General features: G+C 41.4%; 3 protein-coding genes across 12 annotated transcripts; 2 read left to right on the top strand and 1 right to left on the bottom strand.

Annotated features, from left to right (window-relative positions):
• Positions 1-51,941: 51,941 nt before the first annotated feature.
• LECT2 (leukocyte cell derived chemotaxin 2) lies at positions 51,942-57,054 on the top strand. Its single transcript, XM_077824123.1, has 4 exons — positions 51,942-52,034; positions 54,636-54,741; positions 55,848-55,999; positions 56,644-57,054. The coding sequence occupies exons 1-4, from the start codon at positions 51,989-51,991 to the stop codon at positions 56,808-56,810; spliced, it is 471 nt and encodes a 156-aa protein (XP_077680249.1). The 5' UTR covers positions 51,942-51,988; the 3' UTR covers positions 56,811-57,054.
• On the bottom strand, positions 55,993-116,059 carry LOC144268846 (F-box/LRR-repeat protein 21-like). Of its 10 annotated transcripts, none has more exons than XR_013346854.1 (15): positions 115,937-116,056; positions 115,305-115,416; positions 109,021-109,116; positions 108,027-108,155; positions 100,446-100,904; positions 98,510-98,632; positions 95,104-95,275; positions 92,658-93,297; positions 86,386-86,558; positions 85,974-86,297; positions 85,400-85,457; positions 67,110-67,201; positions 64,496-65,432; positions 60,488-60,650; positions 55,993-56,324 (listed from the first exon to the last, which is right to left on the bottom strand). XR_013346854.1 is itself a non-coding variant. In XM_077824122.1 (7 exons), the coding sequence occupies exons 4-7, from the start codon at positions 100,815-100,817 to the stop codon at positions 92,654-92,656; spliced, it is 1,311 nt and encodes a 436-aa protein (XP_077680248.1). In that variant the 5' UTR covers positions 100,818-100,904; positions 109,021-109,120; positions 115,305-115,416; positions 115,937-116,056; the 3' UTR covers positions 90,059-92,653. The 10 variants fall into 10 exon arrangements, 1 of the variants encoding a protein (XP_077680248.1); XR_013346852.1 differs by having other exon boundaries at positions 109,021-109,120; XR_013346855.1 differs by lacking the exon at positions 115,305-115,416 and having other exon boundaries at positions 109,021-109,120; positions 115,937-116,059.
• LOC144269184 (myeloid protein 1-like) lies at positions 68,611-84,270 on the top strand. Its single transcript, XM_077824685.1, has 8 exons — positions 68,611-68,683; positions 70,306-70,402; positions 71,581-71,729; positions 72,953-73,026; positions 78,147-78,156; positions 82,149-82,245; positions 83,425-83,576; positions 84,104-84,270. Exons 1-8 carry the CDS (start codon positions 68,611-68,613, stop codon positions 84,268-84,270), a joined length of 819 nt encoding a protein of 272 aa, XP_077680811.1.
• Positions 116,060-144,179: the final 28,120 nt, after the last annotated feature.

A 144,179-nucleotide genomic window follows, 5' to 3' on the forward strand; every position in this document is an offset into this window, starting at 1 on the left:
TTCATAAGTATTCTGATCCTTTTCACAATCTTCATTACTTTCATACCACCTCATGTGTAGGAAAATGCCACAATTGGTAAAGGTTACAGATTTCAGACCTGGAATCATCCTGTCAGTAATCTTAAGGAGCTAATATTTGGCCAGGACACCATGAATACCCTCACTATTGCAACAGTGCAAAATTACAGTGCTGCTTTTAAAGAATTTTGGAAATCCACTAAGAACTGAAAACTGCATAACAGTGCACACTGGTGGATAAGCACCACTCAGACAACCCACTGCTATGCAACTAACAAGACTTTGATCAATACTCTCTCCACCAACATCCACTAGTCTGTAATTTAGTAAAATTACCCTTTATTACTTATAACAGTATGTTGGGGGTACAGAGAAAGTAGTTTACCCTTGTGAATACATATCCTAGGCTGCATAACATGGACAAAATTGGCTCCCATTGAAGTCAATGGCGAAAATCCTATTGACTTCAGTGGGATCAAGACTTGGCCTTATGAAAATGTATTGAGACAGATTTAGCTCTCCGAAGAGGATCACTTGGCTTTCCAGAATTCCTTCATGCTATTTTGCTGACCCCTGACATAGAAACAATTATTTTTCACGGGTTGTTTTAAAAGGAATATTTGATCACGGGCAACTGATTTATAAGGAGTATAAATAATCAAGTGGCTTTGGGACCCAGTCACGCACATGAGGATTATGTAACTGCTGTATTGAATTCCTCCTGACTAACTAGGCATACAATGTGAAAATAGTTTCAGAATGTTTTACTACAGGAGAAAAATCTAAAATCAATTCATGAAGTTACTGAAAAGAGTAACTGCTAAAAGACTGTTAGAAAGGAGACTTTAACTTGACCTGTGGTAGCAATGTATTTTGATTTTAAAAACAGCCATATAAAAGCAAAGCAGAGGAATAATAGTCTCAGTCCAAGGCAAGTTTCTGTCAGAGTGAAGCGATTCATCAGAAAATATTTCATTTGCAATCAGTAAGACTAATAACTCACCACACGGTGAAAGCAACAAGAATTTCTCATAACTTCCTGGCCACTAGGTAAAATGTTATCTGACTCTGATAGCCAAGAATAATTTACAACATTACTGGGCTTTTCTAACATTTCCAATGTTTCTCTTGAAAAGCGATTGTTGATAAAAAAAATTGATCAAAGTGCCACATGACATGCAAAAAGATACTTTATACTCAGTCCTATCATTTCTTCGCCAGCTTGCCTTTACACATTTTAGACAGTTGAATATTACTTATACTTTGTGGGCAGAAGTTTCTATTGGGGAGGATGAGGGAATTATAAGAATATTATTGTATCTCAAACTAAACAGGAATAATTGTTCTGATGGAAACATTACGTTTGTATCCATTTTTAATAGCTAAAGACAACAGGAAGCCCTTTGCTCTCTACACAAAACTTTTCAAAAGAATGCCAACAATGGAGAGGGATAAAGGTAAACTTTTAATGAAGGAAGTTCAGATAAAAACATAAAGCTATCGCCCCCTCTGCTGGCCTGTACTGCAAATAAGCAGAGATGTCATAGCAGTGACATGAAGAAGAGTTCTGAGAAGCGGGAGATATTATCTCAACCACCTTGTCTCTGTACTGAAAACAGCTATTTAGACTCCCAAGCTAACAAAAATTTTACTGTCCCCTTGAGAAAACAAATTATTTTCTGAAAATGTGGCTTATGCTTTAATGTACTGTACATTTCCAATATAGATAAAAACTTAACATATACTTAAATTATTAGAAAGTTTCCCAATTATAGATTACATCAGTAATACATTTAAAAAGTAGTTTTGCACATCTCGTATTTTAAATGTGAAGGCTGACCAAGACAAATATATGAACTATAATTGCAAGCAATGTAACACATTGTTTTTCTGAAATGAATTGTATAGTTACTGTAAAAATGCCTTTTTCAATTTGACCAAGAGAATGTTGTTCTTTTTACAAGCTTCATAACATCAAGACATTGTTAACATATTTAAATTGTATATTTAAAGGACTCAATCCTCCAGTCCTTGATGTTGATGGAGCTATTGAGATGGATAAGGATTGCAGCATAAAGGCCTAAGACTCCCTTGAATTTGATCTGTCTGATGTTTGCAGGCAGAAATTTAATGGAGAGGTGTGAACTGACCCATTCCTCTCCCTCTGTAATGGAAAGAGGACAGATAAAATATTTAAAAGCACCTAAGTGACTTCAGAGTCCAAATTCCAGTTTAAAAAGTTGCTTAGTTTCAGATTTTCAAAAGTATTTAGGCACTAAGGATGTAGATTGGTGCCTACCACAGGCAATGCGTCGGGGGTAGGGTTGCCAACTTTGGTTGGATGAATTTCTGGAGATTTCATCACATGACATAATCTTTAATTAAAGATTAATCTTTAATTCCTGAAGACTCCAGGACAATCCTGGAGGCTGGCAACCCTAGTGGGGGGCACATGCCCCACCCCCATTTGATGCGTGGCTTGTAGTGAGCATGCTTGCACCGACAGAGCATGCTCAGTAACATATGTGAAGCCAGCTGCCCTCCCTCCGCCTCCCTCCTCACTATCGGCAGGCATGGCTAGTCTCTGTTGCTTTGTGAGATTTTCAAAAGTGCCTAAAAGTTTAAGTGCCTAACTTGATTTCAGGGACATGATGACATTAAGGTGTCATACAGATGTCAGATGAAAGCACAGTTCTGAGGCTAGTCAGCAAACCTGACCGTTCCATGAGTTCATTGTTATTTGAGGCATTACTGCCCCTTCTCCACCTTTTGGATCTTTAGTCATGATAAAGCAGAGCTAATTAAGGAAGTGTTTTTCAGTCAGGTAGCAGTTACATTTATAAAGCTATTTTCATTAAAGCAACAAGATACGACTTCCTTTAGAATATTAACGGCAAGCAGGAACATAAGCCAAAAGCAAAGCAATCTTGTTGATTGGTATCTCAGTGCCAGCCCGCAGTGCCTCCATTTCCTGTGGCACATGGAAAGTGATGGTGGATCAAGCTTCCTGGGAATGGAAGATCAGAAAGGGCAGGTTCCTTCTCGCTCTCTATTGTGAAACCATGGAAGCAAACAGAAGAACCACCGCCTTGAGGCACCACAGTGCCAGAGTCATGGTTTCCTTACAGTCAGGCCCTACTGTAGTGATGTACAGTTTATACTCCTCTTCCCTATAAGCATTTGGCACATAGCTACTGTGCAACTTTTGATGCTGTTCTGAACCCTGCTTTGTAAGCAGAGATGGTCCAAAACCAGAGTGTATTTAACAGGCCCTCCTGAATTCCTTCAGCATTGTGGGTTTGGGTAAAATATGTCTTGTAAACATCCAAGAGTGGTTTAGATCTAATATGTTAATTGTTGAAGTTTGCAAAACTTCCCTGATCTCACACTAGAGATGGACCAAACAAGAACCAAGCATCTGTCACAAGACAGATGTTCATTTTTACTTTTAGACTGTGCGATTTTCACCAAGACAACCCAGGACAATAGGGAATTTCCTATTAGAGCTGTGAGAGCATGGAAAAGGCTAGCTGGTGACCTTGTTGTTATTCTTTAAGAAACAAAGAAAAGGCTTTGATGCTAATGAGCCTAGGGGGATTTTAATTAAGCTCACTGGAGAACATAAATATTTGGTTACATTTCCCTGTAAGAAATAATACTATTTTAAGCTAGTCCATGAGAAGCCGTACAAGCCAATTATCAACAATCCAAGAATAAATACAAAGAAAAAGAATGACTTGTCCTTCCAATGAAACAACATGTGGCAAGAGGAGCTCACTGACAAATCTGCCCTTTAACTGCAGAGCGTAATAATTATACAGGAAGACTGTGTTTGGTCACTTGCTGGTTGCCAATATTATTAGAATCAGGGTTTGAAATATTGCCACATAAGAGTTTCATCTTAACCCATTCTGAGAGAAACCCAGCAATGTACTCTACACAAATGTAACTATCTTCTGTATGCAGAGGACTCCCAGACCTACCTCTACTCCGGACTGCTCGCCTTCTGTCCAAACGAAAATCTCAGCCTGCCTCTCTGACATCTCCTTTTGGATGTCCTGCCATCAGCTTACAGCCAACATGGCCAAAACAGATGTCCTCATCTTTGCCTCCACTCAGTCCTTCCTCCCCTCTTGATCACAGCACACAACAACTCTCCTCCCTGTCACTCAGGCCTGTAACCTGGTCATCACCTTGACTTGGCTCTCACATCCAAGCTGTGTCTAAATCTTGCTGATTCTTTCTGCATAACATCTCCAAGAGACGGCTTTTCCTCTGCATTCACTCAGCTAAAATACTTCTCCAAGGTCTCATCAGATCACATCTCAATTACTGTAGCATCCTCTTTCCTGGCCTTCAAAAATCCCATCTTGCCCCGTCAAGCCATTCAAAATGCTATTGCAACGATAATTTCCTAGCTTGTCTCTTTGACCAATTCACGCCTCCACTACCTCCCCTTTCTCCGTCACATCAAACTACTTGTCTTTACTTTCAAGACCTTCATGGCCTATCCCCACCTATTGTCTGTCATGTGCTATCCAGATGCCAGCTCCTACCTCCACTTTGCCAGTAATGCCAGCCTCCGTTGCCTACTTGTTAAAAGTTCAAACAAGCACCTTTTTTCATTTCTCCCACAGTACCCCTGACCATTTGGAATAAGCTGCTCAAACGTCCCCAAAGCCATCTCATTGTCCTCCTTCAAATCCCTCATTAAAACTCCCTTTTGCCATGATGTCTAAAAAAAAAAAAAAAACACCTTGGCAAAGGTTAGGCATCTGGTGTCACTGCCCATCATGTTGACCAATGCTGTCTCATTGTTATCTTGTACTGCCCCATTAGTGCATCAGCATCCGCTCCTTGGGGTAGTGTTGTATTAATTTAGGTGTGCGAATGTATTCGTGGTCCACTGCCACTGCAATTCCCAGTGGCCACCCCACCTAGTTTGGTTGCAGTAGGAGAAGTAGGGGAACCCAGGCTCTCCTGCTCCACTGGGTTCTGACCCAAGGCCCTGTGCGGCCTGCCCAGCATCCTCCATCTTGGGGTGCCTCAAGTCAGCCTCCCTGGGTCACTTCCTATCTCCCTGTTTCCTACAGCATGCTACAGTTTATCCCTGTAACCGCTATCTCGAGGGTTGCCTACCTGGCTCTGGCCCACAGGACTGCCACTCACCGAAGTTCCTTCTCCCAGTCTGGATCTGGGTCTGTCCTCCTCCAGAGTTCCCAGATCAAGTCTTTCTCCCTGCTCTATCCGCCTCCAACTGAGCCAGCTGGCTCCCTTTTAAACTCTGCCTCCAATTGGAGCATGCTCAGCAAGAGCAGAGGAGCAGGGCCTCCTGAGCCCAGAACTGCTCTTTAACCCTTTGCTGTCCTTCCTGGTCTCTCATCTTTCAGTCAGCCAGCATCGCAGTCCATTAGCTTTCCCCCCAAAGCCTCTTTCTGAGGACCCCAAAAGGAAGTTATGGGAGGAATGACCCATCCACTCATGATTTTGTTCACCAGATAGGCCCAATATCCAACACCAATTGTGGTTCACTGATTCCTGATCCCACACTTCTCTTGTTTACCAGGCATGATTACACAGTCCTTGAGTTATAGCAATAGGGTTTTTTGTTTGGACTAATTAATTCCGTCTCCTTTTTGCACCTTTTCCCACCAACACTTATGATGACACTTTATGAACTTTCACTCACTTTTCACAACTGAGCTCACAATCCAGGGAAATGTATAGGCCCATTTATTACAACAGCAGGGACCACCTCTTTGTTCCGTGCCCATATAGCACCCCGCACAAAGGGGTCCTCATCCCGGGCTGGGACTCCTAGGCGCCACCACAATACAAAGTAAGAATAAATCATCATCATCACCACCACCGTGAGGAAGAACACTGAGGACACTAGTGTCTATTTCTTCTCTGCCAATTGAACAATTAATTAATGACACCATGTGTGGCTTCTTAATCAAACCTTCCACAGTGAAGAGAAGCAAGGCTATTGTGCCCGTTCTCTGATGCTACTGGATTCATGATTGGAGGATGCCTTTTACTATGGTGCCTTGTACTGAACTGACATCCATGCTACTCTGAAGCAGCTATATATGTATCCTTCCCAGCAGCAGCAACTCCTTGATGACATCTTTTATCCTTTATGTCAATTGTTCCCCTCTCTGTCTTTATTCAGACTTCAGGCCCAATCCTTTCCCATCAGAATTCCTTCTTCATTGGGGCTCTGATGCAGGAAAGCATCTGTACTCAGGAAGGTGCTTTTAACCCCTTCCTTAACTTCCCTGAATCAGGGCCTCAGATTGCAGTATTGATCGTCACTTGGTAGCATTTTCATAAACACTAAAAATACTGGATATACAATAGCTTAAACACTTAACAGTAGCTTAGACAGTGGTTTATAATTATGTAGCTGCCCTTCAGAAACCAGCCAAGAGGCCATTCCTATACACAAAAATAAATACAAGCAGGAAGCAGTATTCTGCCATAGAAGAACCTGCCAGCATGAAGGTAGCACTTCTAGATTTTATCTGCATACCTATGAGCAATGCCCCATGTACTTACTCTTCAGCAAATAGATTCTGCAGCATTCTGAAAATAATGTGATAGCGTCTTCGAAAATTAAAAATGTGGGTCTTATTAACTATGAATAATCATTAGTAGAGTAGCTGTATCGTGTATTTTTATATTTGGTTGGACACTGTTCTCACATGTTTAGTTCCGGTGTACTGCAGATGTCTGCACTGACAATACATTTTAGATGCTATTCGTTTTGGGGTGGGACTAGAGATTGGGGCAGCTGGCTAAATGAGGTCTGATGCTTTGGGCACCAGGGGCCTGGGAGACAAGTTTGGGATTTTGAGCTAAAATGATCAGAAGTGAAATAATTCACAAGGTTGACAATTAAAATGATCAGCACAGGGAGATGAATGGGCCAGTTAATGCTTCTCAGAGCTATTGTTTCAGGCTGTCTGCAGACTCCAGCAGACAACACTGCATTGCTTAGGCTCAGCTCGCATTTTCAAGGGGTTTCTTTGCAACCTCTAAGGGGTAGAAACATTTTTTTCTAAATGAAAGCTAAGTCTGGAGCACAATTCTGCAGGAACTCGGTGGCCTTGGCATTGCAGAATTCACAGGGTCTCACCAACAATCCACATGCAGCATGGCAGAGAGAGAAGTACAGAAAGTGGGATGAATGGGCTAGTAAGAGAAGAAAGGCAAGGAGGCACTACATTGCTACCACCACTACCTGCAGACCTCCTACTCTAGCAATAGATGGTTAGCTCCTCGTGTCTGAAAATGAGCATAGCCTGTCGAGAAGAAGGAGTGACTTATTCTGCAACACGCAGCTAATAGCTCCCAGTCTGCACCATTCAGACTCCATCAGAGGACTTGCGCATGAGGAGCCAGAGATAGGAGAAACAATGGCCGTATGACGTAGGAGCAGCTAGACAGTGTCCAGTGCTGGTCGCTGACTGTACAAGTGGACAGATATGGGTGAGGCTATCCTGAGCCTACTAGATAGCACACTGGACTGGAGCTCAGTTCTATTTGCAGCTCTGCCACTGGCCCCCTGAGTGATATTGGGGAAGTCATGTCACTGTCCCCGTGCCTCAGTTTCCCCATCTGTAAAATAGGAATAATAATGCTGACCTTCTTTTAACGTGCTATGAGATTTACTGATGAAAACTGTACGTAAGAGGTAGGTATTTTTATATCCTGAGAGCCACAGGTTTTGCATTATGATTCACTTAACCAGAGATCAAGTAGGGTAGCGAAGATGTAATCTGAGGCATCAGGAGCTAAGGACATGCATGCATTGCAGTCAGCCATCCATATATGGAAGACATGAAGAAGCAGGAGTGGAACTAAATATGAAGACTCTCAATCAGTCAGTCAGTCCTAAAACAGAATCCAAAAACGCTAAGGAGGAAGCTGCTGTAGTTTAGCTCAGAAGGAAGTGCTGTATTTGTAGCCACTCTCCTGCAGAGGGCAATGTTACACAGTGCTTTTCAGTCTCCATGTGAGGAACTGTCTAGCAAATTGTGTGATTTAGTACCACATAGACCAAAACCACACAAAACACCTCACTGACTTTGCAGCAGGCATAATAGTGCCCTTTCCAGATCCTGGTATATTTCTCAGGAGTCTGATGAAAGGATTTGACTGACCCCAGCCACGATTTCAGTGACACTATCTCTCATCCCCTCCAAAGGTTGGCTAAATCATAGCTTCATAAACTGACAAGAAGTTTGATCGCCTCCACTGGGTTTGCCTATTCAGGATGCACATGGGCTTCTCCAGAAGCCTCTACAGGATATTAATGTAAAGTGTCAGTTGCGTGATTGTTTGTTACAATTGTTTGTTACAATTTTGATATTTGGTTTGTTTGTTTTGCAGAACTATTACAGAATTTCATTCATGAGGGCTCAGCTGTGAGCTGCCTAAATCTACCTTAAGTCAGAGGGGAGGAGGGGGTATAAGATACATCCCTAGTTCTCTGCACTGGCTTACCTCCATTGCAGTCCATGTGCAGGGAGAAGAGAAGCTGCCTCCAGGCTTTTCCTTCCTCCCTCCAGAAGTGGGTAGAATCTACAGAAGAACAAATGGATATAAACTGGCCATCAGGAAGTTTAGACTTGAAATTAGATGAAGGTTTCTAACCATCAGAGGAGTGAAGTTCTGGAACAGCCTTCCAAGGGAAGCAATGGGGGCAAACGACATATCTGGCTTCGAGACAAAGCTTGATAAGTTTATGGAGGAGATGATATGATGGGATAGCCTAATTTTGGCAATTAATTGATCTTCGACTATTAGCGGTAGATATGCCCAATGGCCTGTGATGGGATGTTAGATGGGGTGGGATCTGAGTTACTACAGAGAATTCTTTCGTGGGTGTCTGGCTGGTGAGTCTTGCCCACATGCTCAGGGTTTAGATGATCGCCATATTTGGGGTCAGGAAGGAATTTTCCCCCAGGGCAGATTGGCAGAGGCCCTGTGGGTTTTTTGCTTTCCTCTGCAGTGTGGGCCATGGGTCACTTGCTGGAGGATTCTCTGCACCTTGAAGTCTTTAAACCAAGATTTGAGGACTTCAGTGGCTCAGACATAGGTTAGGGGTTTGTTACAGGAGTTGGTGGGTGAGATCCCGTGGCCTGCGTTGTGCAGGAGGTCAGACGAGATGATCATAATGGTCCCTTCTGACCGTGAAGTTTATGATTCTATGATAATCTTCACTCTACATATCCACTCCTCCCCCCAGTGCTTGCTCTGCTCAGCAAGCTGAGCTGAGGGGGAACTAAGTGGTGCCAGTAAAGAGCTTGCACAGTTTGCTTCCTATAGGAAGAGAAGGGGGAAGCAAGGACTCAGCCAGAATTCAGTCTGCTCTGCATCTGGGGCAGTGTGGCTACGTGATGACAAAGGGGCAGTGATGGAATATGAAAGCAAATATTCTTACAAATATTTTAAGGGAAACTGATTATTTAGTGTTGCACATGGGGTATAGCTAGGAGTACGGGATAAAACTAAGTACCAGGAACAGTTTTCAAAATTGTGAGATGTATTATGGAATAGTCTCTCAAGGCAAGTGACAGAAGCCCCGTCTCTTGGGACTTTATAAGGAAGACAGGATGAAATGCACTGCATGGTATAATCTTGCACTGGAATGGAAATGGGGTGGCAGACCTAACAGGCATCTTCCATCACTAACTTCTTTGATTTTATACTCATAGGCTCCAGTTTGTTTTCCCTTTTCCATCTGAACCAGTTTTAACCCACAGGAAAGATTCCGATATTTTCTCCACGCTTTTCCAAATGATCATTCAACCTTTGTGTTAGCTAATCCTAAAATTCTAACAGCCTCAGAGTCAGAAACCTCGGTGCCTGCTTACTGGATTGGGCCCTGCAGGCAATAGGCGGGGGAAGGCTTATCTTCCCTTGATTTGGGGATCACGCTAGGGCTTCGACATCTGGAGTGAAGCAGCAGTGCACATCTTCACAGGCAGAAATTTCGGCGTCTAGGGAACTTTTCCAACAGAAGTACAGGTGCAGAGTATAGTCACCTAAATGGTTAGGTGGCCGCTGAGAAAGGATTTTGTAGATCACAGTGTTGCCTAAAACTGGGATTTAAGTGCTTAAGTACCTTTGTGGATTGTGGCCTAAGTCTTCACTGTTTTTGGGTTTTTTTCTTCAGGACCAAGTTGAGTCTCAGCAATGTGCTCTTCTCCTCCTATTTAGTAAGGCTGAGATTTTCAAAGACTATTATGCGATTGGGCTATGGGAGTTGAGTGACTAATTCCCCTGACCGGCTTTGAAAAATCTCAGCCTCCATGTTTAAATGAACCTTAGATTTTGTTAAACACATCCCAGCACAATATACTCCTATGGCATGTCAGCTGAGATAATCCTACTCTTATTGAAGCAGCTGTGAGCATGAATGCCAGCAAAAGCAAGTGTAATTGCATCCTGGGGGGGAAAAATCTTAAACCATATCCTGGTTTGAAGCCTTGACACTATTTAATGTTTTTAATATTATGTAAATTTTAAATTGCTGTAAAGGCTGCCATTCTGATTGGGCCGTGAAGTGCTATAGGCCCACTTTGCATAGGTGTATATAGCTTTAAATGGTACATGGCAGAAGAGAATCGGACACATAATTACAGCACTGTAACACTGTTCCTGCCACAGCCCTAGGGTCTCTACAGAGCCCTGTGTTTACTGCTGGAAGTTTTGGGACTCTATATCTTGTTGGGAGTGGGAGGCGAGTCAGGTGGGATGTGGAAGGAGCTTGCTTTATATAAATTGCCCTTGGGCTGCTTGCACCCCTGTTGAGTTGCTTGTGGATTTGCCTAGGTTATACTTTTTGCTCATGTCATAATTTAAATTAACTGATTACCAATTAACCGGGGTTAATTTACATGACCTATTAACCAGAGTTACAACACAACCAAAAACTGTAGTCTAGACAAACTCTTAAGCCATGTCTTCACTGAAGGGGGAAAATAAAGTATGTTTTTGCATAGATGCAAAATCTCCTTGTAAACTCCTACTGCAGACATCAAAGTTCTGAAATTCACATGAGTAAATGAGATGGGGGAGAATGACGCCACCCCTTTGCTGGTGCTGCTGTTTGGTAGGAAAGGTTTCTGGAAGGCTGGGTTAGCAGGGCAGCTGTATTTGTGATTACAAAGCAAAGGCTGTGAGTTCACAAAGAGATATCAGCTAACTCACCAAGCTAGCAATGTCTAGACTGGCCCCCTGCACCTCTGGGGGTCCTTTTGGGACTGGACTCTGCAGGGGCACAGGGCTCTGAACTGGCAGACTGGGTTCCAAATATGCAGTTGGAGGATTTTGCTATGTGCTTCTCAATGAAATACTTGAAATATAGCTCAGGCAAATTGTCCCAGAAGCAGCCTGGAACAAGCAGTTCCCTCATGACTCTCAGCTTGACCTCCTACTCACTGCCCAGTGCAGTTCACTCTGCTTCTTATTGATATTATGTAGGAGAGCTGGGGAACACCTAAACTTTATATTTGTAAAAAATAGCACATGGCCACTCAGCATGCAGAGAAATAATTTTTCAAGTCGTTAAAAGTTTCTCATTGTTGAATGGCACCAGCCCAAAAAGAGAAAAAAAACCCAAAATCTAAAGTGGCTCACCCTCACCTGAGACCGGTTACACAGCACACTGAGACTTTTTTTTAAAGCACAGCACATACTGCTGTTGCAATCATCACACACAAAGAGATGACTGTGCATTTTCAAACAGACACACATTTCCCCTTCCTCCCAATCATCCACATCCCCCTCCAAGCCTCCTCTGCCTCCCATTGCTCTAGACCTTCCCAACCCCCCCACTGCTCCAGACCCCCCCCTTCTATGCCTCCCCTGCCTCCCACTGATCCAGACCCCCCCCCACATTCCTCTCGCCTCCAACTGCTCTAGACATTCCCTTACCTCTTCTGCCTCCCACTGCTCCAGACCTCTCTCCACGCCTCCTCTGCCTCCCACCGCTCCAGACCCCCCCATGCGTCCTCTGCCTCCCACTGTTTTAGACCTTCCCATACCTCCTCTGCCTCCCAATGCTCCAGACTCCCCTCCGCACCTTCCCTGCCTCCAACTGCTCCAGACCTGCGCCCCCCGACACACACCTCCTGCCTCTCTCTGTTCTGGACTTTCCCCCACACTCGTTCCCTGCCTCCCATTGTTCCAGACCCACTCCCCCCCCCCAGTTTTATGGTTGTGTTGGAGGAAAACTATAAGAATATTATTGTACATAATATCGTATCTCAAACTAAACAGGAAAGTTTGTTTCCATATGTACATTACTTTCCTATCAAGTTTTTAATAGCTAGAGACAACTGTAATCCCTTTTGCTCTCTAAAGAAAACTTAGAAGAATGAAAACAATTGAGTTCTAGTATCAATGAAGGATTGTGCACAAACAAAAACTAATGCTCCCTCTGCTGGCCCATACTGCAAATAATTATTTAGATTCCCGGGCTAGCACCATTCATATTCTCCCCACAAAATAATTTTCTATCGGTGTGTGTTGCACTTTAATATATGGTACATTTACAGTGTGGATGAAAACTTAACATACACTTAAAATAGTATAAAGCTTCCCAATTGCAGATGAGATCAATAATATTTAAAAAGTAATGTTGCATATTTCATAAAAACTGACCAATCAAATATAATTGGGAGCAGTGTAACAGGTAGTAACTATAATTCATTCCAGAAAAAACAGACACACAAAAGTGGGTGAGGTAATTATTTTTAATTGGAAGCTGTTCCAACAAAAGGTATTACCTCATCTGCCTTCTTTCTCTATCCTGGGACATACGCATCTACAACACTGCAAACAGAAATATAGAAAAAATACTTCCAAAATGTCTGTTTTCAATTTAACCAAGAAAATGTTGTTCTTTTTACAAGTTTCGTAACAGGAAGACATTTTAATATATTATTTAAATTTCACATTTAAAAGCCTCAGTCCTACAGTCCTCAATATTGACGGTACTACTGAGATGAGTAAGGGTTGCAGGATCTGGAATGTCTATACTTAAACCGCTAGGTCTTGTCTACACATACAGTGCTGCAGCTGCACTGGTGTAGCACTTAGTGCACATGCTTCCCAGGCTGACAGGAGAGCATCTCCCGTCGGCGTAGGTACTCCACATCCCCGAGAGGCGGTACCTATTTTGACGGGAGATGGAGTACCCCTGTGAGCTGTAGGCTATATGTAGCACTTTTTCATAATTTTCATATGGGGCTGAAGAGCAAGCCTGGTCCAATTTCCCCAAGCAGTAGTGGCTCCTGTCCTGTCCCATGGGACTGGGCCCGGATCCCTGCTCCAGGCAATGCAACCCCATTCACCATGATCCATCACCACTCACTCAGATTTGGCCCGGTGCTCCTCCATCATGACTGAAAGGTGGACAGGCCAGACCCTAATGGTGCTTCAACCTCAAGTGCTAGGTTGCAATGCCCACTGTGGGGATCCAGGCCCAGCCCTGTGGGACAGTAGCTGCTGCCGGGTGAGTGCAGGGTGGGCTCACTCTCCATCCCACCACCAATGACCCATCACCCTCCTCGGTTTCAAAATCTGACCCGGACACTGTATTAAATTGTCTATTTTTTAAAAAATGTATCCCTCTGACTTCACAGCAGGCGTCTGCCCTTTCCAGATCCTGGTGTGTTTCTCAGGAATCTGATGAAAGAATTTGACTATTTCCAGCCAGGTTTTTCCCAGACATCTCCAATTTCTGAAGGAGATGAAACAACCTGGCACACTAAACTGGGGCTCCTTAAATTGACTAGAGGTTTGAACTCCACCTCCAGGTTTGCATATTGGGGATGCACTTAAGGCTTTTTGCTTCTCCGCCAGCCTCTTCAGCATATTAACGAAAGTATTGTCAATGGCTTGATATTTTTTTAAGTGTATGGTTTGATTTTTGGTTGGTTTGATTTGCTGAACTGTTGCGGCATTTAATTTGCCAAAGCCTAAGCTGTGAGCTACCTAGTGTACCCACACAGGGCAGTGAGATGACATACCCTGTTCTCTGCATTGGCTACCCATGTTGCTGGTCCATGTGCAGAAGGAAAGCAGCTGTCTCCAGGCTTGTACTCTCTCTCCTGTGTAGGTTGGTGGGAGTGGATGGAATTTTGGCTGTACATTCACTCTCCTTCCCCAGCTGAGCTGGCATAAAGGGGAATTAAGGTGTGCCCGGAAAAAGGCTTACAACGCAGTTCACATCCGTCGTGGAATAAGGAGGAAGCAGGGACTGAACTTCAAATCTAACTCAGAATTAGTCCCATCTCTGCTCCTGGGGCAGTGCAGCCCCAACGTGGTCTGGACTCTAAGCTGCCAATACCGCCCCAAGTGACTGTATCAGGAGGCTGGAGATTTTCTAAGCCTTTAAGCAGGGGGTTCATCCTGGCTTTGTGTGTTGGTTTGTTTGTGGGGTTTCTACGATTTCTTTTTAAAAATTGGAAGTCATCATTTCTGTATAAAAGAGAAAAGAACAGATGCACCAACCCAGGCATTCTGTTGTTGGTGAACTTCACCCCTTGCAGATGGGCTGGAACAAAATAAAGCTTAAGTGAGACTTAAGTGGTACATGGGCTTTGTGCTGGCTCGCTGCACAGGGGTGAAGTTCACCAACAACAGAATAGGCCAATGAATCAACAAAAGTTTGGAAGCAACTTCTTAAATTTGGCTACGAATGCTAACTTCTGCGCCTATTCTATACACCTCTCATTACATTTACATTCCATTGAGCACACAAAAAATATTTAGTCCACATTAGCTTTCCGTCTTTTAATGAATGAGGGTGACTAGCAGGGAACAATAATAAATAATGAGAAAATAATGGATGTTTGGAATCTTCCCCTTTGAATAATTCCTTTTGCTCCCCGAGTCTGATGTGACTGCATCTGGAATATTGTGCACACCACATTGCCCAAAAGGAGAGACAAACTGGAAGGATATCAAAGAATAAGTATTCAGATTAGAAGATGAGGGACTTGGTTTCTGAGTACAAAGCTCAATTTGTTATAGCATGACAAGGGGGCTATGGTGGAATATGAAAGCAGTTCCAAATATTTAACGGGAGATTAGTTTGTGTTACACATAGGGATATAGCTAAGAGTACAGGACAAAATTAAGAAGGCTGAATACCAGTAAGTTTTCTTACTGTGAAATGTATTGTGATGTGGAATATTCTCCCATAGTAAGTGGCAAAAAACCCCTCTCTTGGGACTTTTCAAGGAAGACAGGAAGAAATGCACTGTAGGGTGTAATTCTGCACTGGAAGAGAGATGGGCTGGAGACTTCACAGGTATTTTCCATCTCCAGTGTCTCTGCTTTTGTACTTAGTGGCGCCAATCTAGTTTTCTTTTTCCACCTGAGCAGCTTTTAACTCATAAGGAAGTTATTCACATTTTTCAAAATGTTCAATCAGCTTCTGTATTAGCTCATCATCAGGTGCTTCCTCCCTCACACAGAGAAACTAGTTCTTAATTTGCATTCTTTGAAGCAATGGTCTCATTATTAACAAACTAAGCCACCTTTTGACTAATTTGTTATTAATCAGATCATATTTATTTGGCTTCCATTTTGTATGTGGAGTTAGGACCCGAGCCAAAGATCATTGAAGTCAATTTTCTATGGACTTCAATGAGCTTTGGAATAAGCCCTTGACTCTGTCTATACTACGATTAAAAACCCCTGGCTAACCTGTGCCAGCTGGCTCAGGCTCACAGGGTTCGGGCTCAGGGGCTGTTTAATTGCAGCATGGACGTTTGGGCTCAGGCCCGGGCTCTAGGACCTTGCAAGGAGGGAGCTGGCACAGACCAGCCGCAGGTGTCTAGCTGCAATGTAGACATACGCTCAGCGTTTCAAAAACAGGAGCCTAAAGTTTAGCTCCTAAGTGAAGGATTTAATGTTCTGAAGCGCTGAGCTCCCTGAATCTGGATTTTGGGTCATGCCCTCATTGCTTGGGAAAGGAGATGGATCCACAAAACTGACACAGCCTGACTGTGGCACTGCAAGCATCTCTCACAATGTGCCTCAGCCCTGTTTGGGGAGAACATCGGCAGGGCAAAGAGGGTGATGCAGTTTCCATTCCTATTTTCTGGATCACTGCAAAGGATGCACACAAACCTCTTGTCTCCAGGTTCAATTGTCTAGCCAAGTGGGCCACTATTCCAAAGGTATATGCTTGCTCTATAGGCTGAACTGGGGGTTACCGATGTATTCCTTCATCATTCCCCTCGTCATAAGGGTTGGATGAGATCTCAGGAGGTCATCTAGTCCAACCCCCTGCTCAAAGTAGGACCAATCCCAACCAAACCATCTCAGCCAGGGCTTTGTCATGCTGGGCCTTAAAAACCTCGAAGGATGGAGATTCCACCACCTCCCTAGGTAACCCATTCCAGGGCTTCACCATCCTCCTAGTGAAATAGTTTTTCCTAATAGCCAACCAAGAACTCCCCCGCTGCAACTTAAGACCATTGCTCCTTATTCTGTCATCTGCCACCACTGAGAACAGCCTAGCTCCATCCTCTTTGGAACCTCCCTTCAGGTAGTTGAAGGCTGCTATCAAATACCACCTCACTCTTCTCTTCTGCAGACTAAATAAGCCCAGTTCCCTCAGCCTCTCCTCAGAAGGCATGTGCCCCAGCCCCCTAATCATTTTTGTTGCCCTCCACTGGACTCTCTCCAATTTGTCCACATCCTTTGTGTAGTTGGGGCCCTGAAACTGGACGCAATACTCTAGATGTGGCCTCACCAATGCTGAATAGAGGGGAATAACCACTTCCCTCGATCTGCTGGCAATGCTCCTACTAATGCAGCCCAATATGGGGTTAGCCTTCTTGGCAACAAGGGCACACTGTTGACTCATATCCAACTTCTCATCCACTGTAATCTCCAGGTCCTTTTCCGCAGAACTGCCATTTAGCCAGTAGGTCACCAGCCTGTAATAGTGCATGGGATTCTTCCGTCCTAAGTGCAGGACTATGCACTTGTCCTTGTTGAACCTCATCAGATTTCTTTTAGCCCAATCCTCCAATTTGTCTAGGTCACTCTGGACCCTATCCCTACCCTCCAGCATATCTACCTCTCCCCTTAGCTTAGTGTCACCCACAAACTTGCTGAGGGTGCAATCCATCCCATCAGGACCTCTTTAGGACCTCTTGACATACCATCATAAAATAGATGGGTTCTGTTAAATCTCCCTCCTCAACTGAAAAGTTCTGTTAAAAGTGGAAAAAGCTCCCCTGCTATCATAATCCGATTATTTAATTGATGGTATGTCTGACAGCATATTTAGGACATTGTGACTGTACTCTGTGTATTAGTAAAAGCTAGATAAAATAAATGCACCGTGAATTATGTGCACTAAAGGTAAGGAGGCTTGAACTTTGATGGACAGAGTTTATGATTCCAAAGGTACGTTCTCTTCAGCTGAAAAAGCCCCTGCCACTAGAATTGGAGTGCTAGAGAGACAGGTATGTTTTTATGATTGCAAGTAAAATATCCAGCAGTGTGCAGCAGGTCTTAAGCATCATTACTTCTCTCACCAAACTGCAACAAGGCATAGCGAAACCTACAAAACCCCTATGTGCAGGGCTGAGTGTTTCCAAACAATTTTCCACAGATCTTTGCAACAAGGGTTCTCTTTAAAATTAGACTCAGACAAATTTGGTTTGATTCGCATCGTTCACCTTTGGTGCTGATTACACAGAATATTTGCTATGTTTCAGGAAGACATTTTAATGTTAAAAAAATAGTTTCCTTGTGAACACAAGTTTGAAAAGCAGCAAAGAGTCCTGTGGCACCTTATAGACTAACAGTTATATTGAAGCATAAGCTTTCGTGGGTGAATACCCACTTTGTCATGTATATCTGACATCTTTACATTTACACAGTCTACCCTGGCTTGACTCTGAAATGAAACTGAGTCCATCAAAGCTCCTATACTCATTTTCTGACTCACAAACACCCAATGTGCAGCTTGCACCACCATTTCTATTCACTGCGGAATTTAACTGCCAGAGTTCTGACCACCTCGAAGGATCAAGAGACAATGTGGTGCCAGATTCATATTTCACTTACACTAGCATAAAGCCGGTGTTACTACATTCAAGTCAATGGGACACCCGCCAGCTATCAAATATGTAAGCCAGGTAGGTGCTTTTGAAAATCTGGTCCAAAAACATATGAAAATAGGCAGACATCTCCTTAAATATTTCCCTTTCTGTGCTGACTTCTTACTGCATGTAGCTGATTCTCACTCCCCGACTCCTCCCATCCTACCTATCCCTGAACAAAATCCTAAAATTGATGCACACATTCAGATATAGAAACACTGTGAAAAATTATTTGCTTGGAACGTGTTATAAGGGCCCGTTTTTCTGTTTTTCCATTCATTTGGTTTTCTTCCACCCACCCCACCCCACAAATGCACTTAGTAATTTGTTGTATAGTGCTAACCGCAAAAGAGCCAGAAAACACTTGGCAAGGAAGAGATATCAGTAACCATGCACCTCTTTGAACCTGTCACACTGAAGAAATAAAAGGGGTGGATATAGGGCCCCGGTTACATTCTGAATCGGTTACCTTTAGAACAGCTGGAGGACACTGCCTACTCTGTTTGGAATTAAGACACATTGTCATTTCACTCACTGCTATCAATTGGCTCTGGGTGTACCTTTATCTAGGTCACTAACTCCCCTTCAGATGTCATTTGCCTCCACTGTTTAATACATTACTAAGTCAATTCTGGTTCCTAAAGAAAGATGACCAGCGTAAATCTTTATTCCTAGTAAAAGATGAATATGATGGAATGCACTTTACAGATACTCAGCATCTCTAGTCCCTGATTAAATTCTTTGTTCTTACCAGATGGAATACAATGGGAGATGGTGAAATGAGGATAGCTGGTCAGGTAGATCACCTCAATATGTGTCCTCCTCAGCTTCAGGTAATGGGGATAACTTCTGTAAGGTAGGAAGAAGGAAGGGTCTTATGGGTAAGGTACTGAACTGGGACTCAGGCAATCTGAGTCTTGTTCTTAGCTCTGCTACACACTTCTCTTGGAGACTTTGGGCAAATCCCTTAATCTCTCTGGGGCAGATTTACAAAGGTATTTCGATGCCTAAATAGGCATGTAGATTCATAGATATTTAGGTCAGAAGGGACCATTATGATCATCTAGTCTGACCTCCTGCATAACGCAGGCCACAGAATTTCACCCACCACTCCTACAAAAAAAAAAAAAAAACCACCTCACAGAGCTAGATCCACAAATGGATTTAAGTGCCTAATGGCCATTTTAGCTATCCAAATCCAAAATTGACATTCTTGAAACCCCTGCCCAGCTGTCACCTCCCCTCTAAGCACCTAAAGTCCCTAGCACCTACATTGCCGCTTAGCTGCTCAGTGCCCAAGCTCTGGTGGGATTCACAAACTTGGTGTTCACCTGCCTAATTCACCTTTGGAACCCAATTCAACGGGCACACTGAGAAGCTGCCTTAGAGCACATTTAACTGATTAGGGCACACACAAAACACAGTTGGAGGAGGAGAAGGTAGTGCTACCCCTGTTATATCCGAGAGCCCAGTGGTGAGAACATTTACCCAGGATGAAGGAGGTCCAAGGTCAAATCCCCACTCTACCGGAGTTGGAACAGGGACTTGATCCTAGGTCTCCCACCATCATGGTGGATGTCCTGACCATTGAGCTATGGTATATCATGGGGAGGCTCTTTCTCAATCTCTCCTATTGAAGCTGTTCCACTTTGTTGTATAAAATACCTGAATATTCATCAGAGTAGGGACCATAACTTGGGTCTCCCACCTTCCCAGGTAAATGCCCTAACTACCAGGCTACACAGTCTCTCTCACTCACCCTCTAGCCCACTGAAGATGTAAGTATCGTATACAAAGTGGAATATCGTCAAGAGACCTACCCCAGGATATCCCATAGCCCAGTGGTTAGGAAGCCTGGGATCCTAACCCACAGCTGTAGAATCACAGGAGCAGGGTGTTAAAGTTAGGCATTGCAATGCTCTACCTACATCCCCTCTGTGGATCTAGCCCTAGTGGGTTTTACAAAACTCCTAAGCCGATTAGGTGCCTAATTTCTGTTGAAAGTCAATGGGAGGTATGCACCAAACTCACTTATGCACATTTATTAATGCTGCTCTCCACCTTGCTGCATCTTTAGGTGCCTAAATACCTTTGTAAATGTGGCTCCCTGTGCCTCAGTTTCACCATGAGAATAATGATACCCCTATCTTACAGGGGTGTTGGGAGGGCACATGCATTGGGTGTTGAGTGCTGAGATATTATAGGGTTTTCTATGATGTGCCATAGTAAAGCCCAAGCTGTCTTCTAAGGTGTGGGTGAACCATCTTTTACTTCTCTCGGGAGTTTCTTTAAAAGTTCTTTTAGGGTGAAATACTGGCTCTAATGAAATCAATAGCAAAACGGATATTGACTTCAGTGGGGTTAGGATTTCCTCCATAGTGTTCTGGAACAGTTTTCCCGACGCTTACTCTTCTACCTGTATTGATCTTACCAGCTCTGAATGTTAGCTGTGTTATTCTGAGACAAAACATTCAGGTTTCTGGCTTCAGTATCTCCAGTCTTCCACACACTCTTACTTACTGGCTCTTCAATTATGGAAGATAACAAGGTCTAAATTTGCTTTTGTTTCAGTCTGCCCATCTCTGGCTTTGACTCTTTCACACTCATGATAAATGCAATATTGCTCCAATTCTTTCTGCTATGAGCTACTCAGCAAGGAAAACCAGCTATGCTTAGGACTGATGGGAAACATGAATGTTAACCATTAATAAAGAATTCCCTTGGGTCATCAGAATACTTTTCTAGGTCTCGGACAATGGAGCAGATACTTACAATTGTACTCAGTGTTCCTTTGTACATTCATGTGAAACAAATTATAACAGAAGATACAGACCGTGAACAAGGAAGAGATTGTATCCTTGCCGCTCCTGCTCAAAAAAGCAGCCAATGAGCATTCATCTCTTATCTTGGTTCAAGAGGATAGCATAAGACATTCAGCAAATAATTTAGTTTTAGCAAGTTTAACCCGTTCAACTAATTTCATGAGAAGTCAGAACAAAACTAGTTGAAAAACAGAGAAGGTAAAAAGGGGGCAAATCTTGTAGTCCTTACTCAGCAATTATTCCCACTGAACTCTGTTTTCCTCTCAGTAAAGAAAGCAGGATTTAGTCAAGTGTCTGTGACAGGGGTAGCGTCATACCTGTTAATCCAGGTTTCCAGTGAACCCTTCACTGACATATCAATTTCTAAGAAACAATAGAAACAAGCTTTCAAAGGCCCATTCACCTAAAGTTCTCTGTGGCACAGCAATATTTTATATTCAAACATAGCTAAATTGTTTATTGTACATGAGTTTGTTGAGAATTAGGAGAAAATCCTGGTTTTGGATATCTCTCAAGTAGAAATCCCCATCTGTTCAGATGTTTTGTATTGGAGTAATACACACTGGGATGGGATTTTCGTCTCCAGATTAGGTCACATAATAAGACTGCCTCCTTTACACTGAATTGAAAGTATATGAATTTGGATTGGCTTGGAAGCCAGGGTGGCCTTCACTAGCATTCATCAGTAGCAGGATGAGAAGAAAGTCCAGTACCGTTGCGTGAACACAGAATCGTGGTGAAGCGTACAGAATGATTTCACTGATTTTTGTCTTTGCCTTGATTTCAGTTGGTAAGTCTTTAACAAAGTCAACTTGTGTAGATGAATTTAAACTGACCCAACTGAATTGATATCTATGGATAAAAGATGCTATATAAGAGCTAGGTATTAAATATTATTATAATTGAGATTATATTTAACTGCACATTCTATAGAAGTTTATTGTTGTAAAATGCTACAGTAAACTAGATTTTAAAATACAATAGTGGAGGAGTATTACACCAGTAAAAATCAGTTAAGAGATTATCAATATTTTCAGCAATAGACAGTTAGTTCGAGAGGTATAGGGGAAATTTAGGGAAAACATTTTTGCACTCTCTTGACAAACAAGTGTCTCTCGCTTGTCCTGAATAGAATACAATTTCATGAATGGTATTCCTGTATCTTACTTTTTCACTTGCTAGGGGAAAAACTGGCTATTAACTATTTCCTTTCCTAACAATCCTCTCTTTGCCTACTGTTCGCGGTTGGAAGGAGGAAGAAATTGCCTGTAAATGTGAACATTATTGAGCATGGTATAAGCAAGGTTCTGAAATTCACATCTTAGGTGAATGAAATGGGGGAAAATGACACCACCCCTTTGCTGTTGCTGCTGTTTGGTTGGAAAGATTTCTGGAAGGCTGGTTTAGCAGGGCAGCTGTATTTGTGATTACAAATCAAAGGTTGTGTGTTCACAAAGACATATCAACTAACTCACCTATCTCACAATGTCTAGTTTGGGCCCCTACACCCCTGCAGGGTCCCTTGTGGGACAGGACTCTGGATGGGTGCACGATTCTGAACTGGCAGATCACATTGCAGAGCCTGGGATCCAAATATGCAGTTGTGGGATTTTGCTATGTGCTTCTCAATGAAACATTTGGAATCCCATGCAAATTGTCCCAGCAGCAGCCTCGAACAAGCAGTTCCCTCATGACTCTCAACTTAGCTTCCTGGTCACTGCAGAATGTAGTCCACTCTGCTCCTTACTGATATCATTTAGGTGCAGAGGGGAACAACTAGGCTATACCGAAAATCTAAGTGGCAACTGATCATGCTAAGAAATAAGTTTTCAATTGGTTATACATTTCCAACTTTAGAAATCAGACCAACCCTAACCCTCCCCACCACCAAGTCATTCGTCTTCACAGAGGGTGAGTGACATTCTAAATTAAGCCTTTATTCTCTCTTTTTTAAAAAGAGTAGGTTACTTACTATTGTTAGAATTTCACGAAGAGCTGAATGTGCATTTTCAACCCAGATGACTTATTTTAGAGAACAAGTGAGAAAATCCTCACAGCTCAGCTTTCGTAGAGGCACAGCCAAGTCCAGAGACATAGTTAGTGAGGAGCTCCTCAGGAATTTTATTAGCACTTATTTCTATTCAGTTATACCTTGTCACTTCACTGTAATAGCCCAGTGTAACATGTCCGTGACATTTCTGAACAAAGTCTTTTGTACTTGCTAGGTGCTGCTGACGTTAACTGTGAGAAAAAACATGGGAAGTGCTATGACTATCGGCAAAAAAGATGCTGGTCTGAAATGCTTTCTGGCCTGTGCGGACCTAATAAAAATAGAAAATGCTGCATGCCTTGCTCTACTTCGTGTAAGTACAAGCTATTTTATAGTTTATGGATATCAGTTTTCCAAAGTATACATTTATAATACATCGAGACTGCATAAGAATAGTCTTAGAAAGACAAGGCAGGTGAAATAATATTTCATTGGACCAACTTCTGTTGGTGAGAGAGACAAGATTTCGAGCTACACAGAGCTCTTCCCCAGTTCTGAGAAAGGTTCTTAGTGTCAAGGCTAGCTACAGGATGGAAGAGAGTTTACCATACATAGTTAGCACATATTCTAAGGAAACATTCAAGGTGAAGTGGCCCTCAACTGACTTGTGACAAACCCTAGGTTCCCCCATCCCTTATCTGAAGTTTTCTTCTGAGGTACATCCCCCTCTTTTCCCTCAGATTCCATAGGAGAGAGAGGGGAATGGGCTGGCTGCCTCTTTCCACCAATTTGTGCTTTCATGGAAGTGTTGAGGAGACTCCTTCCCTCCACCCATATCCCTGGGAACGATCATCTGACTAGGTGGATTTCCATCCCTAAATTAGTAGGAGGACCAGAGAAACACCTCTTCCTGGTTCTTAGAATTATAGAATATCAAGGTTGGAAGGGACCTCAGGAGGTCATCTAATCCAACCCCCTGCTCAAAGCAGGACCAATCCCCAACTAAATCATCCCAGCCAGGGCTTTGTCAAGCCTGATCTTAAAAACATCAAAGTAAGGAGATTCCACCACCTCCCTAGGTAACACATTCCAGTGCTTCACCACCCTCCTAGTGAAAAAGTTCTTCCTAATATCCAACCTAAACCTCCCCCACTGCAACTTGAGACCATTACTCCTTGTTCTGTCATCTGCTACCACTGAGAATAGTCTAGATCCATCCTCTTTGGAACCCTCTTTCAGGTAGTTGAAAGCAGCTATCAAATCCCCCCTCATTCTTCTCTTCCGCAGACTAAACAATCCCAGTTCCCTCAGCCTCTCCTCATAAGTCATGAGTTCCAGTCTCCTAATCATTTTTGTTACCCTCCACTGGACGCTTTCCAATTTTTTCTTCTGTAATGGTTCTAAGTTCTCTGGAGAAAATTAAGCTCAGAGGAAACCCCATCCAGGCTATGGAAAACCAGCATAAGTGGATTTGAACCGTGCCTAGTAGCAGTTCTTTAGCCCAGAATGTCACCTGGTCACCAGCTGGGTCAAGCTGAAATCTTCCCCTCCTAAAAATATTGCAGATTTAGCCACGTAATGATGGTGAGGACAGGGAATGGTGTGTCTTCCTCTGGAGACATATGGATGGGACCTCTGTTCTAGCAAGGCACTATACATTCATCTGCCCCACTACTGTATGGTACTGAGACCACGTCCAGATTTCCATATACAGCTGTGAGCAGTCAATACCAATAAAGTGCCAGCAAACTGAAGTGGTAATAAAATGATTAAGAGGATCAAAAGATTGGCTTTTGAGGAAAGATTAAAGAATATACATAGCTTGGCTAGATAATAACTAAGGGAGTCAGGATAACCAACAGTCCTGGAGAAAATCTTTCCTTGACAGAGGGACCTTACTAGCCATTTCCATGAGTTTGTGCCAGTGATTAATGGCAGTGTCACTATGATTGTGGTTACTAAAATAAATGATAGTATCAATTTCTAATGAGATTTTTAAAAACTCTATTATTTCTTAGGTAAAATGGATGAGCACCTGTGGTTTCTGTTCTACGATCGAGAGTGTTTAAACCACAGAGGGATATGTCAGTACAGAAGCAATTATTGTTCTGGTTCATACACTAACCATAGATGCGGGGGACCTCGAACGCGCCACTGTTGTTTGCTACGTAAGTACAATGACTGAGGTTATTAAAATAAGATTTGAAAAGGATTTTTAGTAACCTCACAAAAAAGAACAAAATATTCATTCTGTTTTATAAGGAAAGGTAATTCACCCAATCTTATTTATTAATGGTTTGAAATACTTTGTGGTCTGTGTATTTGGACTTTCAAAAGGATCAGCCTTTGCAACATATGAATTCCTGGCACTAAATCATGCCTTGAGAGTAGAAATGGCCAAAAATTTTCCTTAAAAACCCTTTTTGCGAAAAAAATTGCCTTTTTATTTAGCACTCAATGCTTTCATAACCTATTGCCCCTTTTCTTAAAGTATCCAGTTTTTCATAAAATTGGAAATTATCTCTCAACATTCCAGGTTTCTTGGCTTTTTCCTCTTTTCTTCCCTTCTTTTTTCCTTGTTGACACTAAGTATAGAAGAATGTTTCATGTTCTCTGTGTATATAAAATCTCCCCACTGTATTTTCCACTACATGCATCCGATGAAGTGAGCGGTAGCTCACGAAAGCTTATGCTCAAATAAATTTGTTCGTCTCTAAGGTGCCACAAGTCCTCCTTTTCTTTTTGCGGATACAGACTAACCCGGCTGCTACTCTGAAACAAACTAACACTATTTCTTTCCATTGTTCTATTTAATTTCATTCTAACCCCCTCCAGTTTTATGAGGACAAGGATTTGTGTTTGAGTCCCCTGTATCTAAACCTCCTCTTGTGGTTTTGTCAACAAGGTTGGATAGGCAATTGCTTTTCAGAAGGAAGTTTGATACTATGAAAGGAAGGAGGGGGAATGAAAGGAAGAGGGTCAAGAGTACATCCACCAGGTCTGAACATCTCATAATAAAATTATATGTAACCTATCTTTTCATTTTTATTTTACAGCTCAGCCGTATGGGAAGTAATGACTCCCTAAAGACATACACCTGGCAGAGCAAGAGCCAAGACTATAAACTTAACTCTCAGCCTCTGGATACCAGCAATAGATCACCTACCCCCCTTCCCCAATATAACTACTGTTTGCCTTATTCATGCTTCAGCATTCTCCATTTCTTGAATTTCATGTAATTTGGTTTCACTACATTATTAGAGGGTTTCCTGTTTTTACATTCAGCCGTGCTCCAGACTGTAACCCTGTGGCTTTTCCTGATGTTAACTCTGAAGGTGTATCATATCTAGGATGTATAATGAAATAGACTTATGTAACTGAGCAGGAAGTGTCCCATTTTCTGGTGAGACAAGGAAGAACATTTCCTGGAACACTAATAAGGTTCTATTTGCCCACAACTTTTCCAAAATAAGGTTGATTACTCAGTGGTCACCTTGTGAAGTACATAATTGTCCAACTAGCGGATTTCCTTCCCAAAACTGAGGTGTGTGTTTGTCTTCAGGCCTGCCTAAGTAGCTTTACAGATTACCTGGGATTTCCTTCCCACCTTCCACTCAATTATCTTTCTGAAATCAGGAATTTAGCTACAGACTTATGAGGAATGCAGAAAAAGATATCTGCAATTTGTCCTTGAATTCTCCCCTTTTCTATTTTTAAACCCATTGTTGTTAAAAATACCCCAGACAAGCTAATTGCACTGCAGTCTCCAAAACCACATAATTACTTTTGCCAAAGGGTTAGGTGTTTCCACAATATTTATTATCTGCCCTGCCGGGACGCCCCCAAGAGAAGGTTCTGTTCCGGCTGGTATTTGGCTTTACAGATTAAGTTCTCAACCAAGAGAACGGATTCCTCTTAAATTTCTCCAGTAATGTTTGATTGGCTGGGAACTTAGACACAACCTCTTTTGGAATGCATAAATAGAAAGCAAAGTATTTTAGACCCTTCACTTGAAACCACAACTCTGGTGACACAGACGAAGATGCTCATAGTCAGAGCAATCATTGTAGCTACCTTGATTTCATCTGGTAAGTCAAAATAATTTTGTAATATTGCTGATTTTAAACTAGCATTTTTTGCTACAAAAAAACCCCACCTCTTAAGGAAATAGGAGTAGATCTGTTCTTAACTGCCACTTGTGCTTTTGAAAAATCACATCTTAATTTTGTATAAATACTTTAATAGTAAAATCTATAAAAGTTATTGATAAAGATTACAGTAAAATATTGATAGTATTAATCTATGTCCATTGCATAAGAGAGACTATAGACAGGTAACAGTATATTAACTCCATCAGCAATTTGGGGCTTCTCCCAAAAACCTCGAAATGCTTTTAAATAATGACAAAGATCAAAAGGTTTAGACCATTTTAGACTGTTTCTCTATTTGTGATCCTTCAATCAAAGGACCAGAACCATGGAGGAAGAAATGTTCTCTCTTTTTAAGTGAATTGCTGTCATTCAATGTAAGTTTGTTGGATGTGATTATATTTACATATTTTTCAGTTACTACTATATAAAGGGCCTTTCTTCCAAGTGATCAAGTCCTGTGGAAGGAAACAGGTTTGAGAGAGAGACACACTTTTTATCCCAACATTTACTCTATATTCATTGTGAAGGCCTTTATGGAACCACTAGTATCTCAAAACATATTTCTCACATCCCTTCTTCACTAGTGATTTGGTATGTGTATCCACTTCTGTATAGCCGTTGGATAGAATTGTTTATGCAGGACAACACCACAACACCCATTTAACCATAAATTCCTTTGTTAAATTTAAAGGCCAAATTGTCTTTTTGCAATTGCTCTAAATATGTCTAAAAGCTGAAGCAATAAGCAGTTACATCCATACAATAATACATTCCATAAGCATTTGATCAGAATACTCACAAATGGATCAGTCTCGGGATAACCCTTGCAACCTGGCTTGATTCAGCATGAAGGATCTGAGAAATACCCTTAGCAAGTCTGGTTCTTTTATACAATGCAGCAAACAACTGATGTCATATTGACTCAAGTGATGTCATAATAACCAGGTTTTGGCCTGTTTGGAGTCATTACTGGTTCATTAGGCACAATCCTCCTTTACTGTTAGAACCATCCCAGATAACTGGGGCCTTTTCCAAGGCCTTGTCCTCCTATGTTATCAGTTACCTTTTAGGTCCATTCCCCTGCACCATCCCACCCCCAATTAAACCACATTTCAAGCCCAGTATTTCCAATCAAGCAGACCATTTTTCAAAGCCTTCCCACAACTGCTAACAGTAAACATGTGTTTTCTTTAACCAAGCTAATTGAACCGCTTATATATCTATATTATCTGACAACAGCTATACCTACAGTATCTCTCTATGCACTCACTGTATCAGGAAACAAAAAATTCTCTTGGGAGTTCAACTGGATTCTCTGAATAATTGTAGAGGATTTAAAAATACTATTAAACTACTGTGTGAAACCATAGAGCTATACTCTCCTGTGTGTAGAGAAAGGCATGTTAGTCTTTCCCATACATCAGCTATGTGATTACTAGGGGAACTCATGGAGGTGGCATACATGATTAATGTCTTGTGGTGAGTATCTGATATTATTACCTTTTCCCTCGACTGCAGATAGTAATAGCATGGTTGAAGAGGCATCATCCTAGAATATTTCTGAAGGTTTGTTTCTATATTAAATTGCCAAGGGATGGATTCTGCTACCTATACTCACATTGACAAATACATTATTCTACAAAGGGTCCTCAAGTGGGGCAGCTGCCCCACTCCCACAGACAAGGGTGAAAAGCAGCCTTGGAGAGGGCTGCAGCTGGGAAATGGAGTGAGAACCGCTGGGAGAAGCTGTGGGGAAGCAGCCACAGCTGTGGACAGCTCATTTTGGGCCCAGCTGGCCCTTATAAGAGGGCAGTGGGCCAGAAGCTGAGGAGTCCCATTCTAGCCTTGGAGTGGGAAAGGTGAGCTGCCTGGGAACAGGGTGCCTGAGCAGAGCAGCTCTGGGGAAGGGCAAAGAGAGCTGGGGAGCTCCAGCCTGATAAACCCACAAGCTGCAGGCCTTGGTGAAAGCCTACAGAAGCACTTGGGCTGCAGAGGGGCAGCCTGAGGATAGGCAAACACAGCAGGTCCTACCCCCTGGCCTGTGATGAGTGGTTGCAGTCTGCCCCAGTGAATGGGAGCTAGCTGATGACTGGCAGTAGCCACTGAGGCAAGGTGGGTTTAGAGGGTTGTGGGTTCCTCTGGGAGGGGAAACCCAGAGTGGGGGTCCTGCTGGGGCAGAACCCCAGGGGAAAAGGCACCGGGGTCCAGGAGGGACATGGGGCCAGTGGCAGGGGAGACACTGGCATGCAGAGGGCACTCCAGTGCTGGTGAAGAGCTAATTCCCTGGATGACCAGCAGGAGGCACCACACCGGTGAGTCTCGCCCCACTACAGGTCCATAAAAATAAATGCAGCAAATCTAGAATAAAGTATTGTTATGAGCTGGGTGGAACCTTGTTGGGCATAAATCTGCCACCTAGGATGAAAGGAGTATGCGAAACTGCTGGGGAGCTTTTGGCTGAGTACTGTTTTGGGCTGGTGTGTGGTATGGAGCAAAACTGGGAATATGAGAGACAGAGAGCGAGCCTAAAGGAGTATCAGAAAGTGCAGTGGCTGACCCTTGCAAAAAATTGGAGAAAGGTTTCTTGGTTCAGGGAGCTGGCTGAAAAGGGTGCTCTTGCTGTTTTCGGCTATTCTATTCTTAGCCTAAGTTATTATTCGTTATTCCTATTGCAGTATCACCTACGTGCTCCAGTCATTGGCCAGGTGGTGTACAAACGCACACACACAAAAGAGCCTATGCTCCAAAGACTTTACAATCTAAGTCAAGCATGGGAATCTTTTCAGAGTTCTGCAAGAAAAACTTGGGTTGGATCAATTATTCCTGTGTCAAAAATATCAAGATCTTCTCTTCTGTACTGTGTATTCTATTTAAAAGAAGAAAGAACACCACTCTGTTCACACTAACTTAAAGAGATAAAGAGCCATTCATCTGTGGTGCTCACACAACCAATGTATAGTCGAAAGTGACACATAACGCATATTACTAAAGAAAGTTCAGTGTCCTCCTATTTTAAATCTATTAGTTGTGTACCAAACATTTAATATGCAATATTATGTTTTGTACAAGGCAAAAAAGCTTCAATTTTGTATATTCCATTTCTTCTTAAGTTGCTGCAGGACCATGGGGACAGATATGTGCCGGGAATCCTATGAACAAAGCAAGGGGCTGTGATGGATATGGCTGTGGATATTATACAGCTCCAAGGTAGTATACCGAGAGCACTTTTTCTGTGTGTGGAATGAGTGTTTTGTTTGTTCGTTGTTGTTGCTAAAATAATGAGATGTTCACCAAGAACCAAAACTTCTGAGTTTAACCATCATTTAAAGCACTTGGGGCTTCTGAAGTCTGTCAGAATGACACCACTGAAGAGCAGTTCACTAAAGAAGAACCAGGACAACAATCCTTCCAGCGTGCATTAATCCCTCACGTGACAAAATCACTCTGAGAATGAGAGAGTAGTCTCCATGACCCATTCAGTCCTTGGCCCTCATGGATGGGTCCTTAGTTACTTTAATGTTGTTTCTAAGGATTTTTGTGATAGGGACAGGACATTTGCCCACTAGGAACTGGACTCAGACCACCAGATTTCACATGCAGCTCTCTGAGGCTGTTCAGTTTGTTGTTCTAGACACAGGTGGGACAGAACTAGTTTAGAAATGACATTGAAATGGTCTCACTGCCACACACTTGAGTGACCTCAGTTCCGAACAAATAGGTCAGGTGCTCAACCTGTGTAAGTCAGCATAGCAGCAGTGAAGTCATTGCAGTTCTGCTGACTTACACTAGTGGAAGGTCCAATGTTCTTTTGAGCCTTGTAAATGGGTCTGCAGCACCATCAAACTAACTGGAGATATTAAGAGTAGATGGAAATGTTTTGAACAGTTATATCAAATTCACTAATTTGCTATTTTTTAATCTCAATGATTAAAGGCTTTTTTCCTCTCAGATCTTCTTGAGAAATTTTCCTTTTGTTCAAGGAATTTTTCTGTGTTTTCACAAATATCAAAAACCTCAAAATGTGAAGGTTTTTTTTCCATTTTAAACAAAGGAAATATCTATGTTGGGGGTGGGGAGGTTGTGTTACTTTTTGTTTGTTTTTTTGAAACCCTGGTATACCCCCAAAACACTAAAAAAGTGTAAAAGTGAAGATTTTATTTTCTTCAATATATTTTATGGAAAATATAATATATTTTTGACTTGCTCTGGTAACAGTTGAGAGAGATTTGCAATTATTATAACTAGACTGAACCCTCAAACCCTTCTTCCATTGCAGAAATACAAAAATTTGAAACACAACTAAGCTAACAATGGTAGCCATACCCCCCTGTGTTGCTTTAAATCTACCTGGTGTATCTCGTGTGAGGCTTTAGGGCTAATGAACATGTAAGTCAGCATTGTCTCATTACTTACACATTTGCAGAAAGGACGGTCGAAGAAAGCACCTAGGGGTGGATGTTATATGCAGAGACGGCTCAACAGTGTATGCTCCTTTCAGTGGCATGATTGAGAGACGAATTAACCCCCATGGAGGGAGCAGTGTCATTGATAATGGTGTCCAACTTCGTGGATCAGGTAACTGAGCTCCCATACACTAATATTTAATAAAGATTTGTCATTAAACAAGATTACCTTCTGTTCTTAACCAATTGGAGAGCTACGGTAGAAGCACAATCTAAACAAACTTAGACGGTAAGCAAATCATAACTGTGTAAAGTAGGCCAATGTCAATGTTTCACTCAAAACTATCTGGTCCTATATTTGAATACAGGTCCAACTCTAACTCAAACACAAGGCAGGCCAAATTCTCCAACAAAAGGACCAGCAACACACTCCTTTTCCCCTCTAGCTTTCCACCCACTTAGACAAAGGAAAAAAATGAGGACCTAAAGTGAAGGAAAAAAAGATGAAAATAAAAAGGAGCTTGAAATACATGGTAGTTTGGTTCTGTAAGAAAAAAATTCCTCCCCTGACCTCCCAAAGACACCAGTCTAATAACACCAACTTCATGAATACTGTTAGCTGGACTGCACTAGTGCTCCTAGCAGTGCTAACACCAATGACAGTACAAGATTGGAAGATAATCAGAAAGTTGTCAGAGTAAAATCAACCCAGGAGATCAGATGATGATCAAAGTTGATGTTTCCTTTATCCTTCCTAAATCTTTCCCCCCCCCTCCTCCTCCTCTCAAGGTTTCTGTGTCCAGATGTTCTATATCAGGCCTGTTAAATACAGAGGTCGGATCAACAAGGGGCAAACCATTGGAGAAATGATGCCAATGCAGAGAGTATATCCTGGTATAACATCTCATGTTCATGTCCAGAAATGTAACCGCTTTAATGTCACTCGCTACTTATAAATGGAAATGTATATTAAATGGAAATGTACAAAATCCCAAATAAAATCATCTGAGCAAACAAAAGCAAGTTTCTTCCGCCCCCCTACTCAGAGAAGGTAAATTTAAAAAGGTAGTCCATGGGAAAAGACATTTTATACATACAGCAAAATAAAAATGTATATTACTCCCGGGGAAATTCTGCGCCACTGCACGCCCACAGAATTCATGTCCCCCACAGATTTCTTTGCTTCCCCATAGAAAAATGACTTTCTGACAGGAAAGCAAAGGGAAGCCACAAGAGCAGTCACACGTGTCTCCCCCGTGAAGAGGTAAATCACTGTGGGGGTGGGGATGCCGTGGCCAGTGGCTCCTACCCTGCGCTGGGCTCAGCTGCTAGATTTGGCTGGGCTGCAGGGGGAGGGAGGATGATGGGATTTCCTCTTTCCCTGCATGAAACAGCCAGGGGCTGGGCCTAAACTAAAATATGACTTAATTAGCTTCACAGAGACTTAGAGGGATAAATTTTGGGGTGACTCAAATATTGGAATAGAGCAGGATAGCTTTTTTAATGAAGACAGGCAGGGAATAAAGGAAGGAGGGGTTGTATTATACAACAAGAATATGTATACTTGTTTTGAGGTCCAGAAGGAGCTGAGAGGCAGACTAGTTGAAAACCTCTGGGTAAAGATAAAATGCGGATGTTAGGGGTGACGTTATGGTAAGGGTCTACATCAAATCAGGAAGAGGAGGTGGATGAGGCATTTCTAAAACAAACAACAAAAATATCAAAAACAAATGACCTGGTAGTTACAGGGAACTTTTAATTACTGAGGCATCTTTTGGAAAAGTAATAAGGCAAAACATAAAATTTCCAATAATTTCTTGGAATACATTGGGGAACACTTTCTGTTTCAGAAAGTGGAGGAAGTAAGCGGGGAGACAGCCATTTTAGACTTGATTCTGCCTAACAGGGAGGAATTGGTTGTGAATCTGAAGGTAGAAGGTAATTTGGGTGAAAGTGATCATGAAATGATGGATGTCATGGTTCATGCTGTTAGTCTTCTTGGCAACAAGGGCACACTGTTGACTCATATCCAGCTTCTCATCCACTGTAATCCCCTGGTCTTTTACTGCAGAACTGCCGCTTAGCCAGTTGATTCCCAGCCTGTAGCAGTGTGTGGGATTCTTCTGTCCTAAGTGCAGGACTCTGCACTTGTCCTTGTCATCAGATTTCTTCTGCCCTAATCTTCTGCCCCAACCTCATCAGATTTTTTCTGCCCCAATCCTCCAATTTCTCTAGGTCACTGTGGCCCTAGCCCTACCCTCTAGCGTATCCACCTTTCTCCCCAGCTTAGTGTCATCCACAAACTTGCTGATGGTGCAATCCATCCCATTATTCAGATCATTAATGAAGATGTTCAACACTTGATACTGGCTGCAAACTAGACATTGAACTGTTGATCACTACCCGTAGAGTCCAACGATCTTGCCAGCTTTCTATCCACCTTATAGTCGATTCATCCAGCCCATACGTCTTTAACTGGCTGGCAAGAACACTGTGGGAGACCATTCCAAAAGCTTTGCTAAAGTCAAGGAATAACATGTCCACCGCTTTCCCCTCATCTACAGAGCCAGTTATCTTGTCACAGAAGGCAATTAGATTAGTCAGGCATGACTTGCCCTTGGTGAATCCATGCTGACTGTTCCTGATCACTTTCCTCTCCTCTAAGTGCTTCAGAATTGATTCCTTGAGGACCTGCTCCATGATTTTTCCAGGGACTGAGGTGAGGCTGACTGGCCTGTAGTTCCCTGGATCCTCCTCCTTCCCTTTTTTAAAGACGGGCACTACATTAGCCTTTCTCCAGTCGTCCAGGACCTCCGCCGATCGCCATAAGTTTTCAAAGATAATTGCCAATGGCTCTGCAATCACATCCACCAACTCCTTTAGCACTCTTGGATGCAGCGCATCCGGCCCCACGGACCTGTGCTCGTCCAGCTTTTCTAAATAGTCCTGAACACTTCTTTCTCCACAGAGGGCTGGTCACCTCCTCCCCATCCTGTGCTGCCCAGTGCAGTAGTCTGGAAGCTGACCTTCTTCGTGAAGACAGAGGCAAAAAAAGCATTGAGTACATTAGCTTTGTCCACATCCTCTGTCACTAGGTTGCCTCCCTCATACAGTAAGGGGCCCACACTTTCTTTGACTTTCTTCTTGTTGCTAACACACCTGAAGAAACCCTTCTTGTTACTCTTAACATCTCTTGCTAGCTGCAACTCCAAGTGTGATTTGGCCTTCCTGATTTCACTCCTGCACGCCTGAGTAATATTTTTATACTTTTCCCTGGTCATTTGTCCAATCTTCCACTTCTTGGAAGTTTCTTTTTTGTGTTGAAGATCAGCAAGGATTTCACTGTTAAGCCAAGCTGGTTGCCTGCCATATTTACTATTCTTTCTACACATTGGGATGGTTTGTTCCTGCGCCCTCAACAAGGCTTCTTTAAAATACAGCCAGCTCTCTGGACTCCTTTCCCCCTCATATTAGCCTCCTAGGGGATCCTGACCATCAGTTCCCTGAGGGAGTCAAAGTCTGCTTTTCTGAAGTCCAGGGTCCATAACCTGATCTGGAGCGCACTGAAGTCCAAGAATAGGCTTCAGGAGGCTTTAGATGAGGGCTGCATGGAAGAAGGGGCTTGGAGCTGCTCACTTCTTTCCTAGCAATAGTGGAACACTTGCAAACTGCAAATCCCCAGTTGTTATTCATTATTTATATTACAAAAGCACCCAGGAGTCCCAGTCATGGGCCAGAGCTGCATTCTTCCGTGGGCTGTACAAACAACAGACAGAGATTCCCTGCTCCAAAGATTTTACAATCTAAGTCAAGCATGGAAATCTTTCAAAGTTCTGTAAGACAGACTTGGTGGTTGGATCAGTTATTCCTATGTCAGATAATATCAAAATCTTCTCTTCCAAAGTATGTATTCTACTTAAAAGTAAAAGGAAAGGGGACATGAAAGGAAGAGGGCTGAGAGTACATCCACCATGTCTGAAAGTCCCATAATAAAATTATATGTGACCTAATTTTTCTCTCTCTCTTTTTTTTTTTTTTTTTTTTTTTTTTACAGCTAGGCCATTTGGGAAATAATAACTCCCTAAAGGCATACCCCTGGCAGAGGAAGAGCCAAGAATACAAACTTAGCTCTCAGTCCTCAGCTATCAGCAATAGATCACATTCCCTCCCTTCCCCAAAACAGCTTCAGTTTGCCTTATTCATTACTCAGTGGTCACCTTGTGAAGTACATAATTGTCCAAGTAGCTGAATTTCTCCCCAAAGGGGGTGTGGGGGGGGGGGGGAGGGGGGGGAGCGGTGTTTGTCTGCAGACCTGCCCAAGTAGCTTTACAAATTACTTTGAATTCTCTTCCCACCTTCCATCCAATTAAATTCCTGATTTCAGAAAGATAACTACAGACTGCTGAGTGCAGAGAAAGATGTCTGCCATTTGTCCTTGAATTCTCCCCTTATTATTTTTAAACCCCTTGTTCAGTTATTAAAAACACCCCAAACAAGTTAATTGCATTGCATTCTCCTATACCACATAAGTACTTTTGCCAAAGGCTTTGGCGATGCCACACTGTTTATTATCTGCCCTGCTGGGACACCACGAGAGAAAAGGCTCTGTTCCCAGTCAAGATAACTGACGCTCCTTAAATTTCCCTGATAATGACTGATTGGTTGGGAAATGAGACAACAACCTCTTTTGGAGTGCATAAATTGAAAGCAATGTATTTTAGATCCTTCACTTGAAACCACAACTCTGGTGATACAGACAAAGATGCTCATCGTCAGAACAATCATTGTTGCCACCTTGATTTCATCTGGTAAGTCAAAATAATTTTGTAATATTGCTGATTTTAAACTAGATTTTTTTGCTGGAAAAAACACTCTTCAGGAAGTAGGGGCAGATCCGGTCTTAAACTGCCACTTGTGCTTTTGAAAATCAGCGTCTTAATTTTGTATAAATACTTTAACAGCAAGATCCTTAAAAGTTACTGAACGATTACAGTAAAATAAAGTATTAATCTATGTCTATCGCATAAGAGAGACTATAGACAGGTAACAGTATATTAACTCCATCAGCAATTTGGGGTTTCTCCCAAAAGCCTCTAAATGGTTTTAAATAATGACAAAGATCAAAAGGCTTAGACCATTTTAAACTGTTTCTCTATCTGCAGTCCTGTAAAGGCCAGAACCATGGAAGAGGAAACATTCTCTGTTTTTAAGTGAATTGCTGTCATTCAATGTAAGTCTGTTGGGTGTAATTACATTTATGTATTTTTCAGTTACTACTGTATAAAGGGCCTTTCCTCCAAGTGATCAAGTCCTATGCAAGAACACAGGTTTGAGTGAAATATACACTTTTTACCCCAACATTTGCTCTATGTTCATTGTGAAGGCCCTTGCAGAACCATTAGTAGCTCAGACATATTTCTCACATCCCTTCTTTACTACTGATTCAGTGCATGTATCCACTTCTGTATAGCCGTTGGATATCGTTGCTTATGCAGGACACCACCGTAACACCCATTTAACCATAAATTCCTTTATTAAATCTAAAGGCCAAATTGTATTTGTGCAATTGCCCCAAACATGTTTAAAAGCTTAAGCAGTAAGCAGTTACATCCATACAATAATACACATCCATAAGTATTTGATCAGAATACTCATGAAAGGATCAGTCTCGGGATAACTCTTGCATCCTGGCTTGCTTCAACATGTTTGGATAGGATCTGATAAATACCCTTAGCAAGCCTGGTTCCTTTATACAGTGCAGCAAACAAGTGGCTGTTACTGTGTAACATGTTGCTGTTACAATCCTAGCTAAAAACCACATTTTGGACTGTTTGGAGTCATTACTGGTTCACTACGCACACGCCTCCTTTATTGTTAGAAGCATCCCGGATAATCTGGACCTTTTCCAAGGACTTTTCCTCTTATGTTATCAGTTACCTTTTAGGTCCAATTTTTCCAGTTAAGCCACATTTCAAGCGCAGTATTTCCAACCAAGAGTAACATTTTTCAAGGCCTTCCCATGACTGTTAACTGCAAGCTATAATTTTTTTAACCAAGCTAATTTAACGCCTTATATACCTATATAATCCTATAGTACCTATACCTACAGTATCTCTCTCTATAATCACTTTTATCAGGAAATAATAAATGCTCTTGGGAGTTCAGCTGGATTCTTTGAATAATTGTAGAGGATTTAAAAATACAATTAAAGTGTGAAACCATAGAACTGTACTCTCCTGTGTGTAGATAAAGGCATGTTATTCTTTTCCATACATCAGCTACAGGATTTCTAGGCGTACTCATCATGGACATGGCATATATGATTAATTTGTTGTGAGTATCAGATATGGTAACCTTTTTCCTCTTCTGCAAATAGTAATAACATGGCTGAAGAGGCATCATTCCATTCAGCACAAGAATATGTCTATAGGTTTGTTTCTCTATTAAATTACGAAGGGGCAGATTTTGCTACCTATACTCACATTGAAAAATACATTATTCCACAAAGAGTCCATAAAAATAAATGGAGTATATCTGAATAAAGTACTGTTATGAGCTGGATGGAACCTTGTTAAACATAAAACTGCCACCTAGGACAAAAGGACCGTGAGAAACCGCTAGGGAGCTTTTGCCCGAGTACTATTTTGGACAGGTGTGCAGTACGGGGCAAAACTCGGAATATGAAAGAGAGAGCGTGTGCCTAAAGAACTAGGGGTCCCCAAATGAAATTAATAGGCAGCAGGTTTAAAACAAACAGTGGAACTCCTTGCCAGCGGATGTTGTGAAGGCCAAGACTATAACAGGGTTCAAAAAAGAGCTAAGTAAATTCATGGAGGATAGGTCCATCAATGGCTATTAGCAAGGATGGGCAGGGATGGTGTCCCTAGCCTCTGTTTGCCAGTGGCTGGGAGTGAGTGACAGGAGTGGATCACTTGATGATTGCTTCTTCTGTTCATTCCCTCTGGGGCACCTGGCATTGGCCACTGTCGGAAGACAGAATACTGGGCTGAATGGACCTTTGGTCTGACCCAGTATGACCATTCTAATGTTCTTATGTAAAGAAGTATCTGAAAGTGCAGTGGCTGACCCTTGCAAAAAATTGGAGAAAGGTTTCTTGAGTCAGGGAGCTGGCTGAAAAGGGTGCTCCTGCTGTTTCCTGCTATTCGATTCCTTCTGTGTTCAGAGACACAGGACTTTATACACTCTTTGTAAAGAAACAAAACTGCATCAGAAAAAATACCAGATCCTATCAAGTTCTACTACCAACTGGAACATCCCCGGAGCCCCGAAACTTGGACTAGCTGCTTGGGTAAAAAGGGATAACATTGATGCTAGGAGCAGGATCTAGCTTCTAAGGAGAGAGATTGTGAACTGGTATTCTTATTGGACCAAGATGGAACAAATAACGGAGGCACCAGCAGAATTGTATTGACCTTCTTTAGTGTGGTCAGTAGATGCCTTTCCCAACCTGCACAAATACTATATATAGATTCCAAACTCATCTCCTTGCTGGGGTCTGCCTTTCTTTAAAAAAAGAGAACAGTAAGGAGCAGCTCAAACCATCTTTCTCTGATTCCTCCCTCAGGACTGCTTTCCCTAGACAGAGCTACACCCACATCTCTTCTCTCTAGGTGGGATAACAAGTCATTGCCCACTTACCCCTTTCCCAGCAGGGTAATAGGATGATATGTTTCAGGCCAATGACAGCCTTTTACAAGGATCTTCAAGGACTACGTCATATTGCAAGTACTGTGATGACATAGTTACTTATTGACCAAACTCCAGCCTGGGATATGCCCAGCAGTTACTTCAGTGGGTGCCGCACATGTATCTAAAGGCAGAATTTATTCCTTATACAGGAAAGAGACTCCATAATGATATTTATTTCTTCATATTATTAGTTCTTATTCTACACATTCACTCACCTCTTCATTTCACCCATTTTGTTCTTTTATCTGAACTACAAAGGAGTACGAGAGCTGGGGAAAAAAACAACTTTCTGGACGCAATTTTTTCTCCTCCCAAAAATGCAGACTTGGGTTGTCATAAACATACAGCTAAGGGTAGTCTAGAACTCCTCCTTACCTGTAAGGGGTTAAGAAGCTCAAATAGCCTGGCTGGCACCTGACCAACAGGACCAATGGGGAAAGAAGATACTTTCAAATCTTGGGAGGGGGGGAAGGTTTTGTTTGTGCTCTTTGTTTTGTGTGGGGGTTCTCTCTTGGGACTGAGAGGGGCCAGACAGAAATCCATCTTCTCCAACCCATCCCAATCCAAGTCTCCAATATTGCAACCAGTAGAGGTAAGCCAGGCAAGGCGGATTAGTTTATCTTTTGTTTTTCTTGTGAATTTTCCCTGTGCTAAGAGGGAGGTTTATTCCTGTTTTCTATAACTTTAAGGTTTTGCCCAGAGGGGAATCCTCTGTGTTTTGAATCTGAATACCCTGTAAAGTATTTTCCATCCTGATTTTACAGAGATGATTTTTACCTTTTTTTTTTCATAAAATCCTTCTTTTAAGAACCTGACTGATTTTTCCATTGTTCCAAGACCCAGGGGTTTGGGTCTTTGATCATTTTGTAACCAATTGGTTAGGATATTATTCTCAAGCCTCCCCAGGAAAGGGGGTGTAAGGGCTTGAGGGAATTGCTGCGGGAAGAGGAACTCCAAGTGGTCCTTTTCCCTGGTTCTTTGTTAAATCACTTGGTGGTGGCAGCGTTAGTTAAACCCAAGGTACAAGGGAGAATTTGTGCCTGGGGAGTTTTTAGCCTCAACTGGTAGAAATAAGCTTAGGGGGTCTTTCATGTGGGTCCCCACATCTGTACCCTAGAGTTCAGGGTGGGAAGGAAACCCTGACATGGTGGTAGCAGTGGGATCATTTTGAACCAGAAGCACAGGGGGTTTAAACAAAACTTTTCTCTCTCTCTCTCTCTCTCTCTCCTTTTGGCTGCTTGGAAGCAGGGAGAGGTTTTGAGCTGAGAGCAGCTGGCGTTCTTCTCTGCCTAAAGGCAGGGTAGTTAACCTCCTGCAGGGAACCCTGACAAGTTGACTGAAACATTTCAGGAACATATGATGAATTCACAGAGTGGTTTTAAAAAAAAAAGTTCCATTTTGACATTTTCAGAACTAAATTTTTGAGTCCAAATTATTTTGTTTGGAAATTTACTTCAGTTTTATTTAAAAATAAAAAATTAAAAAGTTTAAAAAAATGTTAATGGCCAGCAAACCAAAAATAAAAAAAACAGTTACTCTCTCAGCTTTAATCAGCACATCCCCCTACATGTTTCATAACAAGATTTGTGCAACCTGGAGCTCCACACCTCCTTCCCTAGAGGCTTACTAGAGAAGATCAATTTTTCTTGTATGTAACCCTTCTAAAATGTTGGGGCACACCTCCTGTGCTTGACGCCAATTTTCAATACAACCCTAGTTGCTAGTTAAGCTAGTGAGAGACACCCTCAAAATTTGCATACCTGATTTCTAGGTCAATGTTCTGAAGTTAATCAGGGTTAACCCACACACTCAAACCTGCATCAGAATTTGCAATAAAAGAAAACAGGACACCACCATTCCCATGATGCACAAATAGTATACAGTGGTGGCTACCCTGAAGAAGCCTGCTAAGAGGTATGGACAGCCTGACTATAGTTCAGCAATGCAACTAGATTGGCATACATGACTGTTGGCATCTCCCTGGTCACTGACAAAGGCCCTTGCAAGACTCAGAGCCTAAATATTTTCATTTGGATGGGACTGAGCGATCAGTAGAAATCCTCCACAAGTCAATGGCTGGGAGTATGATAGCACCAAAATGTATGACTGATTATGGATATTATCTTCAGAAAGAGAGAATGAGAGTAAGCGTGGATCAAATTTAAGCTCCTTGTTCTTGCTTTCAGGGCAATGAACAAACTGGACTCTAACACCTGGTGTGCACACAGTTTTTGTACCAATATAACTATGTCAGTTAGGAGTGAGATTTTTTTTTTAATTGAAATAGTTATACTGGTACAACCTCTAGTGTGGATGCAGTTATACAAGTATAATGGTGCCCTAAACAAGTATATCTTATTCCCCTTCCTCTACAGGAATGCCTATAAGCACCATTATCGTTTATATGAATAGAATTACACCTGTACAAGAGGGTGGATACCCATTTAATTACACTGGTTACTTTTAGGAGTAGACAGGCCCTAACACTTTGCTTTTTTGTCTTCCCACATGCCATACTGCCCATTTATAAAAATCCACCACTTTCCTGTTGACGGAGACCTATGTTCCCTTCACCCGGTAGCTAGTTTAATCTACTGAATACGAGCATATAAAAACTCCTTCCCCACACATTCTGTACAAACGACATGGAAGTACAAAGCGTGGGCTCTGTTGCACAGCTTTTCAGTGCTCCCTTTCCTGCCACTTGGTTTGTTTGTATGTTGTCTGTTAAATGGCAAGCTCACAGGGATAGGGACCCTTCCTTCTTACCTAACTGTAAAGTACTTAGCATGCTGCTAATGCAACACAAATAATAGACTAGATGCTTCACCCTTTGCACTGCTCTGGCCTGGAAGCACAAAGGACACAGAAACCTGGTTTAATCAGCCAGTTAGGAAAACCCCTTGGATAGGAACACCTGGAGGGCACAGTCAGCTCCATGCCATCCCTTCCTGCTCCCTGGTCCTCCAAGCATAAAAGAGGTTCTGGAGGGTTGAAACAGACTCTGTTGAGAGAAGGGGGCACCAAAAGTCAGTTTCACACTCCCCACCTCCTCAGCTACACCAAGCAGAGCTCAGTCCCACAAAGTGCGATCCTAACGAACTAAAGAACCCCCAAATGGAGCAGTTGAAATCAATATTTTCATCAGAATAGGGCCTGACCTTCTGATTATACTCCCCGGAGAAATGGAGGTTACAAACAACGCAAATACTTGGCAGTTCCAGAGTATATTATAGCTTCATATGACTTGTGACCAAATGTATTGGCTGGTAAACTGAACAATGAACGCAGCCTGCTGGTTCCTAATGAAAACTACAATAGAAGTAATTGGTGGTGCAATTATGCAAGCTTTTTGGACACAGCTTATTTAGTCCTCTATTGGTCTTCATCTCTGTTCACCTCTATCCTAGCATTATTGGAACTCTTGCAAGCTGCAAATCCCCAGCTCCACGGGTCCCCTGCCTTGAGGGTCAGGGCTAGGAAAGCTGGAAAAGCAGAAAAATTATTTACATGTGATCTCATGAAGCTGTCAGGCAGCTTCTCAACTTGAAGCTACAGAGGAATATACTTCTGTTTTCTGACTCTCTCCATGAGCTAAGCTGATATCAGAATAGATCGCCTGATGGAAAGCCAACATCCATAATCACCTAGGACCTCATATGCGACACTTCTACTTCAGAGTGAAATAATGCCTTCAAATCCTTGACTATCATTAATTAATTTGAATTGAAGGTGTTGGGTAGTCTCTGATCCTTAGCTTCAGTTGCTATACACTATTTGTATTGCAGTAGCAGCTAGGTTCCCTAGTCATTGAGCAGGACCCCACTGTGCCAGGTGCTGTATAAACATAAGATTGGAGCAGGGACTGACTCTAACAGTTTATGATCTAAGTGGAGCACGGGAATCCTTTTAGAGTCCTCTAAGGAAAACATTTTTGTAGGATCATTTACTCTTATGACAAAAAAATATCAAAATCTTGTCTTCTGAACAGAGTATTCTACTGGAAAGAAAAAAAACCCACCATTCTGCTTATATTAACGCAAAGAAATGCAGAGCCATTAGTTTGTGGGATGCACACAAGCAACGTGTATGGGAAAGTGACACATTCTAACAGATTACTCATGAAATTCTAGAGTCCTCCTATAAACTTCATTAGTTGCACAGCAAACATTTTCTATATAACATTTCTGTCCTGTTTAAGACTAGAAAATTTGCTTCACTTTTGTATATTCCATTTGTTTTTAAGTTGCTGCAGGGAGAGGGATAACTCAGTGGTTTGAGCATTGGCCTGCTAAACCCAGGGTTGCGAGTTCAATCCTTGAGGGGGCCATTTGGGATCTGGGGCAAAAATTGGGGATTGGTCCTGCTTTGAGCAGGGGGTTGGACTAGATGACCTCCTAAGGTCTCTTCCAACCCTGATATTCTATGATTCTATGACCATGGGGACAGATATGTGCTGGGAATCCTAGGAACAAGACACGGGGCTGTGACAGATTTGGCTGTGGATATTATGGGAGTATACTGAGAGCACTTTTTGTGAAGGGGGCAGGACATTTGTCAAATAGGAACTGGACTCAGACTACCAAATAATTGTATATGCAGTTCTTTGAGGCTATTCACTTTGTTGCTCTAGACATGGACAGAGCAGAACTAGTTAAGAAATAACATTGAAATGATCTCACTTCCACACACTTGAGTGACCCCAGTCCCCAGCTCAGAGGTCATATGCTCAGCTGGTATACATCAGCATAGCTGCAATGAAGTCACTGGAGTTACACTGCTTTACACCAGTGGAAGGTCCAGTGTTCTTTTGAGCCTTGTAAGTGAATTGACAGCCTGAAGCACCAAGAAACTAGTGAGAGATTTTAAGAGTAGCGCTGGTCAAAACATTTTGATCCATTTTATTTATTCATATTTAATAAAAAAAGGCTTTTTCCTCCCATGTCTTCTTGAGGAAATTTCCCTTTTGTTCAAGGAATTTCTCTGGGTTTTCACTGAAAAATCAAAAACCTCACATTCTTTTTTATTTTTCATTTCCAGCAAAGGAAAACATTTCCCTTCTGAGGTGGTTGTTGTGCGTGGGGGTGGGCAATATTTTCTTTTATTCCTTTGTTTGAAATCCTGGTATACTCCAAGAAAATGTAAAAAGTTTAAAAGTAACAACTTTTTTCCCAATAATTTTCTTGAACAATTAAATGGAATTTTTGACCAGCTCTGATTAAGAATTGAGAGGGATTTGCCATTATTACAACTGGAATGAAACCTCAAACCCTTCTACCTCCACTGTAGAAATGCAAATCTGAAACCCAACTAAGCTAACAATGGTAGCCATAGCCTCTGTGTTGCCTTAAATAATCTACCTGGTGTATCTAATATCAGGCTTTAAGACTAATGAATATGTCAATCAGCATTGTCTCATTACTTGCACATGTACACATTTTCAGACCTAAAGGAAGAAAGCACCTGGAGGTGGACGTAATGTGCAGAGACAGATCAGCAGTGTATGCACCTTTTAGTGGCATGATTGATGGACAAGTTAAACCCTTGTGAAGAATAATGCCATTAATAATGGCATCCAACTTCGTGGATCAGGTAACTGAGCTACAATATATAAATCTTTGATCAACTTTAAAGATTAGTCATTGAATAAGTTCACCTTCCATTCTTAACCAACTGGAGAGCTATGGAAGAAGCACAACCTAAATGAAGTTGAGCAAAACATAACTGTATAGAGGAGGCCAAGGTCCATGTTTCACTCAGAAGGGTCTGGTCCTGTATTCAAATCCAAGTACAACTCATTCACTCTTAAATACATAACAGGCCAAGTTCTCCATCAACAGGATCAGCAAACCACTCCATGTCCCCTACAGCTCTGCACCCGTATAGATAATGGAAGAAAAATAAGGGTCTAAAGTGAAGAAGAAAAGAGCCGGGGGTTGGGGAAGGGTGGAGTATTTAAAGAGGGAGCTTGAAATATACTGTAGTTCAGGTCTTTAAGAAAACATTTCTTCACCTCTTCTTCCCACCCCATCCCCTGAGAAAAGCCGCAGAAATGCCGGTTTCATGAATGAGTCTTGTTGGCTGGACTGCAGTAGTGCTGGCAGCCCTGCTAGCACAATGGCAGTATGAGACTGGAAAACAATCTGAAAGTTGCCATAGTATAACCAGCCCAGCAGACCAGATGATCAAAATTTGATGTTTCCTTTATCTGCCCTGTGACCAGGGTCCTAGCGGGGAGCCAGCTGTGGTCACCCAATTAGGGTGAACTGCAAAGAATGGGGCAGACAAACACCAAAAAGCTGGTGGATATTCCAATACTTCGATTTACCAAGCCAGCATAAAACAGCTTCTTTATTACCTTACTGGTTACTCAGAAGTCCAAACAACACAGTTCCCTGAAAGTGAACCAGCCGCAGGCCTCCATCCAGGTATCCACATCAAATATGATGAAAATTTCTGTAAATCCTATTTCATCATATAAAAGAAAAGGTTCTACCAATCCCAAAGGATTGGACACATGACCTCCTAGATTATTGAATATTTTTTTTTTTGCTTTTGCTTTTTTCCTTCAACTACATCAAATTCAATCTGAATGGCACCCAGGGGGGAAAACGCTGACAGACGTTTGAGAACGTTCTCTTGTAAGCAGGCAGATGCTACAGCAACCCCCATTATGACCAAGTATGCAGTGGTTATAAGCAGGCACAGGACTGGTATCTCTCCCTCCAAAGAAGTGAGTGCTGAAGGACTGGTGAGGTAGGGCAGGGGAGCAGGCAGCTGTCAAGGTGTTTCTCACATGATGTCACACCTGGGACAATCCCATAACGGCCTGCTTTTAAAGGAACAGCAGAACTATTGCTGATGCCATAAGCACACCAACTTGCGTTTCAAAGTTTGCTTTTGCTTTCTAACATTTAAAACTCCACATTAACAGTTTAGGAAAATTTTCCTAGACCCATTTTTTATTAATAATAAAGCTTTACAAGTTTAATGTTTCTTTTGGGCCAGAGATTATACTTGGAGAAAACAAACTAGTTTTGGGTATTTTAGTGTATAAAGGAGCATGGGTGTGAGACGGGAGAGGCGATTATATTTTTAATTAGAAAACACCCTTTTCATAGAACACCTACTAGAACCAAAATATTTAAATATTGAAAAAAAAGAAAATGAAAATATTTAAGAGCCTTTTCTCCAAACCAGCCCTGACACTGTAATGACGGACGATACTCGGGGGAGGAGGGGAAAGATAACAGAGATCTGACGTTCTGTTCTGATAAGCATCCAATAGCTCTAATGCTTGTCCAGATTCTCAGAGCTTCAGTGCATCTATTGTATCCCAGGCTCCGTCTGGTAGCTTCAGTACCCTGCACAGTACACTCTTCAGGACTGGGCCAACTAGCACATGGGAGTTTCTCTCACTAGTGACAGCATGATGTTTTGGGAGCAGTTTGTCCATACGCTCAATAAAACAGGAACTGGAGCCAATGCAGCTGCAGGGGGAGTAAAAAGGGGTCCAGTTAGGGCCATACCTCTCCCCACAAGGATCCCTTGAACCAAGAACAAACTGTGCGGGAAAGACACCCACCCACCCACAAGACATTAGGACCCAAGCAGTGCCTCCCCTCCTCACCACCACCTGGTCTTCTTGGAGAACTGCGAAGAGCAGCCAGCCAGAGATGCCAGTCACAGACTCCAGCTGTTACCAACAAGAACAGCCAAAGCAGGGACCTTCGGACATTTCAGGAAAAACTGCTGCAATTTTTCTACCTTTCTCTGCCCTGTGACTGTTAGCTCCAGCCCTCCACTGACAACAGGGTATGTCGACACTGTAGTCAGGAAGTGTGACTATAGAGACATGCCCAAGCTAGCTCTGATCTAGCACAGTAGCTGCATGGGCTAGACCCTCCTGCCCAGGATACTGGGTAAACACTCCCATGGTTGCTGGACATGTTGCAGCGGGTTCAGTGCTGTTGTTACTTGAGCTACCTTTGATCTAATTAGAGCAAGGCTAGGTCAGATATGTCTACGCATGCTGCAATTACACCTCCCAATTTCAGTACAGACACATCCACAATCTCTTCACCTTCCCTTCACTCCACATCAGGTCATCCCACCTCTCCTGTCCTGCCCTCTCCCACTCAGTCCCCTTCCTTTCCCTTCAGCGGATCTCTTCTTAAGTAACCTCCCCAAACACACACACACAAATCATGGAACTAAGACGTCGTTTGCCACCATCCCATTGCTCACGCTCTGTGTTATTCCCTTTGCCCCAGCCTGTCTTTCTCTTCTCTACCTAGAAAATATTCTCTCTTGGTCACTTTGTACTCCCCTGCCAATCTGTTGTCACCTCTTATTCTTGGACTGGAAGCTCTTTGGGGTAGGGACTATCTGTTTGTTCTGTGGTTGTACAGCCCCTAGCACCATGGGGTTCTGCTCCCCAACTGGGGCTTCTACATGCTACAGGAATAGAAGTGATTAATAATAGTGACAAGGATATCCATACAACACAGTAAGCGACCACCAGATAAACTGCATTTATGCAGGTTTCATCCTGGTACGTTGCCAATGCCACATCAACAACGGGTTCTCTTATTTCCTTCCCAAACGACAAGCTGCTTCAGATAAACTGTCATGAGTTTCTTTCATTTGTTCTGCTGCAGAGAAGCAACAACCGCCCCTTGCTTGACTAGCCCAGGGGAAGTTAGAGAATGTGTCTTCGCGCTTGCCTTTATATTTGTCATTCATGGATCTCAAAGCCTTCAGCCTTCTTTGTGGTTTCAATATTCACATTCCACAGATGGGGAAAATGCAGCCTAGAATGGTGAAATGATTTGCCCAGGTAACAGCTAGTGAGTGAGAGTGTCAGGGATAGAACCCAAGGCCATCAGGTTAGTCCTGTCTCCACAGGAGCATGCTGCTCCTGATGTTGAAATAAAGTATGGACTTTTTCTTTTAAACACACAGGACTTTCATTTCACTGAACTGTTGGCAAAGTTACAATATAAAAATACTTTTTTAAGAAGATGCAGGTACATACAACAGCTCTTCTGTGGAGGCAAAGAAGAAAACTGCCCAACCAGCTTTGTTAACATTCAATCAAAAATGTGGTGTGAACTGACCAACTCTGATAGGATGAGGCCAATGGGGTTAAAGGCGTTTTCATGTTATAAAAGCTTGAAAATGAGTGTTCATCAGAGTAAGAATTCCAAACCTATTCTTAGCACAGTCTAGAGCTGAAACAGGGTCTGATGTTTAGTTTTAGGGCACAACAAAGTCTTGAGATATTTTGTCACTTTGTGGGGTTGTTTATGAAAATACTTAAATATACAAAAAAGTCTAAACCAGGACTAAAAATGAATGCCGGTGGCTACATAAAACTCAAAACCAGCTAAACATAAATTCCCAAAAATGAAATTAATAAATCCCTCAAAACTATGAAGGGTTGTTTCTGGAGGTTACAATGAGGTCAATAGTTCTCAGCTTTACAACAGTTAATGATACCCCTAACTGCTGTCAAATAAATCTCTTCATGACAAAATTTAGTGCAAAATATAAAATGAAATTCTACTTAGAAAAGTGGCTAAGTAAATATGCAGCCTTCTTACTTCACAGTTCTGCTCCCTTGGCTTCTTCAAAACTGCTTATTTCACAGTGATTATTCCTTTCCTCTTCCCCCACCCCCCACCCCCAGGGGTTTTTACTCCTGTTAGCCCAGCCATCTGTAAGAGAGTGAACTGAATTCTAGCCTACTTGTGTGCAAAGTTACTAAGTTTCATTCACTCATACTTGTAAAAAAACCACAAAAGGTGATGAATTTGGACCAGTATTACTCAGGCATAATCTAGTCAGCAGAAATTGTACTCTTGTAACTAAGGGCAGAATTTGGCCTGTAGATTTGTACAGATTTGCAACGATATTTAAGAATGCAGCTTGATTTTCACATTTGCAAATTCCACCTGTGATCTGGGGTTAAGAAACATCTTTCATATCTGAACAAATTTAGTACTGGAACCACACTAACTTTATTTTTAAGTGACTTTAGTAAGTTTTATTTAGACCCAGGACATGCAGAATTTGTTGCTGTTAAAGTTATAACCTTTCTGCCAGAAGGAGTTGGCAGCAACAAAGGCCAGGTTCATTATTTAGGTGTTCCTCTTAAAAATACAAAACAGTACCAGCTCAAGCCCCCATCCACTAATCAGGGAAAACCTAACAAGACCCCATAGGTTCCTCTAAGAGGGAATACCTCCCCACTTGTGAGCACTGAGTCAGTGTATAAAAAAGCGAACTATTATTAAAAGGGAAAGGGAACCAAGTGTTAATCTGGGAAAACACCAACCACATTCAAAAGCACATGACCGTAAGCAAACCTGATCCCACAGCGCATTGGGCAGTGTCCTTTGCCTTAGTTCCCCACTTTGCAGAGGGCAAGTCCCATGAATTAATGGCCCTTTAACACATCACTCCCCTATCCCTCCACGGCACCCCATTCACAGTTGGCTGGCCTTGGTTAGTGAAGACCCAGAGTTCAGAGTTGTCATCAGAATAGGGCCTGGCCTTCTGATTATACTTCCCCGAGAACAGGGAGGTTACAACAAAGCCAAACAATTCCACAGCACATTATAGCTTCAAAGTGACTTGTGACCAAATCTAGTGACTGGAAAACTGATCAACAAGGGCAGCCTGCTGGTTCTTAGTGAAAACTACAATACTAACTGCTGGTGAAAGTGTCCAAGCTTTTTAGACACAGTCCTATATTGGCGCTTGTCTCCTCTTCATGGGTGGGGGGAGGTGGAGAAGGGGACAATCAACGAAGTCTTGGTCCTTTGATATTTCACAATGGCTCATTTGGTTTCAATGGGTCTTGTTTGCAGGACCAACACTATTCATTAATTAAGGCTTCTTTCCTGGTTGGTGGGTTACACAGTTACAGAATTCAGAGTAGCAGCTGTGTTAGTCTGTATTCACAAAAAGAAAAGGAGTATTTGTGGCACCTTAGAGACTAACAAATTTATTTGAGCATAAGCTTTCGTGAGCTACAGCTCACTTCATCGGATACATTCAGTGGAAAATACAGTGGGCAGATTTATATACATAGAGAACATGAAACAATGGGTGTTACCATACACACCGTAATGAGAGTGATCACTTAAGGTGAGCTATTACCAGCAGAAAGAAAAGGAGTATACACTTCTCACGAAAGCTTATGCTCAAATAAATTTGTTAGTCTCTAAGGTGCCACAAGTACTCCTTTTGTTTTTGTGAATACAGACTAACACGGCTGCTACTCTGAAATCTATTACCAGCAGGAGAGCGGGGGAAAAAACCTTTTGTAGTGATAATCAAGGTGGGCCATTTCCAGCAATTGACAAGAACGTCCGAGGAACAGTGGGGAGTGCGGGGGGGGGGGGGGGGAGAGAATAAACATGGGGAAATAGTTTTACTTTCTGTAATGACCCATCCACTCCCAGTCTTTATTCAAGCCTAAATTAATTGTATCCAGTTTGCAAATTAATTCCAATTCAGCAGTCTCTCGTTGGAGTCTGTTTTTGAAGTTTTTTTGTTGAAGAATTGCAACTTTTAGGTCTGTAATCGAGTGATCAAAGAGATTGAAGTGTTCTCCAACAGAAGTTTTACAATGCAAACACTCATGAGATACCATAGAATACAGATGTTATAAGTGAGACCAATACATGCATTTCATCAACTCTAAACACATTCTTATAAACTGAACTTCTATTTCAGCAATGCTAACATGCCGGTGAGCCAGACTGGTTTCCAGCTGTGCATTTGTCAGTGCTAAGTGAGGCCTTGGGGCCTTGTCATGAGCTGGCACCTGGTCTAGCAGTGTCATATGGGCTACTTCTCCAAACCACTAGCAGATGGTTGCAACCATGGAACAAAGTAGAACAATAGCTTAAGCCTTGCTCTTCAAACAACCACATATAGGTGATCCCTATGCTCCAAGCACTGCACTGGGAAAGAGGAAACGTAATTAATTACTGGATATAACCAGGCAGCCACCACCAGTTTCTCCACACCATTTACGTGCCATGCCCCAGCACCAGTGGAAAGGATGAGCAACTGGCTGGCCAGAATAATGGCATTTTCCATCTAAAAGTTGCAGAATATCTACAGAATTTTTAAGTGCAGTTTTATACTACCCCAACCAGCAATAACTTTGCCTGCTATAATTTCTGTGACCCCACTGAAAGGGTTATAAGGAACACACACATCAAGGGAAGGCAGCAGTGGTTTAGTAGGAGCAGTAGGAGCAACAAGTAAAACAGACATATTGGCTGTGCATAAAAGACCTAGGACATTTCACTGCATTTGGCTCCTCTCTTCAACTCTTGTGGATCCTCAAGGCCCGGGCAACATATTTCTAGTACCGCCCGCGCCCAGCCCCTCTCTGCAGCTCTCTTGGTCCCAGCTTTTGCAGCTGGAGGAAGATGTGGTATAACTGTACCTCCTCAAGAGCTGTGCTATTTTTGAGGCCGTTGTTTCATTTCCGTTTGCTTTTATGTTGCAAGGGGCTAATTATTCCATTTCACAACTGGACACATAAATGCTTATATTTTTTCTTGACATCAGAGTTGCGTAATCTGAAAATTCTGCCTTCTATAGTTCTAAACTCTGATTTGCTGGGCAAACAGACTTAGCCTTTCTAGAACATATAAATAGCAGAGACGTTGTATGTTATAACTTTAATTTGGGCAGAGAACTCCGGTGAAACATCTGCAAAATGTTCCCACTCAAATTGATTGTTTTTATTGCCTTGGTTTCCATTGGTAAGTTAAGATTACTATTTCATTCATTTTCTTGAGTCTTGTTTTCAAACAGACTTTTTAGCAGATGGTGGAATATAAGCTTAATATTCTTGAAGCAAAATCCATCCTTTAAAGATTAGATAATTGACAAAATATAAAATTATTCATGTGCATCTATTTTAGCAGCAATTTGTAGTGACTACTATAATACACTACATGGTTTAAAGGGGGTAGCCAACAGGCGGACTGCCAGACAAATCTGGACCACCAGACGCTTTTGAACAGACCGTGAAGTCTTATTTACTATCATCATTGTTATTTTTGTATTATTTTCTCTGAAGTCTAGACTTTGATTATAGCTTGACCAAGAAATTTGAACCTTGACAAAAAATAAATGATTATCCCTGGCTTAAAGTAACACCACATTAATTTCAAAATTAAGATGATTTTAAATTAGTCTTAATAGGTTTGAAAACTAGAGTATATGCAATCACTCAAGTTATTAGCTCTACATTATTTCTAGAGGAATTTGCCTTTTACTGTGTCTTTGTAACACGATATTAGAGAAAGTCATATTGAGCAACTAACCTTCAAAGGTTGAAGAGACGTGACCCAATTCTGATCTCACTTACACCAGTGTAATTTCATTGATTTTAAACAGAATGAGATCAGAATCAGTCCCAGAGTCTCTGGTCTTGTCTGCACTAGGTTTTTTCTTCTTAAGACTTCCTAGAGTTGATTCCATTGGGGCAGCTAAATGAGTGGCAAACTCAGGGAGGAGTACTACTTTAGACCAGCTAACAGCAGCGGTTTGCATTTTAACCACCCTGTCATCTAAATTCACACTGGACTAGTTAGATAACAGGAGGTAAAAACACCAGTGACTGCTCTACACTATCTCTTCTGCTGTTCCTACCGCTAGTAGAAGTAACCATGGGAAATATTAGGAAAATCTAGCACAGATGGAGCCTCTTTGTGAAAAATGGGGCTGGGAGAAACCAGAGCCTGAGAAGGTTTTTTTGCTGGCACTCAGCAGCTTTTTCTAAGGATTGTGTTTCCAATGAACGAAAGTTCTTCCTCTAACTAGATAAAACATACATTTCAAGTTCAACAACGCTTGGCTGTCTAGATCTTACATCCTGTTTGCACTGGATGAAATTTATATACTAAATACAGTACTCCAAGCATTCCTGCTTCCAAGTGACACTACCATCTTCTGAATTACGGAGTCTGGGTTGTCCATCTAGAAATAGAGAACTGAGTAAGGGCTGAACAACAGCCAAGATGATGGAAACAATGCTATTTATGTTAATATCTGCTTATGAATATATGTATTTTCTATATAAAAAAGATCTTTTCTTCTTAGATGTCTGTCAGATTCCCACCAGCCTTCAATAACTTCTCCATTATCAACATACACAAACAAGTGAAGGAGGAAATAGGTTCATTTTAACTCAGTACACTCAAGTAATTTACTTCTTTTCAGCCTCGCCAAGAACCTGATCTGGAGTGCACTGAAGTCCAAGAACAGGCTTCAGGAGGCTTCAGAAGTTGGGGCTTGGAGCTGCTCGCTTCTTTCCTAGCAATAATGGAACACTTGCAAACTGCAAATCCCCAGCTCTGCAGGTTAACTGTCCTGAGAGTCAGGGTTAGGCAAGCTGGAAAGGCCAAAATATTATTTATACGTGGTCTCCTGCTGCCCTGAGGCAGCTGCTCAACTTGCAGCTACAAAGGAGAATTCTTTCATTTTTTGACTTCATGTGCTAAGCTTTCCTGTGAATAGGTCAGGCTGATGGAAAGCCAACATCCATAGCCTCCTGTGACCCCACGTGTTCTCTTCTACTTCAGAGCTAAATAATGCCCTCAAATGCTTTATTACCATCATTAAATTTCCCCAATCAAGGAGGAGGATAGAATCTGACCCTTAGCCTCAGTTGTTATTCATTACTTACATTACAGTAGCACGTAGGAGTCCCAGTCATAGGCCAGGACCCCATTGCACTGTGGGCTGTTCAAACAGACAGAGATTCCCTGCTCCAAAGATTTTACAATCTAAGTCAAGCATGGGAATTCTTTTCGAGTTCTGTAAAAAAAAAAAAAAAAAAAAAAAAAAAAGGGTTCGTTGGATCAGTTATCCCTATATCAAATCTCAAAATCTTCTCTTCTAAAGTAAAAAACACCACTCTGCTTACATTAAAGCAGGAGTCCCAAACTAGGGGTCGGGACCCCTCAGGGGGTCACGAGGTTATTACATGGGGGGTCGCGAGCTGTCAGCCTTCACTCCAAACCCAGCAATGCCTCCTGCATTTATAATGGTGTTAAATATATTTTAAAGTGTTTTTAATTTATAAGGGGGGTTGCACTTAGAGGCTTGCTATGTGAAAGGGGTCACCAGTACAAAAGTTTGAGAACCACTGCATTAAAGTAAAGAATGACAGAGCCACTAGTTTCAGGGACTCACACAAGCAATTTGTATTGGAAAGTGTCACTGTACAAAGCAGATTACTAATTAATTCCAATGTCCTCCAATTTTATCCCATTAGTAGCATAGCAAATACTTAATATGTAACTTTCTATCACAGAAAAATGGAAAATATGCTTAAATTTTCTATATTTTTTAAGTTGTTGCAGGACCATGGGGACAAATATGTGCTGGGAATCCTTCAAACAAAGTAAGGGGCTGTGATATCAAAGGATGTGGAAATTACGGCGCTCTAAGGAAATCAAGGTAGTATACTTATGCATTTTTTCTTGGTTCATTGTTGTTGCTAAAATAACTAAATGTTCACTTAGAACAAAAAAATCTGAGTTTAGCAGCCATCATTTAAAGCACTTAAGCCTTGTGAAGTGTGTCAGAATGACACCACTGTAGACCAACTGATGAAAAAAGAATGTGTCAATGTCCTTCTTCTGTGCAATAACCCTCATGTGATAGACTCACACTGAGCATGGGAGATAGCGGACTCCATGACCCATTTAGTCCTTGACCTTCATATTGTTGGGGCTTTCAAGAAGGATCCTTACATACATTAGTGCTACTTCTAAGTATTTTTGTGATGGGAACAGGATATTTGCCCACTAGGAATTGGACTCAGACCACCAGATGATTATACACACAGCTCTAGACATGGGAAGGACAGAACTAGTTAAGAAATAACATTGAAATGGTCTCAATTCCAAGTGCTTGAGTGATCTGAGTCTCCAGCTCATAGGTCATATGCTCAGCTGGTGTAAGTCAGCAAAGCTCCTATGAAGTCAACTGGAGTGCCGCTGATTTGTACCAGTGTAAGGTCAAGTGTTCTTTTTAGCCTTGTAAGTGATCAGTCTGCTAGCAACATGAGGCTAACTAGGGATATTAACAGTAGAGATGGTCAAAATATTTCCATCAAATTTATTTTTTTTTAATGACAAAAGATTTTTCCTCCCATGTCCCTGTGAGAAAATTTGCATATTGTTTATACATTTTTTCTGGGTTTTCATATAAAAACAAAATCCCCTAGGCATGGGTTATATTCCACCTCTTAAAAAATGTAAAAGCGAATATTTTGATTTTTAAAATATTTTGCATGGAAATTGAAACCTATGGTTGTTTTTTTTTAAACCAGATCTGATTAACTTTTGAGAGTTTTTCAGCTATTGAAGCTGGACTGAAGCCTCAAATATTTCTACTTGCATTACAAAGCTACAAAATTAAAATACAACTAAGTTAATAATAAAAAGCTGCAGCCCCAGTGTTGCTTTAAATAATCTACATGGTATAAGATATCAGACATTATGGCTATAGAATATGTAAATCAGCAATGCTTCATTACTTACACATGTGTACATTTTCAGAGATGGCACCATAAGACGACATCTAGGGGTGGATGTTGTATGCAACGATGGATCAACAGTGTATGCTCCTTTTAGTGGTACTATTGAGAGACAAGTTATCCCCTATAAAATCAATAATGCCATTAATAATGGAATCCTACTCCGTGGATCAGGTAACTGAGCTACCATAGTATTGATCTTTGATAAACATTAAATATTTCTCATGAAATAATTTTCCCTTCATGATTCTTTACCAATTGGAGAGTTGTGGAAGAAGCACAACCTAAACACATTTGGATGGTAAACAAAGCAAAACTGTACAGAATAGGTCAAAGCCTGTATTTCAATCAGAACTGTCTGTTCCTGTATTTGAATCCAAGCACAACTTATTCACTCTTCAAAACATGACAGGCCAAGTTCTCCATAAACAGGACCATCAACACAATCCTTTTCCCTTATAGCTCTCCACCCACTTAGACAATGGGACAAAATGATGACCTAAAGTGAAAAAAACAAAGAGGAAAAACAAAGTATTAGAACATGGATCTTGAAATATACTGTAGTTCAATTCTTTTAGAGAAAATTCTTCCCCACTTTCCATCAAAGGACAACAGCCCTGAAAACCTCAATTTCATGGATACTGTAGACTGGACTGGACTTGTGCTGAAAGCACTTTTAGCACCAATGAATAGTACTAGAGTGGAAGATATTTTGACTCTGGCCAGAGTAGAAACAGCCAAGGAGATCAGATGATGAAACGTTGACGGTTCCTTTATCCTTCCTTAATCTCTCTTTTATTTTTGTTCCTCCCATCAAGGTTTCTGCGTAAAAATGTTCTATATCAAGCCTGTTAAATACCAAGGCCAGATCGCAAAGAGCAACAAAATTGGAGTAATGCTGCCAATGCAAAGAGTGTATCCTGGTATAACATCTCACGTTCACATTGAGAACTGTAACAAATCAGATCCTACTGGTAACTTATAAATGCAAAGTTACATGAAATGAAAACATACAAAATTTCAAACAAAATCAACTGAGCAAACAAAAACAAGTTTCTTTCCTCCTTCCCAGAGACGCTGCCAAAAAAATGTAATCCACGGGAAAGGAAAAGATGTATTATGTATACAGCAAAATAAAAATGTGTATGTCAACCACAGTAGCCATGTGTCTCACTGCCAGTTTAACAGGCTAGTGCTTATCTGCACATGATGACATTGTAATCTCAGGCTCAGCAATAAACTATCCCAGAATTACCAGCCCATCCAATTGCAACCTTTTTTGGTATCAATACTTGTTTTAATATTGCATCTTTGTCTAATATGTAAACTGTGAACTCTTCATTAGATGCATGGACTCTTGATGTGAAATATTAGAGAAGAAAAGTGCTCGCTCTCTATTTCTAAATAAGTCCAGGTAATAAAACAGGCAGGACAACCTCTTCATTCAGTTGACAAGCAGAGAGAATAGTGGAGTCTAAGAGAATAGTTTATCCATAATGGGAACAGAAAGGTAACATTTCCTTTATCTTCTCATTGTGACGGAAATTGATAGAATAGCCCACAAAACCTCTTACACCCCATATGTGGCAGACATGATTTATATTCTGTGTTCTAGTGGTTCTCCCCTGGGCTTTAATAGGATGTGTTTTACTCCGTCTTCACCTAAGTGTGGTGTTTAGATGTTGCTTGTAATTATTAGAATTGGGAGCATTGGCTGTTGGGAGTCTGAAAGGACAGGAAACAGGAAGGAGTAGGGAGGAGTTGAGAGGCTGGGAGAAAGCTACAGAGAGCGCAGCAGCAGTTTGGTAAAGAGGTTTCCACTTTGAAAATAAAGTCCTGTTGAAGCTTGTTAGTACCTTGCCTGGTTGACACAACACGAAGTGGATCTGAATTGTAGCCTGGGGGAAAAAACACTGACAGACTTTTGAGAACACTCTCTTACAAGGCAGATCCCATAAAGGCCCTTTTCTATTACTCCAGTTTAGAAGGTCCTCCAGATCTTCTTGTATGATATTCTTGTCCTCCTCCATATTGGCAATATCTCCCAATCTTGTGTCATCTGCAAATTTTATTAGCACACTCCCACTTTTAGTGCCAAAGTCATGAATTGGTCCCAAGACCAATCCCTGACAAACTCCACTAGTAACCTCCTTCCAGCCTGACAGTTCACCTTTCAGTACGACCTATTGTAGTCTCCCCTTCAACCAGTACCTTATCCACTTTTCAAGTCTCATATTAATCCCCATCTTCTCCAATTTCACTCAATTTCCCATGTGGAATTGTATAAAATGCCTTACTAAAATCCAGGTAGATTAGATATTTGTCTAAAAAATCTGTTACCTTTTCAAAGAAAGATCAGGTTGTTCTGGCACAATCTATCATTTGTAAAACCGTATTGTATTTTATCCCAATTACTTTTTAGTTCAATGTTCTTAGCTATGCTCTTTTTCAAAAATTGTTCTAAAACCTTGCATACAATTGAGGTCAAACTAACAGACCTGTAGTTTTCCCGATCACTTTTTTCCATTTCTTAAAAATAAGTACTATATTGGCAATTATCCAGTTATAGGGTACGACCCCCAAGTTTACGGATTCATTAAAAATCCCTGCTGTTGTGCTTCAAATTTCATACGCCAGTTCCTTTAATATTCTTGGGTGGAGATTATTGAGACGCTCCTTATTTGGTCTCATTAAGTTGTCTGAGTTTCACTTCCACCTGGGATGGAAATTTCTCCCTCCATATCCTCATTTGTCCCTGCCATTACACCATAGCTCTCCATTATGCTTATTAAAAGCTGAGGCAAAGTATTCTTTTAGCTGTTGGACCATGCCTAGGTTATCTTTAATCTCCAGCCATCCTCAATGCTTAACAGTCCCACTTCTTTCCTTGTTTTCTTTTTGTTGATATGGTTATAGAACAGTGGTCCCCAAACTCTTCATGTGTCGCCCCCGCTAACTCCTGTCCAAACCCTCCCCTCCCCCCGGGAACAGACAGGGGTAAGGGGGCAGCGGCTGGGCCCAGAACCAGGAGCTGAGGCCAGGGCCACAGCTGGGGGCAGGTCTGAGGTTGAGAACAGGACCAGGAGCCAAGACTGGGGGCAGGACCGGGGACACGGTCAGGGCTGGCAGCAGAGCCATGGCCGGGGGCAAAGCCAGCAACTGGGACCATGGCAGCAGCTGGGAGATGGTGCCACCGCTGTGGACAGGGCTGCAGCAGAGATGGGCGGTGCTCCCTCCCTGCCCTCCACGGGGGCTGGCCCAGGCCCTACTGCACCCCCTGAAACATCCCTCTGCACATCCGTAGAGGGGCACACCTCACAGTTTGGGACCACTGGTATAGAACCTTCTACTATTGATTTCAATTTCCTTTACAAGGTCCATCGCTGCCTGGCCTTCAAAGGTTCTCACTTTTTCCTCTATGCTTTCTGACCTCTGAGAGATAGCTTTCCTTATAGATCCTTCACATTCCTTGTAGGCTTTCTGCTTTCCTCTCAGTAACTTGTTTCAGATGCTTGCTCATCCAGTTTGGCCAGCAATCCTTCCCTATGAATTTTTTCCCCTTGCTTGGGATGCAGGCTTCAGATAGCTTCTGCAACTTCGACTTAAAATAATTCCAAGCCTCCTCCACATTCAGATTTTTGAGTTCTTCAGTCCAGGCCCCTTCCCTAACTAATTCCCTTAATTTTTTTAAGTTTGCCCTTTTGAAATGAAAGACCTGGTTGGAGACCTATTTAGTTGAAACTGAATTAGCTCATGATCATTGGAACCAAGGCTTTCCTTTACAACCAGTTTTCTACGAGGTCCTCACTACTTATTAATTTAAATTGTCATCACCTCTTGTTGGTTTAAGAGACTATTCGGTGAAGAAAACGGTCAGGTATCACATCCAGGGATAGCTGGGCCCTACCATTATTAGTAGTGCTTGTCCTCCAACCTATATCTGGGAAGTTAAAGTCTCCCATAATCACACAATTTCCAGTAATATGTATTTCATTAAAAATATTAAAGCAGTCTTTCCATATTCAAATCAGATTCTGGGGGTCTGCAGCAAACCCTAAGCACTATCTCAGTGGAACCACTGTTAGTTTTCTTCCCCAAAGTGATTTTGACCCAAACAGATTCTGTTTTATCCATTCTGTCATTTCTAATTTCTTTCCAGTCTACCTCATTAATATACAATGCTACTCCATCACCTTTACCTTTATTTCGGTCTTTCCTGAACAGCACATACCCTTCAATACCTGTACTCCACTCGTGACTACTATTCCACCATGTTTCTCTAATCCCTATAATATCTGGTTTCACTTCCTACACTAGTAGTTTTAGTTCCTCCATGCTGTTACCCAGAATCCTTGCATTGGTATACAGACAACACCTTAGTTGTTTCTGCTTGACTTCACCTGATTAGGTACAGTCATTCCATTGCCAGTATCGTCTACCTGACTGTCACTGGCATTAGCATTATTTTTCCTTTGGACATCCATTCTCCTCCCCTCTGTTGTTCCTCTCTCCATTGTTGTATCCCCTCTTACTTGATTCCCCCCTCCACCCTCCCACACACACACACTCAATGTTAGAATCAGGCATGGAGATTACATGAGCATCTCCCAACCATCTCTCCTGAATTCCTAGTTTAGAGCTTTTTTAATTAGTTGTGCTAACCTCCGTCCCAGAAGTCTATTTCCCTCCCTCGTCAGGTGGAGCCCATCTCGGGCTAGTCCTGTCACCACAGAAGCATGCTGCTTCCTGATGTTGCAGTAGAGTATGGACTTCAAAACAACAACAAAAAACACAGGACTATCATTTCACGGAACTGCTGGCAAAGCTGAAAGATAAAAATACATTGTAGGTACATAAGTAAGTTAAGATTACTATTTCATTCATTTTCTTGAGTCTTTTTTTCAAGCACACTTTTTAGCAGAAGGTGGAATATACATTGTAGGTACATAAAATAGCTCCCCTGTGGAGGCAAAGGAGAAAACAGCTCATCCGGTTTTGTTAACGTTTAGTTAAAAATGTGGTATTAGCTGACCAACTCTGACAGGCAGAGGCCAGAGTAATTACAAGTGTTGCCATGTAACAATCCCTTGAAATCAGAGTTCATAAAAGCAATAATTCCAAAGCCTTTTTTAGAACAGTCTAGAGCTGAAACAGGGTCTCCTGCTTAGTTTTAGGGAACCACAAAGTCTTGAGATAATTGGTCCCTTTTGGGGGTTCTTTATGAAAATACTTAAAAATATTCAAAAAAGGTCTAAATCAGAAGTAAATATTAATGCCTGTAGTTATCGTGAGTTACCACACACAGCATGAAATACAGCATGTTGCTAACAAATGAGTGAGGTAAAAGTTTGAGCAGGTTCCATTTTAACACATTTTTTCAGATTCAGGGTTTGAGGCACTCCCACCCAGCTGCTGCATTGTGGGCAAAGAAGGGTGGAAGCAGAGAGTGACTAAAATCCTACAGTATGAGAGAGTCAGCTCTTTCCAGTCTCCCCCCACAAACAACTTGGACATTTGAGATCAAATTTCCCTGTAATTTCACTGCAGCCCCAACAACAAACCAAATTTCTTCCCTTTGGTTTGTGCATGTATGTGCTGGCCTGGGGGAGGAAAGGAACGGAGACTGACAATAAATGGGGGAAAGCCAGCAATTAATTAAGCAAGAATATCAATTACGTAAGACTGCCATCACCCCTGTCTTGGCAACATTCTTTATCTCAATCCTATCCTGGCTGTGCATGGCTAATGGGTCAATGCATGGGACTATCATCCACTGCCCCGCTCCCTACTTACAGTTTGTTGTCCAAGAAAGTTGGGCAGGTCCATCTCCAGCCCTAAGGGAAGAGCTGCCTGGACAGCTCTGGGGGCTCTACCACCTCCCCCAGCTGGAACCATTGCAGTATTGATTGCTGGGGAAGGAGCCTGCAAGGAGTACCTCAGCAAGCCTGCTGCTGCTGTCCAAGCCATCTCAGTGATGCCTCTGTGTCACCTGCTACCTCGAAACTGCAGCAGCCCAGCACCATACACCCCCTCAAAGCTGCCTCAGTCAGCCAGCCCTGTCCACTGCCTCAGTTCAGCATGGCCCACTGCCTCAAAGAAACCTCAGCTCACCGCACAGCCTTAGCTCTGTGCAGTTTCTTCAGAGATCCATCAACCCTTTCCCCTTGCTCACCCACCCCTCTGGAGCCTCTGTCTAGCTGGAGTTCTAAAGCAACTCCGGGCTGTTCCTCACCCTATTTACACACCGGTGTCAACAGCCAGCTCCCTCCCGCTACGGCTTCTGATTTTCGGTTTTAACCAACACACTGAGATTTAAAAAGGGAAATTGGAATTTAACAACATAAGGCTGGAAGGGACCTTGAGAGATCATCAAGTCCAGCCCCTTGCTGTAATGCAGGACTAAGCAAACCTCGACCATCACTGACAGGTATTTGTCCAACCTGTTCTTAAAAACCTCCAATGATGGGCGTTCAATCTGTGATTCATTATAATCCCCAGATCCTTTTTGGGAGTACTACAAGCTAGCCACTTATTCCCCATTTTGTAGATAGGCATTTGATTTTTCCTTTGTAAGTGTAGCACTTTGCTCATCTTGATTGCACTTTATCTTGTTGATTTGAGACCTATTCTCTAATTTGTCAAGGTTGCTTTGAATTTTAAATCCTGTCCTCCAAAACGTTTGCAACTCCTCCCAATTTGATGCCATCCACACATTTTATAAGCACACTCCCTTATCCAAGCCATTAATGAAATATTGATTTGTACCGGATCCAGGGCTGACTCTGGCAAGTTCCCACTATAGACTCAATTTGACAGTGAGCCACTGATAACTATTCTTTGAGTACAGCCTTTCAACCAATTTTGATCCACCTCGTAGTAATTTCATGCAGACCACATTTCCCTAGTTTGAGTATGAGAATGTCCTATGGGACTGTGTCAAAATCCTTAGTAATCCTTACTTACAAAATCCTAAATAAAAGCAAGATATATCATCTTGACTGCTTCTCCCCCTATCCACTAGGTAACCTTTGAAAGAAGGACATGAAGTTGGTTTGGCATGATTTGCTCTTGATAAATCTGTGCTGGCTATTCCTTAAAACCTGATTATCCTGTAGGTGCTTACAAATTGATTGTTTAACGCTTTGTTCCAGTATCTTTCATATTATCAAAGTTACACTGTCTAGTTCCTTGGATCCTCTGTTCCCCTTTTAAAGAGAGTTCTCCTTTTTTTCCTCTGGGACCTCACCATCCTCTGTGAGTTCTCAAAAATAATTGCTAACGGTTGCGAGATTGCTTCAGATAGTTCCTTAAGTAGCCTAGGATGGATTTAACCTGACCCTGTTTATCAAAATATTCTTTAATCTGTTCTTTCCCTAGTTTGGTTTGTGTTCCTTCCACCTTGTTGTTAATGTTATTTGTGTTGAGTACTTGGTCACCATTAATCTTTTTAGTGAAGACTGAAGCACAATAGGTATTGAACCCCTCTATCTTCTTGATGTCAGTTATTAGATCTCATTCCTCACTAAGTAGAGGCCTATTGTTTCTTTCATGTTTCCCTTACTCCTAATGTACTTAAAGAACTTTTTCTTACTGCTTTTATATCCCTTGCTAGCATTGATTCTACTTTTTCTAGGATTCCTTTTTGATTTTCAGGTCATTAAAGAGCTCCTGATGGAGCCATATTGGCCTCTTCCTATTCCTCCTATCTTTCCTTTGCATCAGGATACTTTGCAATTATTCCTTTAATATTGTCTTCTGGAGAAACTGTGAGCTCTCTTCAACAGCTTTGTCTCTTCATATTGTCTTCCCATGGGACCTTACTGTCCAGATTTCCGCGTTTGCTAAGGCCTGCCTTTTTTTTTTTTTTTTAAGGCGACTGTCCTTATTCTGCTGTTTTCACTCCTTCTCTTCCTTAGAATCAGGACATCTACCATTTCATGATCACTTTCATCCAAACTGCCTTCCACCTTCAGATTCACAACCAATTCCTTCCTGTTGGTCAAGAATCAAGTCTAAAATGGCTGTCTCCTTGGTTACTTCCTCCACTTTCTGAAACAAAGTTATCTCCAACACATTCCAAGAAATTACTGGAAATTTTGTTTTGCTGTATTACTTTTCCAACAGATGCCTCAGTAATTAAAGTTTTCCATTACTACCAGGGCTTTGGTCAATAATCTGCTTTAGAAATGCCTCTCCACCTCCTCTTTCTGATTTGGTGTAGACCCTTACCATAACATCGCCCTCTCATCTTTACCCAGAGACTTTCAACTGGTCTGCCTTTCACCTCTTTCTGAACCTCAAAACAAGTGTATATATTCTTGCTGTATAATGCAACACCTCTTCCCTTTATTCCCTGCCTGCCTTTCCTAAAAAAGCTATCCTGCTTTATTCCACTATTCCAATCACAAGATTTATCCCACCAAGTCTCTGTAAAACTAATTAAGTCATAATTTAGCTTAGGTACTAATACGTCCAGTTATTCCTATTTATTCCCCATACTACTTGCATTAGTGTATAGATATCTAAGATATTGAACAGATTCCCCCACTGATTTCCCTCTTGTTGCTCCTATGGCTCTACTGTAATTTTCCACATTTCTCTCCCCCTTCTACCCTCCCCCGTCACCCAAAACACCTAGCCCTCTGTTAAGGTTGCCTTTTTAATGCTTACCTGTGGGCTTTTGTCACCTGCCCCCTTTGAACCTAGTTTAAAGCTCTCCTCACTAGATTGGAGAGTCAGGGCACAAAGATGCTCTTCCCCTTCTTGGTCAGCAGTGCTTCTTCCCAGAACAGCATCCCATGGTTGAGGAAGTCAAAATCCTTCTGTTAACACCATCTGCGAAACTGTGCATTCATCTCCGGGATGCACGTATCCCTGCCTGGGCCTTTAGCCTCAACAGGAAGGATGGGCGGGAATTCCACCTGTGCCCGACTCCTTCACCCGCACTCTCAGAGCCCCGTAGCCACTGATGATCTGCTCAGGGTCACACCTGGCAGTATCATTAGCATTCACATGGATGACAAGCACAGAGCAGTGGTCAGAGGGAAGGTTGAGCCTCAGCAACCTTCCCATAACATCTCCATTGTGGGCTCCAGGAAGGCAGCATATCTCCCTGAGACATCATGTCAGGTTGGCGAATTAATGACTGTGTCCCTCTCACAAGGGAGTCCCCAACCAACAGAACCCTAAGCCTCCTCCTCTTGGGTGTGGTGGCAGCGAGAAGATGACACTTCCTTCAGACCTCAGCCATAGGGGTCTGCTCCTCACCTCCTGTTGCCGGTGCAGCATACTGTGATGGTTGGGGGACCTGGGTGGAGGGTGGAGCACTGTCTACTGCCTGAGGTGACCAAGAGCCACCTCCTCCCCATAGAGCAACAAGTTCTCCTTCCTCCTCTGGTACCTCTGTAGTCATGGATAGTTGGCTAGCGTCCTCCATCCCAGATATTTCCATGTGTGTCCTGTGAATTAAGTCCTCGTGCTCCCAAACTGTGTAGATGAGCCAACTCCTCCTAGAGCTCTCTTGCCTGCTTCCTGAGGGATTCCACCAACATACACCTCTCATACCGGGTGGTCTCCAGCATGGCTTTAGTCAGCAGGGACATGCAGGCTGAAAACACCAGAAAAAACACCAGAAATGGTTACTTGATCTAAGGGCTTGTCTCCATAAAGCAATGTAACGTGGATTATGGGGTGTGATTTCTAAAGCACACTAACACGTTTCACATTAATTGGTCCATGTAGACCCTGTTGGTGCACACTAAAGGTTCCCTACTGTGCTTTAACTTCGTGCTCTTTGAAACAGTACTAAATTAAGACGCACACATTACAAAGAGATTACTCATGACAGAATATAATGTACATATATACACACACACATTATTCATTATAGTATATACAAAGAGAAAGTTCTGAAAAACCCTGATATTGTGGCAGCTACATAAAACTCAGGAACAGCTAAATATAAATCCCCCAAAATGAAATTAAGAAATGCCTCAAAACTATGAAGGGTTGTTTCTGGAGGTTTCAATGAGGTCAATAGTTCTCAGCTTTACAACAATTAGGGGTGTCATCAACTATTAACTGCTGTCAAATAAATCTCTTCATGACAAAATTTAGTGCAAAATATAAAATGAAATTCTACTTTGAAAAGTGGCTAAGTAAATACGCAACCTTCTTACTTCACAATTCTGCTCCCTTGGCTTCTTCAGAACTGCTTATTTCAGTGATAATTCCCCCCGGGCTTTTTACTCCTGTTAGCCCTAGACTGACAGCTACCACTATAAGAGACTGAACTGAATTCTAGCCCGCTTGTGTACCAACAGAACTGTTTACTAGGTTTCATTCACTCATACTTATAAAAAGCCACTAACAGAACTGAAGTAGGACAGGACAAGTATTACTGAGGCATAATCTGGTGACCAGGGGTTGTATCTTTGCAACTCAGGGCAGAATCTGGCCTACAGATTTTTAACTGGGGATGATATACAAGACTACAGTTTAAATTTCATGTTTGCAAATTTCACCTGTGATCTGGGGTTAAGAAACAACTTCCACAGTTGAACAAATTTAGTATTCGAGCCCCACCAACTTTTGTTTTTAAGTGATGTTACAGAGTTTGTTACTGTTAGAGTCACACACTTACCCATGGTCAAAAAACAGTCACATTTACCATAGCCACCTCAACATTCAGCTACAAGACAAGTGTATTTAACATTTTCATTCAGTTGCACAGTTTTTCAGTGCTCCCTTTCCCATCACTAATTATGTTGTCTGTTAAACTACAACCTCTCAGAGGCAGGGACCTTGTCCTGTTACCTACATTTACAGCATTTAGCAAAGAGATAATGCAATTAATAATGCTGGTCTAGATCCTTGGCCATTTGCACAGTCCTGGAAGCACAAAGGATATAGAAACCTGTCCTAAAGAGCCAGCTAGGAAATACTCTTGCACAGAGAAAGAGACAACACTGCAAATGAATACAGAACATTTCTTTCTCAATCTCATAATTACACAAACTTCAAGAACAAACTATTTTATTGCCCTAATGAGAAGAACATAAATGGAAAAAACCTCAAATTGTTTGATTCTATCAGAGAAGCTAACAATAAAGTGACAGATTGTGAAAAAAATTTGTTTAGGGCTATTTTTCAAAACCACCAGCTAATAACTGCTGCCATGGAATAAGGTAGACCAATAGCTTGAGCCCTGCTTTTCAAACAACCACATTTGGTGGTCCCTATGCTTCAAGAAGTGCACTGGGAAAGGAGAAAGGGAATTAATTACCTGATATCACCATGCAGCCACCACCTGCTGGAAAGGAAGAACACCTGGCAGGCCGGGATAATGGCACTTTCCCTCTGAAAGCAGCAGAATATCTATGGAATTTTTAAGTGCAAGTTTATACGAATCCACCCAGCATTTAACATCGCCTGCTACATTCTCTGTGATCCCACTGGAAGGGTTATAATGAGCAGACACATAAAGAGAAGGGAATAGTGGGTATAGGAGCTACAAAGTAAGAGAGACACATAGGTTATGCGTAAAAGACCCAAGGTTTGGCTCATCTGCTCTACTTCTGATGGATCCACAGGGCCTAGGCAATGTGTTCTTGGTACCCTTCCCTTTTCTGCACTTCTCTTGGTCTCAACAGACGTAGCTGGGAGGACATGTCACAACTGTAGCTGCTCAAGAGCTATGCAATTTTTCAGGTTGTTGTTCAATTTCCATCTGTTTTTATGTGGCAAGGGGCTAATTATTACATTTCACAACTGGACATACCAACGATTATCTTTTTTCTTAACATCCCAGTTGCCTAATCTGGGAATACTGCCCTCCATAGTTCTAAACTCTGATTTGCTAGGCAGAAAGACTAAGACTTTCCAGAACACATCAATAGCAAAGAGATACTGTACATTATAACTTCAACTCGGGCAGAGAACTCTGGTGAAACGGCTGTAACGTGTTCCCACTCAAAGTGATTGTTTTTGTTGCCTTGGTTTCCATTGGCAAGTTAAGATTACTATTTCATGCCTTGTCTTGAGCTTTTTTTCTAACAGACTTTTTAGCAGAAGGTTCAATACCAGCTAAATATTCTTGCATCAGAATCCATCCTGACGTATTTAGTTTTTGAAGAGTTAATGGAACATATCATATTCTCATGAACTATTAACTGACAATATACAAAAGCATCCATATGCATCTATTTTATCAACTATTTGGTGTGACTACTATAACTCACTATGTGATTTAAAGATTTGCCATGAAAACTGCAAAGTTAAGGTGGTTTTAAATTACTCTTTAGAGGTCTGAAAATGAGAGTATATACAAACAAGCAAATTACTAACTTTGCTTGGTTTCTAGGTGACTTTGTAATCCAAGTGCTACTGTACAGCAACAAGTCACATTGAGCATTTAATCTTCCAGGTTTGGAGAGAGATGACCTAATTCTGACCTCCCTTACACCAGTGTAATTTCACGTATTACAACCAGCATGAGATCAGAATCAGACCCAGAATCTCTACCTTGTCTGCACTAGGCTTTTTCTTCTTAAGACTTCATAGAGTTGATTCTATTGTGGCATCAGTTTTAGACTCTGCGGGGATGAGAGTTTAAACCAGACAACAGCTGCTATAGCCATTGTAACCATCCTGTCATCTGGATCCACCCTGGGTCAATTAGATAATAGAATGGAAAAGGCACCAGTGACCGGTCTACACTATCTGGTCTGCTGTTCCTACCACTAGTGGAAATAACTATGGGAAATATAAAGAGAAATCTAGCATAGATGGAGCCTCTTTTTTTGAAAACTGGGGCTGGGAGAAACCAGAGACAAAGAAGGTTTGGTGAAGCAGTCAAAGGTTTGTTCTAAGGACTGTATTTCCAATGTAAGAAAATTCTTATTCTAGCTAGAAAAACAAACAAACATATTTCAAGTTCTATAATATTTCACTATCCAGATGCTATGAAAGTGTAAAAACTCCTGTTTATATTGCATGTAGATTTATATGCTACATTCAGACTGCAGCAGGTTGAGTAGCTCCTCCTCCCCCAAAATTAATACACATGGAAAAGAAACCTTTGCTGGAGTTCAACATAATACTGGGACTTGCTCTTACAAGTTTAGCATGTATTGATTCCAGTCTGTCAACCAGTGATCCTACCTCCCACTGAAGTTGAACTTCTGAGGCTGCTGTTACCGTTTAGAGCTGCACCAGTTCTCTGAATGCCCAGCTCTGGAACATGGTGCTGGGTGCAGCTGACACCAGCTTGCACACACAGGCAATGTCTTCTGTACAGATAATCCTACTGAAGAAACCAACCAGGGAAAGGGAGAGCAAAGTACTCTGAGGAATGCATCTCTTACTCTCCATAATCTTCCGAGTTATGGGTTCTGGGTTTTCCATCTCTAAATAGACAGCTGAGTAAGGCCTGTATAATAGCAATGGAAACACCACTACTAATATGAGTATCTACCAACGAATATAGATCTTTTCTAGATAAAGAGATTTTGTAGGAACAGAGGGCTCTGCTTCACACCACTTTGATAATTTTCCCTCTATCAACACACACAAACAAGCGAAGGAGGCAACAGGTTCTCTTTTCCTCAATAAACTCAAGTAACTTACTTTTCTTTTTGGCCTGGCACAGAACCTGATCTAGAGTCCATTGAAGTCCATGAATGGGCTCCAGGGGAGTTTAGATGAAGGCTGTATAGAAGTAGGGACTTGGAGCTGCTTACTTCTCACCTAGCATTAATGAAACTCTTGCAAGCTGCAAATCCCCTGTTCCGCGGGTCAACTGTGTTGAGAGTCAGGGCTAGTAAAGCTGAAAAAGCAGAAAAGTTATTTATGTGAACTCTCATGCTGCGCTTTGGCAAATTCTCAACATGCAGCTACAGAAAACTATTCTTTTGTTTTCTGACTCCAACGGTGATATAAGCTGACATCTGAATAGGGCAGCATAATAGAAAGCCAACATCCATGGTGTCTTATGACCTCATATGTGTACATTCTTCTACTTCAGAGTGAAATAATGCCCTCAAATCCTCAACTGTTATCAATAAATTTGCATTGAAGGTGGAAGGTAGTGTCTGATCCTTAGCCTCACTTACGGTACACTATTTGGATTGCCGTAGCATCCTTTTAGAGTTCTGTCAGGAAAACTTGTTGGTAGGATCAGTTACTCCTATCACACACAAAAAAAAAAAATCAATCTTTTCTTCTGAACAGTGTATTCTACTTAAAACTAAAAACCAGCCATTCTACTTATATTAAAGAAATGCAGAGCCATTAGTTTGAGAGAGTCACACACGCAACGTGTATTGGAAAGTGACACATTATAACACAGATTTCTAATAAAATTCTAGCATCCACCTAGATTAGCTTCATTAGTTGCACAGCAAACATTTTATATAAACATTTCTGTCCTGTTTAAGGCTAGAAAATTTACTTCACTTCTGTATATTCCATTTCTTTTCAAGTTGCTGCAGGACCATGGGGACAGATATATGCTAGGAATCCCAGCAACAGAATAAGGAGCTGTGACAGACATGGCTGTGGACATTATGGAGCTCCGAGGTGGTATGCTGAGAGCCCTTTTTTTTTTGTGAAGAACGGGATGTTTTGTTTGTTCATTGCTGTTGCTAAAATAATGAAATGTTGACTAAGAACAAAAACTTCTGAGTTTAGCCATCATTTATAGCACTCAGGGCTTGTGAAGTGTGTCAGAAGGACACCACTGCTAAACAATTCGCTGAACGTGAACCATGGCAACATCCTTCCAATGTGCATTAATCCCTCATATGATAGAATCACACGGAGAATGGGAGAACTCTGATTAAGAATGGAGAGAGATTTGCAATTATTACAACTGGACTGGAACCTCAAACCCTTCTATCTCCATTGCAGAAAATACAAATCCGAAACACAACTAAGCTAACGATGGTAGCCATAGCCCCTGTGTTGCTTGAATAATCTACATCAGAGGTTCTCAAACTGAGCTGCACTCAGGTGGTCCACGGATAGTTCCCTCTAAGGTGCATGCCTGGGCAGCTGCACACAAGAGAATGAAGGGTCACCCACCTAATTAGCGGAGTCACACAGGCGTGGCTCCACTAATTAGGTGCCTGGATCCTGGAGAAGACGCACATTTAAGGTGAGATTCTGGCCTTGAGGTGAATATGGGGCAGGTGGGAGGGGGCAGTGGGGTGAGAAGAGGAGGTGGGGGGGAATTTGGGACATGCAGGGCTGTGGCGGCCAGAGAAAGAGGTGACTTTCTCCAGCTCCAGGGCTGCGGCTGCCGGGAAGAGATGACCCTCCTTCCCAGCCTCAGATCTCTGGTTGCTGCGGTGGGGGAGAGAGGGAGAGACCCCACTCCTTCCCAGCCCCAGCTCGGGGGCTGCCATGGCAGGGGAGAGAGGGCACATCCATAGCATTAGAAAGGTAAGACTACTGATATTAAAATATGAGTTGTGCGCTTTTATTTGTAGAACAAAAAAACCCAATTATTATTAAGGTGTTTTTTAAATATAGTGCTTTTCTCCAAAGCACTTTACAATAGTTAGCTAACGGTACAAACAAAATTTGGAAAGATCATTAAGTGGTCCGCCGAGACCCTCAGCAATTTTCAAGTGATCCGCGAAAAAAAAAAACATTGAGAACTGCTGATCTACATGGTGTATCCAGTATCAGGCTTTAAGGCTAATGAATACATAAATCAGCATTGTCTCATTACTTGCACATTTACACATTTTCAGACTTGGAGGAAGAAAGCACCTGGGGATGGACGTAATATGCAGAGACAGATCAACAGTGTATGCACCTTTTAGTGGCATAATTGGGGGACCAGTTAACTCTTATAGAAAGAATAATGCTATTAACAATGGCCTCTTCCTCCGTGGATCAGGTAACTGAAGCTATCATATCTAAATCTTTGATCATCTTTAAATATTAGTCATTAAATACATTCACCTTCCATTCTTAACCAACTGGAGAGCTATGAAAGAAGCACAGTCTAAACGAATTTAAGCAAAACAACTGTATTGAGTAGGCCAAGGCTTGTGTTTCACTTAAAAGGGTCTGGTCCTGTATTAAAATCAGAGTACAATTCATTCACCCTTAAAAACGTAACAGGCCACGTTCTCCATCAACAGGACCAGCAAAATACTCCTTTTCCTCCATAGCTCTCCACCCACTTAAATAATGGGAGAACAATGAGGATCTAAAGCAGGGATCTCAAATTCAAATCATCACAAGGGCCACGTGAGGACTAGTACATTGGCCCGAGGGCCGCATCACTGACACCTTTTCATATAAAGGTACAAAAGCCCCCTACTGCCTCAGCCCCACCCGCCCCACCCCTTCGGCCCTGCCCCACCTCTTCCCACCCCTTCCCCGCCCCCATTCCAACCCCTTCGCCAAAGTCCCCACCCCAACTCCACCCCCTCCCTCCTCCTATTCCAACCCCTTCCCCAAATCCCTGTCCCTCCTCTTCTCTGCCTCCTCCCCTGAGTGCGCAGCTCCCTGCTCCTCCCCACTCTCTCCTGGACAGTGCTGAGCACCACCAAACAGCTGTTTGGTGGCAGGAAGCGCCTGGAGGTAGGCAGAGGAGTGGGGACGTGGTGCGCTGGCGGGGGAAGGGGGACAGCAGGTGAGGGGAACTTGGCAGCCGCAGGAAATAACTCCGGGGGGTTGGAGGGGGGTGCGGGGAGCTTGGCGGGCTGTAGCAAATAACTCCATGGGCCGTGTGTTTGAGACCCCTGATCTAAAGTGAGGAAACCACAGAGGAAAAAATAGCACAGGGGGAGGAGCATGAAAACACGAAGCTTGAAATATACTGTAGTTGGGTCCATAAGAAAAAAATCTTCACCTTTTCTCCCTCCTCAAATTGCCCCGCTAATCCCAATTTCATGAATGCTGTTGGCCAGACTGCAGTAGTGCTGCCAGCACCCATGGCAGTATGAGACTGGAAGACAATCCACAAATTGCCATAGTACAACCAGCCAAGGAGATCAGATGATGATAAACTTTGATGTTTTCTTTACCCTCCCTAAATCTTTTTGTTTTTCCTCTGCTCCCCTCAAAGTTTCTGCACATATATGTTCTACATCAGGCTGGTTACATACAGAGTTTGGATCAAGAAGGGGCAAAAACTTGGAGTAATGCTGCCAATGCAAAGTGTATATCCTGGTATGATATCTCATGTAAACCCCTCTCACAATTTATAAAACGGAAATGTACATTAAATGGAAATGTACAAAATCCCAAATAAAATTACTTCCCCACCTCCCCAGACAGGCTACATTACAAAAGTATAGTGCATGGGAAACAAAAAGATGTTTTAGACATACAGCAAAATAGAAATGTATATGTCAGTCACAGTAGCCATGTGTCTATCAGTTTGGCATGCTGGTGCTTATGTCACTATAATCTCATGCTCTGCAATAAACTATGCCAGGAATACCAACCTGTCCATTGCAACCTTTTTTGATATGAATACTTGTTTTAATGTTGTATCTTTGTCTAATACCTAAACTACAATTGCTTCATTATACGCACGGACTTTTGGTATGAGCTCTTTAAGAAGAGAAGTGCTCTCTCTTTTTTGCATTTCTAAATGAGTCCAGGTAATAAGAGAAGCAGGACAACCTCTTTATTCCGTTGAAAGGCAGAGAGATTTGTAGAGTCTAAGGGAACAGTTTATCCATCATGCGAACAAAAAGATAATATTTCTATTATCTTTTCATTGTAACTGAAGTTTATAGAGTAGCCCATAAAAATCACTTACACCCCAAGCCAGGCAGTCAGGATTTATATCCTGTGTGTTCTAGTGGTTCTCCCCTGTACTTTAAAAGGATGCATTTTCCTTCGCCTAATTAGATCAAGGCTAGGTCAGGTATGTCTCCACATGCTGCAATTACACTCACAGTCTCCTCACCTTCACTCCAGATCTGGTCATCCCACCTCTCCTCTCCTGCCCTGTCCCACTCAGTCCTCTCCCTTTCCCTTTAGCTGACCCCTTCCTAAGTAATCCCCCGCCTACACACACCAATACCACATCAACAACAGGTTCTCTGACTTCTTTCCCAGGCTACAAGCAGCTTCTGTCAAACTGCCATGTGTTTCTTTCATTTCTTCTGCTCTAGAGAAGCAACAACCACCTCTTGCATTGAGTAGCTCAGCAAAGATTAGAGAAAGTGCTCTCACACATGCTTTTCTACTTGTCATCATCAATCTCAAAGCACCTGAGCCTTCTTTGTGCATTCATTATCTCCATTGTACAGATAGGGAACACGCAGCCTAGAATGGCAAAGTGATTTTCCCAAGCTAACAGATGGAGCGGTTTACAACCAATATTTGCATCGGAATAGGGCTTTGTCTTTTGATTATACTTCCCTGAGAACAACAGTAAAACCAATAAAGCCAAACACTTACAATTCCAAAACAAATTATAGCTTCAAAGTGACTTGTGACCAAATCTAGAGGCTGGAAAACTGATCAACTAGGGAAGACTACTGGTTCTTAGCGAAAACCACAATACAAGCAATTGGTGTAACTATCCAAGCTTTTTGAACACAGCTTATTTAGTCCTATATTGGAGTTAAATTTCATTTAGTTTGGTTTTATTTTTGTTGGGTTTTGAGTTTTATTTTTTCTTATTGTTTCTCCTTTTGTATTTTATCATTCTAATAAATCCTAATATAGGAAACAGAAATCACTAAATCTTGTTCTAGTAGCTGTGCACATGGTTAGATATTGAGTCCTAATTATTTTTTTACATTCAACCAATTCACTTTTAAAGGTACAGAATTGAAAATTTACCCTGTGCGATCTGTGCATGGGTGCACTGAATCCTTCTATAAAATCTATTACTAAAGATAACAAAGCTTCCTATTGAGTAACTACTCAAGACAGAAGCAGCCTTCACAAAACCCCTTTTCATGGGAATCACCTTTTTTAAAATTCTTAAACCAGATTAGGAAAGCATTGAATACAGCTCAGAGGAAAAGTGGTGCTCAGAATCAGTTTCTGTGCCACACTAAACACATTTGACTTACTATCATGAGGTAAAAATCAATACACGCTTCAAAATGTTTAAATCTCCACAGAACATGTCATTTGTTAAATAACCTCACAAGCACTAGAGGCTTGTTACTAGGGTATCAAATCAAATACCTTCAGTGAAGTGGATGTGTAGGTCTTGGAAGTTATGTTGCATCTAGTAAAGAATAAGGTAAACTCTTATGAATGGCTGTGAACTCTTATGAACTGGCCAGATCCTCAGGTGCTGTAAATTGGTGTTGATCTACTGACTATCCACATATGTAAAGAAGGATCTCAAAAAAAATTCTCCTCGGGGCTGAAATCAAACCAGCAGGCTGGCATTCTAGTCACATTACGTTGTGTAGATTGGCTGGTGTGACTTTGATGAGCTATGTCAGGGGTTGGCAACCTATGGCACGCGTGCACGCTGCTGTCTGCCGGGGACAGCAACGTGCCATTAAAAATCCGGCCCGGCCCGCTCTTCTCCGCCCACCATTCTCTCCTTGCAGGGCAGGCAAGCTTCCCCCTGCCCCCCGCCTCTTTCCCGAGCCTGCAGGGTTCCTGCCCTTCCTCCTCTCCCTCCCTGCGGCCAATCAGCTGACGGCCCTTGCTACGGAGGGGGAAAGGGAAAAGCGGAGCCGCAGCGCGCTCTCTGCTCCGGGGACCTTAGGGAAGGGGGTGGAATCGGCGTATCCCCTCCAGCCCCCTGCCGTGAGCCGCTCAGGGCAGAGGGCTGGGAGCACCCCCACGACCCCTGCCCGCACCCCCAGCCCTCTGCCCCGACCCCTCCGCACACAGACCTGCACCCCCCCACACCCCAGCCCCGTGCCTGACCCCTGCACCCCCCCACAAACCCAGTCCTGACTCTTGCACCCCCCCATATCGCCACCCCCACCACCAAATGAGAGCTCCTGCACACGCACGCCCACATTCCCACCTGCACCCCTCGCACCAAATGGGAGCTGCCCAGGTAAGCACTCCACACCCAAACCTCCTGCCCCAACCCTGAGCCCCCTCCCTCATTCTAGCTCCTGGCCAGACCCTGCACCCCCAGACCTGTTCTCAGTGCACTCCCACCCTCATCTCAGTGCAGAGAGAGGAAGAGAATGGGCCAGAACCAGGGAGAAAGTAGGTATCTACTCTATGTGGACAGGGCCGGGACCCCAGACCAGCAGCGGGCTGAGCGGGTCTGGCAGCCAGGACCCTGACTGGCAGGAACTGGCGGACAGAACCCCAGACCGGCAGCGGGCTGAGCCACTTAGCCTGCTGCCAATCTGGGGTTCTGGCTGCCGGCCCGGGGTTCTGGCTGCCGGCCCCTTGCCAGCCGGGGTCCCGGCCACAGGCCCCACTCAGCCCGCTGCCGGCCTAGGTGAACGGAACCCCAGGCCGGCAGCGGGCTGAGCAGGCTGGTGGTGTAAGATCAGCATTTTAATTTAATTTTAAATGAAGCTTCTTAAACATTTTGAAAACCTTGTTTACAGACGACAATAGTTTAGTTATATAATATATAGACTTACAGAGAGAGACCTTCTAAAAAACGTTAAAATGTAGTATTGGCACACGAAACCTTAAATTAAAGTGAATAAATGAAGACTCGACACACCACTTCTAAAAGGTTGCCGACCCCTGAGCTATGCTAATATAGACCAGCTGAATGTCTAGCCTATAACTAATAAAACTGTGCCAGTCAGCACGCATGCTTTACATGCTCCTCTTCTACTTCTTTTATTTATGATAAGCTAACGTCATTACACCATCTCACTACCCCACTGCCCTCTTTGGTGGTCTCTAAGATAAAACAGACAGACCATATTTTGCGCTTCATTGCCAATGAAGTCAAACTAGACCATTTAGTGAAACTATATTGATATTCTGCCAGTTTAGTTTCATGCGGATAACCCACACACCTCCTGGGTGTGGTGTTCTGTCCCATCTAGTGGCACCGAGACCACTTAGCTAAGGCTATAGAGCAGACTCATTAATCTCTCTCTTAGAGCCATAGGGTTTTTAGTGCACGTATTAGAAGCTCATGCACTAAGCTCTAGAGGTCCCAGGTTCAATCCTGCCCGCCAACAACTGGGTCTGTCGGTGTTACACAGACAGGATATTTTTTATTAGGTCTTTCTTTAAAAATGTTGTGGCTTCAAGTATATGTAATTTTCTCTCAGCTATGAATGACAATTGGTCTCAGAAAAGAAAACAAAGACAACACTGCAAATGAATACAGCACATTTCTTTCTTAATACCACAACTACGAAAGCCCAATAACAATCTATTTTATTGCCCTAGTAACATGAATGCAAATGAAAAAGAGAAGCTAACAATAAAGTGACAGGCTGAAAAAAAAAAAATGATTTAGGGCTAGTTTTTGAAAACCAAAAGCAGATGGCTGCTGCCATGGAACAACATAGAACAATAGCTTGAGCCCCGCTCTTCCAACAACCACATAGAGGTGATCCCTAGGCTCCAAGCACTGCACTGGAAAGAGGAAATATAATTAATTACCTGATATCACCAGGCAGCCACCACTTGCTGCTCCACACAGTATGCATGTCAGTGCCAATGCACCACTGGAAAGGAAGAACACCTGGCAGCCCGGGATAATGGCACTTTCCCTCTGAAAGCAGCAGAATATCTAGGGACTTTTTAAGTGCAAGTTTATACTAATCCACCCAGCATTTAACTTTGCCTGCTACATTCTCTGTGATCCCATTGGAAGGGTTATAATGAGCACACACATCAAGGGAAGGCAATAGTGGGTATAGGAGCAGCAAAGCAAGAGAGACATATGGATTGTGCATAAAAGACCCAGGATATTTTATTGGGTGTGAGTCATCTGCTCTATTTCTTGCAGATCCTCAGGGCTTAGGCACTATATTCTTGGTAGCCTTCCCTTTTTTGCACCTTTTTTAATCTTATCTGTTGTAGTTGGGAGGACATGTCGCAAATGCAGATGCTCAAGAGCTGTGCAATTTTTCAGGCCCTTGTTCCAGCTCCGTCTGTTTTTCATGTTGCAAGGGGCTTATTATTGCATTTTCCTTTCACAACTGGTGATATCAACAGTTGTATTTTCTCTTAACATCCCAGTTTCTTAATTTGAGAATTGCTTTACATAGTTTCAAAGCTCAACTCATGTGTGAATGGGTAGGCAGGCAGATTAAACCTTTCTAGAACACAAATAGCAAAAGACACAGCGTACATTATAATGCTGATTTTAAGAGAGATTTCTGGTAAAACAGCTGCAAAATGTTCACGCACATACTTACTGTTTTTTGGCTAGGTTCCCATTGGTAAGTTAAGATCACTATTTCATGTATTTTCATGAGGGTTTAACAGACTTTTTAGCAGAAGCTTGAATATCAGCTAAATATTCTTGCAGCAAAATCCATCCTGATATATTTAGTTTATGAAGAGTTAATGTAAAACACAATATTTTAAAAGACCTATTAACTGACAAAACATAAAGCATCCATGTGCATATATTTTATCAACTATTTGGCATGATTAAATATTTTTTGAATATATTATGTTCATTGTGCTGCATACTTTCATTGTGCTTGTTTAAAGAAATGCCATGAGAATTGCAAAGTTAAGGTTGTTCTAAATTACTCTTAATAGGTCTGAAAACTAGAGTATATACAGCCAGCCAAGTCATTAGCTTTGCATCTAGAGGATAACTTGGGGTGGGGTGGGTGTGGGCGTTGTCTGTGTACTGAGAGGGATATTTGGGCTCAGTCCCTGAAAGTATAATCTAAAGAGGTTAACAAAGTTCCAAATGAAGCCATTTTAAATCAGTATTGGGAAACAATAGAGCCTCGTCTTCTGCTTATCCATGTGTGATAACAGTGAGGTTACTATAAAACCAAATACTTTGAAGATACATGCTACAGAACTGCCAATAGTGACTTGCAACCAAATCTATCAGCTAGCACAGCCTGCTGGTTTGTAATGAAACTACAAGAAATTGTTAGTAAATCTATACAAGCTTTTCAGACAAAGCTTATTAAGTTCTGTATTGTAGTTAAATACATTTAGTTTATTTGTAATTTGTCATTATTTCTCTTTCTGTATTTTATCATTCTAGTAAATCCTAATACATAAAACAAACAACAGACTCATTCTAGTGGTCATACACAATTGCACACTGAGCCCTAGTTACTTGTTCTACGGTTAGCCAACGCACTTTTCAGATACAGAACTGAAAACTACATTATGCTCTCTGTGCAAAGGGGATGCATACCCTTCTATACAAATGACTCACTAAACAATTTGGTTCCTACTAAATAAATACTAAAGATAGTAGCTGCCTTCACACTATCCATTTTCATGACAATACCAATAGACTGTCAATGGGATTTTGGCTCCTAACTGCCTAAATCACTTTTGAAAATGAGATTCAGGATCCTAAATTAGTAAGGAAGCTGAGCACTGCATTCAGAGTCTGTATCCAGACGCCTTCCACATGCCTCTGTTATGTAAGCTGAGCAACTATATTTGCCTTCGTTGAACTATGGGTATGAATTTAGGCACCTGATTCCCACTGAAATCTATGGGAGCTAGGGGCCTAAATACTTTAAGGATCTGCAACCAGCTCACTACCCCATTTCTCTTTGGTTGTCTCTAAGATTAATTATTGTAGCTCATATTGTGGACTTCATTGCCAATGAAGTCAAGCTAGTCCATTCAGTGTGACTAGACTGCCATTGTATACATTTTGTCTCATACCGGTGGAGAATTTTTTGAGCTCCTGTATATTATAAAAATACAAGACTTTTTAATTTTCCATCAGCTACTAATTACAGTTGGTTTCAAAAGGTGACTGCTAAATGGATGCAACGCTGCAAATAAATGCAGTACATTTCTTTATCTCATAACTGTACAAAGCTCAAAGCACAATGCATTAATTCTCTTTCACTACATCCTTGGCACTAGGGAATCAAAGAATGTCAGTTTATCAGAGAAGCTAACAACAAAGTGACAGACTGTGAAATACCATTTGGGGCTTCTTCTGAAAGCAACCAGCAGATTATAGCTGCCACAGAATGAGGTAAAACAGCAGTTTGAGCCCTGCTCTCCAAAAACCAAATGTTGGTGATCCCTATGCGCCAAGCACTGCACTGGCTCTCTCTAATTTCATGAATGTTAATAGCCAAAGTATGCAGCACAATGAAAGGCTTAAATAACTCAGCACCAGTATAGCTGAGGGAATACCTATTGACCTACACCCCTACAGAACAGTGGGTAGGAAATCACCAATATTCCTGAAGTGCAATCCTGACTAATCACGCCTTTGCCATGGAAGGCCCATGACTTCTGATCCATCGTTTCTCCAGGCACAGGTATACTTTTGTGACATTTCTCGCTACAAACTGACAGTTTGTGTTCATTGTAATTTGTGGACTTGTTGCACATACTGCACTGTACAGAATGCATAATAGCTGGGAACATGGAGGGGAAAGGTAATCGTCCCGTAACACCATGCTCCACACAGTTTACATGCCAGAGCCACTGAACCACTCTTCTATTTCATGAACCCACAGGGCATAGGCACTACTTTCTGAGTTCCACTCCCCTTTCTGCCACCTCTCTTGGCACAGTTACAGCCCCTCATCAAAAGCTGTGCAATTTCTCAGGCTGTTTCATTTGTCTGATTTTATGTGGCAAGTAGGTAACTATTGCACTTGACTTTCAACAGTTGTATTTTCTGTTAACATCCTAATTGCCTAATCTGAGAATACTGCCTTATATTGTTTCAATACTCTACTCAAGTCTGATTGGCTGGGAAGACAAACAGCCTTTGTAGAACACACAAATAGCAAAAAGACTGTACAAAAAGACTGTATAACTTTGATTTGATAGAGAACTCTGGTGAAACAGGTGCAAAATGTTCACACTCAAAATGATTGTTTTTGCTGGTTTGGTTTCCTCTGGTAAATTAAGATTACTATGTCATACATTTTCTTGATGCTTTTATTTCAAAACAGACTTTGTAGTAGAAGTGCATCAGGTTTACTATTAACTAAATATTCTTGTAGGGAAATCTATCCTGGAGTATTTATTTTATGAAGAGTTAATGTAAAATACAATGTTTTAAAAATCTATTATCTGAGAAAATAAAAAACGTGTGTCAGTGATATGGAGTTAGTGATTTGACACACTAAGTGGTTTAAAGAATTTAAATTAGTTTTTGAGACCTAAGAATACAGGTATATACAACCATCCAAGTTATTAGCTATGCAACATAATAGCTATGCTGTTAGATAAAATCACATTGAGAAACTCTTGAGAAATTAGAGAAATGACCCAGTTCTGATCTCACTCCAGTTTAACTTAATTGATTTATAACCAGAATGAAATCAGAATCAGGCCCAAAATCTTTAGCCTAGTCCACACAAGGTCTTTCTGTAAATTTCCTACAGTGAATCCAGGAGAAATTCCAGTAGTAGAATCAGGGGGGTTCAACAATAGCTGCATTGCATTTTAATCACACTGTGGCTAGAGCTGCCCTTGGCAAAGTTGGATAACAGGATGGTTGGAAGAGCAGTGATCAGTCTACAGTAGCTTTTTTACTGTTTCCAACAGTAGTAGTAACTGTAGGAAATTTTAAGAAAAATCTAGCACAGATAAAGCCTCATTGTGAAAACTAGGGTTGAAAACTAGCAAACAGCCATAAAATGTTTTGTGAAGCACTCTTCTGAAGGTCAGCATGATGAAAACCCAACATCTATAACCTCCCCCATTATATACTCTTCTATTTCAGAGCTAAATCAGGTCCTTAGATCCTTGATTAACATCAATACATTTCCACTGAAGGCATCTGACCCTTAGCCTAAGCTAATTATTTGTATTGAGGTAGCAGCTAGGAGCCGTAGTAATGGACCAGGATTCCACTGTACCAGTGCTGTACAAAACAATAAAAAGTTAGTTAAGGAGGCAACAGTGAAGAATGGTAATCTTTTTAGGAGTCTATAAAGAAACTTGTTGGTGTCATTTTTTTTAGGTGTAAGAATAACTAAATAAATAAAAAAATCAAAGTCTTGTCTTCTGAACTGTGTATTCCACTTAAGACAAATACATCTGCTTCCACTAAGTTAAAGAAAGAGCCACTGTTTTGTGCAGGACACACAATGTGTATTGGAAAGTGACACTAACAGATCATTAATGAATTTCAATTTCTTATTTTTAATCAATTATTTGCACAGAAAATATTTAATATTCAACATTCTGTCCTGTACAAAAATAGAAAATGCACTTACTTTTGTGCATTCCATTTCTTCTTAAGTTGCTGCAGGACAATGGGCACAAATCTGCAATGGGAATCCTTGGAACAGCATAAGGGGCTCTGATAAGTATCGCTGTGGATATTGTGGACCTCCAAGGTAGTATAATTTGGACACAGGGTTTTTGGTAATGGCTTTTTGGGGTTGTTCATTGTTGCTTAAATAATAAGAATGCTAATAGAGAACAAAATACACTAGCGAGCTTAGCCGTCTTTTCCAAGCATTTAAGGCTTTTGAAGTGTTAGAATAACACTGCAAAGCAATTGACTAAAGAACAGAGTGAATGTCCTTCCAATGTGCAGTAGCCCTCATCTGGTAGAATGGGAGTAGAAGTTGTCTTCAGACTCATTCATTCATTGGCTTTCATTGATGAGGCTGTCAAACAATTGTCCCAAACTACTTTAGTGCCACTTCAGTTTATTTTTGTGATAGGGACTGGACACTTGCCCAGTAGGATCTGGTCTGGAACCACCAGATAATTTCCCTTTTCTGTTGACTGTTGCTATAGATCTGGGGCAGAACTGAATCAGTTAGTAAAAATGATATGGTCTGTAATCTCACTTCCAGTCAGCTGAGTCACCTCAATCTCCCAGCTCATGGGTGAGATGATCAGACAGTGTAAATCAGGATAGCTTCAATTAAGTTCCTCATTGCATTTACACCAGTGAAAGGTCTCACTTCAAGTGTTCTTTTTAGCTTCATATGTGAGTGGACAGACAGCTAAAATCTCTAATTTCATGGTGCTAACAGCCGAGATGGTCGACTTTCCATAAAATATTTTTGTTTGTTTTAATGAAAGATTTCTTTGCCTCACCCCTAACCCAAGCGAAAGAAAATTTCCATTTTGTTCATAGATTTTTTTTCCTGGATTTTCGCTGAGAAACAAAATCTCCAAAGTGTGATTTTTGTTTGTTTGTTTTGCTTTTTTTCAGTTTTGACAGAGGAAAATATTTCAGTTTAGGAGTTTCTTTTTTTCTTTGTTTAGAAAGCTGGGAAAATGCCACACACAAAGATTGAGGGAACATTTAAAAACAATTCATAATAAAATCCATTTTTGACCAGCTGTGCTTAGCAGTTGAGAGTTTTGCAATAATTAAACCTAGATTGAAAACTTCAAACTTTTCTACTTCCATTACAGAAATACAAATTTTAAGTGTAAATAAGCTAAAGCTAGTCCATTTTGCTTTAAAGAATCTACCTGGTACATTGTAACAGGCTTTATGGCTGGAGAACATGTCAATAAGTAGTGTCATTACTTACATACGTCCATATTTTCAGAAATGGCAGAAAGCACCTAGCAGTGATCGTTAAATGCCAGGATGGATCAGGAGTGTATGCTCCTTTTAGTGGCCTGATTGTGAGATACATTAAACCCTTTGGAAATAATAATGCCATTGATGATGGAATCTTACTCAGTGAAGTAAAAACAGGTAACTGAGCTGCCATAGATAAAAGTCTTTGATAAACTTTAAATACTGGTCATTAAATAATTTTACTTTTCTAGGCAATTGTAGACCTATGGAAGAAGAACAATCTACACAAAAGTTAAAAGCTAAGCAAAGCATAACTATAGAGTAGGCCAAGGCCCATGTTTCACTCAGAACTGTCTGTCCTGTATTCAAATCCAAGTACAACTCATTCACCCTTAAAACAGTTCAACGTCTCCATCAACAGGACCAGAATACACCCCTTTCCCCCTATAGATCTCCACACACTTAGATGATGGAACAAAATGAGGACCTAAAGTAAGGACAACCTTGTAGAAAGGGGAAAGTAGTATGAGAACAAGGAGCTTGAAGTATACCATGGTTAATTTAAGGGGGGGAAGTCTTTCCCGCCATCCCTCAAAAATACCAACCCTGAAAATCTTAATTTTATGTATGCTGCCAGAGTAGACATAGCCAAGAGGATCTGATGTCTATCAGAACGTTGACTCTTCCTTTATCCTCCCCTAAAGGTTCTTGCATAAAACTGGCCTTTATCAGGCCATTGAGAAGCAGAGGCTGGATCAGGAAGGGATCTAAAATTGGAGTAATGCTGCTAATGCAGAGTGTGTATCCTGATATAATATCTCATGTTCGCATCCAGAACTGTGACCACTCAAATCCTACTGGCAACTTATAAATGAAAACTTACATTAAATGGAAGTGTACAAAATCCCAAATAAAATCTGAGCAACCAAAAGTGAGGTTTTTTTTTTCCCTACCCCCCATAGAAAATCTACCTAAAAATTTCGTCCATGGGAAGGAAAAGACATTAGCGCACACAGCAGAGTAAAAGTGTACATAGTGTGTGTAACACGGCCTGTAGTGACTCAAAGAATGTACCAACCTCAGGGCAGACTTAAGAAACACGGCACATACCCAGTGATGAGCTGCCAAAATCTTAGCAACCGGTTTCCTCCTCACCACATGAGGGGGTCCTGCCCCATCCAACCCCCTGCGTTCCTTGATGCCCTTCCCAGGACCTCTGCCTCATCCAACCCCTTCCCCTGTCCCCTGTCTGCCCCCAGAACCGGGCAGGAGAGTCTCGTGGGCCACCGTTGTGGGTGCCCACCCCACCCCGCCCCTAAGAGCCAGAGGGACCTACCAGGGGGCGAGCTGGGGAGTCCCAGCGGCACTTACCTGGGGCAGCTCCCGGGAAGCATCCGGCAGGTCCCTCTGGCTCCTAAGGGTGGGGTAGCGTAGCTGAGGGGGAGCAGGGGGAGCGGCTGCTACCCCTACTGATCACATCAAAAGTGGCGCCTTAGGCACCAACTCTGTGGGTGCTCCGGGGCTGGAGCCCCCACGGGGAAAATTTGGTGGGTGCAGAGCCCCCACCGGCAGCTCCCCGCCCAGCCCCAGCTCACCTCCACTCTGCCTCCGCCTCCTCCCCTGAACGCGCCGTCCCGCCCTGCTTCTCCGACCTCCCAGCTTCCCGCAAATCAGCTGTTTGTGCGGGAAGCCGGGGAAGGCTGAAAAGCAGGCGGTGGCTTCGCGCTCAGGCCCAGGGTTATTCACGTAGCTGGAGTTGTGTAACTTAGGTCAACTTACCACAGTAGTGTAGACATCACCTTAGAATTCACCAACCAATTATCAAGTAGAAACACTGCATGCATTGTAACAGCCTAACCATGGAGTCACGGACAGTCTACTTGTGTATGCCAATCTATCTCGCTACCCAGGGGAGCGTATTTTTGTGATACCTGGCCACTAACACCAAGAATCACAGCAATATTCAGGTTACTCCTAGCTCCAAAGGAGCAGTCACTTACCCCAGTCTATTGCACCTTAGATCTCACATCAAAGACAATGAATATAAAGATTCATTAACTAGGAAAAGGAAATTAGAGTGTTATTTACAAGGTTAAAGCAGGTAAACGTGTACACAAATGAATTACAATTTAAGTTTCAAAAGGCAATAGAAGCCTCTATATTCAGCGAGCTCTATATGTCCTTTAGGGCTAACTCAGGCTAAGCAACTGGGGATCTCTTGCTTATGCCTAGAAAATCCCCATCCCCACTTCCCCTGAGTCCAAGCACAGAGATTAATCAGTTCCTTCAGGTTAGGGGTTTTTTCTCTCTCTCCTGCTACATGCCCTGAGCTGCAAACTCCCGACAGGAGGAATCCACTCACAAGACTCGTCTTCATGGGGGAGGGTAGAACACACATCGTTTGTCCTCTTTAATGCCCCACAATATCTATGTCTGGTGTCAATGGACCTTTCCTGTTGGGCAGGACGTAACACCTTCCATTGCATATCAGTACCTCACTTTAATTAATGTCCCTCTTCTGTCTGGTGATTTACATAATCTCAGAGGCTCACAATATAACCGCTCAAATATTACCTTACAATATAGGTGTGACGTTCTGTACCTCATGGGAACACCCCACACCACCATGTTCATCCTTATAAAATGATTGTGTGGTATCTAATGCAAAGTTTGTCGTGTCGTCTGTCTTCGGAAGGCTCATGATGCACGGAGCATTGTTATTATAGTGATGTTATAGGTTGTAATTTCATGTATATTGTTATTAGGCTGAAAATGTGTCTTCATGGCTTAAAATAAGCTCAGGCAAAAACTCTCCAAGAGTAGAGGGGCAGTTCACACGTCATCAGGGCACGTATGGGACAAACCCAGCCCAGCCTCACAGGAACAAAGGACACTGGTCTAGGAAGCAACAAAGGATCTGTTGGCTCTCGAGTGAGTCACCCCCTTTTCCTTGGTCCAACAGGCACTACGATGAGGTAATGCTCACCTGACTCCGAAGGGCGGGGGGCACGAAGCCAAGAGAGAAGAAAGAACATGATAAAAGGGAGAGACGTTTGCCATGCTGTTCCTCTCTCTTCCACCTCCATTTACAGACATCACCGCCAAGCGACTGAAGCACGGATCAAAGGGAAGAGCCTGGCTGAAGGACAACCAGCCAGCCTGTGGAGAGAAGCATCTAAGTTTGTAAGGGCACTGAAAGCATTAAGATCAGCTTAGAATGCGTTCTGCTTTTATTTCATTTGACCAAATCCAACTTGTTATGCTTTGACTTATAATCACTTAAAATCTATCTTTGTAGTTAATAAATCTGTTTGTTTATTCTATCTAAAGCAGTGCATTTGGTTTGAAGCATGTCAGAGACTCCCCTTGGGATAACAAGCCTGGTGCATATCAATGTCTGTGTTATACTGAAACTCATATGAGCTTGCAGCGTCCAGCGGGCATAACTGGACACTGCAAGACGGAGGTTCCCAAGATTGTGTCTGGGACCGGAGATACCGGCTAGTGTTATTTGGTTGTACAATCCAAGGAGCAGCTTACATGCCAGAGGCTGTGCGTGAACAGCCCAGGAGTGGGTTTCTCACATTTCAACTGGTTCACTACTTCAGTCAGGGTGGCTCGATCTTGGGCCGCCTGGTTCATCAATAATTGGTTCGTCTCCTGTTGGACTCTTACTGCCTCTTGGTGGGTCACCATCTGTACCCTGGTAGCTTCTTGTTCGGCCGCAGTGGCCTGTACCAACGCCTTTGCTACAACCTCGATATTTCTTTTTTTTTTTTTTTAAAAAAAAACCCTGCCCTGAGATGGCTTGCCACCGAGCCTTACTCACTATTCCACTTCTGCCACCTCGTGTGGCAAAGTACCTTGTTCTCCTCAGCAGACTCAGTCCTTTTTAGCCTTGGAGACAGCGGCTTGGGCAAAGTCACCAGCCACATTTACTGAACTTTACAAGTTCAATGTTTCTTTTGGGTCAGAGAACAACTTTCAAATTATACATGGGGAAAACAGGCTAGTTTTGGATATTTCCAGGTCTAAAATAATACAGGTATAAAGGAGGGCAGTGTGCTTTTATTTAAAAGCAATATTCAGAGTTTTTTATGTGTGTTCACCTATAATACTAAGTGAAATCAAGATTTTTTTTTTAAAATGATGCAGAGAATTAAATATACCTACTAAAGCCAAAATATTTAAAACATTGTAGAAACACAAAGCATGGAAGTATGTAGGAGCCCTCTCAAAACCAATACTAACACTGTAAAAACTTATGATTCTTGGGGGAAGAAGGGAAAGATAAAAGTTTGAAATTCAGTGTCAATAGTCAAAAGCTCTAATGCTTGCCCAAACTCTGGACTTGGATACATCTACCATATCCCTAGTTCTCCTATAATATTCCTTAGAACAGGCTCTGTTTGGCAACCCCTAACATCGTCCCTGTTGTTTTGCAGTAGCCTACTATCATCTGTTACTTCTAGATGGCATATCCTTTGTCCTCCCACTAGACTCCCTGGGACTTCCCATCTTATTGGTCCCCAACTTTCTCTCTTCCCATAAATCCACCAGGAACTGCACATGCTTTCCCTATGGAAGATATGATTATCTTTAACTAAAAAAATATAGCATGACTTATTTTATGAAATACAATTCTTTTTTTTAATTGTTGAAAGCAAGTATAGCTCCATCTTGGCCTAAAATAGAAAACTAATTCATATTTCAGAATCAACATATTTTTAGTTAAAAATAGTCTTCATAAAAAATAGGCGTGTGTGTATGTCTCTAAACTCCAAAAGCAACTCAAAGGATCAATATCTCCCTTTTGGCTGTGGGGACAGTATCTAAAATAAATATGATTCAGCAGGGTTTTTTCCTGTGGTACTCAAGGAAAGGTCAGTCAGGTATTTCAGTTACAAAGATCTAGGACAGATCCAACTAACATATGGTAGTTGTCTCACCAGTGAGATTAGGATACTTCAGTGGGCATGTTCAGCTCCACAAAAACCATCTTGTAGCAGAGTGTGCGCATGTGCGTGCAGAGAGATGTACCCAATATAATGATTAGCATGTCCACGCAACACACTGCACAACCATTTGATAAACTGCATGTACACGTTTGATTGCAACTAACCAACAATCCATTACAGATGTGTTCTCTTACTATTCCAAACTGCAAGTAGCTTCAGTCAAAACTGACTTTTTTTCTCTTTTCTTCCTGCTGGAGAGAAGGTACAATCCTCTCTTGAATTTATTAACATTTGGGAAGATCAGAGAAAGTCTCCTAACACTTGTTTTGATACTTTTCATTCACAGATCTAAAAGCACGTGTTCCTTCTCTGCAGTTGCACTATCCTCATTTCACAAATAGGGAAACTGCAGTCCAGGGTATGTCTACACAGCTAAGAAAAACCCACAGCTGGCCCATACCAGCCAGCCTGGGCTCATGGTGGTTTCACTGATATGTAGACTTCCGGGCGTGGGCTCAGGCCCAGGCTCTAGCACTCTGAGTTTGGAGGGTCCCAGAGTCCGGGCTCCAGCCCGGAATCTACACAGCAATGAAACAGCCCCACAGCTTGAGCCCCGTGAGCCCAAGTCAGCTGGCAAGTGCCAGCCGTAGGCTTTTCTTTGCTGGGTAGACATACCCCTACAATGGTAGTCATTAGCTCAAGGTGACATCAAGTCAGTGAGCGCACCAGAGACAGAACTCAGGTCCACCATACTATTCCGATATCCACAGGAGAATGCCTGCTTCCTTATGATGTAACCAAGCATGGGCAGTTTTTTTAAACATTTGAGACTATTATTTCATTGGATTGCTGGGAAATTCAAAAGATAAAAGTCCCTTGTTAAAAAAAGATATAGGTACATAAAACAGCTCTTTTGGGGGAGACAAATCTGAGGTCTATTTAACCAGTTTTGTGAATCTTTAATTAAAAACATGTGAGCTAACCCACTGACAGATTGAGGCCAGTGGGGTTAAAAGCAGTCATGTTACACACCCTTGAAATCAGAGTTCAAAACAGCAATAATTACAAACCGCTTTATTAGAGCAGTTTAGAGTTGAAACAAGGTTTCATGTTTAGTTTTAGGGAAAAGCAAAGTCTTGAGGTGTTTCAGTTACTTTTTTGGTGGAGGGGTAGTGGACGAGAGTTATGAAAATACTTAAAAATATACAAGTAACTCATTCACTTGCATTAATATTTACTGCTATTGTAAGTGCTTCTATGCTGCATAAAATAACATTATTAACAAAGGTTCAACTTTGAGCAAGCTCCATTTTAATATATATATTTTTTCAGTTTCAGGATTTGAGGCACTCCCAGCTGCAGTACTGTAAGTAAAGGAGGAAGCACAGGGTGACTAAAACCCCACAGTGAGAGAAAGTCAGCTCTTTCCAGTCCCCGAACAACTATGGCATACGAGGAAAATAAAAAATGTTGTTAATTTTAAGGATGAGAATGTACCCAGATTGACATTTCAGCTAATAATGCAGTTATAACTAACAGAGAAACACAGTCTTCCCTTACTATTAACCTTCCCCCCCCAACAATAAAAAAAAAACCCGATTCCCTTCCATTTGTACTCCTATGTTTACCTTCACCTGTCACTTATTCTAAAATGTTGCCCTTTAACTACTTTCATTAAAACCAATAGAAAATTTTTCAAAATCAGTGGGCAAATTAGATCAGTTTATTAAATTTACAGTTTAAACAAAAATTACAAAAACCTTCATTAAAATAATATTTGGAACTAATTTAGATTATTAATTTACCACTTACGAACTGCTTGGTTAACAAGTGATATTACACAGTCTCTACTACAATATTTGTCTTGTATAGTTTGTAAAAACTCACTATTGATCAATTCAAATACATTTAGTGGGTTTTATCCCAATTAGCTCTTATTTTATGTTGTGTATAACTGTTCAAACCATTCTGTTTGAAGGAATGGAGGAGTTAGCCAACACCTAACCCAAAATTATTTGTACAGCAGAGAAATTAGATTAACGAAGGAAGTAACTCTACTTGGCTTTTACTTTGATGTGACAAACCTAATACAGATCAACCAAATGCACACATCTCTGATTTGCTGCTACAAGCAGGTAGCTAGACAAACTATGGTACAATGCACTACAATTTACATTAGTGTATAAAAGTGGATCACAAAAAACAAACACATGATCTGCTTTGTACTAACAACATTTACCCCATTTCAAGTAAAAGAAAGATCGCCTTCACCACAGGATTCTTTAGTGTGGATATGCAACAAGTCAATCCTGCAGTCCTTACACAGGCAGGACATTCATTTAAGTTGCAACTTAGGGCTTGGCTACACTTGCAGATGTAGAGCGCTTTGGGTTAAACCAGCCTCACACAGCGCAGTAGGGAAAGTGCTGCAGTCTGTCCATAGTGACAGGTGAAAGCGCACTGGGGTGGCCACATTTGCAGCTGCACTGGAAGTGGTACATTATGGACAGCTATCCCCACGTTCAAGTGGCTGCAGTGTGCTTTTCAAAGGGGAAGGGGGTGGCGTGGAGTGTGTTGTGTGTATGTGGGGGGAGAGAGTGGGTTTTTGGGGTGCTGAGAGTGTGTCAGCACACTGTCTTGTAAGTACAGATCCCCCTTCCTCCCCCGCCTCTCTCTCACTCACTCAAAGCAAACATTAGCTGTTTGTTTTTTTTCCCTCAGAGCTGATAAGCAGCTGGCACTCCAAAATGGAGCTTTGAAAGGGCCACTTCCACATTCCTGCCAGAGTTCAGAACAAAGACAAGAGAGGCCACTTCAGTTAATGGGATTATGGGACACTTCCGGAGTGCAATCAGGGCGCTGTACCTTAACTCCTCGTTCACACTGACGTTGTAGCATCTCACCCAATACGCAGCAAACCGTATCCCTCTTGGGGAGGTGAGGACTCTAGCAAGGGAATCAGAGCGCTCTACGTGCCTTGCCAGTGCAGACAGGGAGTGAGTTAGAGCACTCTGGGTGGCTTTATTGCGGTATAATGTGCAAGTGTAGCCAAGGCCTTAATGAAAACAGGATCAGTCCCCGACACTCACTATAGGAGGATTTAGTGGTTATGGCAGAGTTCTGTGAGGCACAGCTGAGGCTCCCCAATTCCCAGGGCTTAATGGGGCCAGTTTGGCCCCTAGCATTAGAAAAGCCTTGTGTTGCTCTAAGCTTTTAATTTTATGCCAGGTGGGGTAAGAACTGGATCCAGGTGGTACACCCCAATCACACTCTCCTCCCTACCAGCATACTTCTGTGCTGGTGTTGCTGAGATATCATAGCAATCCCTACACCAGGAAGAGGAATAGAACCGTGACCATTTCGGGACATCTTAATAGACCCTTTGTGAAGGGAGCATGGGCCAGAATCCTGACAGTTTAGTATTTAAGATAAAAAAACTGGTCTTAAAGATAAAAGTATACACTTTATCAAATGAAAGAGCTACTATTTCCTATATACAGTTACTAAAGTGCTTCACTGCTTAGCCAAGAACTGAAACACCATGAATTAGGTACATCAATTTTAACAAGGTTTGTATTTTTCCTGTACAGGTATGTCAGTACATAGGAAGAGAAACAATGAATTATACAACACTATCTTTATGGTATAACTTACTGATAAAGTAAAAATTGAGTACAGGGTTAAAATCAAAAAAATTTTCTTTATTGCGGCATAAGTCCTTAATTTGCCACAATATTCAAACACATGTATACAAGCACATTAAAACAGATTTAATTAGCTACACTATTTCAGATTGCTATTATGATACAAAGTATTTGTTCTGCATGTTCACTAATAATTTTTTGATGAACAAGTGGATAAACACTGCAAATAATAGTTTACCTGAAAGTTCCATTTAACTCCCTATCAAGCAGGCTAGCTTCAGACTCCCTTTAACCACATCAGAAAGACTAACATCACAGAACACCTTAAAAAACTTTGTACTAAGTGTGTTTAATGGAACAATTTAATTTAACAGAGGCCAAATGAATATGCTTAATTTAATTGGAGGAAGAAACATCTCTAACCCACAGACATCCTTTCAATGTATCTATTGTTAACTATATGAGCTTCTATTTTCTAATTTAATGTAACACTGTCACTCAAGCACTTCGCTTTAGCCTATATGCAGTTTATTAAACTTGAGAAATTTAAAATTAAGTTTTGATGCTTTATTTTATAATTTCTTATTTGCATAGTAAGCAACATCTTGATCTAACCAGTTTTAACCATATAGTAATACTTTCTATAGCTAGTTTACCAGGTAGGCATCATATCAGGGAACCACATTCTTCCAAGGTGTTTCGAGACTTCTGAATGAATTTGATCCAGGTTGTAATCATTATCTGGAATTAGTACCTCTTCCATAATAGAAAGCTGGGTGAGCCTCCCTCCACACATCTTTACAAACTCAATAAAACCTCTGCAGGTAACCTCACATTCACCAAGGCCCATCGCTGTTAGGTTCTTACAGCGTTCAGCAATGCAAATGAGTTCATCATCCAGTGGCTGAAGTCCATTAGCACATACCACCAATTCAATCAACCTCGGGCAGTTCATTCCAATACGACCTAACATGGCTTTGCTTACTGCACGACCAAAGTAAAGGTGCGTAACAGGAGTTTCTTCTCTGAAAAATGCATCAAATTCCTCTTCATATAAAAAGAAGTACATCACAATATTGACTTTGGGGGAGTGCTTAACAAGTGCATCCCAACTTTGCTTTTTAATAGTATGAAATTCAATTTGTCCAGGATTTTCACTCACAACATCTATGCGAAGATGTTCAAGATTAACATGTTTCTCACTAGAGAGAGCCAGCAGCAGTTCATCACTTAGTATGTAATAATTCAAAGCCAGTTCCCTAAGGCCATGACACTGATCGGCAACACAAAGAATTCCTAAGACAAAAAAATGAAATACATAAATTACATATATTTCTTTTATAAAGTACAATATATATTTGTATACTTAGCTTAAATTAAAACATTTTATTCAAACTACAAAACCATGTGGGTTTTTTTTAGTATACCCATATCCCAGAACAATGTCTAATATTTCCAGAAAAGCAATGATAATAGAAAGGATTGTTTTTATAGGTTGGGAGGAAGTTCAAAGTGGTCAGCTTTACAATAGTTCATATTTGATGGCACCCCTAAATGCTGTCAAACAAATCTCTTCATTTAAAAAGTTAGTGTAAAATATAAAATGAAGCTCTACTGTGAAAAATGGCTAAATATGGAATCTTCCTACTCTGCAGTTCTGCTTCTTTTGCGTGTTCATATCTGCTTATTTTAGTGATTATTTTCCCCCTACTGCTTTTTTACTCCTGTTAGCCCTAGAATGCTCCTACATCTGTAAGAGAGTGAACTGAATTTTAGCCTATTTGTATACCAACAGAACTGCTTACTAAATTTAATTCAGTCATACTTGTAAAAAGCCACTGAATGCAATGAATAGGGACGAGTATTACTGAGGCATAATCTGAAGACAACGAGTTGCACATCTGTCACTAAGGGAACAATTTGGTCCACAGAAGCTTTAACTAGTAATGATATTTAAAAATGCAGTTTGATTTTTAGTTGTGCAAACTGCAGCTGAGCTGGCATTCAAAAGCCTCAGTACACAACTGAACTCATTTAATATTTATGTTGAGAAAAACAGAGCCTCACAAACTTCTTTAATGACAGGTTTCAGAGTAGCAGCAGTGTTAGTCTGTACCCACAAAAAGAACATCGGATGCATCCGATGAAGTGGCCTGTTGCCCACAAAAGCTTATGCTCAAATAAATGTGTTAGTCTCTAAAGTGCCACAAGTACTCCCAAACTTCTTTAAATCACTTTAAGATGTTTTTAGACTCAGAATATGCAGTTTGTCATTGATAAAGTTATAATGACCATACATAAATGCATAACATTTATAATAATACCTTACGTAATTCAGGAAATTCAATGTTATCTAATTTCCCATCACAAATTTGTATTAAAACTTCTTTTGCACGGCATTACTTGATTTTAAACAACTAAGCCACATAAAGTTATGGTTTTTCAATGAACAGAGATACAGGTACTGTACATGCTCATGTTATCTTGACTATATCACGGAACACAAGTTGACTAGTTTAGAAAATACTGTGCACACTATGAGCAATTCATGAAATTGAATACTTACAACTCCATTATTTCAAGCAAAATTTCTTCACACAGCAAGGGTCTTGTCCTTTATACTTATGTTACAGAAAGAGACAGTACTATATATAAACAAGTACTTGCCTTCATGTTGGGCTAAGTGCATGGAAGGTTTAAATTTTTTTTTTTTTAAAATCTAAAATTTAATTCTTTACAGAAGTAAAACAAAGCATTAGAATGACTGAAACAGCACGGATGAATCCCAGAAACAGGAATAAAACCAGAAATATTTAAAGTCATATGAAAGGTATATCAATACTATTCTGATGCTTTCCTTTCACTTTGATTACTCCAAAAATGCTTAACATTAAAGAGGACATTTTCCCACGCTCTAGACAACTGAGAATAGCTAAGTGGAAGGTTTAAGTACCACCTCTGAACTGAGAATTTGCATGAAAGATTTTAAGTGGAAGAATAATTTATTCCAAATGTTAAGTACCTGAAAAAAGGTTAACAGAAATGCATCCCAACAGTAACTATTGCATTACTACTTCCTTTTTAAACAGATTTACTACTCACCAGCAGGTGACACATGAGGACAGCTGCTCATTTTTAGCAGTTTTAGAGTATCGCTATTGTTAGCGACAAGAACCTTCAAAGATGGATCATCAACTGGTGTGTCATCAATTTTGATGGATGATAATGACTTGGAGTTTACAAAAACTACTGTCAGTGCTGATGCAAAATGAGCCTGTTCAGAGAAAGTGAGGGGGGGTGGAAGTTATCCTTCAGTGGACATTTAATGTTATTATATCCATAGCATAGTTGATTGAACCTTTGCCTCAAGGTAGAGCCACTAGTTGTGTGTTACATGGGCCGAAGGGGTAAAATAATTATTCTATTATAAATTATAAATATTTATAATTTATATAATTTATAATATAATTATAAATTCTTATTTAATCAATCCCCTAAGTTATGTAATAAAGAATATAGTACTTACTCTCAAACTAGGGGTTATTTTAATGCTTACAGTGAACACAAACAGTTCTGCGCTTTTCCCCATTTCCCCTCTTTTCAAAGAAAAGAAAGTGCATACAATGAAGAGCTTGAAGTAGTTACAGAATACCAGTAAGTAAAAATACCAAATTAATAAAAAAAAAATTTTCATCAAGAAACTGAACCGAGACCTCTCAGGACTAACATCTGATGGAGTGATAATTGTGCCCTAGTTCATTGAGAGAGAAAAAGGAAACGATATACTTACATATGTAAAATTAAGTACTGTAGCACCTCACTTCTGGAGATCTGATTCATACCACTACAATTTTGGAATCTTGAATAGGGCTGTCAAGCGATTAAAAAATTTAATCATGATTAATTGCGCTGTTAAACAATAATAGAATACCATTTATTAAAATATTTTTTGATGTTTTCTACATTTTAAAGTATTTTGATTTCAATTACAACACAGAATACAAAGTCGACAGTGCTCACTTTATTTATTACAAATCTTTGCACTATAAAAAAAAGAAAAAGTATTTTTCAATTCACCTAATACAAGTACTGTTGTGCAATCTCTTTATCACAAAAATCGAACTTACAAATGTAGAATTATATACAAAAAAACCTGCATTCAAAAATAAAACAAAGTCAAATTAACCCTATTCTTTGTTCAGCCAATCACTCAGACAAACAAGTTTATTTACATTTGCAGAAGATAATGCTGCTTCTTGTTTATAATGTCACCTGAAAGTGAGAACAGGTGTTTGCACGGCTCTGCTGTAGCTGGCGTCACAAGGTATTTACATGCCAGATGCGCTAAAGATTCGTATGTCCATGGGCGGCAGGTATAATAGGCCATGGGAAGCTCTGCCTCCCCCAGCGCGGTCACAGCCACCGGACCCCTGGTTGCACAGTTTGGCAGCAGGGTTTTTGCTTTATTATACCCCATGCAGGTTTCAGGGTGGCAGAGGAGGCACATACCACCTCCCCAGCCACCCCGGAATACGCATGGGGCATATCAAGAAGTGTTTTCTACAGATACTTTTCCCCTGGGTCATGGGTGGGTTGGGTCCGAGGAGGGAAGGTGAGGCATGACTGCAGCCAGCCCCGAGATCCTCCAGACGGGGGGAGGCTTCGCTTGGAGATTCAGCCCGCCTGGCCTGGGCTCCTCTGGGCAGGGGGAGGTAAGGGGGAGCTCTGGGCTGCGGCTAGCCTGGGGTTCCTCTAGCCGGGGGTGGGGGCGGGGGGGGTGGGGGAAGACACACTCCGGGCTACAGCCAGCCTGGGGTTCCTCCGGGCAGGGGGCACGCAGGGAATCTCGTGGCTCTGGGTGGAAGGGGCAGAGCTGGGGGCTAGCCTCCCCAGAGTGGGGCTCCACCGGCCGCCTATCATATGTCCCTTGATGCTTCAAGCACCATTCCAGAGGCCATGCGTCCACGCTGATGACAGGTTCTGCTCGATAACGATCCAAAGCAGTGTGGACCTATGCATGTTTATTTTCATCATCTGAGTCAGATGCCACCAGCAGACGGTTGATTTTCTTTTTTGGTGGTTTGGGTTCTGTAGTTTTTTGCACCAGATTATTGCTCTTTTAAGACTTCTGAAAGCATGCTTCACATCTCACCCCTCTCAGATTTTGGAAGGCACTTTAGATTCTTAAATCCTGGATTGAGTGTCGTAGCTATCTTTTGACAAAATGCAAAGAAGATACCAATGTGAAATTTCTAATTTGCAGTGAAAGTGTTCTTAAAAACGAACAACATGTGCTGGGTCATCATCCGAGACTGCTATAACACAAAATATATGGCAGAATGTGGGTAAAACAGAGCAGGAGACATACAATTCTCCCCCAAGGAGTTCAGTCATAAGTTTAATTAACACATTTTTTTTTAAACAAGTGTTATCAGCATGGAAGCATGTTCTCTGGAACAATGGCCGAACTATGAAGAGGCATATGAATCTTTAACACATCTGACACGTAAATATCTTGTGAAGCCAGCTACAACAGTGCCATGCGAACGCCTGTTCTCACTTTCAGGTGACATTGTAATTAAGTGGGCAGCATTATCTCCTGTAAATGTAAACAAACTTGTTTCTCTTTGCGATTCGCTGAAAAAGAAGTAGGACTGACTGGACTTGTAGGCTCTAAAGTTTTACATTGTTTTGTTTTTGAGTGAAGTTATGTAACAAAAAAAATACATATGTAAGGAGCACTTTCATGATAAAGAGATTGCACTACAGTACTTGTATAAGGTGAACTGAAAAATACTATTTATCATTTTTACAGTGCAAATATTTGTAATAAAAAATATAAAGTGAGTACTGTACACTTTTTATTCTGTGTTGTAATTGAAATCAATATACTTGAAAATGTAGAAAAACATCCAAAAATATTTAATAAATTTAAATTGGTATTATATTGTTTAACCGTGTAATATCATAATCATTATTAATTTTTTAAATCACGATTAATTTTTTTGAATTAATCGCATGAGTTAAGTGTGATTTATCGACAGCCCTAGTCTTGAGCCATGCATTTGCTTCCCAGATGTTCCAAGTCTGGATTAATAACCATGCTTCAGCACAGTCTTAAGACTCATTCAATCAATAGGACATAAGCAAATGCTTAGATACATTCCCAACTAGGGCCATAATCAAGGCCACATGACCTAGAGTTGTGGATATATAGTTACTAGTTTTATAGAAGCCAGTATCAGTGGGGCAAAAAGTTCTCTAAGAACGGAGTGTTGTCAAATGTAGGTCATACTTTAAAATACAAACATGAAAATGAGTGTTTAGAGAAATATATGGCAAGAAATAGAACTTTGTGCATTTGGGTACTTTAATGTTAAAGTGTTGGGTTTGTAAAAATTACTTTTCTTTTTAATTCAATAATAATATCTACATAGTTTAACATGCTTAGATATTAAATGATTTGTTACACTATCAAGGTAAAATTTGAGAGTCCAGAGGACATTACCTTGGAGACGTTCATAAAACTTGGTTTTGCTGTTGAAATCAAACCTAATGTCTTGATAGAACAATTCACCAATTGAGAAAGGATGTCACAGGCAGCTTCTGCAGACTCAGTACTACTATCAACCTAAAAGACAATTTGAAAACCCTGAAGTCATTTTGTATTGCTTCCTAGAAAGTCAACAGCATGATAAAATATATTTAATATCCAAAATAGAGTAGCACCAGTTTTTTTTAACTAGTAGATTGCACTATACCAACTTTTATTTGCTCCAAGAAAGGAATGTGAAACTTATTAAGCGGTTAATAATTTGAAGGCAGCAAAGAGTCATGGAAAGTACTTGCCTACAATACTTATTACACTGTGTGATTATCAGATAAACCCTGTTCTGACAGTCCTGATAACACCAGACATCTTAAGGTTATCCATCTATCTTTGATTTGCCTCATCTCTGCATTTCTTTATCAACAATTTGGACGCATGACTAGTACTGAATTGCAGGTTAATGTATAGCATAATTCCATAGCTGATGCCTCCTCCTTCATAATTATCAACTGTCAGACTTTTGGGGTTTATTCTGGTCTAAAAACAGGATAAATAAAAGTAATTCAGCAAAGTGGCCCACATTACACGTAGTGTAGCCTAGTGAAACTTGGAGACCTGGGTTCTATTCATGACTCTGCCACTGTCTGCTGGAAGACCTTGGACAAGCCTCTTTATATCTGTATTTCAGTTTCCACATCTGTAAAATGGGGGTGATACCTACCTCCTTTGTCAAGAGCTTTAAGATATGAGCTACATATTGTTATCTAGATCACTATGCAGATGACATATTAAGAAGCAAATCAGTTGTACTACGTGAAGTAGCTACATGTACTTAAAGTAACTGATTAAAATGTTAACCATGGACTGCTACAGAACTGCATCAGAAGAACTCTGAAGGCAACTAAAAAACAAAATTACTAATGACAGTGTTAGGAGAAAGAAACTTCTGAGTTTAAACCTGACTTTGACATCAACTCCCCCTCTGTGGTGTTCACAAACTTAGGGCTATTTTACACTAGAAATTCACCCATGTAAGGGGACCTGATTACAACATTATAGTCCCCACATGTAATTACGATGGTCTTCCAGCGTAGATTCTATCTACGTAATTGCTATACTTTGAGTGGTGTATCTCCAAGACAAGCTACATTAATATCATCTGAATGGTCTAACACCCGAATAAAGGGAGGACTACGTTAAGGTGGTACTCTAAACATGAACTTAACACTTGTGTGTGTAAACATTACTGTGCTGTTTCTTGGATATTAACATTTCTCAATATTCATGTGCAGCATATAAAAAGTTTTGAGATATCCTTTAACATATGTAGTTAGATATACTATTTTGATTACATTTTCTTTACCTCTCTGCTTTAAATTGCTATGTCTAAGAGGCAGAAAATACTACTTCCCTCCTTCCCTCCCAGAAGCTGAGAATTAGTCGGTAGAGAACTTAGTTTAGTGCCACTATAAGAAAAACTGTGGATAGGATGTCAATCCTAGTCTTACAGAATACTTCCACTAACAATACTGGTCTTGTAATTTTTAAATACAAAAGGTAAAATAGCTACTATTTAAAGTCAAATTTACTACAATGTTGTGCAAAATATATTTTTAAATAGTACGCTAAATTAAATACAACAGGCTATGAAAATCATGTGAACTAGATACTGTGCATGTACAGGAAGTACATAATTTTAGCAAGTGCTTCCTTTTGAAAAAAAATTGCTGGAAACATCTTTGAATATAACTTTCCATGCATTCAATAAAATAGTCATACCAATTTATCCTTAAAAAAAGAAGAAGTTTTTGGATGGAGATGCAATACAATTTACAGACATCCAAACACCACCGTCCTGTAAAATGACAAAACAAGCCTCCACTCCTATCTTTACCTTGAAGCTGACATACTGCAGATCATCAGCATGTCTCTTGATAATTTGCTGAATCAGATCGGGGTGAGTAGACTTTAAATAAGAAGTAGCTGGTTGGTTAAGCTCAAATTCAAACTTCCTCCACAGGTCAGGAATATGAAAAACTTCATTCCACCTTCGGCAAACAGAAGATGCCCGTGCTCTATCTACTAAAGGCAAGAACTGAAAAATATGTAAAACTACATGGAGTGGCAGGGTTCCCCAGTCCATCAAGGTTTGCAGGTGAGACTTGCCAAATGCTGATCCATAGAAAAATCTTTTCTGCTTTTTTGATCTTTGTGGTGCTTGGAGAACTGAGTTCTCAGTTTTAACAGTCCGCCTGATTCTCTTCATTTTGAGAGCAAACAATTTCAGGTACTAGAGTGGTGTGACGTAATGAAGGTACAAAGCTTTCTGTACGTTTTCAAGTACAATAGATCTCTAAAAAAAAGTACAGAAGATCAGTAAAACAAAAACAGACATGTTATCAAACCCTATCATACAAAATGTCTCTGCACTTGATACAATGTACACACAGTAGTAAGAGTCTCATTTCCATACATAAGGTATGCTCTGTAATGTAATTAATGAAACCAAATTTCCTAGGTCCAGATGAGCTACCCAAGGACAGTTTCATCTGCCAGTATTTCATGTAAGCATACCACCAACTGCCTTCTAAAAAATAAAAAAAAATATATAAAATAAAAAAAAAAGTTAACTATACGCATAAGTTTCCACTGCAAATAAAAATATGGGATTTGCTACTAGGTTTAAGTAAGTAGGCTCAAACTAGCGGGTCCATTAGTAATTTCTAAGAGCATATTTGTCTTTGTTACAGATTAAGATACACTGTCAATGCATATTTTTTCCCAAAGTGATGGACCTGTGAAATGCCATGCCACTTTTTGTCTTATTCTTTTAGCCAATATGGCAAAATAGGGCTTGTCTACATAGAGATTTAGCAAAAATTAATCCAAATTGATTAAAGGTGTGAATTTAAAGTGGATTAGTTAAACCGCATTGAGTAAGAGTGTCCACATAGTGTTTAGCATTAAAATGACTAATTCAGTGAATTAAGCTAAACCAAGTTAAGATCACTTTAACTCTGTGTAAGTGTCAAGACAGGATTTAATGTGGACCAATCAATCCACTTTAAATTCACTTTAGTTCATCTGGATTAAGGCTTGTCTACACAGGAAAATTAAGTGCCACTGAATTGTGAAGTCTGAGGAAGAATCACCCCCACACTGCCTATCAGCTTGTCCAGGTAAATCTAATTCAATGAACTTCTGAATACCTACTTTCACCCATGTTCCTTTTTAGAAAAAGGCAAAGGCACAAAATATTATTGCACATAAAAGCAAGGCAAGACACTCTGATCAAACAAAGTGGATGAACCCACAGAAGAGTTTTTGAATCACATAACCTAGAACTTCAATGCTTTTGAAATACTTCACTTTTTTTGAAGTGGGGACAAGGTATAGTGCATAAAAGATGAAAGATGAAAAAAATAAACAAAAGATCTAGAGTTTATTTTACACATTTGCAACATTTATCTAGGTTACAGACATTTATCTGACACTTGCCCCTACAGTGTAAGGAACCTACTTCAGCACGCTGTAACTTCACAAAGAAACTAGTTTATTCTTGACCAAGCTTGTGAGACCTTACATAAAACTGGATGGCATTTCCATGTCTTTAATATGGTAACTTTTAAGTGCTGCATCAGATCAATTCCAGAATTTTCAGGAATGTTAGGTATCAACTGTCAGAACTCTCTTAATTTGGGGTACACAACACCATCTGTACTGAACAGCCACAGCTTCAAACACCTCTATATAACTGTAGTCTATCAATTAAAGAACTGGTTATGGAACCCACTAACACCTTCCAGCATAACAATACCCCTTGTATCATCTCTTCTCATCCTCCCAATATAATTTTATGGCAATACGCCGAATGTCCTATCTTTCAGATAAAAAGATGATAAATAACGGTGGGAACAGAGCCCGTAGCATAAAGGGAGGGAGGAATGGGCATGCAGAGACCACGTGGGCTGGTAGAATGAGGGACCCTGAAATGGAGGGCAAATAGAATCCCTGGGGCTCGAGGGAGACTGGGGACCCTGGCATGGGAGGAGAAGCCGAGGGGGGGTTGTAGTAGTTCCTTAAATAGAGAGGGTTGGAGAGTAGCAAACAGAGTGCTTATGGAAAAGAGCAGAGAAATGCAAGCAGCTCTTGGTGTATGCAATGAGTTTAGCCTAAAAAAGCAACAAAGTGTTGCAATCCCCTCCTTTTATAGCACACAGAAAATGTACTATATACTTCACAAAAAGACATCAGCTTGTAAATTTGTTGCAAGGTTAAATTTAGTTGGGCAGCAAGGAATGAGGATAACAGCCAAAGAAAAAACAATCAAGTGATAATTCATCTTAGGCATGTGCATAACTTCATGGTTTCAGGGTTGCTTTTAGAACTCTAAAAAGAAAGATACTACTTACTCATTTGTTATGGGTAGTGAGCTTTCAGAAAGGATATACCTTATGTTAGAGGCTTGCTGTTACGAATTCCACAATCACACGGCAGCATACATAAGGCAACAATACATTTGTGCCTGTTTATGGGTTTAAATCTAAATTGCTACAGCATATGATCCAAACACAAATTAGTTTTATTAGCAATGAAAGAGGTCTCCTATTTGCCTACCATAAAACTTACCCTAATTTGTTATGTCTTTGTAGTTTTGTACTGTCTAGTCTTGCACTTTGACAAAATGTAAAAGTGCATAATTCTATTGGAAACCCTGTGCTGAATATGGCACTCATAAGCCTATACAATCTTTTTGTAAAATAAAATAAAAAATTAACCACAAAAAAGAAATTAGGTTGGTCTAAAAGGACCTATTTAATTGTGATTTGTTTGCATTTTACATTTTCACAATATGTAACTGCATAAAGGCCATATACATATTGTGGCTAGGTATACTTAAGAACCAAACTATGACAGCATGAACATGAAATGGAAGTGTCATGCACAGATTATGTCCCATTTCAAATTCCTTTAAAGGGACCTTCCCACTTTCTTGATTTTTTTCCAGTGCTAACCAATTCTTGAAGATATTATGGCATTTTGTCAGTTTCCAAAACTAGTTCTAGACACTAAACAGATAAAGCACTCACAAGTCAAGCAAAACTTGTTAAATAATTTAATCTGACCACACAGGAGTCAAGAAATGTAAACTATCAGCCTTGATGCATCTTTGGAATTAGAGGGAGTTCAATTCCCCACTTTCTCATGAAAATGGAACTATTCAAGGCTATGTTGAACTCTATGGACCAGACTTCAGTACATATTACAGTTTAAGATACACATAGGAGTACATGTGTAAATTAAACAGAATACAACCAAAGCATGTTAATCCAAGAAGTCATTAATACAATCTCTAGAGGGTTTATCAGTATGCCACAGATAAAGCATACGGATTGAATGTCAACTCTTACTTCTCTACAAACAGAATGTCTATAAAAACTAAACAATTCTCACCCAACATTTTACAGTATACCGGGTACTATAGAAACCTGAGACAATTAATCTCAATGATGAAAAGCCTAACTTTTTGCTTGTTTTAGGACAATATCTGAAAAAACCAAAATCCCTTTCTTACAAAGACAGGGTGAGGTAATACCTTCTGTTGGCGAGAGAGAGACAAGCTTTTACTGCACAACATAAATCGATCGAATAAAAGATATTACCTCACCCACCTTGTCTGCCTAATATCCTGGGACCAACACAACTACAACAAACCCCTTCCTTGTCCTTTTAGTCCATGAACTTTATAAGAAGTTTTTTTTATCAATTAAAATATGGAAGGTAACTCTTATCCCAGTAAGCACCTTCTATATATTAAGCGTGTTTCAAAATTAAAGCCAGTACCTCTCCCAAACATCCAACCACATCTGAAATACCGATGTACTTTCACCTTTTCAGGAACTTCCAGGTTTCTGATATTACTGTCTTATATCTCTCTAATATCTCTATGGTTTGGAGATAAAGAGGGAGATTTTCAAAGGCACAAATGGTAGCTGGGGCAAGCCAATAGGAGTTGGATGCCTAAATTCCCAGCTGCACTAGAGCTGCAGCTTCATGTTGCCAAGCAGGGGGAAGGGAGTAAAATTTTGCATGTACCCCCAATCTCTGAGGAAAGTGGACTAACAGTATAGGCCTAAATGAGTTGGCAGTCAGGTCTAAATCTTAGAAGATCACATGCCCACATCGTAACTGGCATCCTTGTTAGCTACATTAAAAGAGGCCAGAGACAGAATGAACATGAAGGCTTTAGATTTGATGGAGCTTCATGAAAAAGGAAGGATCTTAGATGGACACATGGTCAATGTTACAGGCAGTTCCTGCTACACTGAGGGCTCTGAAGATTAAGAATATGACTTTAAATTGGCAACAGAAGCAGACTGGGAGCAAACAAAGACTATGACACAGAAATGGTGTGTTTATGGTATCCTAGTCCACTGAGGAGATGGGTAGCTGTATTCTCCCCAATATAGTGTGCCTGCAAAGCTTTCATATTTAGTATTAGAATTAGTTTCTGGAATCTAGACTATGAAAAAAACTAAAGATCTGGCTGCAGTGATCCATATTCTGAGAGGAAATGACAGTTTTCTAGAAAACTGAAAGATGACATTTTCCACAACTGATGCTACCTGATTTTCCAGGGTTAGTAAGGAGCTGAACAAGACTGAAGGTTCACACCACTTTGAAGAACCAGAAGTAGGTATGTTCAATGCAAGAGAATACCAGTGGGAAAGACAGCATTCTAACTAGTTCTATGAAGAGATACCTCACTATGACCAGCATCACTGCTGTCTGTTTTGTAGATAGAGGACTTCAATCCCCAGGGAAATTATTCCAGCGGCTTTCAGAAGCAGTAAATCCACTTTAAAGATTATGGTGAACTATGATCATATTTATATGGCAAAAAACAAAGAATATGAGACAATACACAGAAAGTTAAGGAACTCCTCAGAAACTCTGAATGAGTAATTCAGAAGTATTCTCACCCACCCACACACACACTCTTCATACTACAAGTTTGAAAGGTAATTAGGTCCAAGAACAGTGTCATACAGCTATTTTTTCTGACTACTATAACAGAAAGATGAGAAAAGAATTCTGCTCTTTGTATTAGCAGTTTCACTGTACTTGTTTCCTGTTGTGTAGTCTTCACACAGCAATAAGGAGATGAAAACCACGTTAAAAAAAGAAATTGTGACCAAAGTCACAATAAATTGGGAGATTTAATAACTGAAGTTTTGTCTTTTTAACTGACTAAATAGTAAGTTTTTCTGATCTAAATGAAAAGAGTGTTTCAAATCTAATCAAGAATTTGATTTTTACTAATTTAAAGAAGAGCAGCACACTAGCTTATGTTAATATACACTTAATGTGTTGCTTCACTTTTCAGACCATTTTGTCAGATAGTCATCTAACTGACCAATATAACAACTGTTCAGAGAATCACTAAATGGATCTGCAGTAGAACATTAAAGTTAGTATTCTGATATTACAGGCAGAGTTGGTAGCTTCCCATTATAGACCCTGTTTTTGGTTCCTTGTAACTTTGACAAATTCAAACTGCCTGGGATGAAATTTTCCATGCCAGAGGTCTTCCTCCGGCTGAATTTTTTGAAAAAAATTCCATCAGCCAAAGTAGCTCAGCTATTTCTAAGAATAAGGTATAGGGAAAACATGCTTTCCCATGTTAATTTCTGGCACCATCTTCTTTGATTAGCAACCACATGCTTTGCATGAGGGACTTTCATTTGGCAGGGGGAGTCTTTTATTTCAAGGATGTGCCTCATTATTTCCGTGAAAATCTGCCCAAAATTGGCCAAGTTATAAACCTTTGACACACTACATCTTACACAAGCTCAGAAGAGACTTGCTAGAACTTCACAGTTAAATGTCCTTAAGATTTTGATTGCATGCCCCAGCTTGGAGCTGAGCAGGACTTTCCTTGAAATTGTTGCACAAGATTGCTGCAGGCCAGGCTGGACAGCAGAACTGAGAGTTGGTCTCCTGTGCTCTCAACGACATCATTGCTGGGCCCAGGAAGGATGGAAGAGGAGATCTCAATTTGAATGCAGAAGGACAACAGCCAAATTAGGTGGGGTAGATTGTGACTGGATGAGCGCCAGCGTGCGGGGAGACCAAAATCCAAAAAAGCATTGGAGAGACAATGACTGGGTGGGCAAGGAGCCTGGAGAAGGGAGACATGACACATACTAGATGAGGAGCCTTGGGAAAGAGACCATGGGGATAGGGAACATAGGTGGTGCGTGATGAATGGAGGCTGGGGGGATCTGGGACTGGAAGTTCAGAGGGGTGAGACTAGGCCTGGCTAGACTAAGACTGGGATAAGAAGCCTCAGGAGTGGAAACTGGGGCTTGCTAGGTAAGGAGAATGGGACTAGGAACCATGACTGGCGAAGAGACAGGGCAGAAGGGGTCATGGCTGGGGGTAAATGGGAAGAAGAGTCTGTGCCCAAAAGACGCCTCTCCAGAGAGAGTCTCACCATTCCTCTGCCATCAGCACATATGGAAAAAATGTTGCACATATGCATTACAACGATCACATAAGGGGGCCAAATTAAGGTTACATTGGCAACCTTAATCCTAGCATTTCCAAATTTTGAGTGCTTGCCCTTGCAATATTATGTTTTATTGCATCTTTTTGCATGCAACATATTATCCACTTCAAAATTTCACAAACTAGTACACACTGCTAAAATTTTAATTCTATTCCTATGACTCTAAATCATCTAAATGATACAACCATGAAAACTGTGGATACCCTTTCTCTAAACATAAAGGGTCAGTTGCTCAGAAGCAGACACTTGGCACTCAGAATAGATGAGGAGATAGTGCGCAGAGGCTTGCTGTAAACTGCGGCTGCTGCCATTGGTCCCCAAGGATTGTTTGGGCAGTTGGGAATCATGAGACTGCAAGAGTGTGACCACACCCCATATGCGAGGGTGAGGCCAAAGAGTGGTATAAGTAGTATCAAGTAAATGCTGAATATATATGGTACATGAAATGCAGACTGCAGGTTGTCAGCCATAAGAACAAAATATGGTAATTATTACATTAACTATCATATTATTTTAGCTTAGCTATTTTTGAGTCTGATATAGTTTTGGTATTCTATATACTTCTATAATACTTTAAAACTCTTGCAAAGTTGCATCACAATGTTACGTGATACCAAATTTAGAACCACAATATGAAAAAAAAAGTTTATTGCTTATAGATCATGGACAATCACTATAAATGTAGATTTTTTTTTAAATTTTCCTTTTATACATAGGTGTTCACAGAACCTTCTGTTCCATTCTGGCATTAACTAAAATCTAAAATAAGATGTATGTCACATATACAGCTATTTCTTAAAAATAGTTTACAATATATTCTCTACAACTGAAGTTAACTACAGTCTAATTTTCACGTGATACAATCAAGGTAGCCTTGAATCAGAGGTGCACATGCACACATACCTCCAAAGAATGTGGAAGTTCCTGTCTAACATCAGCACCTTTCAGGTGTTTGAACATCCATCCCATTGCTGAGTCATCCTGTATGTATGAAACCAGAAGGCAGGGAGGGGTCCCAGAAGATGAACTGACCTGTGAAGTCATCGACCAAAGACAAACTGACCCGCAAAGTCTGGGAAACCCATGAGGGACTTTAAGAATTCTTTAAGAATTCTAAAAGTATTTTAATTAAACGAAGAGCACTACTGAAGAAGCTAGTCTCAAAATGTTCGCTCAGCAAACAGTTTTGTAACAGAACAGTGATCTCCAAGGTGCATGGCTCTAACCTTGTGCCACTTTATACCTTCAGAATGCACCCAGTTAGCATTAGTTGCACAACTATAGGGATTGAAGTTACACAATCAATACCATATTATTAAACCACCACCACAACTATATCATTCCCCTCAAACAAGTCTGTAAAGGGATACACAAGCTTCCATGTGTGGGCAGGAAAAAAGGTGCTGCTCAGCTCACACAAGAGAATCTAAGAGCTGGGGAGCTATACTTGCCCAATGTTAAGCAACCAAAACACAGGACAGAATCTGTAGACGGCATCCAGAGATATTTTTTTTTTTTTTAACTTCAGTGTCTCTCAGTTATAGTAATCTTGTATTACTTGTACATCCCACTGTTACACGATGTTCCTAACAAAAGTTTTTTGTTTTGTTTTGTTTTTAAGTTGACTGTATCCTTGATCACTTTTGGTTGTTCTGCACCTGCACCACCTTTCTGCAAGAATGTTATCAATTATTACAGTATACAAGAAAACTGACAGTAAATAATATATTAGTAATTACACAAATATACTATGCATAAGACCACAACTGAAAACAAAGCAAATGTGACATACAACATGCACAGATATTTTACAACTAAAGTTATAGAACCAACATAATTAGATATAAAAAGACCAATTTTGAAAGTTGTATAGGACAGTCTGAGACAATTTTCTTACCTAAAGAAAGCTTCCAAGTTATGGTGGGTAGTGGACAAATGAACTGTGGTAGCCGCGGCCATGGGGCATTCACCAGCATCTGTCTGCTTTCACTTCCTGACTAGATAAAAATGCGACAAAAAAACGTTTAAGTTTAAAAATTAACGCTGAGATTCCATCCAGTATAAGAATGAGTGAGTTAATAAGGAACTACAGTCATCTCATTAGCCTTCACCTTCCCTACAGACGTTTATACAGAGAAATTTAGCATCCCTCAGCATAGCAAAAACAAGTTTGGTTGTGTCAGCCCAATGTCATGTAGATGTTTTTTCCATATTGCAAATACTACAGACAGAATTGGTAGTCTTTGCTGAAGATAAGCATGAAATTGAAAGATGAGTGTTACACTTACTCTTAACTTGTATTGGGCAAATTATATGAAGGAGTTTAAACAATTGCTCTACTGATCCAATGCTACTAGTCATGTGTTGCCGTGAGCACTGAACTAAAAAAAAATCACTACCCAAATTAAGTATTAATGTTATCTAAAGTCACAGAAAACACTAAGTATATTAAAGAGCAACTATATAGGCTTTTCCTTGTTTTTTCTGTGTCAAAGATTTATTTCCTTTATCACGTTATGATACTATATAAAGGAGCTCTCTGGATCAATTTCATCTGTTTTAAAACAGCATTAAGAATCTCTTTCCCATAATCAGATCAGTAAGGTTATTTTTGTGAGAGCATAGAGAGGATATTAATATGCTACTTCAGTACTTTTTGGTATTTCTGGAAAATACTAAGAGAAGGCTCACTCATCCCATCTGTCCTATTTTCAGCACTTTGGTATTTCTTCCATCATTGTTCAATTTGAGAAACTACAGTCTAAGGCAGAGGTGGGCAAACTAGGAACCGCAGGACCGTCCTGCGCGGCCCTTGAGCTCTTGCCCAGGGAGGCTAGTCCCCGGCCACTCCCCTGCTGTCCCCCCGCCCCTGCAGTTACACCACTGTGCGGACACTGCGCTTGTGCCTGCCCACCTCCCAGGTTTTCCAATAAGCCAGTCATGCTGGTCTAAGCGGCATGGTATGGGGGCGGGGAGGTTGGATAAGGGGCAGAGGGTCCCAGGGGGCAGTCAGGGGACAGGGGGTGGTTGGATAGGCATGGGAATCCTGGGGGCCTTGTCAGGGAGCAGGGGATGGTCAGGGAACAAGGAGCGGGGGGATTGGATTGGTGAGGAGTTAGGGGGTGGGAAGTGGGAGGAAGCAGATGGGGGCAGAGGCCAGGCTGTTTGGGGAGGCACAGCCTTCCCTACCTGGCCCTCCGTACAGTTTCGCAACCCCCATGTCGCCCTCAGGCCAAAAAAAGTTTGCTCACCCCTGGTCTAAGGCAAGAATGCTATTTGCAGTCACCTTCTACTTAATTATCTCAAATGCCACAGCTTTCCAATATCATCTTTGGTGGTTTATTTATTATAACTTTGACCAATAGCACACTTATGAATCTGAACATGCCAAAAAGTAGGAGATGCTTCTGTGTTTCATTAAGATTTAGGTTGGGGTAACTACAACAGCTAGTTATTTAAGATCATCATAATTTACAATTCACGGTTAAATACGGTCCTCTTACTTTTCCTTTTCTGAATATGCTTAGACGGTCCCAGTATAGATTTATACAGTAAATCAAACAGGTGCTTCTGTGTTTCACAAAGAATCAGACTGGGTAACTATACAACAGTTGGAGACTTAAGCTAACCACAAACTATAATTTGTAATGAAGTAGATTTCTCTTACCTTTTCCTTTTATTGAAATATCAGAAGTTCATAATACAGATTTATACAGTAAATCAAGCAATTACATTTAATCTAATAATGGTTTGTGTTTGTATATGACAGTATTGATTAAAATTTTGGAAGACATACAGAAAATGTAAAGAATGAGAAGTACTCGTGGCACCTTAGAGACTAACAAATTTATTTGGGCATAAGCTTTTGTGGGCTAACACCCACTTCATCAGATGCCTGGAGTGGAAAATACAGTAGGAAGATACACACACAACATGAAAAGATGGGAGTTGCCATACCAACTCTAACAAAACAACTTTAATTGATCTGTCTCTTTAGAGTTGGTATGGCAACTCCCATCTTTTCACGGTGTGTGCGTACGTGTGCCTACTGTATTTTCCACTCCAGGCATCTGGTGAAGTGGGTCTTAGCCCATGAAAGCTTATGACCAAATAAATTAGTTAGTCTCTAAGGTGCCACAAGTTCTCCTTGTTCTTTTTGCTGATACAGACTAACACGGCTACCACTCAGAAAATTTAAAGTTACCTAAGGCTTTCAGAAAAGAAGCAAACTCCTGCAGTATACAGAAATTTCCTTAATGTAATTAAAACAAAAATATTGCATAGTGCAGACAATGCCATCTAGTTTAAAAAGAAATGTGATAATAAATATGACTAATAATTAACAAAGGTATAACAAGGTATTTGTTTCTATTAAAAAGGTACTCCACTTATGCGGAGAAGCCAATGTGAAGTGAAAGTTTAAGATAAATCTAACCAAATGTTATAAGAGCTAAATAACCATAAGGTCTGTCCGACGGTATAACTAGCAGTTGCACACAAAGCTTAACATAAGAAGTGATCCTACCAATCTTGTCACTGAACTGTAGGGAATAACCAAGTATTTGTACAGTGTATAGACAGCTGCTTTGCCTTATTGTTTAACTTACATCCTATTGGTGTTTGATCAAGCAAATAACTTTATACTGCTGCATGATGAACTACTAAACAAGTACAGAAAACAAGGAATGTGAAGAAACTTTACGTAAAGATACTCCAGCTTCAAAACAGACATTTCTTTAGGCATCTAGGAGTGGTGACAGAAACTGCAAATTGGAAAAGAACAAAGAGCTATGCAAGGTTGGCCAACGGTTACACCACAAGAGAGAGGGAAAGAGTCTGGAGAAGTATGTTGCTGACTGGAACTAAAATAACGGGCAGCTGTTCAATGATTGCCTTGATAAAATGTCTCTTGCAACCCATTATGTGCCAAGAGGTTTTGCACAAACTGGTGAGGTCTAACATGTCTTACACAAACTTGATGGCATAAGATTACTGCACCTAAAGATTAATAAACTTTCCTTGAAGTTCTTGATTCCAGGACTGAATGGTAAACAGTTGAGAAACAAAAATGCAAATTGTCACTTGGGAAAAATTCATGTTCTTTGTCAGGATTTTTTTTATTCTGAAGGAGAGAATTGCTGAACAAAACCAGGCTGGTTTTATACAGTTTCTGATAGGTGTTGAAGGCTGGTTCCTCTTCTTGGTGAAGTTATGTGGGCAGGTCAAAAAGTGACCCAGGCTAGTGGCAAAGATTTGAAACATCCAACCGGCATAGGAGTTGAAAGCAAGACAGAACACCCTGACCAAAAAACATGTAATTTTGCTCAGCTGGCAACTTGGCTATTAAGCTACATGCTTCTTAGAAAGTACATACTTAAGTTAAAGTAACTGTAAATAGCTAAATACGTATGATGAACACTTGTGTTTCACCAACAACTTTGATTTAACATGTTTTCTAGACAACTAAGATTAATAAGCTATTTATAGTTTTGAAGCCACAAAAAATTATAAATGCTGGGCCACGTTAGTGTAACGAGACACTGCTTAATCCCACTAAAAGATAACTGAGAGAAGCCTTGAATGTTTCAGAGATCAATCTAGAAATCAGGAATTTTGTGATAAAAAGTTGACAATTTTCCAAAGATGAAAAAGCTTTGACCTGACTTGTAAGTTTAAGATTTTTTCCCCTTATTTGAACAACTGATTGAAGTGACATTTAGAATATATAGTAGTGGTGAAATTCCACAGATATTAGAATAGTTTTCAAATCATTATGTGCATACTGTATTTGGGGGTTAGAGTGATGTGTGAGGAAAAACTGGAAGAGCTTGGCTGCAAGTATCACCTTGGCAAGGTAAATGAGTTGACATTTGTAGTAATTAAATAACTGGTTTAAATTTCTAAAATGCTAACTTTAGTGTTTGGCTGGACTGCCACAGGCAGTCCATAATTTAATTGACACACTGACATAATTCTGTATTTAAGAATGCATAGTTAAAATGCATACCTGGTACCAAAATCATCTGTCTAGAATAGTAAAGAATTAAGAAAGTTTGCCTACATAATACGAGCGTGAGAGATCTTTAATCAATGTATTATATTTATTGCCTGACAAGTTTTAACATCCCATATTGTTAACATCGTATGCTGGTGTCATTTTTTTAAACACTGTAAATACTAACTAATCATTCTTATTTGGTTTCCTGTAATTCTTATTCTGCAAAATAGAATTTAAAGCAAATAAATTTCAAATAACTCAGCAATCTGTACTTTAGCTAAAGCCTAGAGAACTATGAGAAACCTAATTAACCAACTCTCTCTCCCAGATCTATTTAATGTGTGTTTTTATAATGTCTCTCACAAGCCCGATGCTCAGGATTCCAATAGAAAGTTTTTAAACTAATACATTACCCGCGGTGTGTGCAATGCAAACAAAGCTGTTTTGTGCTTGTGAACAAAAACCAGAGAGAAGCCAAGACACTAAAACAAGCAAGACTGACAAGCCTAATTAGCACAGAAAGAATGCAAAGACAGAATAATAGGTGAAAATTCAATTTTAAAAAGGTGTTCATTTACAGGAATCTAAAATGTTACCTACAAGAAAGCTGTCCCCTCTCCCCCCCATCCTCTTTAGCCAAGATCATACATCCCAAAGAAAGCAGTATTTGCTTTGAATACTATTATAAATAAAAACCCCAGCTCAAGCCATGGGGCTCAAGCTTTGGGCTTCAGCAGGGCTGGTCTTCCAAGGCACTGTGGTCAAGATGCAGAATAAGCACAGGGTGCATGGCTGTGGAAGCGTTGGGGGGAGGGAACAGCAGGGCCCGGGGGGATGGTGGGGAGCCAATGGGGGTTTGGGGAATCCTTGAGGACAGAGAGGCAGCAAGAGCTAGAGGTGATTTGGGGGTTGGGTGCCAAGTGGAGGCAGCAGGGGTCAGATGCACCAAAATACAAGTACATTATTTTTTGTTATTGAGTCTGCAAAAAACCAAAAACCTACATAAATCAATTACAATGATTTGGAAACATATGTGCACATTCATTTGTTTTTCCTAAAGTATTTTAAGAAAATTTAAGTAAATTAAGAAAATGTAAGAAAAAGCAAGAGTCGGTGGCTGCACTGAGGCCACCAAAAAATTTGTTGTGAGAACCACTTTAATGGAGTTTAATGGCTTAGTGTCTGCTCCCATTGGCTTCACTGAGAGCAGCATCAGGTCCTAAATAAAGGGAAAGTCAAAGCTTAAAGAAATAAGAGTGAAGTCAGTAATAGGAAACTAATTATACTCAATTACCAGTTAAGATGGGACTACTGTTATATCAGAGGAAAGAGACAGCTTGACATTTTTGTAAGATAAACACCACCCTGGTCAGGAGATGTTTCATTGTGTGAAACTCTGTCCTCTAAGTACTGACAACTGGAATACACTTACTTCAGAATGCTATTTGAATGTAAAAAGATAAGCTCTCTTCATAACAACTGATTGTCATTCCTCCCTCCTTCAATGTATGTATGTATGTCAGAATGTGTGTGATGACAGTTACTTTAAATATGAAGGTGGGTGCCAGACTTTCAAAAAGGTTCTAATCTGTTAGCCCAAATAATTTTAAAAAATAAGTTACAGAATTTGTTGCGTACTTTTACCCATGACTTTAATCTTTTGTTTTTCCAAGTAGTAAAAAGCAGTTACTCAGAAATCCTGTTAAACTTCTGTTTGAAAAGCAATCCCCTTTTTCAGTTTTATCTTAAAGCTGCTTCTTTTAAATCTCCTTATTACATAATTTATTCAGTGCTTCAATGAAACACTTTAAAGGCCTCCCTACAGTATTTTTACCTATCAACTCTCCCTATTCTTTATGGAATAACAGAAATTAAGATGCTCCCTACAGTGTTTCCTGAAGCATTTCACCCTAATTTTAAGTAGTATTCTGTGCACTCCAAATTAGAAAAATCCTTCCTTTTGAACCTGACACTCTCCTTTTTTTAAAAAAAAAAAAAAATTTGCAGAGACCAACAACTATGAGAAGTCTTTTGACCGAGCCCCCAGTTCAGCTTCAGCTACAAACTGAAAGGTGACAACAACCCAGCCAAGCCTAACAGAGTATCACTGAAACACTTGTTCCTTTCAGTTAATGTCAATATTACCTCTGCCTACTAGAAACCAGGATCTCCAAGTCTCTCACCTGAGAAGAGGTGTCCAAATGAGTTTAGTGTCTGATGGAAGATTTTGCTTAACAGCAGTGGAGATGTCAGGGATATTTCACTTTTATCTCCTCTCACTCCGAGGGCACCAGTCTGAAAGAGCCCAACCCGAACGGGGGAGGAGACCATAATAACCTCAGCAGCTGGGCCGCTGTTTATAAACAACCACCGGAGACACGCACACGACAGGACGGACGTCAGGAGCAGAAGCAGCTTTGGGGCTCAGAGTGAATTAAGGTCTAAGAGGCCAATGGCCATTTGCTGCGGCAGCTCCTGACGGTGCGGGTTAGGGCTCCATCCCCCCGCCCCCGTCGACAGCCTGCAACACCCTCAGCCCCCCGCCCCGCCCCGCCCTTACCCCCTTGGCCGCCCTCGCCACTTCTCCCGGCCCCAACCCCGCCCACCCCTCATTCCCGTCCACACCGCCTCCTCCTCGGCCCCAACAGCGCCCCCCGTCCGCTGCCCCCGCGCAGCCCGACAACAGCGCCTATCCCCCGTTCCCAGAGCTGCTGCTCCTCCGCGCCGCCGCTCGGCCCGCTCTCAGGGCCCTATTGTGCAGGAGCAATTCCCCCGGGCGCGCCTGCCGGCCACCCCCCAGGTCCCTCACACTCACCGCCGCGGCCGCGATGTCCCCCGCCGGCTGACTGAGTTGAGGGGTTCGGGGGGCGGGGGGGGTCAGAACCTTCTAGGCCAACAGGGAGCCAGCAGAGCCACCGTCCGCTGCCGTGCCTCGGGGGGGGGGGGGGGGGAGGAGGTGGAGCTTCTTCCCAGACTCCCCAGCCACAGGCACTCCCTGCAGCGCATGCGCTGCTCGCTCCCGGGCACCTGTGACCTGACGCATGCGTCGTCTGCGCGTTTCTGTTCTTCCGCCGCTAGGTGGCGGGAAAGTCCGTTCTAGCGTCACCTGCCTCTGCTGCGCCACAAGGAGGCGGGGGCTTCCGGAGCGCGTCGGCTTGTGCTGAGCGGTTCGGTGCTTAAAATGGGGTGAGGGGACCTGCTGTGTCGGTTGCCCTGGCCTCGGTGCCAGACAAAGGAGCCCACGCAGAGAAGCTCAATGTGATGAGCGGGGGGGACCGTCTCCCTCTTCTCCCCGCCTTGCAACCCTCTTAGCCCACCCCACCTCCCTCACCTACTGCTGAGACCCACTGTCTCCTCATCACCGTGCCCAGCAGCACAGCCTGCTACTTTAGGGGAGCGTCCAGTCTGTGGCAGGCGTCGAGGTGCTGCCCCCCACACCCCGTGTTGAGGACCCAAACACTCTGCCCTCCTTCCCAGGGCCTGCTACAGTCACATAAACAATGGGAAGAATAAATTGTCTCTGTCCCGTCCCGTCCCCCCCCCCCCCCCGATGGAAGAACATAGGAGAGTGGTGTAAAGGTGGCTTTAAGCTACCGTATGCTCCCTCCACCTAGGACCAGCAATGGACCAGGCTGGTTTCTGGGGTAAGTTAGAGCAGCCTTGGGACTACTCCACACCCTGGGGCCGGTGACCCCAAGAGGCAGTTTTAACATCCAAGAATGGCCTCTTGCTACATCCTTTTTGGAGAGAGCTGTGAGAGGGTAGTATAGAGTTACTGTGTAGGTATATAGGTCAGCCTTTGGTGGCCAAAGAAGCAGTCCCTTTAATTAAACACTATATAAAATAATACCACGCATTTTCCCTTCCTTCTCTAGTTGCCTCTCCTTTGGAAGCAAGATTTCTATAACTGGCAGCTGGTACCTTCAGGGCCTAGACACGTTGCTGGATCTTTCTAAATAGACCTACTGTTGCATGCAAAAGAACATCAAGAGAATACTGAGGAAAAGTACATTTTCAATCCTTATTGAAATGACCTTATCCTTTTATTATGTACTAGAAAACATGTAATATCAATTTATTAGGACTGAATCCTAATATTTTATTTTGAGAGTTTAAATGAGACAAAGATTAATCATAAGAACAGCCATACTGGGTCAGACCAAAAGTCCATCCAGCCCAGTACCCTGTCTACCAACAATGGCCAATACCGGGTGTCCCAGAGGGAGTGAACCTAACAGGTAATGAGCTAATGATCTCTCTCCTGCCATCCATCTCCACTCTCTGACAAACAGAGACTAGGGACACCATTCCTTACCCATGCTGGCTAATAGCCATTAATGGACTTAACCTCCATGAATTTATCCAGTTCCCTTTTAAACCCTATTATAGTCCTAGCCTTGACAACCTCTTCAGGCAAGGAGTTCCACAGGTTGACTTGCGCTGAGTGAAGAAGAACTTCCTTTTATTTGTTTTAAACCTGCTGCCCATTAATTTCATGTGTTGGCCCCTAGTTCTTAGGGGAACAAGTAAATAACTTTTCCTTATTCACTTTCTCCACACCACTCATGATTTTATATACCTCTATCACAGTGGTTCGCAACTGTGGTCCACCGCTTGTTCAGGGAAAGCCCCGGGCGCACTGGGCCGGTTTGTTTACCTGCGGTGTCCACAGGTTCGGCCAATCGCGGCTCCCACTGGCTGCGGTTTGCCGCTCCAGGCCAATGGGGGCTGCGGGAAGCAGCGCGGGGCGAGGGATGTGCTGGCTGCTCTTCCTGCAGCCCTCATTGGCCTGGAGTGGCGAACCGCGGCCAGTGGGAGCCGCAATCAGCCGAACCTGTGAACATGGCAGGTAAACAAACCGGCCCAGCCCGCCAGGGGCTTTCCCTGAACAAGCAGTGGACCACAGTTGAGAACCACTGCTCTATCATATCGCCTCTTAGTCTCCTCTTTTCCAAGCTGAAAAGTCCTAGCCTCTTTAGTCTCTCCTCATATGGGACCTGTTCCAAACCCCTAATCGTTTTAGTTACCCTTTTCTGAACCTTTTCTAATGCCAGTATATCTTTTTTGAGATGAGGGGACCCCCTCTGTATGCAGTATTCAAGATGTGGGCATACCATGGATTTATATAGGGGCAATAAGATTAATGATTCCTAACATCCTGTTTGTTTTTTTGACTGCTGCTGCACACTGCGTGGACATTTTCAGAGAACTATCCACGATGACTCCAAGATCTTTTGCCTGATTAGCTGTAGCTAAATTAGCCTCCCATCATATTGTATGTAGAGTTGGGGCTATTTTTTCCAATGTGCATAACTTTACATATATCCACATTAAATTTCATTTGCCATTTTGTTGCCCAGTCACTTAGTTTTGTGAGATCTTTTTGAAGTTCTTCACAGTCTGCTTTGGTCTTAACTATCTTGAGCAGTTTAGTATCATCTGCAAACTTTTCCACCTCACTCTTTACCCCTTTCTCCAGATCATGTATGAATAAGTTGAATAGGATTGGTCCTAGGACTGACCCTTGGGGAACACCACTAGTTACTCCTCTTCCTTGTGAAAATTTATCATTTATTCTTACCCTTTGTTCCCTGCCTTTTAACCAGTTCTCAGTCCCTGCAAGGATCTTCCCTCTTATCCCATGACAACTTAATTTACATAAGAGCCTTTGGTGAGGGACCTTGTCAAAGGCTTTCTGGAAATCTAAGTACACTATGTCCACTGGATCCCCCTTGTCCACATGTTTGTTGACCTCCTCAAAGAACTCTAATAGATTAGTAAGACATGATCTCCCTTTACAGAAACCATGTTGACTTTTGCACAACAATTTATGTTCTGCTATGTGACTGACAATTTTATTCTTTACTATTGTTTCAACTAATTTGTCCAGTACAGATGTTAGACTTACCGGTCTGTAATTGCCAGGATCACCTCTAGAGCCCTTCTTAAATATTGGCGTTACATTAGCTATCTTCCAGTCATTGGATACAGTAGCTGATTTAAAGTACAGGTTACAAACCATAGTTAATTGTTCCGCAATTTCACATTTGAGTTCTTTCAGCCTGAGGTTTACAGATTACACAGGAGAGAAATTTAGCTCTACTTACCTGATCACTTTTAAAATAGACTATTTGTGAGAGTAACATATAGGAAGGTGTTTACACCAATCTTGATGGTCTAGGTGGATTCTGTTAATACACAAATAACAATGAAAATACAGGTGTGTGTTAGTGAACAAGACTGCAGTGTGGGCACTAAGAGAATACTTGATCGACATCCTGCATAGATTTCAGCAGTTAACAGCTGGTCTATTCTTGCATGAGGAAAACAAGTGTTTCTCTATGTTTATATTTATTCATGAACAATCTGTGTTCATTACCCACTGCAACCATACACTTCTACTAGTGCCCATGGATTTCCTGGCATTTGCATATGACAGTAATTAGCTGACCATAACATTTTGCCGCATCTTAATATAGTTGTAGACATATACAGAGTCTTTAACTGTGGGATAATTAACTTTATGTACATTTATTATGTGTTGCCAGATTTATTTTTTTGTATGTTCAGGATGGCTTTTACTTTTGTTTTGACCTGTAAAGGTATTATGTCAGCATTGGTGTAAGTGTAAGAATTGTTTATGTTCCATGATTTTCAAACGTGAAACTTTTTTTCTAGAGGAAATCCTCATTTGATTAGAATCCAACTGCTTGAAGTACATCTGTGAACTAAGGAAATGTAGTAAAGAGCTAACAAGAAAAAATTGAAGTAAATATGCATTATACTATTTTCATTTAATCTTCAAGTTATTATATAATAAAAAAATAAGAAATCAGTTTATTACAGAAAATCACAAATATATTCTTATCAAGTACTTGACCGCATTATAATCAACACTTCAAGAAAGAGAGAGAGAGAGAGAACAAAACCATGGTTCAGTATCTGTTCTTTGTTGTACAAAAAAAATTACATGCACAATTTCTCTTTAAATAAACTGTTATTAAAAATACCAGAAACTTTTGGCATTACTGTTACTCTCTGCAGACAAGAATACAAGGTAGATAGTAAACAGAGATGAATGGAGATTTATAACTGTTGGCATCCAAATCTACCAGTCATATGCTTATCCTTGGTGCACTGCCACTAACCATTGGAATACTATAAGGAATAGGTCTGATTAGACTTAAGTGATATTCAGATTGTCCTGTCTTTTGTTACTCTTTCTTTGTAGAGAAGCAAGTACATGGTTTTCTCTACTGAGGTTGCAACAACTTACATATGTGCTTAACTTTACACACTGAGAGAAATCCTGTTGTCTTTAAAAAGTTAGGCAAATTTGTGTTTGCAGGATGAGAATATATGTTTTGTAAAATGCTGTATATTAAGAATATTAAATATATTAAGAATAATAGGAGTCAGATATGCAGGTAGGGGAAGGGACAGGACTTTTTCAAACTCTAGCCACAATTCAAGTTCCACCAACTCTTGATGGAAATGTCATTCAAAATAGATCATGTAGGTGTTCATAGTACGATCATCCTCCTTCTTTATGTGTTTTGATCAGCTTTGACATTCACACGATTATCATTAGGCTTCAAAGTAATATCTTACAGGGTAATTAGATTAAAAAACATAGAGAACCCCTCTAGGCAAAACCTTAAGTTACAAAAAAGATACACAGACAGAAATAGTTATTCTATTCAGCACAATTCTTTTCTCAGCCATTTAAAGAAATCATAATCTAACACATACCTAGCTAGATTACTTACTAAAAGTTCTAAGACTCCATTCCTGGTCTATCCCCTGCAGAAACCAGCATATAGACAGACACAGACCCTTTGTTTCTCTCCCTCCTCCCAGCTTTTGAAAGTATCTTGTCTCCTCATTGGTCATTTTGGTCAGGTGCCAGCGAGGTTACCTTTAGCTTCTTAACCCTTTACAGGTGAGAGGAGCTTTCCCCTGCCAGGAGGGATTTCAAAGGGGTTTACCCTTCCCTTTATATTTATGACACCCCCCCACCCAGAGATTAATAGAAACAGTTCACGCCTTTCCTAGCTATTACTTCATGATGCCTGCACTGCAGACTCTGGCAGGTAACCAATACATTCATTTTCATTTGGTTCAAATTGTGAAGATTAGTTTTATTTTTGCAACTGTAAAAGCTAGAGATGAACACATTAAGATGTTCGCTAATTTTTGGGTGCCTCCATTTTTGGGGGGCCAATCTGAGACATCTTTTGCTTGACTTTCAGAGGCTGTGTAGACCAGCAGTTTAGCTACCTGAAAGCTAGGTAAGAGAATAGAAAGATGAAAGGAGAGAGGGAGGAATGGACGAAGAGATGGAAAAAAGAGAATAGAAGGGAGGAAAATTGAGGTATAGATTTCTGGTGAGAGTATTGGTATAGATTCATATTGATGAATTTTCCTGCAGAGAAAATGGAAGAATTTAAATTACAGTATAGAACTTTTCCTATGGAGTCTAAGCTAAGCTGCCAGATTTGTACCCAGACCTAAAGGAATCATTCTGAAAGAGGCACCATAATTTGGCAAGATCATCTTCTGAAGCATCTGTAACTTCATTTGCATTGGCTGCTTTAAAAAAAAAAGTTTTTAAACAGAACCTAGAAAAATTGTCACAATACATATTGATACAAAATGAAAAAAACTAAGCAGATTCTTATGATATTCCAAAATATGGCAAGCACTTTTAGTGACAACCACAATATTACAAGAGAGTTTATTTAATATCAAACATGTTGCTCATGAAGTCAACAGCTGTAATTGGCACCCACTGAACCAGCTTGATATATGATATCTTGCCCTGGAATGGCAGGATTTTGCTTTTAATAAAAGCTTCTGGCATCCTTTCTGGGTAGGTGCTGCTGTCTTCATTGCACTGATTTTCTGGCATATTTTCATGAGCCTCATGGTCTTCAGTACTTCTTTCACAATGCTTGGAATTCAGCTTAATGTTATCAGAAGAAGCACAGTTTTGCATCCCTGCTATAATATTTGCAACCACTCTAGTTTTCAGAAGATATTCACTGACTAGCAAAATTTATTGTAAAACTAACTTTTTCTGAAATTATGCTCTCTCTCAAAAAATTCCTTTAAACCAACCATTAACTAGTAGGGCAGCAAATAATACAACAGTCCAGTGGTTCTTCTTTCCTTTCCTCAATTTGTTTCTGATCATACTCCATTTCTTCTCTCCTTTGTGTTTTTATAATCCACTTTAGCAGAATTTTGAAATTGTTTAAATTAGAATTTAGAAATGCAATTACAGCAGTTTCTCTTCCAAAGGTCTTCCCTTATTGGCCCTGAACACATTGTCAAAGAGCAGCTAACCTATGGATTCTGCTAGGTGGCCTTGATGCTTTTTGATTCAAGAGAGAGTGGTGAAGGCGTGGGCAAGAATATGCATGTCCCTGATTTCACAATCTCCTCAGTCATTTTTATGCATTCACCTAACTAAACGTAATTAATTTGTGATTTATAATTCCATGTGATTTATTGTGCTTTGTTCAGATAATTCATCAAAGCCTAAAAGATGATGTAGCCTCCTATATCCCTCCTCTCACTAGCCTGTGTCCCGGAGCATTCTCATGAAGGTGGGCTGCTAGGAGGCGTAGCATTTCCAGTCTATCCTTAGGATATTTTTTGTCTGCAAACAACTTTAGGCTGAGATTTTCAAAGTCATCTATGGGGGTTAAATGCACAATGTTATCAGAACAACACAACTTAAATCATCGAGGTGTCTGAAAATTTCAGCCCAGTCTCCACTGGGGGATCCATCGGAACCCTGTTGACAGAGACTGCAGGGAAGACGTGCCGAACGAATGTATCCCTGGTACTTGGTGACCTTTGTTAGAGGAAAAGTTATGGGTGCCTAGCATGAGAGCTATCCCCTGGTGCACACTCTTCCACCAAAGTCTTCAGTAAAGTCTGGACCAACAGAAGCTGATCCAGACCCTGAGTGAATTTGGCTTTCGGCCTGTGTATGCTGTTTTCATAAAAATATAGATCTGAAGCACACCAAACATGCAGTCTTAGCAATATCCTGCTAAATTCTAATACCAATAAGCTTTCACGCTACATCAATAAATGTAGCTATTAATTATCATAATCATTAAATGCTTATATTAGGTCAGTGACCAGAGGCTCCAGTCAGAACTAGGGCTCCATTGTGCTGACCAAAATCTAAGTCCCTGTCATGAGGAGCTATATTGGAAGTATTTCACAAATACTACTGTAAATGCAATGACCAATTTTGTGTTGTCATTCTTTTCTTTACAGCAAAATAGTGAAGCTATTGTATGATTAGACAGTGCAGCTCTAATGGCTTGGAATTACCAAGGAGACTGAATGACAGTAATACCCTGGAAATGACAATAATAGCCTGGAAGTAGGTTAGCATGTCATGTTTGGTGGAGGCTTGCTAGCAACTCCACTAGGCAACAGCTGTTTTCAAGGGCATGTGACAAGAAGAAACCTGCTTTAGTAAACATGTAAGTTTCCAGATTTGTTTGTTTTTTTAAAAAAAAACATATTTAAAAAAATAGCTGTAAACTGTCATTTAAATTTTTAAGAGCTATTTTTTAAAAATGTCTTCCTTAATAGTTAAGAAATAGCAGGGAGGAGGTTTGAGATGTTCAGATATTTTTAAATGCTATAGTCAGGCTTGTAAAAATGTATTAACATCTTCTAAAATTACTGACTCCATAAACAAACGGTAAGCATGATTTACTAAGCAAGTCATCTGAACTGTGGTACAACCATACAAACCATTCTTTCCCCCTTATTTGATCTGTGAGTTTAATAGGTGGTATATTTCAAAATCATTTATTTATTATGTCAGACACTGAAAACATGCCTTCCAGAAAAATCTAATAATAGGTGCAGGTCAATAGCATTCACTGAATTGCAAAACAAAAAAAGACAAAGGACTAGTCACTCAGTGAAATATTAACACTGGCTGCAACTTTCTCTGTAAACAAGCAGCTCGAAGAAACATTTTAGCGGCTTTTAGTTTTTCTGAACACATACACGTCTGATTTTTCCAAAGTAACCCCCTTGTTTCCTTTTCTATTAAAGAATACTAAAATATTCATCTGGCAAGTCATGGTACCTTAGTGGCAACACTGGTGGGAATCCTAGGGTACATAAGGCTCCTGAAACAGAAAGTTTATTTTTCTGTATTGCACCATCAGACTCTCAATGTTTAACAAATGATGGGCAGTAAAAGTGCCAAAACACTAACACATGGTGACACGAGGTTAAATGTAGGCTAAAAGTTGATGAGATTACTTGAATAGAAAAGATTATGACTGTCATTTTGAAAGAATGCTTGTCTCTAAATTCAAAAGTGAAAAATATTAAGAAAATCAGATGTGGAATGTAGTTGAGATTTTCTATTTCTCTGTTATCCTGTATGCTGGGTATTAAATCTCTTAAGATCAGTGTATTTTAGTCTCTAAAAGAAAAGTAGGAGCCATCCTTCATAATAATTCTGATTAATCTCTCTTCACATTAATTTTTAATTGAGCTATAGCTCACAAAAGCTTATGCTCAAATAAATTTGTTAGTCTCTAAGGTGCCACAAGTACTCCTTTTCTTTTTGCAGCTTCTGACAGGTTACTCTGCCCACTAATTATCCACAAGGTATGGGCTACTTGCTATTAAGACTAAATATGTTCTAATGATCATAGATATCAAAGTTGCCAGCAAGCTTAGAAGTTTTCTGCTGTGAAAAAAAATTGTCAAATATATAGTTGTCACTTTTGAAAAACAATTATATTCTCCAAATCAGAATATTTATCACACACACACGTCATGGATGACTTAGAAGTGACAAGTTACATACAGATGGCTCACACATACTTGAATTCTGATTAATACCTTTAAATAGGGGGAATACATAATATATATTTAGCTCCTGTGTCATCCCTAATATATTTACAACTATAATTAGCACCTTTAACTAATGGATGTCACTGCCACAAGAAAACACAAAAACATCAGGGCATGTATGGCAAAATCCTCCCCTGCGGATTAGTCCTGTGTAGAGAAGAAACTCATGAGGCCAGATCTTAGCCTCTATTAATTCTTCTTTGCACAATTCCATATACACAAAGCTGATTTAAAGATGGCCTAGGTGGCCATCTGAGGATTGTATTTAAATAGGAACAACTCCTTGTGAGTTACTGCAGCCTGGAGTAATGTAGGTTATCTAGTTCATGCTGGGGATTGAACTCTGGCCCTCAGCAGCTCCAGAGATTTAGTGGGTAATAAAGATGGCCCACAGCTTGGCCAGACCCAAATATCAGTCCCTCAAAAGAAGGAATTTGAACGAGTGTTTTCATTAGTTTCCTGCTTTACTAACATCTGCTAAACATGATCAGATTTATCCTCCAATTAACTGGATTATGGAGAATCTTCTCAGAAATGTGTGTTACATTTCACCTAGTCCATGGGGAGAAACTACAGACCTGCCTCAAAACTTTATTTTGATAAATCCTTGACCAAAGCCATTTATCTAGCACAGTAACTCCATTTTGGACATCTGTAAAGTCACAGAATGAACAAAATTGAGAAGCCATAATCTTAGAAAATTTGAGAAATGGGAGATGCCAAAATCTTGGTTCATTTGAAACTACACTTGAGTCTGCTAGATTTTACAGTTTATCAGCACGTCACCATAATGTTGTGGAATTAGTTTATTACCATGAATCTAACTCTTTTCTAGTCAAGCTCCACAAGCCTAGGCTAGATGTTTTCTAATTTGGGAAAGCCTAGTTTTTTGTTGTGATCTATTCTTCAAATCTTGCAGGAAGAGAGCCATATGTTAGGAAGGTTTCAGAATAGCAGCCGTGTTAGTCTGTATTCGCAAAAAGAAAAGGAGTACTTGTGGCACCTTAGAGACTAACCAATTTATTTGAGCATAAGCTTTCGTGAGCTACAGCTCACTTCATCAGAAGGATCACCTTTCTAGGAGCAGATTTACACTGACGTTTGCAAACCAAACTTTATCTTCTAATTTTGCAGAGGAACCTGAATGCAGAATAATTTCTGTTCAGAACGGTCTTCAGCCTTGCTTTTTAATGCTACCCTCTCCTGTTCTCATTTGTCTTTTTTTTTTGTACTAAATCTGCCCATTTATTTCTTTGTTCTCAGGATCTGAGCAACTTGTTGCTTAGGTGGATCCAATATCAATACCTCTTCCTTGCTATCTTGTTGCATAAATTTCTGATGTTCTTTCTTGGGTGGGTATACACATTAAACCTGCCACACTGGTAGGTTAATAGATAAATGACCCAAAGCATTTGGTTCTGTTATATATTTTCAGATGCAAATGTTTTTGAGCGGCTCTGAATTTTTCACAATACATCTTCCTATTGTTATTTTCTTAATGGGGAGAGAGAGGAGGGGAAAGCAAAACACACTGTAGGCCAGTTTCATTCCTTGTGCAAGTCCATTGACAGCAGAAGGATTATGTAATATGCATGTTATCTTGTGTAACGTTGCAGCAGGCAACAAGCAATGGAAAGTTGTATATTATATAAATATTACTCATACAAGTTTGTTGGAGTACACACTTGCATGGCAGGTGTAAAGGAGCACACAAGGTGCAAGGCCATAAGGACAATCAGGCCCTTGGAGTTGTAGAGTACTGGTTGCAATTTAAAATCCATCTGAGTTCTAGAACTGTATACATTCAGAGCAATATCAATAACCTTTCAGTTGATATAAGCAATGTGGAGAAATATTTATTTATTTAACCTGCAAAAGTGGCATCATACCTTTATATACTATATGGCAATGTCCTTGTATTGATTTTGATAGAATTTGGTTGTTTCATAAGAGTGCATGTCTTTATTCTGGACTAAATACTCCTGATATCCTTAGTATGACAAAAGATTTTGAAAGTGGACACTGAGAACTTTCTGTTACTTGTTGGTAAGAGACAAATCAGTTTCTGGTGTTTTTTAAAATCTTCCCCCCCCCCTCTCCAGTAAAACAATGTGGGCCCCAATTAAAACGAATAAAATATTCTGTAATATTTAGTCTTGTACTAACATCCTTTTAGTTATATCTTCCCATTGCATTTTTCTGTAGTGTTATTACAAACAATAGAAACTCCCTTTCTATCACAGAAGGAAGAGTAGGAAAGAAGGCAAAGTACAGTGACCAGTTGTCTCTGAAAAAACAGGGGTGTTTCTGTTGTCAGGGCTTGTCCTTGTGTCACCGTCAGTTTCACCAAGGACAGTTTTGCTGTGCTTTTTGTAACCTCTGCATACAGACTGCCTGCTAGCTGGGTCAGTGACATTGACAACAGGCCATCTGAGAATATATGCATCTCAGGGACCTCCCCAGCAGGCCTGTTATATGCTGATACCTTGCCCTTTAGGGTAGAAGGGGGGTTGCTTAGCTGACGAGCAAGCATCATGTTCTTGTTCACCCCCCATGCACACCTCCTTGATGTCTACTATAAATATCCCCTTCATACTTTACTTTAAGTTGCTTTAAGAAGTTGCAGTAGCACCACTCTGTCACAAGAGGGAGCTCACATTACTCTAGTGCAGTGGTTCCCAAACTTTAACAACCCGCAAATCCCTTCACGAAATTTCACAATTTAGTGAACCCCCTCCTAAAAATGAATATTTCCTGGGGTTTAAGTTTAAATTCACTCAGCACTCTGTGGGGCTCCTGTTGCTGGACCCTGTTGACCGCCCTGGTCAACTGAGCTCCACTGAGCTCGGGCTGCAGGTCCTGCTGACTGCAGGGGCTCAGGCTGCCAGCCCCAACTGCCCGGCCCCACTCTCCCTGGGGCTCGGGCTGCTAGCCCCATGTTGAGCGCTGGGGTTCGGGCCACCGGCTCCCCTGCTGATGGGGGCAGGGCTCGGGCTGCCAGCCCCATCTACCCTGCCCCAATCTCCCTGGGGCTCGGGCTGTCTGCCCTGCACCCGGGTCCCACCTGCTGCCTCCAATGCCCGGGGTCCTCTGGCTGCCATGAGTGAAATTTTTCTGGCGAACCCCCTATAACGTTCTGCGAACCCCCAGGGGTTCGTGAACCCCAGTTTGGGAACCACTGCCCTAGTGACATCTCAAATAGTAGGAAGTCAGTTCCATGAAAGCATCAGGTATTAGCTACTGCCAGAGGCAGGATAGCTAATACCTGATAGGATATTATCCTATCAAATACATTTATTCTTAAAAAATGGTAATTACAAATCGTATGCCATTGGTCCAATATCCTGCCTCTAGCAGTAGCCAACACCTGATGCTTTCCTAGAAAAACCCCAGCACCACTTACCAAATTTAGTGTGTCAATTCAATGGTACAATACTGGGTGTTTCAATTTCTAACCTAGGAACTTAAATGCTAGAAGCAGCATTAACTCCCTTCTATGCTTCCCCCACTACTGGAGAGGGTAGGTAGATCACAGCCACAAGGGACAATAATCCTAGAAAACAGAGCAGAAGGCAGGGCCCAGGACCCATAATGTTAGTTCTGTTTTCCCTATGGATCTGCAGGTTGATCCTCTTCCCACACATCTTGTCTGCACATCTACCCCATTAGAGGTAAATATATCAGGGTGCAGAGTCAGAGTAACAGTAATCCAACAATCCCTGTCCAGCAGAGGAGTACCCCTAAAGGACGGCTCTAACCAACATAATTTAGAGCAGCCCGTAGGTTCAGCCCCCAGTTAAGCCAAGGTTCACGTTTCACTCCCACCATGGATCCTCTGCTAAATTCAGTTTAGCTATGCCCTGAATATTGCCCAGAATTCCTAATATTATATTTTATCTCTAATTCTTTTTTATCACTATTAATTCTATGCATTAAAAAAGGAGAACAAAACATAAATAAAGGCCACCCTTCTCCCAGCTGCTAATGGCAGCTATGCTGGCTGGGTTTACTCTGTTTAGGGGACTTTTTTTGAAAATAAATAAAAATATGGCTCAAGCCCACACCCAGAGCCCTACTCCTACTTCTATCTCTGAGAAACTGAAATACAGCTTTCCTGGTCACCTTTCTAAGTGATTCTTTCCCACTTGTAAGAACTCAGAGTCCTTGGGGACATAGAATCAGAAGTATCTTTTATTTGGGGAAACGGGGAAAACTGTAAAAAGACATATGAGAACTCTCTCTCTCATATTCAGCAAGCTGAACAACCCAAATCAGTGCATCAGGAGTTAGGTCAACCCCAGTTCCAAATAATAATGGTCTGACTTACAGAGGTTCAGAACTTAGTCCCACCACAAAACCCACTCATGGGTACAGTTAGACTCAGTAACAGTTAAGGGGTAATTGGCCTCTGCCAGACTGCTCCAGTTCAGAAAGAACCACTCTGCCAGGTCCCACTCCACTGGGGCTGCCTGGTCCAGTTCTGTGATATCAGCTCTGATTCCACTGGTCTGGTGAATCAGGGTGAGGTGAAGTCAGTTTAAGCACTGCCACAGCAGGAGAGTGAGTTTGTGTGGGGGGGGGTGGAGGGTGAGAAAACCTGGATTTGTGCTGGAAATGGCCCAACTTGATGATCACTTTAGATAAGCTATTACCAGCAGGACAGTGGGGTGGGAGGAGGTATTGTTTCATGATCTCTGTGTGTATATAATGTCTGCTGCAGTTTCCACGGTATGCATCCGATGAAGTGAGCTGTAGCTCACGAAAGCTCATGCTCAAATAAATTGGTTAGTCTCTAAGGTGCCACAAGTACTCCTTTTCTCTTTCCACAATCTGTTGTGTCACTGCATAGTCATCTAGGCTTTGCTGCTGACCCAGCCAGGCTTCACTGTGCAGTCATCTCTGCATGGCTGCTACCACTACTCCACTCCTGCAGATTCACTCCACACCAGGCACAGAATCTCCAGCTGGGGAACCCAGAGCAAAACAGGACCCTTCATCTGAGTCTCTGGTTCTCGGAATAGACCCCCTAGTCTCTGGGACAGAGCCATCCCCTTCTGTATTAAGCTTGAGTTTTGTTGTTACCAAACCAATGTCCACTACCTGGAAAGTCATGTTAACCCATTTACTCCAGAACACAAATTCCTTTGCTCTTTCATCAGAATAGTATTAATAATAGTTATTTATACAATCAAAACAAAACCCAAGCAAAGAAACAAAACTCAGTAGGTGGAATTACTGGTAAGCAACGTTATAACTGCTGTAAATGAAGGTAGCCCCGGCTGGTTTCTTCCTTTTTTCCCCTACAGAGGGAACAGAGAGTTCCCGCCCTGTCTTCTGGCTCTGGGGTTTATGGGAGTAAGAGAAGAAAGTTACACAAAACCAGTCTAATTAACAACAGAATATTCTTGTACCACACCTGCATGCCAATGTTTTCCTTAACTCCCTGTTTAAGTTTGTGACAAGACTGTGTAAACAAACTTGTGTCAATCTATTTTAAAAGCTTCTCTAATTCTGAAAGTCTGGGCTTCTTCCAGGAACACTAAATATAACAAAGTTGGTCTCCAAGCCAGGTGTGCAGTTGTAAACATGTCTCAAGCTGTTAGGACTCATCAGCATGGTACAGTAACCTGGAAATGTTAACAGACACACTAAGAAAAGGCCTGGAGATTAAAATCCTGTCTAACCTATAACTTTTAACTGAGTTTGAAACCATTCTAAGACATGGTCAACTCTAAACTTGGTTTGTGTCCTCAAACAAACACACCTAATGCTTGTTTTGCACTTGCTGGTGGCCTAGGCTAGCATGCAGGTGTCTTCCTGTAACAAGTTCAGCCCACTGTTTTTTGCAGTTTAGATAGGACTCCCTATCTTAGTGGCCTGGTTGGTACTTTTTGGATATGTGGAGGACACTCCAGAGTACATTGTCCCACAAGCTGCTGATGTTATTTCATGTGCTCCAGGGACTTTACTCTCTGATGAGGCAATATGAGATAGCTACTCAGATTTTTTCAATATACATTGATATAAGCATGATTAGTAAGCTAGGTGTGAATTCACAGTTATCACATGATCATGTTGTTTTGAAAAATAAAGTAAGAGAAGTACATTCATAAAACTCAACTGTGTTTCCAGGAAAGATTCTGATGAAAACAAAAAAAAGGTTTCATTTTTACTGAAATTCTTCCAAAATTTTCAGATTTTCACTAAAAAAACCCTGAAACTTTAAAATAGAGAAAGTTTTCAGCTCCTGAAAACCAAAACACTTTTAGTTTGGGGGTTTTTGATGAAAACATGAAAATTTAGTCAAAACTGACATTCTGATGAAAAAATATTTTTTGTCAAAAACATGTTTGGAATGAAGTAATTCAATTAGCTCTAGTCACAACTGGTTGTAAAACACAGTTGTACTTGCAGTGTTAGGGTATCTAAAGAGATACTTCCAGGTTAGATTGCTCTAGGTTAGTAATGAACCTTAACAGCTGTTTCAGTGAACACTGTTCCAATGTGAAAAGATGCTTTACAAAACACTGGATATAGGGAATTATTAACAAAAATTTTGACATTCATTTAGATGTCAGTACTCAATATTCTCTCATGGATGTATCATAGCAATACTATCTAATGTAACAAAAAATTTAAGTTCACCTTGACTTCTTTATACATTTCAGTACTGTACTTAACAGCTGCATTTTTCATGTGCAAACAGACCCTCCACATATTCCCCCCTCTGTGCTTACTTTGTTTACCTCGTGCCAGTCACCATCATGTTAAGCTACACACCTCCAAAGGACATTAAGGTTGCAAAGTCAAGCACTCCAAAGTTAGGAAATGTCAGAATTAAGGTTGCCTGTGCAATCTTAATGCAGCCTCCTTGTGCATATGTATTATGGTACAGTCTCTGACTACATGATCACATACTGCTTTTTCCTGACAGCAGCGGAATGGTGACACTTGGAAATCTTGGGTTCCATTCCAGGCTCTGGAAGAAGTGTGCTCTAGTGGGCCCAGCCTCCTCTGCCTCTTCCTCCCAATCTTGACTTCTTCTGCCCAGTCCCCTCCAACCTGTCCCCATCCCAGTCCTGTCTTTTCCCTATCTCTGGATCCTTGTCCAAGTCCTACTCTCGTGACCCAGCCAGTCCCAGTCTCCCACTCCAGGCCTGCTGTCTGAATCTCAGTCCCCACCATTACTCCCAGTTTTCTCTCCTTCCCCATGTTCATTCCTAGTGTCTTGCCCCACTGGTCCCAGTTTGCCCCTCCTGTCCGGCCAGTCCCAATTCTCCCCACCCAGTTTCTCATCCAATCTATCTTTCCTCTCCAACCCACTGATTACTGTCTCAGTCTCCCCCCATTCCTAGCTACTTGTCCCAGTTTCTTTGCCCAGCCAGTCCCTATTCTGCCCCTGCACCACAACTCCTTCTCAGATCTCTCTCCACGCACCCCCATTCCCACCACACTGGTCTTAGTCCCAGTCTTTGTCCAACCAGTTCCAATCCACCTCCTTGCCCCACTCCCCCAGCTCCTTAACCAACCAGTCCCAGTGTTCCCAACCAGTCCCAGCCTTTCCCCAGCCCTGGCTCCTAGTCTCATTGTCCAACCAGTCCCACTCTCCCCATCCCAGCCACTAGGCCTAGTTTTCTTGTCCAACCAGCCCCAGCATCCACAACCCTTCCAGCTCCAATTTCCAGCCTCTCCCACTCAGCTCCCAGTCCCAACCTCCCCTCCCCCCCTTTAAATTCCTAATCCAAGCCTTCCCACTAGCTCCCAGCTCCCTTACCCAACTAGTCCCAGTCCCTCTTCCCACTTCAGCTCTAGTGTCACCAGACTCCTTGCCCCAATCTAGTTCTTTCTTTACCCCCGGTCCATCTTTTGTCCTCTCTGCATTCAAATCAGATGGGTTCTTCCTTCACGCTACCTGGCCAGCAAGTTGGGAAGTGTCACTAAGAACACAGTAGAGACAGGCTCTGATGAAAACAAAAATGGTTTCTGGACCAAGCCTGGAGCAGCAACTACTGGGAAAGTCCTTCTGAACCCTTGTGATACCTGAGCTGAAGCATGCTCAGTCACTCTGTGAGGGTGGCACGTGCACAGTTGAGCCACATATAGGAGCTATGAGGGGATGAAGCCTGCTCAATGAGGACAGAATCTTTGGAGAGTTTAAATGCTAAATATCAAAGAAGTCTTTACTGGGCATGTGGGGCTACCATTTTTCAAAGGCCTATAACCTGGCCAAATTTGGGCAGATTTCCATGGAAATAAAGGCACAGCCTAGACATAAAGGCGTCCGTCCCCCACCACATTTCAAGTCCCTGCTCCAAAGCATGAGGGCCCTACATCTGTTCAAGAAAGGTCAAGAATTTTTTTTTTTTAAACATGGGCAAAAAATGTTTTAGTCCCTAGCCTCATTCTTGGATATAGCTGAACCATTTGGGCTGAAATTTTCCAATAAATAATCAGCCTGAGGCAGACAACCAGCATGAGAAATTTCAGCCCAAATGCTTAAAGTTTTAAGCAACTGAAAACAGGGTCTTATAATGGGCCAACCTTAATAATAGGGGTGCTACCAGCCCTGCATATAATACCTAAACTCTGGTAACAAAGGTTTGGGGTATGCTTGTGTATGAATAGGATTCTTTTCTACATCATTTTACTTCTTCCTTAAGGGGCCTCATCATCCTCTTCTTGTTTATTCACACATTATTCCTTGACCATCTACAGATGTCCCTTTCCTTATATTTTTTTCTCCTTATTCTTCTTTTGCCCTTTTTTTGATATCATTGTCCCCCCTCTCACTTATTAAACCACTCCTGCTGCTGGGCCTGTCTCTTTGTCTGTTCCATATGGTTGTCCTACCCTGAGCAATTGTTCTTACCATGAAGTATGCTCCATTGTCACTCTGGAAGAAAATTTAAGCATTATTTAATCCAGCACTGGCAGGCATCTCCTACCACCCATCCCTGGAGAAATCTTTGAAGTTCCACCAGCTGGGGAAGTTACCTACTACAGGACAGGCCCAACAAAGAAAATAACAGAAATAACAGAAAAATAACAGAAAATAACGGAAAATAATAACAAAATAACAGAAAAATAACAGAACACCACTAGCCATCACCTTCAGCCCCCAACTAAAACCTTTCCAATGCATCATCAAGGATCTACAACCTATCCTGAAGGACGACCCATCACTCTCACAGATCTTGGGAGACAGGCCAGTCCTTGCTTACAGACAGCCCCCCAACCTGAAGCAAATACTCACCAGCAACCACACACCACACAACAAAAACATTAACGCAGGAACCTATCCTTGCAACAAAGCCCATTGCCAACTGTGTCCATATATCTATTCAGGGGACACCATCATAGGGCCTAATCACATCAGACACATCATCAGAGGCTCGTTCACCTGCACATCTACCAATGTGATATATGCCATCATGTGCAAGCAATGCCCCGCTGCCATGTACATTGGCCAAACTGGACAGTCTCTACATAAAAGAATAAATGGACACAAATCAGATGTCAAGAATTATAACATTCAAAAACCAGTTGGAGAACACTTCAATCTCTTTGGTCACTCGATTACAGACCTAAAAGTTGCAATTCTTCAACAAAAAAAACTTCAAAAACAGACTCCAAGGAGAGACTGCTGAATTGGAATTAATTTGCAAACAGGATACAATTAACTTAGGCTTGAATAAAGACTGGGAGTGGATGTGTCATTACACAAAGTAAAACTATTTCCCCTTGTTTATTTCCCCCCCCTACTGCTCTTGTCAACTGCTGGAAGTGGCCCACCTTGATTATCAATATAAAAGGTTCTCCCCTCTCCCCGCTCTCCTGCTGGTAATAGCTCACCTTTCCTGATCACTCTTGTTACAGTCTGTATGGTAACACCCATTGTTTCATGTTCTCTGTGTATATAAAATCTCCCCACTATATTTTCCACGGTATGCATCCGATGAAGTGAGCTGTAGCTCACGAAAGCTTATGCTCTAATAAATTTGTTAGTCTCTAAGGTGCCACAAGTACTCCTTTTCTTTTTACTGGTTGTAGTCCTTTCCCTCCAATTTGCATGCATGGGGCTATTCTGGTAGCTGGGGATTGCTGGAGTGCATATCCTTTGCCCCCCACTCCCAACCCTGATGTAAACCCCACACTGTTCGACACCACTGGAAATTTCCTCTGTGCAGGGTGGATCCTCAGTTTTCCACTTAGGGCAATTTAAAGACATTTTGCACTATCAGAAAAAGTGGGTGTGGACAGGTTGTCCCTATGTCCTGGTATTTCCAGTTGCTGGAACAGTCTCTGGGGACTATTAGTTTATAGCAGTGTTGAGGCTTTTCTAATTTGTATTGAGGGACTGGCCTAGAAGCTGAGCCAGCCAAAGATTTTGTGGGGGGTGGAGGCACAAACAGCATCTTTGGGCCCTATGGTAAAGGACTATAAATAGGTAATACAAATTAAAGGACCATCTGCACTTATCTTTACCTTAGCAACTAACAAAGTTTACTTCTAGTTGTATTGCTATTCTGACAAATGTCCTATGGCTTCCAGGAATGTTGCAATTTTCACAGTCTGATAGGATACTTTTTTTCCCCTGTTGTATTCTCCTCTTTTATTAATACGTGATTAAGGCTTTGGAAGCTTGCAAAGCAAAATCAGTTTGGTGGGAAATGCTTTTTCTGACACCATGGAACATCTATATAGCCAGATGACTGATTTATATCCTGCCTGAAGTCAAATAAAACAAAAAACTTATCTACTCTCCCACAGGGTGCTTATAAAGTCAGAAGTAGACTGATTATTATCTGTACCTCACAAGTCATGATTTCCCTTAATATTTCACTCTATTATAATTCCATTGTATTGGGGAGGCAGGGGAAACTCCCATCACTCCTGGGTTTTTTGTTGACATAATATCTGGAAATGAATATTTGATATGAAAGATCACAGTTGAAAAAAAAAAAAACAATTATTGACTCAATAAACAAATCTAGCAAAGCTATTTTCCTGTGCAACCTGTTCCTGCTGGTATTCGTCCGCTTGCCTTTCAATTTGTGACAGTAAGATACTTTGCATTGTAAAACTACCAGAAGTTTAGCATTTCATTTACTCTGTGTGATGTTACCATTTTTTCTAGATTACAGACTGATACAAGCTTAGTATTGTTTTCTTTCTTGATACAATACCAAATTTAAGACACCCAAAATTATACTAGTACTGAGAATATTTGTGTGTGCGTGTGTGTGGTTCAGTTTTTAATGCTGTGTATATTTCAGAAAAAAATTAACTCTGATGACAAAGATCAAGTGGGAAAGTGGTAGCATGAAGTGTTTAGCAGGATTTGCAACCTTTAAGGCTGATAGGGACCACCTGATGAAGGCAAGTAGGGTGCAGACCTGTCACTCTTCAATCAACAGCGAAGACTCGTTGCTGCTCCTCTGCTGAATATGCCTGTGCAAAGTGGGTGTGATCCCCTCTTGCAAAGAAGATAGTCCCTGTACTTAACATCACCTGCTGCTATATTACAGGATACCTTAAGCCTACTCACATCAACAGCCTCTACATCCTTGCAGGTATTGCTCCTCCTGATATACGCCAGGAAGCTGCTATTAAAGCACACAAGTCTCTGCACAGATCCAAGACATCCGCTATATGATATGATCACCAACGCTGAGTTGACTGAAATCACAACAAAGTTTTCTTGCTATCATTAAACCCCTAACATTCTCACCCAAACAGACAAGGGTTCAATTATGAGAAACAAGAGTAGAAAACAATCTTGTTACCACTGGTGCAGATCAGCACTGGACGGCATGCTGTTGCCTTAATCAACTCTGCACTGAAGTTGGCTGGTCTAGAGAGGCAACATCATTGGCCACAATTCTTGTGACTGCAGAAGAGAGCCTCAAAATATGAAGCATCACCTGCTATGATAGATGATTGAGCGCAAATGCACTTCCAGTGACCTGGTGAAGTGCAACTTTCTTATGTTTGTGCTCTCTGATTGAAATGAATATGGGAAGGCAATGTTTAAAAGTGTTACTGGTTAGAATGCATCCGATGAAGTGAGCTGTAGCTCATGAAAGCTTATGCTCAAATAAATTGGTTAGTCTCTAAGGTGCCACAAGTACTCCTTTTCTTTTTACGAATACAGACTAACACGGCTGCTACTCTGAAATTGTCTGTTGCAGGACATTGTTTGTCTGTCTAGACAAGTAATCTTGTATGACAAGCATTTAGCCTACTTTACCCTGTTCCACTTCCTTTCAAGCAGAGAGTATAACATGACAGACTGTTTTAGTGAGATTACTAGATAAAGATATTGGAGATAACAGAAAATGTAACTTTGTTACAGTAACAAATGGATTACTGTATATGCAAAGCTTGTTTTCTTTTGGCAGCTATGCAGTGGTGGGGGGCAAATTGGAGAGAAAGAGAAGTACCACAGAGAAAGTAGAAGTTTCTCAGATCTGCACAAGAGAGGCAGGTAGGAATAACCATAGCTGTGAAGTAGAAGTGGAATACACTCCTGTACACGGAGGCTTAGAGCAGAGACAGCCTTCCCAACAGGGTTGTCTCCAGGCTTGCAAAGTGTCCCACTGACAGAGTGTTAGGATCTGCTGTGAAGGTGTAATTCTGCCACTGGGGAAGAAGCAGTGTGAGGACACAGGATTAGATTTTGTGCTGCATGCCTCAGAAGAGGCAACACTGAAGGCACAGCCCAGGAAGAATGGGTTATACTGGTAGGTGTCTGTACTCATCTTGGTTGTGTACCCATTGCAAATGCTGGAGATTTTGGTGGTTATTATTGCCCTTGCCATGAGTTGCACTATGATGCATCTGGCAGAATTAGAAAAGATCCTGCTCCATCCAACAAGTTCTATATTATGTATTTGCTTCTGATTACTTAGTTGTGGTTGGTTAAATAGCTGGACATTTGTCTGCTTCATCTTTTGCTGTATGAACATTGTGAAAAAGGGTTAATATTCTGGTGTGGTAAAAAACCTGAATGATTCTAAAAAATGTACCTAAGTCACTCTTATCAAGAAGTATGATTTAATGCTTCCCAATAAAGAATCAAACTGGAGGGGGTAGGAGGGGGAAAGAGCAGTGGCAAAGGGGACTTGACATCACCTTTGTGCTGCCTGGAATCTGGATTGCTGTGGGAACCGAAACTGCCCAGCATAATTTACAGCAGGCTCCTCATAGCTACCTATGGAAGCCTGGTGGTGCTCAGCACTATTCAGCTACACCCTTGATGTTCCCCTGTCATTTCTGGGCCTACCTCAGTCCTACACTACTCCTGTACTGTGAGAATTCTTTGGGGCTCCTTCAGGGCACCTGTACACAGAGTAGTGTATAGGGGCCAGAATCCACTCCAGAGTGTGTAGTTTGAAGTAGTGCATTTGAAGAGCCTGACATTTGAGTTTACCTATCTCAGTATGGAGGAATTTCTCAACTTTCATGAGCTCCGTCTGAAGGAGAAATAGCCTGGGTATCCAGCAAGGGTTAGCTTATTGTAAGTGATAATACCACCTTGTGTAAAATTGCTCCTATCACAATGGTGTCTTGAGCCCAAATAAGATCACTGGTAAAATTTTCAGAAGTGCTTAAATGACTTTGGAGCCTAAGTCCCATTTTCCAAAGTGACTTAGGTGCTTGAGACTCTCTCTTTGAAAGTCACTTAGCTGTTTATGAAAATTTTACCCACAGCTCCATTATACAAAAACACAAAGTAAGAGACAGTCCCTACCCAGATGAGTTTACAATCAAATCATTCAAAAAAGACAGAGGATGGAGAAAAGGAAGTATTATCCCCATTTAATAGATGGGGAAGTCATGTGCAGAGTGATCAAGTGACTTGCCCAGTGTCACACAAGAAATCTGTGTCAGAGTTAGGAATTTAACCTCAGTCTAATTTTTTCCTCATCAAATGCTTTAAGCACAAAATCATCCTCCCTTTCATAATTGTGACGTATGACTAAAATATTGCAAGCTGAGATGAAGGAAATGTATATCATAGAATATCAGGGTTGGAAGGGACCTCAGGAGGTCATCTACTCCAACCCCCTGCTCAAAGCAGGACCAATCCCTAATTTTTGCCCCAGATCCCTAAATGGCCCCCTCAAGGATTGAACTCACAACCCTGGGTTTAGCAGGATAATCTCAAACCACTTGAGCTATCCCTCCCCGCAAAAGTAGTAGAAATCTTACAAAACAGACACATTTTGCAGATTGCTAAGTATTTTTCCTCCCTTTTTCCTCTCTCATTCAAGGGAGTTTCTCATTATGATGTTACAAAGGTAACTTTTCTTTGGATGCAGAATACATTCATCCATTGAATAAATCTGACAGTCAAAACTAAGCTTACCAGCTGTAGCTTGTGATAGGTACAGTTATTGTGAAATCATATGTCTGAGTTCTAACCAAAAGGGTTGTGGGACCAGAAGTGTCAGAGTGTATTCCCCCCCCACCACCTTTATTAAAGTAAAACAAGTTTTAATAATGTATCTGCAATCTTATGATCCCAGAGATCTTCCAGTCATCTATAAAAGTGCATCATTGTTTTGATTTTACATTTGGTTTTATAGAACATGCACACAAAGTGCCACAATAACAGGGTGATGGAAATGTTAAAGCAGTTTAGATGTGCAACTGGAGATACATCCCAGGAATCCATGTATTAGCAGCTAGGTGAGCAATACTCAGCTCTGCTCAGGGTCTGACACTAGACTGGAGGCCTGATTCGCACGCTGACAGCAGTGGAACTACTTATGTATTTAAAGTCAGATGCATGTTTAAATATCCTGCTGACTCAGGGCTTGATGGGTGAATTTGAAAGTGGTTAATTTGGACTAGAATCCAAACCATATGGATGCTTAGTTGAATGTAGCCAAAGCTGTTTGGTATAAAATGTATAGAACAAAGATTTTGTAACTTCCTGATTCCAGCTGTAGTGGGAATACCACAAGAAAAGAAAAAAAGTCTCTGTTGTGGTATTTTGCTACTCTTCATCTTGCCTGAAACCCAAAGGCAAAGAAACCCAAAACACACACAAAAATACATTGCATCAAGAAGTGTACTTGATCTAAAGCATATCCCATAAAATGCAAAATACATTTAACTAACTGTACAGTCATATCAAGTACATTTTTCTATCTGTAATTCCAGGCCTGTTTGGTCATGATTGGTATTTATTCCTGTACAATGAATAACTGAAGGATATCATTCCTGCCACCATGCTGCACTGGGTTCCCAGAGACATGCCCAACCTCACTACCAGGCGGCTTTATTTTGAAAGAAAAAGAAAAAAAAAAGGGGTGTGTGTGTGTGGGGGGGGGGGACTACATCTGTGTATGGGACTCTAGGGCTGGTAAAGCCTCTGTAAGGCTCCAGCTGAGATGGTGAAGAACTGACTTCCAGGAGACTTTTCCAAGCTTCTTGAAACTCTGGAGGCCCTGGATCAGATTGGTGGTCCCGCTCCACCCCTTTTGCTCCAATTTGAATACAGAGGGGGTCAGATTTCATCCCTCTCTCTCCTGTTTGGGATTCCCCAGTGGCTGGCAGTAAGGTGGCATAGCTGGTTCCTGTGTCACCTTCCCTCCTGCCCCTGATGAAAGGGTATGTTTGGGCTGGTGAGGTCTGCTGAGTGGAAGCTTGGTGCAGCAGAGAATCTGGCCCTAGTTCACCCTCAACTCATGCAGGATAGAAATAACTCACATGAAAGTCAATGGGAGTTATATCCTGAGAAGGAACAGGAGGGCTCTTGGTTGGAAGAGCAGAAAAGGCCACCTCAGACAAGGGCAGTTCTTCTAACTTGTGCCTAGGATCTGGTTCAAAGTTCAATGAACTCAAAGGGAGTCCTTCCATTGACTTCAATGGGGCATTGGATCAGAATGTAAGTTGTGTTAATTGCTACTTTTTTGTCCCTTAATGATAACTCTCTCTTTTTAAAAAAAAACAAACAAAAAAAAATAACACACTGTTAGCATAAGGAACTCACTGCCAAAAGATATCATTGATGTGAAGGGCCAGATTGTTAAAGGTATTTAAACACCTAAAGATGCAGATTCCACTAGGTGCCTATCTGCATCTTTAGGCACCTGTAGACTTTTTAATATCTGACCTTAAGAGCTCATGATTTAGAAAGGATTGGACATGTAAAAGAGGGAGTCAGCAGCTTTAGAGGATGTGGAGGAATTGGCTCTTCCTTCATACATAGTGGGAATGCCCTATGATAATAGTATTTGAGGAAAACAGACTGAGTTTAAGATGACTAAAAAGCTAAGCTACCAACAGACCCAACGGTGGTTCTGTCAGGTTACAGTCTAAAGGAGGTTATTGACTTGAGGAAGGGGTCATGGGATAGGTACACCTCATTAAGGGGGTGTCAGATTGTGGGGGTTGTCAAAATGGCTATTTGGTGTCCCAAGTGGCCTGGATCTAGATGGTGGCCCTGCAGCTCAGGGAAGTATGGCCCAATGGCCAGAGTCAGTAAGGCTGTCCTTTGATCAGGGCAGTATGGCCTCATGGCCCAAGTCTCTGCAGCAGACCTTCAGCTCAGGATAGTATGGCCTAATAGCCAGAGTCAGTGGGGCTGTCCTGCAGTTCAGGGCAGCACAGCCTAATGGCCCAAGTGCATGTAAGGGACAAGTTGGCCCCTCCAGGCATCAGCTGCCCTGGTAGTGGGGCAGGCAGGGTAGGAGGACCCAGGCCCACCGTTCTCCACCAGGTCATGGCCCAGGGCTCTAGGGAACCAGCACTTCTATAATCAGCCTCATTCAGTCATCCAATACTACAGTTTTGTTCCCTTGGCCTACCCTACCCGCTCTCCTTTCTTCCAGTGTTGGTAGTATCACAGCCTCCACTGTCTTTCCTTCGTCAGCCTCAGCAGTCAGCTGGAGGTCTTCTGGAGTCTCAACCCAGAGAGCTTCTATGTCCTGGAGCTCTGGCAGTCTCCTGACAGGTGTCTCCAGCACACATCAGCAGTCACCCATAGCCAGCCCAGACTGAGCTGAGCTACACGCTTTTATACTCTGGTGGTCCCAGTTGGAGCATGCTCAGCAGGGGCAAAGGGGCGTGGTTTGCTCAGCCCACAGAGTATGGTTAACACCTGCTGAATTGGTGTGGAGTAGATACAACCTGTCACAGAAGGACTCACTGGGTATGTCAACACTGCAGTTAAAAACCCACAGCTGGCCAGTGTCAGTTGACTCGGGGTCATGGGGCTCAGACTAAGGGTCTGTTTAATTGCACTGTAGATTTTTGGGCTCAGACCTCAGCCCAAGCCTGAATGATTAGATGGCAATTAAACAGCTCCTTAGCCTGAACCCCAGGAGACCGAGTTATTTGCCACAGGCAAGCCAAGGGTGTCTAATTGCAGCATAAACATACCCACTGATTACACACTTACTACTAGCAGCCTATGTTCAATAGCTCATTTTTGGAAATGTACAGATTCCCCACAATATAGAGTCATGGAGGATTAAAGTACAGGAAGTCTTTTCAACGACCACCACCACCAGACATTATATCAGGACCCCATCAATTTTATAATGTCTGGTTACTTTTTTGGAACAGAATAAAGAGGTTGACCAGACACAAATGGATCTTTTAAATAAGGTAACAAATATGAGTTATGAATAAGATTTGTTAATACTTGTATTGAAAGTTCACGTATGTTAACAGTGAACACATAAAGGTAAAAAAAACTCCCGAAATACGGATAACTGAAGTGGCATTATTTTCCTGCAGAGTTACCGAAACTAAGCTGGATGTCACAAATGTCAACCAAATAAAGTCACAGGAAATGTGCCTTCATTATTGAACTCCTGGGGAGCTTATATTCATAACTTTGTTAGACAGTAAAAATCAAGGACTCAGTAAAGACACTGGATTTATGGCTCACTGCAGTCTATAATCCATTAACACTCCTTTGTCGTACAACTGCAGAGATATTAACTGCCCATTTCACCTTCAATGGTCCCTTAGAATGTGTTAACTAATTCAGCTGTGACACAGAGTACCTTTCCCAGACTTGAAGAAGAGCTCTGTGTAAGCTCAAAAGCTTGTCTCTTTCACCAACAGAAGTTGATCCAGTATGAGATATTACCTCACCCACCTTGTCTTTAATTTTTTTTCTGGGCAGTCAACCATGCTTGGCAGTCCTGGGGGAAATCCACAGAGTCCTGCTCCCATGGAGCCAGGAGGAGACCATGGGTAGTGTCCTACAAATGCCCTGAATCCCTTGGGACCACTTGCATGCAGAGAGACGTAATTAAAAAGATCTTAACGTGCATATACAATAGCTGCTTTAAAATCTGCTCCTTCAAAAAGCTCAGTGTATGCTAACCCATATTAAAATCACTGCATTTGTTATGCACTGTCCCTGCAAGGATTTCAAACTGCTTTTCAAACAGTAAAAAGAAAAGGAGTACTTGTGGCACCTTAGAGACTAACAAATTTATTTGAGCATGGGCTTTCGTGAGCTACAGCTCACTTCATCGGATGCATACCGTGGAAACTGCAGTAGACATTATATACACAGAGACCATGAAACAATACCCCCTCCCACCCCACTGTCCTGCTGGTAATAGCTTATCTAAAGTGATCATCAAGTTGGGCCATTTCCATTTGCTTTTTCCTACCCACCCCCCCAGACGTTCTGGTTAAACTTGGATTTAAACTTGGAGAGTGGTCAGTTTGGATGAGCTATTGCCAGCAGGAGAGTGAGTTTATGTGTGTGTGTGTGTGTGTGTGTGTTCCCGGGGGTGAGGGGGCGGGGGTTAGAAAGCCTGGGTCTGTGCTGGAAATGACCCACCTTGATTACCATGCACATTGTAGGGAGATTGGATGAGCTATTACCAGCAGGAGAGTGAGTTGGTGTGTGTATGGGGGTGGGGGGGTGAGAAAACCTGGATTTATGCTGGAAATGGCCCACCTTGATTATCATGCACATTGTAGGGAGAGTGGTCACTTTGGATAAGCTATTACCAGCAGGAGATTGAGTTTGTGTGTGTGGTTTTTGGAGGGGGGTGAGGGGGTGAGAGAACCTGGATTTGTGCAGGAAATGGCCCACCTTGATTATCATACACATTGTGAAGAGAGTGGTCACTTTGGATGGGCTATTACCAGCAGAAGAGTGAGTT

Source organism: Eretmochelys imbricata, chromosome 8, assembly GCF_965152235.1.
Source record: "Eretmochelys imbricata isolate rEreImb1 chromosome 8, rEreImb1.hap1, whole genome shotgun sequence".
Taxonomy (NCBI): Eukaryota; Metazoa; Chordata; order Testudines; family Cheloniidae; genus Eretmochelys; species Eretmochelys imbricata.

Coding starts and splice junctions, on each gene's coding strand:
- LECT2 (XM_077824123.1), top strand. CDS start 51,989: ATGTTCCCACTCAAATTGATTGTTTTTATTGCCTTGGTTTCCATTG. Junction 52,035..54,635: donor TATTGCCTTGGTTTCCATTG/GTAAGTTAAGAT, acceptor ATATTTTTTAAG/TTGTTGCAGGACCATGGGGA. Junction 56,000..56,643: donor AATCCTACTCCGTGGATCAG/GTAACTGAGCTA, acceptor CCTCCCATCAAG/GTTTCTGCGTAAAAATGTTC.
- LOC144269184 (XM_077824685.1), top strand. CDS start 68,611: ATGGAGCCTCTTTTTTTGAAAACTGGGGCTGGGAGAAACCAGAGACAA. Junction 70,403..71,580: donor GGACATTATGGAGCTCCGAG/GTGGTATGCTGA, acceptor ACACATTTTCAG/ACTTGGAGGAAGAAAGCACC. Junction 83,577..84,103: donor ACTCAGTGAAGTAAAAACAG/GTAACTGAGCTG, acceptor CCTCCCCTAAAG/GTTCTTGCATAAAACTGGCC.
- LOC144268846 (XM_077824122.1), bottom strand. CDS start 100,817: ATGAAGAGAATCAGGCGGACTGTTAAAACTGAGAACTCAGTTCTCCAA. Junction 98,633..100,445: donor TGCAGTATGTCAGCTTCAAG/GTAAAGATAGGA, acceptor ATTGTCTTTTAG/GTTGATAGTAGTACTGAGTC. Junction 95,276..98,509: donor GTTTTATGAACGTCTCCAAG/GTAATGTCCTCT, acceptor TTCTCTGAACAG/GCTCATTTTGCATCAGCACT.